A 144,179-nucleotide genomic window follows, 5' to 3' on the forward strand; every position below is an offset into this window, starting at 1 on the left:
ATGTTTGAGGTTTGAAAAATACATGAGAATAATCCTCAATCTGATACCAAGATCCACATCACTGTGACTGCAAGTGCTGCTCATTTCCAAGTCTTTGGAAGCAGGGTCTGGGGAGGGCAATCTCACAAGCTGCTCACATGTGCTACCATTAAGGCAGTGGCCCACTCACACTCTTCATTTGGAAAGTGCTACACAGGAGACAAATATCAGTCATTAAGCGGCAGGCACAAGGACTGCCTGATATTTTAACATACAATCCTCTTCATTAGCACCACACTCAGTCTCTCACCCAGCGGATAGAGATATGTCCTTTGTGGCCTCCCCGCAGCACAGTGTTGCATAAGACTTGAAATGTCCTCCCTCGTTAGGGCCAGAAATGAACTTACAGACTTAAGCCAAGTCTGTAAGTTCTCCCACACAAGTTGCAAAAGACTCAGGTGGCACATTCGCAAGTGCAGCATCCTCCAAGAGAATTCAAAAATAGCATCTGTCTCCCTGGTTTAGGCCATAAACTGTCACTGTGCAATCTTCTCATTTGACCAGGAAAATGACTGCTAATATACTAGATTAATACGTAAATGCCATGTGAAACTGGCCTCATTGCCACTCATGCCCCAAAGACTGAACCTTTTAGGTAGGTCATTGCATTATATAAAAGTGATTGCTTGGAGAATGAACCAGAGATTTGCTACTCACTGCCTCTGGAAAGTACATATCTCATCTCTAGAATCGAGAGGCTGGCTATCAAAACATTCTGTACACATATAGCAGTTTCATCCAAACAGCTGTTTTCTCTTTGTAGGGTGAAGCTTCCTTTTGAATAAATGACATCCAGCCAAAAAAAAAGCAAAACATCAAAGTCTTTTAATGGAAAATATATATATATATATTAATTTACCCCATACTTACAAATGCACAGAAAAATCAGTCATTCCAATCTGAGAAGGAAGGTAGAATGATTGCTTCAGAGATCTTAGATAATCATCATATTAGACTACTGTGAGTGGTTAGACATAGAGACTTTATATAAATGATAATTGATTTGTCTGTAAATGGGGGAAATGTAATAATAAAAATAAAAATATTGTTGTTTAGGTGCCAGGCATACTCCTGCACTGATCCATCCTAGCTGCTAGGATTATCCTGCATCCACACCAGAAATCTGCAGTGGAATTAAAAACTGGCTATTGGAAAGAACTCAATTTTTCACCAGGAGACCTAAAGAAACTGGCTCTTCCTGAGACATCACTCTTTTTTCTTTCTGACATCATTAGTGTGGTTTCATTTCCAAAGTTCTAAAAAAAGACTAACAACCAGCTTTACTGTTAAGGCTTGAAAATATACAGACATAAAATACGTAGTCTGTCTTTGATTTCAGCCAGAATATTGCATTGCTGTGTTTTGAAATCATGACTGTGTTATAAAACTGACAGTTTTACTGGAAAAAGCCACTGCTGAAAACACATAGAACAGTTCCCTGAGTTAAGTCTGTCTCACTATCTGAATGTCAGAACTGCAACAAACACAGCTTTACTGTATTCTCCATCTTATTCTCAATTTTCTTTGGAGAAATTTTCACAGGAAATTAAAAATACACTGTTTTGTATTTGAATCAATACTAACACCTTGTTCTTTTCAAACTACTCTGCATCAGAAATAACCTTTCTAAAATACAACGTGTGAAAAAAGCTGCCTTTTACCTTCATTCTCATTCCCCTCTTTCATCCTCATTCCACATGGAGATGCAAGAAGCTCCAGCTTCTCTGGCTCTCCTGGAAGGAGGTTTCAGAGGTGCAGTGTGTAAGCAGGACTGTTAGCAGAGTGGTAGCAGAAAGTGGTCAATCTTAACAAAGACTATTGCTACACCCAGGTGTTTCTAATGCCTTAATTCTTAATTCTACCTTAAGTAACTGTTAGCAAAAAAGGCAAGCAAAGAAAAAATGCCAACAGCATAGCAGAGATAACTCTTTCTGTCAAATAATCAGGCACCACTGGTACTTCTTATATGATAGTGCTATGAATTTTCCAGGCTAAAGAGGAGTTATCTAACATGAGGTAAGATAGGCCTGGATTTTGAATTTATAGCCTAAAGTCCAAAAAGAAACATTTTCTTCTAAAATTCTTCCATTAGACCTCCCTTATATATAATTTTTTAAAAAGAAGCGATCAGATACATTTCTTTCCCTTTTCAAGAGGTCCTTGAGGAAGGTTTCTGCACTGCTGAATCTTACCAATAGCCCAGGTTTGCTCAGATATATTTTATGCTCCACAGGAGATATGATCATCTCTCTCCAGCTCTAAGGAAGGACTGAACAGTGGAAGCCACAGTTTACTACTAGAACAGTTATTTCTATTGTATTTTCTGAAATCCATGTCTCATCCTACCATACACTGGAAGAATACAGATGCAAAACTCAGTTAGACAAAGTGCATTTTATGATTCTTTATCTTTCCTTTTCTTTACTTGTATCAGTTCATTTACTCACCAGTGAACAGTGTTCAGTCATTTGATTCTCATGCAGAGATGCAAGTTAGTGAAGTTTCCCTGGGAAATGCATAATAAAGATGCTCAAATGAGAGCAGTGGCCAAAAGGTGACATCATAGACTTTCATTCTCCACGGTATTGTACAAAACTACATACAGATGCAGGTAAAATGGGAGAAACTCAGCATATTCTGATCAGATCAGCAAAAGACTTCAGGACTGTATTAACCCTGAATAATATAAACTAAATGAAATACATATATACCAGTCACACATAGAATCATGCAATCACAGACTATTAAGTTTGGAAAAGACCTCTCAGATTATCTAGTCCAACTGTCCCCCTACCACCAGTGCTTCTCACTAAACCAAATGAAAAGTTTGAAAGAAAAGAAACCATAAAGCCAAGAATCACACTGAATTATTAAAATGGCACATGTTTTTAGGAATTCAAGAAGTGTGTATAGACAGATAAGTAGGAAGGAAATTTAATGAAGTAAAAATGAAAGGTATTACTTCCTAGAAAACTAGGAGTTTGAAAACTTCATATAAAAGGCATACAGATATATATCCATACTTTTGAAGTGAAGCTGCCACATCTCAGCATTTCGGATTCAATCCCTTTATGAAATCTGACATGAGTGTTGTTTCCAGCATGTGATCCATACTGGTAATGCATAAAAATCCCAAATATAACCAAATGGATGGCACAGAGGCAAACTCCATGTGAAACAGATGTCTTCCAGGGCCTGCACCAGGGCAGGAGCATGTATGCCATGGCACTGGCAACGTGCAAAAGCTTCCTTTACTTGTGGCTGTGCTTCAATTCAGGAAACAGATGGTTTCACTGTTAGCAGGCACTGCAGCCGAATGGGAGGAGATCTAAAGCGACAAGAAAACGTGAAAGGAGTGAATTTTAAATGATAGGAAATAATCCAGCACCTCAATATGGGTTTTATACTCGTTGCTACCTAGTATGTGGAGATTGTTTATGGGATATACATGGATTAATCAAAAAAGAAAAAAAAAAGTACACTGGGAAAGGTGGACGGAAAAGCTATGCATCCCACATTTAATAAATGTTAAATAGCAGCCAGTATAACTAACAAAAGCTATGTTGCAGCAGTCATTGTATAATTCCTTACTGCTCAATCGAGTTTTTGCACAAGAACTTTCTGGTAAATACTGTAAAACACACACAGAAAATATGAGAGGGTCATATGTTTTGGGAGTAACGGCATTACTTGGTTTGAGATTGACAGAAACTGATTAACTATTTATTGGTATTTTTATTATTTTTGTTATTTTCCTAGTGCATATTTTATTCTTTAGGAAATGAGTGATTTTCGTTTTAGTTGACTTTAAAAAAATGATGTAAACAAACAGCAAAGTCCTGTGTGAGCTTGTTTTAAAGTCTGCTGCCCCGTTGCTTCTGCTTCACAATGTAAAACGGTGTGAAAGATAAGAAAACTACAGCTGTGCGTTACTAAATCTCAAAGCCATTAATTCAGTCCCCAAGATTCAGCAGTCAAAAGCTGAACTAGCACATCCACCTGCAAAGACTTTTCAGTATACACATGGGTATAATTTGCCCTAGTTTCAAACACAGAGAAAAGATTCATATCATTCTGCAGGTGTACTAAGTTGCTTGAGAATTTTTCAAGACCTCAATTTCCGGCAAGCAGAATGTCTTGAACGAGTCAAATTGCACTATATTTTATTTCCCCTGTAAGATGTCACCTAGACCTTGTCTACACAAAAAATACTGGATTTGCTTAATACTGTATGTCCTCTCTTTTCACTGGAAGGGAGCCCATATCTCCCACTTAATGAACCATTTAACACTAGGAACTCTCCCTGTGGTGTGGTGAAGGAGACGAGGGTACAGGTGGGTAAACCAGCGTGAGCAGCAATCGAGCTTGTTCTTTCCAAGGAACGGCTTCCTCTTTTCTGAATGTAAAGCTTGATGAGAAATAAAATTATTAAGAGTGAATTATTAAGCCTCTTACAGATCACAGAGAAATCAACACTCAGTGGTAAAGAGAAGAAATGCATCCATGGGGCAGAGGCACTGCTTCCCCATTCCCTGTGGAGACCAGAGGTTGTCCTGTGCTTTGGTACATCAGTCAGTGATGCTCAGACACTCTCACACACATCAGATCTCTCTTGTCTTGAAACTCACTATTTACTTCAGTGGAGCTGCATGACAAAATACAGCCTGCAGAGACTCTCTGTGCAGCTTTCTACAAGCTTGTCATACTTTCTCATCTATAGTAGGATATAAAAATATTTTGTTTCATCCAACACAGTTGATTCGTGCTGTTCTCTCCCATCCTTAGAGCTGCCAGTGAAGTGACAGTGTCAATGATTCTTCATGTGAGTCATCCCCCTCTAGGTTTCTCTGGATGGACTTTGCAGATTGATGGCTCACTCCAAAAGCTTTACAAACATGCCTGAAAATCTTTGTTTCCAAGGAATGTAAAGCTGTCCTGAAGACTTTGTCTCTACAGGCTTACCTTACTTATCCATAGTTATTCTTTAAACAAAAGTACCCAGTTGGGCAAAAATGTTTTGATTTGGTTCAACCCAATGGATTTTTTCCTTTGTTTATTTTCTTTTCCTGTGTTTATTTTTTATTTCAAGCAGGTGAATGCCAGGCACATCCACATCCCTGAGTGAGTCCACAACACATCTCCCCATGGGATTTATGAACGCAGCATGACAAAGTTGGCCCCAGGAAGGGAGGGAGGGAGGGAGGGAAAAAGGAAAAAGAAATAAAAGAAAGATAGGCTTTGAAAGGGAAAGAGAGGGAGGAAGAGAAGAAAGGTGAGTGGGTGATATACGTTTTCTGGACAAGTGTCCTAAGGATTTCCTGATCAGGAGGACTGCAGCAGCTCCAGTGCCACAGTCACGGTTTCACTTCCACAAGAGATCCCTCTCTGCATGGTCTTGATTGTGCTCTGTTTGTACCTTCATGGAACTTTGATGCATACACAAATGCTTTTTTCAGCATGTGCTACTTTAGAGTTCATTCTTCCTGAAAGTATCAGCACAGGAACCTCTGCATCCTCAACATTCTCAAATATTTGAGATCTTTCAAAAGCCAAGAAGAATTCTTTTTAAATTTTCCTTCCTTTTTTTTTTTTTTTTTTTTTTCTTTCTTTCTTTCCCAAATGCAGCTCAAGACTAAGATAATCCTTTGGCCATTTACCAGACAGACTGTGGCCCTACCAAGTATCAATGTGGTATACTGCATTAGCAGTAATATTTACCATCTCATCAGAAGATCAGTGACAACAAGCTTAATGAAATAGCCCATTTGTTATTCAGCACAAATCATGGCCATCGAGAAACCAAGGTGAGAGATATTCATTTACTGAACATGTTTCATCCAAGTGTGCACATCTTTCAGTAAAGCACTGGTGGAATTCGTGACTTTGAACAGTCAGCAGCAAATGGAACTGTGGATATAAGCTACTACTTCTTATAAATTAAGTTTCCTAACAAATTTTGCCTGTGTCAAAGAGATGAAAGTAAAATTTTCTCATTCATAATTTACAGTCCTTTTCATGCTGCTGGAACAATGTAAATGAGGCCAACTTTGTTTTAGCTCCATACTAAACTCAGATTAACACTGTACAGCTAAGACAGTGAATACAATATCACACTACTGTTTTGAATCAATGAAGAGATTTGTGGGAATGGCATTGGCAGCAAATGCCATAAGAGGAAAATGTTCCTTCTTCTTGTAGAATATTAACGTCTTGAAAACATGTAATCAGTGAAATAATCTCTTTTCCTACCACAACTTTTTTAATCAAATAAATACAGCACAGGTATTCAAAAGACTTCAGCAGTGCCAGAGGGATTCACTGAAACTTCTTATGTTTCACCAAACAAACAAACAAACAAAAAACAAATTTGAGGGGAAAAAAATTGAATTCTTTGAGTTGGAAGAGGCCTTTAAAGATCACCTAGTCCAACCCTCTGGCAATCAACACTTACAGCTCAACAAGATGCTCAGAGCCCTGTCCAGCCTGACCTTGAATGCCTTCAGGGAGAGGGCTTTCACATCATCTCTGGGCAACCTATGCCAGTGCCTCATCACCTTGACTGTAAAAGAACTTCTTCCTTATGTTCAGTCTAAAACTCCCCTCTTTTAGTTTGAAATCATTTCCTTTTGTCCTGTAACAAGAGACCCTGTTGAAGAGTCTGTCACCTTCTTCTTATAGACCCCTTTTAGGTACTGACAGGACGCTACTAGGTCTCCCCAGAGCCTTCTCTTCTTGAGGCTGAACAGCACCAGCTCTCTCAGCCTGTCCTCATAGGAGAGATGTTCCATCCCTTGCATAATTTTTGTGGCCCTCATCTGGATATCCTCCAACAAGTTCATGTCTCTCCTGTACTGAGGACTCCACATCTGGATGCAGGACTCCAGGTGAGGTCTCACCAGCACAGAGTAGAGGGGCAGGATCACCTCCCTCACCCTGCTGGCCACGCTTCGTTTGAGTCAGCCCAGAGTATGTTTGGCTTTCTGGGCTGTGAGGGCACACTGCTGGGTCATGTCCATCTTACCATCCACCAGTATCCCCAAGTCCTTTTCATCAGGGCTTATGTTATGTTTCCATCCTTATGCTTATGTTATAAAAAAAAACCAGAATCACAGAATCACATCCCCCAGGTTGTATTGATAGCGCATGTTGCCTCAACCCAGGTGCAAGACTTGGGTTTGTTGAACTTCATGAACTTCTGTTGGGCACACTGCTCGAGCCTGCCTAGGTTCCTCTGTATGACATCTTGTCCCTCAGTACATCAACTGCAACACATAACTTGGAGTCACCCTCAGACTTGCTGAGGGCGCACTTGATCCACCTTCAATGTCATTGATGAAGATATTAAAGAGCATTGGTCCCAATACTGACCCCTGAGGGACACCATTTGTCACTGATCTCCATATGGACATTGAGCCGTTGACCACCACTCTCTGTGTATGATCTTTCAACAAGTTCCTTATTTCAAATCCATATCTTTCCAATTTGGGGGACCATGTCAAAGGTCTTACAGAAGTCCAGATAGAAGACATCAGTGGCTCTTCCCTTGTCTACTGATGCAGGTACACCATCATAGAAGGCCATCAGGTTGTTCAGGAATGACTTGCCCTTGGTGAAGTCATGCTGGTTGTCTTGTATTTATTAATGAAATGAGACCTGCAGTAAGAGAAAAAATGAACAACAGCAACAACAGTAACAAAAAGCTATTGAATTAAAAATTCAAAAACCAAGAACCACATAGAAGGTTTGTTAAGTACAAAACAGGATAAAATATTTAAGCCATACCTTCAGTCAAAATTACCACCCATAGGTTTAAAGAAACATCATGGTTCCTTATGCCACTGGAAGATTCCTTGAATATCTGCCTGTAAAATGCTCTTATCCCCCTTCTGAATTAGTTATATTCTTACTCATACTCTCCAGCACCTACTTCAGAGGTGAATGTTGTCCAAGCCCAGTAGAAGTTTTCAACTTCCAAGTGATACATAAACTTTGAAAGACCATGCTAATTCAGTTTTCTCATTGTCCTTGTTGCAGACACAAACATCAACCTCCCAGCACCCAAAATCCCATCAGGACACTCACAAGGAATGAAGCAAAGTGGGCACCTCTCACCAGCTTGAGGACATCTCACACAGCTGGAGAAGGGCTCTCAGTTGTGGAAGACCAAGAGAGACAAGCAGTACTTTGGGAGGAGCTCACCCACACACCTTGCCATCAAGGAGAAGGTGTGCAGTGCTCTTGTTCCACCCTTTAGAGCTTTCCATGTATTAAAAGTTTTTTTCCCAGAAGGCATTTTCCACAGGTACATTTTGAGCTTCCTTATTTTGCATGATATGCTTCTGGATATATTCTCATGTTTCCAGTGATTATCAGCTTGCAAGGTGCTATAGGCTACAAATCCCATGCAAATAGCTTCAGCTATTCAGCTCCAGTGAACACCGAGAGCCTTTGGACAATTAGGGTTGCCCAAAAAAAAAGAGAATAAAACCATTACTGACCATATATATTTTTTTTCCATTAATATGTTGAGGATATGGAAGAGGTAATAAGGATGAGGTGTAAGGAGGGAGGAATCTTTGTCATTTCTGAAATTAAAGGAAAGCCTTGAATCTAGATGAATCATATGCAAGTGAAATGCTACCCTGCTTGCTTGTTAGGTTGAATGTGCAGCAGAGTGGCAGGCTGTGGTATGACACTTAAGATCAGGAGTTGCTAGGTTACCCTGGGCATCAAGAATTCAGGGAAAAAATGTACTTATATTTTTTTCAATTTTGAAAAATAAAATAGGTATTGACATAAAATACAGTGTGGCACTGGAGTAATTTGGTAGCATAGAGATCAGATGATGGCAGCCTTTCATCTCAGTGACAGCAGTTCACTTCTGGTTGTGGGTCACAGAAAGCAGCAAGAGGAGGATGTTCCTGCACCCTAGCAACTCAAAGCCCAAAGCCATCAGACAGTTGCTTCTTTCAATAACAGTGGCTGGTCCTACATAACACTGTGATTTATGGGCCTCAAATAGACAGGGAATAGAGAAACCTTTTCATGCGGGAAACAAATCTGAGCCTCTAGAGGAGGCTTTAGCCTACTGGTGTTGTGCTATGAGTGTAATCAAGGTTGTTATCATCGTCGCTCTCTGTTCATAGATAATGTCATAATTTACAGTCACACATTGTGCATGCTGAGTTGGGCATGAGTAAACCTGCTGTAGGATAAACAGAAATATTATTGGCAAAGGGGAGGTATGGGGGAAGCTGTTCACAAAGGCCATCTTTCCTCATGTATTCTGCTCAGGATGATCAGATTTTCCTCAAAACATGCATGCTCTCCTAAAACAGAAACATGCTAGAAGCATGTTTGTTTCGGCCAATCGAAGCGTCTCACAGAATGAAGAGACTATATGTTCCTTCTAGTCCAAAGTGGCATGTAGATATGTACTTCAGCACCCCCACTAGGACTTCTGTGCTGGGCAAGGATGCTGGAAAAAGCCATCCTCTCATAGCAACACTATTCTATCATAGCTGTAGTTAACCATAGCCCCAGCATCTCACTGTCAATGTAGCAGTGCAGCTCAGGCCACGCTGAGGTGAACTTGGGAAGGTTTAACTGTTGATGCTTTTCACATTTGCTTTTCAAATTGTCAGTAGATTTTGTGTTCTGTGAAAATGAATGTGAATAAAGGTTACATTATTATGAATGGATTTTGATGACAGTAAATTACTAGTGCAGCACCTGAAAGGTTTGCAAAATCCTACCACTATCCAGAGGTCAAATATTTTTTTTATAATTAGTAAAGGAATAATTTTGAAGTGACCAGGACTTCAGCTTCATTTATCTATATCTGTAAAACTTCAGTTTCTGAAAACTGCAAGTATTCTGTCTCCATTAATTGTCAGATCCTGTTGTATTACCAGAACAGAACTGACCTTATGTATAGAAGTGATCCTTTGTACATTCAAGTTTTTTATAACAGGGTTGTAAGGATATCCTTTGATCCATACCTAAAGGCACAAACGCTCATAATATTCATTGGTATTTCAGCACTTCCCAAAACAAAACACATATTCTAATGCCTGTCAATCCTTAAAGCCCAGTAGATTTTCCTCATATTTGAATTCCATCATATTCTTCAGAAAGTGGTATGAACTTATAATTCCTATCTAATTTACAGCAGACAGAAAGACATGTTTATTCTTCCCTTTCTTCAACTACTTTTTGGTATATATAAAGAAGATTATTAGATTCCTCTTAGTCATCTCTTCATTAAACTTAGTGAATTCCCATATCCTTTTACTTCTCTTAACACTTGTTTCCTAGAGCTCTTCAAGCCTCACTGCTACCCTATGCATTTACACCCCTCCCATTGTCTCTTTCTTTCTCTCATGAATCTTTGCAACTTACTGTTTCCAGCAGCCTGTAAATAACAACAGGAGGTCCACTTGCTACACAAATGGAATCCAGATGACCTAAGTCAACCGTTATTATCATTAAAGTGGTTATGTATATGCTTGACAAGTGCTTGAAATGCATGGGTAACAAAGCACTACAAAAGCAAAACTTTCTACTCCTTTCCTGCTGTTGCTAATCATCACTCATTATTCCCTATTTCTATAATAATGAAGCAAAATCATCACTAAAATCATTTGGAAAAAAAATAAACACAAGAGTATGTCTTTGTACTTGGCCTTCATTTGGATTATGTTTCCTTTGTACCTTATTTCTCAGCTCACTTGAAGCTGTGTTTTGCAGGATTGGCCACGCATTCATATTAGACAATGCTTTATGCACCTTTTCTCTTCAGAATGTCAGATTCCCATCAGCTATAGTACTGAGGGCAAAAAATCTGCTTAAATGATTAGGGATTGAGTGCAAGACTTGAGAAATCATCTACAAACCTCACCTTGAAGTGTTGGTGATGCTGATGCAGGGTGCATGTGAAGAGCTGCACACTATGTCTTGGTCAATAAACAACTGTGTGCTCACCACAGAATCACAGAATCACAGAATGGCCCAGGTTGGAAGGGACCTCAAGGATCATGAATCTCCAAACCCCCTCCCACACCAACATCTCCATCTAATATTAGACCAGGCTGCCCAGAGCCCCATCTAATCTTGTTTTGAACACCTTCAGGAACGGGGCATCCACAACCTCTCTGGGCAGCCTGTTCCAGCACCTCACCACTCTCTCTGTAAAGAACTTCCCCGTGACATCCAACCTAAATCTCCCCTCCCTCAACTTAAAATCACTTCCCCTTATCCTGCCATTATCTACCCTTTCAAAGAGTTGATTCCCCTCCTGCTTACAGGCTCCCTCTAGGTAGTGAAAGGCTGCAACGAGGTGACCCCGTAGCCTTTTTTTCTCCAGGCTGAACAAGCCCAGCTTCCTCAGCCTGTCTTCGTAGGGTATGTGCTCCATTTCCCCGATCATCTTTCTGGCCCTCATCAGGGCATGATAGGACGACTTCCCTGTGACAGAGATGAGGATTGTCATGGGGTCACACCAATGCAAAACATAGTAAGACAAGTTAGAGCTGCATTACTTTACTGTATCTTCCTGTAACAGAAATATTATAAGTACCCTCTACTTCATGGAAATATTGACAGTCAAGTCAATTTATGTCACGTAATTCTGGGACACTAACCCAAAAGAGGCAAACAATAAAAACATCTATTTTTTAATCCCTTGACACAAAGTCCTTCTCCAGCACTCTCCTAATCTTTCTATTTATCAGATAAAAGGCATATTGAATACCAAATTATAGACTGGAGTTCTATATAGATTTTTAATTTTATAATAATTTTAATTAAAATCCCAAATTATCATGCAAAATTCAATTTTCAGTAAGATTGTAGGAAAAAAACTTCAAGTTTTAACAAAAAATGGGATTTGTATTGCTTGATATCCTTCTTTTTTATTACTTAATGGTTTTAAAGTGCCTTTCTACTCTGAGAAGAGTATTTGTAAAGAGTTACCATGCAGTGCACATTTTTTAACTCTCAATGATTTCCAAATCCAAATCTGATAACTTCAAAAGCAGAGATTTCTTTATAACTCCTGCTATATTCCTGCTACAGTCTTTGTCTGCAAAGTGCTTCACTTGTCCTTTGCAAGAAAGACATTGTTCAAGACAGTTGAAATAAAAGCAAAATCTCTCACAGTATGTTTACTACTCACTCTTCTGTCTTTTATTTTCTCTGAGAAAAGTAGGAAAGCAGAGCCTGGGGGGACACCTGGATATATGTGTTGGGAAAAGCTCCATCCTCCTCTCCTGCTAGGCCCAGGCACCCACTTCCCATCAGCCAGCTGCAACATTAAGTAACTTGGTGCTTTGCTTGTTCTATTGCCAGACTCTCTGTCTGAGACAGCAGTGGCCAATCTGGGCTTTCACACATGGAAATCTACAGCAAGGGCCAAAACAGCATGAACAAGATGTTTCATCTTCAATCTTTGGCTCCAGACTCACAAGCAGAAAACATATGGAGGCATGTATGGGCCTCCTCATGAGGAGAGTGGAGGGCAGTGCTGAGCTCTGCTCTGTGTGACAGTGACAGGGCCTGAGGGAACAGCATGCAGCTGTGTCAGGGGAGGGGCAGCTGGGGGTTAGGGAAAGGGTCTGCACCAGAGGACAGTGGGCATGGAATGGGCTGCACAGGGCAGTGGGCATGGCCCCAGTGCTGGAGCTCAAGGAGCATTTGCACAATGCACTCAAACATAGAGTTTGGATTTTGGGTGGTGCTGTGTGGAGCCAGGAGTTTGACTCAAATGATCTTCATGGGTCCCTTCCAGCTCAAGATATTCTATGATTCTGTTTTTACCTAATGGTACTTAACTCCCTACATTCTCCTTGCCAAAACATCTACAAGTTTACCTAGCAACAACAACATGCTGTGAATGCTCATAAAGCAACCAAATTCAGTATTTCTGGGGTAAACAATTACAACATTTCAACTATTAGAATGTGTCACACACACTCAGCATGAGTGCCCTACAGAGGAGAGCCTAAATACTTGCCTGCATCCATCCGGCTGCACAAGGTGTCCATGAAGAATTTGTTCTTTCATTTCTGAAAGAGTGTTTCATAATGCTATTCATCTGCTCCTGAAGATTTCCATTCCCTTTGCTTTTTGGATTGCACATATTGCTCCTCCATTTAAGAGGCATGTGTTAGCATCACAACTGTGCCAGCATTGCAGTAATATGAGATCCTGTGAAATAGGCTTAAAAATGGAAACTCAGTAAACGTAGGCAAAAAAATATGCATTAAGATACACAGTGCAGATCTCCTGTGGTGAGTTTTTTATTTTTTTTTCAAAATCAATAGAAGGTACAGAGTAATAGGTGGCCCAACAGTCACTAAAAGGCAGTAACTGATGTGAAGGGTTCTGCTCATGTCATTAACAATGAAAATGCAGCTCCAGAGCTAAGGATGAATTCAGCCGTATGGCTCAAATCCAAGGATTAGTTCCCTACTTGAATTACACTTAGTTATGTCTCCCCATTCTATCCCCCAGGAAAACATGAAAAAAATAAACACAGTATCATAATATAAAATAAAACAATAAGAAAGAGAGTGTTCCATTGCCCTCTCCAGCTTTGTTATTTGCGAATCTTGTTTATGGACCACTTCTTTGCCTGTAAGTGAAGGAAAACACTTCAGGACATCCTCCAGCAAGATAGAGAACCTGATTCACTTCACTGACTTCATGCACCCATAGCAGCTGGTAGAAATCAAGTCTCCACATGCTTAAGCATTCTCTGTTTGTCTAGGTGCTGTAGTTACCAGAAAGTATGATTTAATGGTGAACAGTGTATTTAAGAGAAGCGGGAAAGGAAAGCGCACTATATCAAAATGGAGAAGTAACAGTGGTTTCTTGCTGATAGGGAAATCTCTCCTCTGCCTGAGGACTTGCAGGGAAAGCTCCCCAGGCCTGGTTATTGTTACAGCCTGGCTTTTGTTCAGGCTTCAAACGTTATAAAGCATTTTTTGATCTAGCAACCTACTTGGAGAATAAGAGTGGCTAACAAACCTATAAGCCAGCATTAACACTTGATTTCTGAACTCTCCTTGTCCCACAGCTGAGCAAAAGTATGAGCACTCAGAGGGTACAGCTTCTCAAAAATAATTTGGGCAAATTCTATTCAAACAGCAGAAAACATATATCAACAGCTATGTTGAAACCCTCAACATGCTGTTACAACTTTGTGCCCAGCTGAGCACAATTGGAAGGTCATTATAAAGCATCCTTTAATGTAGGGAAAAAACAAGGTTTGTAGTTAAAGGTAAAATCTGTTATGTGTCCATGAAGGAAACAGGAATATTTTGGGCTCTGATACAATAAAAAAGAGACGTATCTTCTATTGGACTTTTTTCAACAGTCAAGTTTGCCAAGATGGTGACAAAGCACTAAAATTTACAATGGTTGAAACTTAAAAAGTTATGCTAAAAAAAAGAACAGGCTTAATGATCATCAATTCTATATACAGTGGCAAAGTCAGAGTCACATTACAACAATATGCATTTTGCATCCAACTTGTAAAATGAAATAAAATCTATTATCTATTTAAAAAAAAATAGTAATCCTGGTATGTACAAGATAATAGTAAACAGAAAGAGGGATGAAAAATTACAAAGTTAGACACTGAAGAAGAAGACAAGAGGCCACATTTTTCTGTTTGTCTGCTTGAAAGTCATGAAAACTCACAAGAAAATTACAGAAATGATCTCTGCTGTCAGACTGGAGGAGAAGGCAGGAGGAAGATATCTCCGAAGTATGCTAAGTAACGGTGGCTTACATGGACATTTTTTGTAGAAAGGAAATACTTAAAATTCCGGCCTAAAGGTATTAGAGGAGTGATCAGGAAGGAAGAAGATGGATATTGAAGCTGAGCAACTGTATCAGTGACCCTGGAAAGAAAACAAAGGTAATGACAATGAAAGAGAAGTGAGAGAGAGTTGATAAACTTTCACCACTCTTTTCCTCTCAGTTCACCATTCATTCCATGTAACCTGCTGCAGGGAACCTGCTTTAGCAGTTTAGACTTGATCTCCAGATGTCCCTTCCAACTTCTATGATCATGTGATTCTGTGATTTCATGCAAAAAATCAGAAAGATTTCCAATACACATTGGAAATCTCGAGCAGTTAAGAGTGGAGAAATAGAAGGGTCTGGTCAGGGAGAAGACGGGTCTGAAAAGATAAAATATCCATCTTACATTGCAACCAGAGTTTGTTCATTCAGAAGATAACACAAAGGGGCATATTTTTAACAACTACTGAAATTGTTTTAATGCTGAAAAGATTAATATGTAGACAGTGATATACACATACTTGAGCTGATATTAAAGAGAAGAATTTAATTTTTTTAAAGTTATTCCACTGGGATTGTTCACGTTCAACAATGCAAACCAGAGTTGTATTTAAATAAATTAGTCAAACATTAAAATTAAAAGCTAGTCTACTTCTTTTCCAAGTACCCTTTTCAAATGGCACAGAGAACTTTACGAAAGCTGACAGAGCCTCAGCACTTAATTCCTAATGGCAGTGATATTTCCACAATTCAACCAGCGGTCTGGTCAGGTACTGCTGAACCAACCTAATTCTGGGACTTTCTTTGCCTGTTCATGCCCCACATAAGTGTGGAGATGTCATAATTTTGCTGCTGTGGCATTGCAGAGGAAGAAAAAAAAGGCAAAAAAAAAAAAAAAAAAAAAGCTTGCAGGCTTACTGCAGCTTAGAAGTAAATGCTTAAAAATCCTTGGCATCATTTTTACTTTCTTTAAACCCAAGCCTGAAATGCCAGTTCACCCTTTCATGCTGTGGTATTATTTATCCTTCACTCAGGTATTCTGATTGTTATTTGAGAACTCAAGGACACTGATTTTCAGTAAACTTTGAAATCTATTTATTTTCTATATCTGCAGAGCTGTCAAGCTTGCCATACAAAGGCTTACACAGATTTTTAAAAGTGTGAAAGATCTGCTGTGCACATATTATATAGAAATGTTCTACCATTGCTGTCAGTTGTCTCATGCCCCTCACAGAAGTGATAAGTATACAGAGTCCAGAGGGAAAGTCTCCAAATGGACCTTGTGGCCTTCCAAAAGCATTACCATGGGAGAATGTTGTTGCCTTCTGGGAATATGTGAGCAAGGTTGGGAAAAATAAGTGAAGAAAACTGTGCAAATGAAAGGAAATATTTGACACACAGGAGATAATGAATACAAACCAAGCATGAAAAAATTTAGAAGAGAAATTTGAAAATAATCGCAGATGTTGTCTTCTCAAAGGGCTGTCTTATGAGAGTTGTGAAGAAAAGTTGACCTGTGGCTTGATGTATTCAAGGAATTACATCACCTTACATGTGGTTCAATTGCAGGGCACCGACCTTAGCAATTCAGTTGATATTCTCCATTCCCATCCTGTGTTTCCCTGAGGACAATTGTGCACTGCAGACTTGAAAATATAATGTCCAGTATTAAGTATTGCCAAAGTTCTGACAAAAAGAAAAAATCCAGACTCAATAGAATTGTAGTAATAATCATACACCAAAAACATTCCCGTTGGTCCAAGAAAATAATTTCATGCAGTCATTTCTGTTTGAGAAAAAGGCAGTGTATCCCTCACCCAAATCTATAAAAAAAAGTATTGATATGTGATATATTGAGATATCTAGCACAATTCAGCAACTAGCACTGAACCTTTTCTGGTAGGTGTTGATAACTTTTTTAAAAAGCCAGGGACAGCATCTTCACAATTCCAACAATAACTGCGCATTATTGGAAGATTACATTATTGTTAAAATGACCTGTTATCTCCCTCAACCCATGATATGACCTTCTAAAAACAATAGCTCACTTAGAAATTGAAGATAATTTCTTCTCTCAGATAGTTTCTCATTCAAAATCTTTTTTCCATTAATTTCTCCAAAGCATGATGTTAAATTTTGCATAAAATTTATGTCTCTCTGAAGAAGTTGCTGGAGAAATGTCAGACTAATCACACTTTTCAAAAGAGCTGAAAGATAGCTCTACTCTCATTTCTCCTTTGAGCTCAAGACTGATTTTTATGCAGTACTCAAAAAAAAACCCTCGTAAGACATGGTCACCTCTGTGTTCATGTTGCCATTGAAAGCAGAGTCCCAACTCAAACAGGCATATTTCACTGCTGTAAAGTAAAATTAATATTTCTAATCAGTAAAATCATCTTCATGAAGACAAAAGCTGGGCAAGGTTGGTGAAACCAAGGTGGAAGAACCTGGTCACTGTTCTCTGCCTCATGGAGAAAAAACGTGCTGATTTCTTTCAGAGAAGATCCTCATCTGACTGTAGAGTAAGCAGAATCTGTTTAGGCATGACCTGCTACCTCCCTGAAACATACTTATTTTTTTTAAGCATTTCAGGGATTTGGGCTGAATTTTGGTGAAAAGGCCTTTTTAATTGTTCCCTTTTGACATCATACACTGCCCACATACACTTTAGTGCACTGGAGTACAGCAGTGGGGAAGTCAAGCAGGGAGGCAACTCACCTATGGTGTGTGGAGCAGAGCCCACAGGTTCCATAGAGCAGATGAAAGGTAATGCTTCAGTTGTAGGCTCTTTCATTTTTTTCCATGAGGTTTCATTTTCTTTTCTATAGTTCATGTTAAATATTGTTACTATTTATTAACTTTTTTGAACTTAACAACCATATGGATGAAAATCTTTTAAAGTCAGCTCTGTGAAGAGAAAGACAACAGAAAACATCAAAACCATAGTAATTTTTTAATTCTTTTTTTAATTACTTATTCATTGTTTATATTAAACTTGTTTTCTTCTACTATTTAATCAGTTGTGCCTTTGAATTAAATTTAGAAATGTATTGATACATCAGTTACTTTTGCCATTACAAGACCTTCCTTTACCACCGTAAAAAAAATTCAGAGAAAGCCTGATAAAGTGTCTACCCTTCTTCAGTTCTGCACAAATCGCACATACAGTTTGGAAATATACATTCACATAGAGAAAACAGACTGAGAATATTGCCACAAAGGAGGGCTTCTCCAATTGTGATGTTCCAAACCTCTGCTGCAGCTCTTTAAGATACTGTTGAACAAAAATGACATGGACAAAGAGGATATCTCCTGCCACGAGTCAAGTAAAACATCAAGATGACTGCTGAAATTTTTACAGCAATTTGGGATGATTTCAGGAAAATTCTAATGATAAGAATGGGTTCTTCTGGCCTACAGCCCACCTTGCTCACTGTCCCCAGCAGCCCAAGGTGCGTGGAAATGCTGCTTCTCTCATTGCTTGCACTACGAAGTATTTTGCTAGGAAACTGATTTTATTAAAACAAAATTTTCGTACAATTATTGAGGGCCAGATCCTTTCTATTTCATTTCCAAATGCTTTGCCATCCTTAGCTTTGCCATTGGAACCCTGGAAACTGGGAACATCTCCATAAAATGATTACATGAACATTTACAGAACTTGAGTTATTACTATTTACATCTATTTATAAACAAAATTCTGTGTTTCCCAAATCCATACTTTCCTAAAAAGCCAACAAATTCAGCCCTCCCACTGGCCATTCCGGAGACAGAAAAAAAAAACACAAAACTTTGTGGGATGCTCTTACTTAATTACTGAATATATATTACTATCTTCTTCTTTGTTCTCAAAGGGCTCTTTGCTTTTATGCTGCACTGTTAACTAATGGAAAACCACTATAAGCTGGCTTATGTACTCTTCTATTTATTTTATTTCCGATGTACTTGCTTTGTTCAGAGCTCACATAGAGCTTAGGGATATAATTTCTCAAAAAGGGTGCAATATGCTGAAATTATGCTATTTAGAACTTAGTCCTCCAGAACTTTAGAACTGTTTAGAATTTAGTCCTCCAGAATTTCTACTGTAGTAAGTCAGACCTTGTGTGAAATGACTTGGCTAAAAGTCATTGTGACTATAGGCACAGAAATATAAGGATATTAATTATGTCCTTCTTGAACAACACTTTAGTCTGATGAAAAGCATCTTCAGTTTAGTAACTGAACACGCTTAATTATGTTTAATTAAAGATATTTCAATTAAGCATAGTTAACATAGTTAATTATGCTTAACGTAAAGCACATGAGAAATACCATCACCTTCACCTGTGCATAGGCTGCAGAATCTTATTGGCATAAAGGTAGCACTGCCACACCTCAGCTAGCTAGTTAGTTGGATAGTTAATTAATTAGTTAGCTAGTTGGTTAATTTATTAGCTCATGCACCAGTGTGCAGTCTTTAAAACCAGGCTGGGTAGAAGCCATTTGGTTGAAACCAAGATGGTTTCAAAATAAAAGAGGGGACATTTAGATTGGATTTAAGGAAGAAGTTTTTACAGTGAGGGTGATGAGGCACTGGAACTGTTTTCCCAGAGGTGATGGATGCCCATCCTTGGAGACACTCGGGGTCAGGCTGGAGGGGGCTCTGAGCATCCTGTTCTAGCTCTAGGTGTCCCTGTTCATTCAAGGAACATTCATTCATGCAAGGGAGTTTGCACTTTAGATTACTATGCTATTATATTATGCTATGAAAAATGACAGAAAATGTACCCAGGAGACTGCAGCAGATAAAGCCCACAAGCTTGTGTTTATTAGAACAGTCCAGAAGAAGAGGGGTGGCTCTGGCTTGTTGCAAGGCAGACTTTTGAGTCAGTCTGGAACAACCAGAACAGGAGCCTTCACCATTTATCCTCAACAATAAGATCTCATTGATTTCAAGTCACTTTTTCTCTCCTCTTCTCTACAGGTCCTGCACCTCCACCAGGGGGTCACATAAATGCCAAGTGTTGAGGGTACAGGAAGAAAAAAGGTGAAAAAGAGTACATATCCCCAAAGAGATAAACAGAAAACTTACTTGCACTGGGATTCAGACCGGCTATACTCATTCAGAAGACAAAATGCAATTTATTCCCAATCATAACTAAGCAGACAGTGGATTTCAGAAGTCAAAAGCAGTGTGTGAGAAAGACTTCACAGGTCATTCTAAGTATGTAGTACCAAAAAAAGATCAAGCTTTTAAAAAACAGTGTAAATTTGTACTGAAGTGAAATGTAATATTAATGGAATATGTGAATGTTCATCATTATTTTACGACAGAACATCTATATTGTAAAATGACCACTCTCCTGCTCTCCTGCCTGACTGGGATGAGTAATTGCAATTGCTAAGCAAACTGAACTATCTTCATGCTGCTCTGCAAAATAAGAAGGAAAAAAATAACAAGAGAAAGCTGTGATTTATGTTCAGAATAACCAAATCATGCCATCGTGTAAGGAGACAGTTTAGAATACCTAGGATCACTTTGAATAACAAACTAATTTCATGTCCATAAGTGTTAGTAAGAGAGTGACGTCCTTCTTTTTTCTAAATATGCTAGGATGCTTTTTTTCCAATAGCAAGCCTTTTTTCTGATGTCAGTTTTGCAAACTGTACAGTCTGTGAGCATGTGATGATGCAGTACACCCTCTTTGCACAGCAAAGTGGCTCCCTAAATTCTATACCTGCTCTGTGACAGTGCTGCAAGGATCCCTCCCTGTACATTCAGGGCTATGCAAGCATCTCCTGATAAGCAGAAATGTTGGCACAAGCATGACGTCTCACAGGTGGTAGCATCAACACATGGACAGGTGGGATCCACCAGGAAAGATCACAGGTGTTCTATTAGTTGTGCAAATGGTGCAACTGAAAGCCCCACAAAACTCATGGCAGTGATGCTTAAGTCACTAATAAATTGAGGCACCATACAAAATGTGTAGTTCTGCAATAATTTTGAAGTGCTATGAAATGCTCCAAACAATCAAGTCTTTCTTAACCACTGCAGATGAATAAAAGGAGCATCATAATAATGACAGCATTCAATTTCTACGAGCTCAGGAGATTGTTCTGTATTTTTCTCTTGTCCGTTGTGTTATTCACTAAGTGCGAAAATAATAATAATAATAATAATAATAATAATAATAATAATAATAATAAAAAGAAGGTCACAAGGACTCAAGGATAAATAAAATCATTCTGCATTTCTTTGCAATCAAAATTCAGAAAACTGCTTGGATTAAAATAATTTCAGTTTTCTTTTGCAAGGCTGACTGAGATATTATATTTAACTACCCACTCCCTGAACACAAATCCCAGAAGGGCTCCGCAATCTCCAGAGATCTCTCCCATAACCATGAAAGTGTTTGCTGGTCAGAAGAGGGAAAGATGCACACATTGAAGCATGCTGTCCGGGTAATGAAAGTAACAGAGAAAGTGTGTTAAATTTAGTATTTTTCCAATAACTCTTACCACACAGCAGAGAGCAGTATTGAATTGTCTAGGTCAGATGTTCATAACCGTCAGTTGTGTGAGTAATGGGTGTCGCAATGTAGCTATTAAACCAAAGGAACGTCAGTGCACGGGGGGAAATTTCATTGCGAGTCAACTACTAGTGTAACTGACAAATATTTTAGTTCCCCGAACAGCGTGCTATTTTGGCTTTTGGATCAGAACACATTTCCTCTCATGCTGCTCATTGCTGCAGCTAGCAAGCATGTGTACTTCTGCTCTTATTGCAAAAAAAAAAAAAATCCTTTTGCCCTTGTCCATATAAACAAGCCTGCAGAGAGAAGGCCCAAAGCTTGTTATAGCATAGCAGCATGGTATGGGATATAAGCACCCTTACAGTTAAAAGACACAAAACAACAGAGATGTCTGCAAGGTCAGGAACCTAAACAGGAATGGAGCAGTGCTGTGTTCATCAGTGAGGGATGTGCTGCTCACTTATGGCTTGCAACACGAGCTTAAAGCCAGTATTTCACTCATTTTGGGACTGTATTTTGTATCAAATGACACAATACATATATCACTTAATCAAAGATACTTCAATTAAAGTTTCTTTGCTTTTTAAAATTAACCAAAATCCATTCATCTTGATTCAGGAGGAACTAAATAAGCATTGATGCTCACAAACTTCCCATGTGCACAGAGTGTAGAACACTGGTATTTATCACTGAAATACACGTAAAAAGGAGGATGGTGCCAGGGCAAGCCATCAGTACTAACTCACTGAATGGGCAAGAAAAGCCATGGGAAGGAGCAGGACCAGAACAGGAATCCTGCAGGGGCTTGCCTAAGAGAAAAACACAGGCACAATTGAGCACGTATTTGTCAGGTGCCCCCTTTCAGCTTTTGTAATCCATGTCCCAGCAGGCATCTGTCAGCATTCAGCTTACACCCTTCCCTTGCATCTGATTTTCCACTGGAAGGACATAGACTTAAAGATGCTGTGGGATCTCAAGTAACTTTAACATAGGGTGTAAAGGAGAGTTGGAATGTTTGTGCTGAAGTATTCTGTTGCCTTGTTTTATTTGTGCTTGCTCTCACATGACATCAGGGAACTTCCCCAAAATAGGGTTGCCATGGAACAGCGGGGAGGATTTTGAGGGGAGAAAGTCTCTGAACAGCCAAATGGAGGACAGGGTGGTAAGTCCTGCATGGCTGGGGAGAGGAAGCATGTTGCCATAAGTCAAGTGACTGAGCAAGGTTTGCTTGTGTTCCCAGCAGTTTTTTTGTTATGATTAACTTATGTTCTTCCATTACATAGGTAGACAGACTGCTGGGGCTAAATCTTTCCATAGGTTCCTGTGTTGTAGCCTTGTTATAAAATCTCATTTCACAGAATCACAGAATAGCTCAGGTTTGCCGGGACCTCCAGATGCACACGGTCCATCCCCTGCTCCAGCAGACATATCCCAAGCAGGGTGCCCAGACCCACATCCAGGTAGCTTCTGGAGATCTCCAGGAGGAGACCCAACAATCTCTGGGTCCCTGTGCCAGACCTCCATCACCCACACAGCACAGAGTGCTGCCCCATGGTCAGATGGAACCTCCTGTTTTCCAGTTGTTCCCAGTGCCTCTGGTCCTGGCACTGGGCACCACTGAAAAAACCCTGGATCCATTCTCTGTGTAACTTTCCTTCAGGGATTTATGGACACCAATGAGTTTCCGAGCCTCAGCCCCACTCTCAGCCTCTCCTCAAGAGGAGCTGCTCCAGGCCCCACAGCATCCTGGTCATCCAGTGTTGGACTCTCTCCAGTATGTCTAAGTTTCCCCTTGTACTGGGAAGCCAAGAACAGGACAGACTGCAGGTGTGGCCTCATCAGTGCTGAGCAGAAAGCAAGGACCAACTGCCTCATCCTGCAGGCAGTACTTTATCATAGAATCAGAAGGTTGGAAAGGAACTGCAAGATCATCTGGTCCAATCATAATGAACATTCTGTAGTGGCAGACCAGATGCTGTCAAGATTCTTAGCAACAAGGGCAAATGCTGGCTCATGTTCAACTTACTGTATCCATCAGCATCCCAAGGCCTTCCGTGCAGAGCTGCTTCCAGGCAGGTGCCAGGCAGAGTTGTTCCTCCCCAGGGTCAAGACTCCGCACTCGGCCTCTGAGACAAGAGGCCACCTACAGATACAGAGTTAAACCGGAGAATCAATACTTCCAATTTTTCATTATTTTTCTCAGAGACCAAACTTTCTTATCATGTGGTGCTGCCATACGGCCTTTTTATTTGGATACAGCATGACAAAACCATCAGTAAATAAATATATTTGGTCTCTACCAGTTGCACTGTCTCCTACAGCAGAACATGTTTTGAAACACACAAGCACTGGCAGACAAAATTTCTTTCAGTGTTTTGACAATTTTATTTTTTAAGTATACAAAATGTTTTTATGTGAAAGGCTTATTGCAGTCATTTCCTCAGACATAATACTACTCTCACAGCAAAGAGCTTGCAAAAAAAAAAACAAACCCAAAACAAAAACATTTTTGTGCAGTTAAGTCAAAAGAAACAGAAAATGGAAGCAAAAGCAGATTTAGAAAGTATAAAATTTGAAGAAAAATCATTTTATATAAGCAGTATGTGCCTGGTCAGTTCAAATTTCTTTTTTTCCTTTTTTTTTGAGGGATCTTAACATTACCTGATGTTTTAAAAAGCAGAAGCACTACTAAGTCAGTTAAGCAAATATGCAGCTGTCAGGACAGGTGTTCTGAGCTGCGCTGTCAGGAAAATATAGGAAACTTTGGGCACATTTGTTCCTGCTCAGCCTTCCACACAAGGCTGCTTCCTTCTCTAGTACAGGTCTGAAATGGAGAGAAAAATACCTAAGCTCTTTCTGTCATCAACAAGTTCGGAGCACACAGATTGAAATATTAATCAAAACCTTGTTAAAAAAACATATCACACTAAAGACAACTATTGGTCCTGCAATAGGATGACTTTTTTCAGAATAGCTTTGTTTTGTGCAGATAAAATCAGGAGTGCTGGGGGCTACAGATTGTGGGGTTTTACAGAAGACAGCAGCATGACTTCATGTGTTTTGTCCAGGGACAGCTTGGGATGAAAGCAGAGCTAAGAATATCCAAGGGACGAGGGAAATCAGAGAAATGAAAAGCTGTCTGCTGCTTCAATGGGAAATTAAGCAAACTGCCAGGCTGTGCTTTAACCTTTCTGTTTACTAAGGCCTGTGAGAAAATGTGGCATAAAATTTTTTAAGCAAATCACAATATATAGATTAAGAGTACAAAGCAGGTACACACCAGTCAGAACATGATGGGAAAGAGCTATGATGAGCATTTTGATGTTAAGGCAGGAGTACGGAGCAGGATGGTGTCTACATGTAAAAACATATGCCTATATACAAATACATGTGTACTTGTCATATATATATATATATATGTATGTGTGTATGTGCGTGTGTGTTCCTATAAGGACAAAATGCTTCAGCATTCTCATTATTGTTAATATATTTGAACAGAAAACACAACCTATATCTAATGGACCCAAGTTACTGTTACTCTGCATTTAAGGTAACAGATCTGAAGAAAGGATCTGAGTAAAGAAGTAGTAACCCCTAAATAAGTGAGACTAAATGCCAAGTACACTCATGGACAGAAGAGAAATACATAAATACAAAACCAGGAAATATTTGTCTTGCAACAGCTCAGGAGAAAAGCATCTCAGAACTATCCTATACCAAATGACATCTGATATTGAGAAGTATTCTTTTGCTGAAAAGTTTGTGTCATAAATGTGGAACCTAGGAACAAAAAGTTCAAGTGAAGGCTTCCAGTGCTGTAAGAGCAATGTTCTGCTCTGCTCTTGGAATGCAGGAAGATTCAGCACCTTTTTAGAAAAAGAATCCCCAAGAAAGTTTTCTATTCAAAGACATTCATTATCCTACTAGAAAGACAGCATGTAATATATACATAGCAACATGTCGACCAGATTTCAGTTGTGGTAAAGAAATGCATATCCCCATCTCAGCCATGTAGCATCCAGCTATAGCAATGCCAATGCAGAAATCCCCAAATCCCAGTCTTTAGCAGAAAACTAAGTATTTTGTCCTCTGGTTCTGTTGCTTTTCACTGATATTCCTTGCATGAAGAGCAATTACTTGCTTACCTAAAGCAGCTTATAGGGACAGTGTCTGAAGACAATCCAGTGGAGAACTGACCCTTTCAGGTTGTGATGTAATTAGTGACTGCTACAACTACGTTGTTTACTGCTCTAATTTACCTAACATCAGGCTCCAGTTTCTGGATCATTTCCTGTCTTCCCCTAAGATGAAAAAGCCCTCCCCCATGAAGCTTTTATTTTGCCTTCGGATATTTTAGCCTGTGACTTCTCCTGACACCGCAGAGTTCTCACTTTTTCCACTGAACATTTTTCTTGCCCTGAAGTCCTCAGCAGCATTTGTACGCTTTTCACAGGCAGACCAAAAGGCCCATTTTCTACTGTATCCTTCTGACTGAGTTGATAGCAGGAAGATGGTAAGGGTACAACAGTATGGGCTTAGACAGGGAAGAAATGGATTTCAGGACCAAAACTCGCAGTTATCTCCTTCTACCAACATAACCCAAATGAATGGGAAGCAACAGGGCACCTGTGCTCATTAAAGAGCAGCTACATCTGTCTCCAAACAACAACCTGTTTGCTTTTAATTTGTGATAAATGGAGGACTATTCATGCTATACATCCACAAAAACGTAAATCACACTAGTTCTGCACTCACTAAAAAAGCGCGCTTAAGTCTGACAGGTGGAAAGAAATGCTAGGCATGAGTTACTTATCTGTCCAGATCACAGAAAGAAGCCTGTGAATTCATATTTCAGAAAGAAGGATGTTTTGTTTTCCTGACAGCTTTCAAGAGCAACAAAATTGACCTGTGGCCCCATATACCATGAACAAAGCAGCCTTGCCCCCAGGACCCGTTAAAGCCGCACTATGGGGAAAGCAAAATGCTGATCCTCAGCAAAGTGTTCCACAGATGTCTTCGAGCACTCAGATCTTACAAGCAGCATGAAATATTGCAGAGCTCACCCACTTCCAGAGCTGGAATGATGAATTACTTCCTACTAACATAAAATAGCCTATTCCTGAGATTTGGGAAAGGACCCTTTTCATTCCCTAGGAAGGTTTGTAACATCATAGAAATACCATTTTGGCCACCATTCTTCCAAGTGGCTGGAGTCTTCAAGCATCGCCCTTTGCTTGCACAGAACATTCCTCCACAAAAGCCATCTCCCTGCCTCTGTTGAGTTCCAGTTGCTGTTGGTCAGACAACAGTCTGGCAGTAATTGTAACTTCTTTGCTAATTCTTCATAATCTGACTCACAGCAGAAGCATCCTCACTGCTTCTCTAGTCCTGCCCAAAGCAGGCAGTACCAGACGGGAACTAGATGCTTGTACTCCTATCTGGAGTATGCTTCCACAGAATATTGCTAAAAGTTTTAAGGAGCTGGGCAGTCCTTCAGCTGTTACAGTGAGCAGCAGACAATACATTGTTTTCATTTTACAGCAGAGGACAGCTCTGCTTGCCTTCCTTACTGAAATCCTTTTGGATCAGTTGTGCTTTGGGCAATGTGACCCTTTTGGGTTCAGAAGCAGAGCTTCATTATACTCATGAAAGCACAGATTCACCTCTGCTGCAGAGAGTCATACAGCAGCCTTCTGCTGCAGCACAGGCAAAAAGCTGGAAGAGCAGAGCACACACAGGTCTTGTCGTCTTGAAGGATAAATGGACAGATCTTCCAGACAACTGCTTGGCTAGCTGTTCCTCACAATACTACAGCATTTATCTTACCTGTGGTGCACACACGTAAGTTGCTGTGGAGTTAACAACCTAAATGACACACTTAGGCTCCAGCCAAAGGCATTTTGAAGGTTAAACACAAACTTCATAAGGCATAGACACTAACCTTGAGCAAACCTCGGGGATCATCTACACTGCATTGGTGCTCACTGATAACTTCAAGCAACACATGAGAATGAATGCATTACGTGAACTGGAATTACAGATGATAAAAGCAATTAAGAGTTTATATATGCCAGACATCTATTCTGCTGCAGTTTCAGGGACCAAAACTGATGCTTCAGGCTGTATAAAGAAACCAAATTGCTAAGAGTGCTGTTCTTAATTTGTACAAATAAAAGCAAACAAAAACACAAAAAACAAAAACACAAAAAACAAAAACACAAAAAACAAACACACAAAAAACAAACACACAAAAAACAAAAACACAAAAAACAAAAACACAAAAAACAAAAACACAAAAAACAAAAACACAAAAAACAAAAACACAAAAAACAAAAACACAAAAAACAAAAACACAAAAAACAAAAACACAAAAAACAAAAACACAAAAAACAAAAACACAACAAAAACACAAAAAACAAAAACACAAAAAACAAAAACACAAAAAACCAAAAACACAAACAAACAAAAACACAAACAAACAAAAACACAAACAAACAAACAAAAAAAACACACAACTCATTACATTCCTCCCAACCTCTATTTTAACTCATCCTGCAATGTGTTGATCTTTTCCAGGAGGAGGTCTCATAGCTCAGATAACTTGTGTATTTTCAAATGCATCCAACCCAATTCCATTTTTTCCAATTACTTTCTTTTCCAAAGTTGCAGTTAATATGGCTTTCAGAAGCTTTTATGGCCAGTCTGCACAATGCATTTTGATGTTTACAGAAAAATGTTCTTGCTCAAAAACTGTATTGCATTTCTCTGTAGCAAACTTCCTATCGTAATTGAAGCGCTTTTTGTGTGTTTTGTTTTGTTTTGTTTGTACAACTGCTAGCAGATCAAAGGAGACTGTTTTCTCAAGGATGTTTTGCTGCTGAAGAACTACCTAAGCAGCTTGGAATCATTCATTTAGTGTGTAGCTTAATGTGTGCATGAATAGAACAAAAATTCATGTGTAATCAAGTTCAGTATTCCAAAAATATTTTCAAAAACCCATAAGGGTTACAAAACACCACTTCAGACCTATTTGCTTCTTGGTGCTATTATGATGACACAATTAGAAGAGACCACTGTCATTTTAGCAAATCTAAAGTGATTCTTCATGGGTAAATAGCTACTCACATGATTAAGACAGTCTGCATTTATGCTAGTGGGGGAAGAATGGGGGAAAATTATTCTGCTGCACCCCAAGCAATGAGGAGGGAAACAATATACGAAAGTATTTCTAAAGAAGATAATTTGGGCTAGTACAGAAAGTTTGGTTACCATATGTCATATGTCATCAAAACCATGACATTCCATCCCTTATTCTACATCACTACATCATACTTAATATATACAGACAAATAACAATTACCAAACATTAAACACACGCACACACAAACCTATGTATAAACACATGGAATTACTGACTGCACTCCTCCAACACCAAATTCCCTTGTGGTACACATTGAATCCCCGTTTCTCTGCATCACCCATCATGTGGACCCAGGTCTCTGGGCAAAAACAGTTCCACGAAGAGGTTTGCCCTTCCCAGAAGCTAGAAAGACCCAAACTGCTTTTCCTAACATGCTCTTTATGTGTACTACAGGGACCTTATCTCCCTTGACAGTATGAAGGGAGCTAGCAGGACCATCATGACTGATCGATCCCCTAGTATTGACCAACCAGGTGGCTTCTGCCAAATGCTTCTCCCAATGCTTAAGTGTTCTGCCACCCATTGCTTTCAACATGGTTTTTAACAACCCACTGTAGCATTCAATTTTACCAGAAGCTGGTGCACGACAGGGGATATGATAAATCCACTCGATGCCATGATCTTTGGCCCAAGCATTTACAAGAGAATTTTTGAAATGAGTCCCATTATCTGACTCAATTCTTTCTGGAGTGCCATGTCACCATAGGACTTGTTTCTCAAGACCTAATATGGTGTTTCGGGCAGTGGCATGGGGTACTGCATATGTTTCAAGCCACCCATGGTTGCCTCCTCATCACCTAATAAAGGGGGCTTACAATGAGGCTGTAGTTTGGAACATGCATTTTCCAAAAACCCACTACACCCAGAAAAAATTCTCTCTTTCTTATTAGTGGGTGGAGACATGGCAGTGATTTTGTTGATCACGTCTGTCAGGATGTGACAACGGCCATCTTGCCACTTTATACCTAGGAACTGAATCTCCTGAGCAGGTCCTTTCACTTTGCTTCGCTTAATAGCGAAACCAGCACGCAGAAGAATCTGGATTATTTGCTCTCCTTTCTCAAAAACTTCCCTTGCTGTGTTGCCCCACACAATAATCTTATCAATGTACTGCAAGTGCTCAGGAGCACCGCCCTGTTCCAAGTGAGAGATTCAGAGATATTCATTCTAAAAAGCTAAAAAGCAGCTTTTGCCTGCATTCTCCATCAAGAACGTCAATGGTTTACGGGCTGGTTCGTCCCAGTTCTGTGACTAGCGGGGGGGAGGGATTTCGCAAAATCCGTGCCTCTGGAAAAGGGAAGCAGGGGACCTCAAAATAATTAAAAACAGTGGCAACAATCTGAGGAGAAACAAAACTAAATATAGTATCAGAATGCAAGATAACACACCATAATACAATATAATTAGAATTGAAGCTAATAAATCAAATATAATGAGAGAGAGAGAGAGAGAGAGAGAGAGAGAGAATGTGCGAAAGGTGGATAGGCCTCACCATAACGCTGGGGTGAGATGCGCAGTCTGGTTGAGCAGCAGGAAGACGAAGAAGAGCAGACGAAGAAAAGCGCATCAGGTGACCTTGCCAGGAGTTATATCTCCTCTCTGAGTGCAAAGCCCTCTGGGGAATGCAGTTCTTCTCTTTAGGACAGGTACCCAGAACTGGAGCATTAACACCTTAACTCCCAGTGCACTACATGATGTTATGATGTGGAATACCAATAACCAAAAAATCGTAAAACCATGACACCATACTTGGCAAGTCTAGAGATACTGTACATTTAAGCAAGTAGGATGTACAAAATAGGAAAAAAACCCACACTGATAGACAATAAACATTTATTGATCTTTGGCTTCAGAAATTGCCCTATTTTGGATATGGGAAATACTATATAAAATAATGTAAGCTTTTTTAAACCTAGAGTAAGTACTGAAAAACAATTTATCCTTCTACAGTGCACAAATGCAAAGACATGCAGAGTACATGTAGGGATACTAAATACTGTATTAGCATAACTGTAATAGACATTAAATGTCTCACACGGATCAATGCTTTACAAAGGAAAGTTGATGGGGCACTCAATACACAGTAGATATCACAGTTTTTCTTATTTGCTGTAGTATTACCACTAGTACCTAACAAATACAAATTTAACTTCAGTAATGTGTGCATTATAAAAACAAACATAAATTATATCATTTCACCAGAATTACTAGAGGAATAATAAAGCATAATCTTGCTTCAACTCACAGCATTTATTGACGCTAAAGATTTTAGGTTTCTAGATGACAAACCAATTTTTACTATTTTAACATTAAAAAAATGCTGCCTGGTATACGCTAACACTTACAAACAAGACAAAACCAGCTTCTTAGCGTTCTGCAGTAAAATAACAAGCCACCATCTCTTACACACAGTGTAAGGAAACGTTTAGCATACTTACTGGAGCAAGTGTTCCCCAACAGTGTACTACATACAGCATAGGCTACTAAAGCCACTTCTCAGAGCTAAAAGCTCAAAATGGTTTTATAAGGCTTCCTTGGAGGAAGGCTTCCTTTGGTAGATTTAAACCTATTACAACATTTCAGCTTACAAGCACTTCACATTTAGAGATAATTTACTCAAAGGCAAGCTTCTCAGCTCCCCCGTCAGACCAGATGATTACCACCGCTCACCATTTTCAGAGGCAAGGAAGTAGCTGACAGCTACAGATGAGTTTGCTATACAGTTACTCTAAAAGCATTCTAAAAATTGGCCAATACAACCAGCAGCCTCTTCTTTGCTCAGTCCCAAACAGTCATACTACAATCCACCTCTGCTGTAGTCCAAATCCATACAGGTGTGGTGAACTTCAGTGTGGTCTTTCTGATCTCAAGCAGAGCTACTTATCAAAGCTAGCTGCAGAAGTAGGGCAAAAGCAGAATCAAGGGTGTCACTAGAAAACTTTGCTAAAATCAACTGTTTCCAAGTTGTGCCAGTTCTTTCCTTGAATCACAAAAAAGGATGAAAACCGAATGTACATATGGCACTGGGGTGTCACATTGTATCAGTAAAGTAATAAAAATGGAAAAGATTTCTCCAAAATCTTATTTGCCTCCAGTGTATAATGACCTGTAAATATACAGACATTCTATATACCAAAAGATGTATGGAAAGAATGTTTTTATCATATCCCCTTTTTTAGGACTAGCACTCTGTGTATTTTCTTTCCAAACACTGACCTGTTATTTAGCAAAATGACCACCAAGATGCATGCAAGAAGTTTAATGCATGTCTTCTACAGACCACCCATGTTAGGCACTTTAGTCTACGGTGCACAAAAAGAATACAACATTTCTTTAGATTGTTTATTATTTGTAGTAATTGCACCTAAGTATTATCCCCACTGACTTAAAAAAAAAAAAAAATTAAAGTGCCAGCAATCCCCCAAACACAATATCTCCTCAGCTCTTTCAACTTGCATTGCACTCTCCTGTTTCTAAGTCCTGATGAACTCGAAAAGCATACAGTAAATGAGAATTTGTCAGGAGAGGTCTATATAATGCAACATCCATTTGATAACACCTTTGCTACAAAGCATGCTAATCGTATTACTTTGCAAAACTCTAACTATAAAATCATAGTTCAGAAGTAATTTAGCAGTAATAGGAAACTAAAGTTTACATTAAAGATATAAGAGTCTTTTCCATTTGGCAAATACTGAAATGGTGGATTAGGAGTCCCTCTATTCTCAGATTTGTTCAGTACTATGTGCTTTTCTCTTAAAAAGATAGGAAAATATTTAAGACAGAACAGCAACACAATTTATGCGCGAACCCAGCAACAGAGAAATTGAAGTCAAGTATTTACAACTTGGAGGGTGTTTCCTGTGTAATTTATAACAAGTCTATCTTGTAGGAATTTTTAGGCTTAAATCATTTAGTAGCATGTTTACATTAGTATTTAGTCACATAAATGGAACAGTTGTAACATTACACAAAGTGCCCTAGCATTGCTTATACAGACTTTTTCCCCATGTGGATTTTTCCTAGGAAACTGTATGTACTAACACATAAGAAAAATAACAGTGGACAAGAAAATGATTGAAGACAACAGAAAACTGTTTGTTGGCACATCATGACACAGGTATGAACTGCAGTTACAAAATAATCTTTTTTGGGTGTATTTATTTTTTTCTGGTTTTTAATCTAAAAAACAATAAATATGCATTCTTGAAAATTAGGTCTATAAGGGAAGCAAACTTCCCTTTATGGACAGACAAAGTGAAAAGAGGTAAAGAGAGAAAAAGTTAACTTTACGACGATATCTTAAGCCAAGCTTTAAAAAAATACTTAGCACATCACTAAAATAAAAACTATTAAGGAGTTTATAAAAAGCTTCTTCTAAAATCTACGTTTTTGTTTTCCTGTGCTTTTGTGTCTGCTTTTTTTAATAGCAGAGTCATAAAGGTACAATGCTGCTGAATACTGCAAATCCGAATCTTCTCCTTTGGTCTTGCTTGATGTTTTGACAGCAAGTGAAAAAAGTTTGATATTTACAGGCAGACTACACAAATCAATATAAAACTGCATACTTGCTAGCACTCCAGTCTGGAAATCAAGTTTTAAAAAATGTTGAGTGTAGAAATATTTGACTTCTAGTTGCAGGCACTGATATTAATAAAAAAATTAAAATATGATTGATGGTAACAGGATTAAAAATAATTTCCATTAAAAATACTACTAAAATCAAAGTTATAAAAATACATGTACACTGGCATGAAGTGTCCAGTGCAGCGTTAACTCTCCTGGCAATCCACAGTGAGACACTTGAAAAAGTTAAGTGCAGCATACACAGATTTCAGTAAAAGCAGCCTTGGAATAACATCTTGGCCTCATAATCTCTCTCCCACAGAACAGAAAACCTTTCAGACTAGTACTGAGAATGGAGATTAGGTATACCATCAATTCAGGACTTGTACTACCCGCACCATAAAGCATGGCAGTCCTTTCTAAAGAAAAAGTTGAACAGAAATCACTCTGCAGTAGACTGCCTGCCCTGCATCAGCGTTAAGTAAATCAGGCATTTGGTATGTGTTGCCTAGATGCTCTTTAGAACAACCAGGCTGCTCTTAACTTATCATCTGGGATTTTGGACTTGGAATTCAAATGCTGAAAATAACAGTCTTATTTACTCATTATGGTAAGCATTTACCTCCATATACGATTTATGATCCAAGGGACCTGCTACTGACTTCCTCTGTTAGAACTTGCTTAGACATAGTGCAAAGACTTCTCTAAGAGAACATTCTATTTTGTGTGGCCTTGTTTTCATTCAAGATTGCCCGTTTGTACTATGAACTTAATTCTTGTTAGAGACAACATTAACTGTAGGGTGAATTTTTGTGGCATAGATTGTCATATACCAAAACAATCTGTAACATTTCAAAACTACTCAAAATCTCTTTGGGAAAAAAAACAACAACAACAAAAAAAACCACAAAGCAACAACAACAACAACAAACAAAACAAGAGAATGTCCAAAACAATCCTTTGAGAATAAAAACACACATGGCATTTTACCTTGTAGAGCCTTCGAAAAGACTTATACGTTTTTACATAAGATACTTTTAAATTTTCTATTAAATCCAACACCTCTATTAGAATTTAGCTGTACTTCCAGTACAGCATAATAAAAATAATTTTAATTGCTCCTTTGACGTTACTTGAAAACTCTGCACTAACTACCTATCTAATACCTACTTGCATAGATGATGTATCTTGACCGCATCTTTTGCGGTGAGTATGACTTTACAATTCAGGTAAGTGTGCATTTCTATTTGCTTATCTTCCAGTATTTGTGAGTAGAAGAAGTTGAAGAACAGTTGCCATAGAAATGAGTTTTCTAAAGCATATCCCCCTGGTACAGGATCTTCTCTTGTATTGATGTAATACTTATTTCTTATATTTGTTTCTCAAGCAAGAGAAGACAGGAAGAGAGAAAAATTGCCACAGTTCCTTCAACTCCTGGAAAATCCTAGAGCCTCAAATGATCAACAAAGGTCAAGTGCTGCCTGAGAATACTGCTTGCAAAGTGGAAAAGCAGGCTTGTTCAAGTCCCACTTCCTTTTCCCATTCAACTTCTCCAGCCCAAATGTTACACTTGGACTATCCTGAATCTTGCTGGAAGACATGGATTTAGCACTATCTTAACTTTCTGTCTAAAATGACAACTGCAATAGAAAGAGTTTTTAACGTACTAGTAATTCTGTTCAAATTCCAGCTGGACTTTGGAGTTATTTAAATTGTTTAAAGAACTAGTCCTGCAATGACCAATTAATTTAAACCCATAACAAAACAATAATCAACATATAAATATTAACTAATCTAGCCAGGTCAGTTCTTCATAGGTAATGTAAGGAAAAAGTTGTGGACAGAAAAAAGAAAAACATCAGGCCAGCAAGTCACATTACCAGAGTGATAAAGGTAGATCTGAACTTCATCAAAGGCATCTTTCCTTCCTAACTCTCTCAAAAATGAAGTAGGTTGTGAATAAAAAAAGCAAGAATCCTGAATAAAAATTACTGGCAATTCAGTCTTATTTTATCTGTTTTTCCATTTCCGTAAGCTACTTTTTCCCCTCACAAAGTGCCAATAAAGCTCTCTGGGGATGGTGGTGTAGGGGGGAAGCATTTGCTGTTTTAAAAGAACTTCCTGAACAAGTGAGCAGATACTACTTACATAACATACATGTAGGTCAGAACTATCAAGGCTGCTAGTTTATTTTAAAAGTCACTTCTGAGCATATCATATAAGGTAGTTATAAAATGCATTGCTCACAACTATAGCAATATACTTCGTCCCATTTCACTGTCACCTAAAAGTTCAAAGATGTTTATTGCTATATAGTTTTCAATAAGCCTCATGTAAGGATTAAATAAAACCAAAGAAAACTGCCTCCTACTCAGATCAAACTGCTGATCATAGGGTCATCCTTCTCATTCCATGGAACAACAAAACAGCAACAACCAAAAGCACTGATCTTAATGCTAGCATCATCCAGTGCATAATTCACTGTGAACAGTATGATATCTGAAACATAAGACAGTGTGATTCCTCATCAAAAGCTCTGCAGAGCTGAGCTACACACACAATAGTTCATTTCTACCTACGAGCTTCCAAGAATATGCACTATACTAAAGGAAACAGTCACTTAGCATTATTTTGAAGTCATCTTATTCCTATCCTTCAACTGCAACAATCTCAAGCAGTGAGCTTTTTGGGTCAAGTTCACAATCAGAATCAATTTGTACTTCATTGTTTTACTAGTGTAATGACTGAAACATTAAAGGTGGATACCCACCTATGACTTAGATGCTTGCATTATTCTTATATTAATGAAATATCTTGAACTAACAGCAACTGGATCCAGTATTACTGGACCCGTGATAATTTCTCATTCTATTTATCTGAAATTCAAATCCTAGGAATATTTCAGGACCTGAATCCATGAAGTAAAATACCCTAGTCCAATTTACACAGATGAATCTTTGTCCTTGTTAGTCATGGAGAGCTGGTGTAAAAAAACAAAGCTTGCATCTGAAATATTACACTGCAATGAAACCAGTCAAGTCACGCAAGGTGTTCTCAAGATATCCCAAACACATGCAGTATGTACTAGCTGGTGCACGCAGATCTTTTCCTAGTATTAGTAAATACGTAAAGGGTATTTGATATAGCAAGACAGTTTATCACCAGTGTAAATTCTGAATTTTCTGCATTCACTGGCAGTTCGCTTTCCCATATGGTAAGTTTGCAACATATTTAATATTTGTTAAACTTTCATTTAGAAATGCTGATTATATGCTAAAGTGGTACACAAAGTAAAGAGAAAAAAAACAGTAACATAAAAATAGCCAATATTAGTCAAAGAAGCACTGAACTCTGCATGGTGAAATATTAACTTTTTTAAAAAAAATACTACTGCATATGAATTGTCCTGTTATCCCATTACACAAAATATCCAAAACTTCATCAATCATTGTTTCACAATGGCTTGATATATAGGCTCTATCCCTCCAGTTAAGCAAAAGTTGTGAATTTAAGTCTTGTTCCTCCTTATAACAATTGTTTTACTACACAGAAAATTTATTTCTGAAGCCAAGAGATACTAGTTGTTACTGCATGGCCAAGTTAACACAAGTTATACTGGTTAGAGGAAATGATATGACACAGCAGAAATTTCAAGACTAAGAGATGAAGCAGATCTCTTCTTTCAGAACAGCATAAGTTCTTTAGTAGAGCTAAGTACCTTTGTAGAGGCACCAAAAACAAATAGCCCTTTCAACTGAACTTTCAAAAAAATTTAATTTTCATTTCAAATGGGTTCTTGAAATTACTAGATACATATATATCCCTCTCCCATGGCCCTTTAGTATACATTCAGTAATTTAAAATAAAGATTCCATATTTTATAACTCCATATATATTATATATTTCATATATAATATATATATATATATGTACATCACAGATACATACACTCTCAGTCAGCAGGATTAAACTGTATTGTTTTGAAATGTTTAATTGGCATCACTAGTCTAATTCTATTATTTTGTGAATTCAATGGAATTTTATCTATTATCTAAAAAGAAAAATTTTAAAAGATCCGAATGGAATCTGTGGATCAAGATTAGCACCAATACAAATGGCCATTACTTCAAAATGACTTAGGGACTGAAATTATATTTATTTATTTATTTGTTTTTCTATAATTCTCCTTTCACTGTGCAAGCATTCCTGCATAATATTTAGGCAGCAATACCTGCCAGGCCCATACATTTTTCTTATGATAAATTGAAGTTTTATACAACTTTCCTTACTGTAATATACAGCATTGCTTTTGTCCTGCTGGATTATTTCATTTTTCATGGTGAAAAGTGATCAAAAACTATCCAACAGAACTTTTTAAAATCCCCTTTTTCTGTCCATTGTATGGCTCAGTTTCAATATTTTACTCAACAAGTAGCCACCATCAGCATGACCAGTACCTACTCACACATTTCAGTTACTGACTGCTGATTCTTTAAGTGTTGAAGGCGACTTCCTCTTTATAGAAACCAAGATACTCTGAAGTTGTAACATTTAAACATGCGCACCAGTGCCTGCCATATAATAATATCAGTCTTACCACTATAATTGAATTAGTTAGCTACCATTTGGGTAACAAAACTAACAAACCCAGTTGTGATTTTAAGCATTTTAAGAATATTCACCCTGAGAACACAGAGGAAGAGTTTAAAAAATATGATATGTTTTCTCTTCATAAATATCTGTCTTCTTTTTTTCTTCGCCTCCTCCTGGGTACCTGGGTTTGTGTCTAGAATTTGACTTCATACTTATCAGTTGATCATGCCACAGTCAGGTACTGGTGATAGAAAAGCCCAAAAAGGCTTGTAGAAAAGAGGCAAGCAGCAACCCACCACGTGAGGAACGACAGGAGTCCCCGAAACAGGAGAGGAGTGAAAATATTCTTTAGGCTTCCCAAAGCCATTGTTATTTGTACTACGGTTACTTTCATCTTTCCATCAGCAGGGACAGATTCAGAATAAGCTGAATTGGGAAGCAAGCTGTTTTCTACCGGAGTGTTGGAACTCAGTTCTGGGTAGATGCCCCAAGAATAATTACCTGTTGAAATAAAGAATTAACAAATTTTTATCAAATTAAATTTTCTTCATTCTATACACTGTATTTTTTTTTTTTTATATGTTTTAAACACACATACACAAATATTTGTAACTTAGCAAGAACTAACTATTTTCCTCCTCATGGCTTCCTGATCACACTAGTAACCCATCAGGGTAGGCTTCATCCTACTTTCTGACATATTAACATCTACATGTGAAACAGTTGCCTTGGGACTCGTCAGTACCTGGTATGATTAATCTCACTAGGTATAGATGTCTGCTTCAGGATGAAATGAATCACAGCCTAATGAAGCCTCTCTCTTTCAGCTGACATTTTGCAAAAAGAATGCCATGATTGCATGGCAGGCAGTGAAAGACATCCCTCATAAGGAAGGAAAAAAAAAAAACCAGTGATATCAAGTCTCCTGTAAGTGAAATGAATCTTCTATTTCAATTTCTTTTCAATAACTCACTGAAAATTGAAGAACTGGGGAAAAAAAAATCAAATAATAGATAAAAGATTGGATCAACAATGTTTTATACAGCTCACTTAAAATACTTGAAAAATATGAATATTTAAATAGAAATAAAAAGCTTCATTTGTTGTACTACACAATTTCTCAGAAATAAAGCAATCAAATTAGCATATCACTGATAGGCGTCAAAAGCAGTAAGAGAAGATGATAACTTACAAACTATAGATCAATATGTTTTAAATGACAGGAAACAACAACATATTTCTGTATTGCATTACTCATAAATTCTAATCCTCTGTAGCAACTTGAAAATATAATAAAAGTCCTATACAGAACAGATTTGCCCATCAAATTTTTCCTACCTAGTGTTTTCAAAAGCAGAGTTGTGTGAAGGAGCATTACCAATGGTGCAACATACTGCAAGGCAATTACACAAAGGTAATAGAATACTCGAGCCACCTGGGAAGATAGAATAAAGTCATTTATGAGTTCAGAGCAAACCTACATGAATATGCAATTCATTAAAAACAACCCACACACACAAATGCAATTTTAAGTTTTCTAGCGTGTTTCAGTGTATGACCCACCGTCTTCAAAACAACTAAAGAAAAAAAAAACCCTAGCTGATAAGCTCATCAGGGCACTTAAAATTCTGAGTGGAAACCGTGAAAGGAAGTAAATAAAAACATCTGTTCAGTTACAAAAATTGAAAAAATTCTGCTTATGAACATTGCATATTATTGTTCAAAGATTCCTATTTCAATACACTAAAAAAAAATTTTGTTATTTACAAAATAAATTCCACCACGCAAACAAGATAGTTAAAATCTCAAGTTTCACCAAAAGTAAACAAAAATTTGGTAAAAAAGGAAGACGTGTCTAGTATTTCCCAATGTAAAACACCAGTTTTAAAAACAATGACAAGAGGATTTTTCATTAGCAGATTATGAATAACAAACTATTTAGAAGTTTGTTTAATATATATCTTTATTTCATATATACATTATTACTTCTTGAAACCTACTCAGATTTATCACTCTCTCCTCCCTCTAATCTGTTCCGTATTTATCAAGATTTTTACATTACGTATTTCATATAAGCTTTTGACCTAAAAGAATGTATCAGATAAAGAGGAGAAAAAGTCGTAAAAATCAATAGAAAGCAAGCAATGAATCAGATTTTAGAAAAGAACAGAATACAGGGTGGCAAAAAAGATGAAGACAGACATGACATTTTTGGAAATATCCCTAAAATGTCTCAAAGGGCTTTGAGATGAGCAAGCATCAAAAACTAGCATGAGAAAAAAATGCAGTAAGACAGTCAGAAAGGAAGTATCGAAAATACTGTAAGATAAATGATGAAATATGATAAAAAGAACAAATAAGAAAGTAATAGTCAGCTACAAGGCAGACAGGAAAGATTTTACAGGCAAGAGTTCCAGAAGAAAAGGCTAACATGGTAATAAAATAAGACAGAACTGTATTAGTGGCCATGGGTTTCTTAAAGAGAAGACGTGTACATACTGGATAAACAGACTTATGAAATAGAAGACATTTTTGTTTCACAGATAAGATGAAAGCCTACAAAACTTCTGTCATACAGTTCCATCATAACCAGCATCACTACCTGCATTTCCTAACGTTTACTACAAAGCCAAACACTATTCACTGTTCACACATGTGAAATAACTACAACGCAGTCCTCTACTAACAGTAAGATATCCGGTGGCAACAAAGACAGAATTATTAGTGACAGTGACAATTCTAAGAGAGGAACCCTCATCTTATATCATATTTCAATATTCTTCCTGGAATGCACCCCAGATCAGCAACATGATCCGACAGCACTATCACACAACACTAGAAATCCAAGTTTAATTTGCAGGTATCATGCGACGCTGTTCTACAGGAAGCTTAGAGACTTCTACCTTGTCAGTTTGTTCTTTTTCATAAAAAAAATAAAATAAAAAAATCCAATCTTTCCTATCATTTTTGACAGTAACAAGATGGGTAGTTCTGTTGTGAAGCCTCACAAGAGTGGTCTTACAGAACTAAATATATCTTATCCCAAAACATAACTAATCTATCTTAAATTTGGTCTCAATTGAGAAATAACAATTCTCATTAGGTAACAGTACTTTGCCCTTCTTTCTAAACTCAAATTCTCACTATTCCTCCCACATTACAACAGTTAATTGCCACAGACCCTATGCACTCCACAGTTTACATCTGTGCACAGAAATAAGAGAAGCATACTGTCTGCCATGGTATTTTTAAATAACACTTCACAACAGGATGTCTTCCAACAACGCATGAACAGTTTAAGATAAAGCATTTGCATAATATGGTTGACATCTCTGTATATTTTGGTTTAGAGAATTTGTCAGTGCTATTTCTGTAGAAGAAAGCTTCATCCAGGTTTCAGTCGTGGTGCCATAGAAGACATAACAAACTGGAAAAAAAGCAGATTAAAAAGAGCAAGCATTCCAAATGCATAATCTTAGTTCCACTGTACTTACCATTTTTTGTAAATCTACTGTGCTTATTCTGCCAGCTTCCTTTTTCATCTGATCCACACTCTTCTGTGCTAAATTCAGATAAGCCTGCAAATGACTGCGCATCATAGCCAATCGTAAAGCACACAGCAGGATTATAATCCACAATCTCACGGTGTCAAATGTATCTTCTGACATTCTGTAGATTAAAAAACAAAAAGCAAAAAGCATCTTCTGTAAAGAAATCTTCAGGCATATGGTCAGAAATACTTAATAAACAATCCAGAGTTACAAAGTTAATGTGCAAATAAGTATTCATTTCCACCCATTTCTCTTTGTACTATTACCTCCCAGCAGCCCCAATACAGCATTAAATTCCACTTATGCAAATAACAGCTCTCGAATGACTAAATTTGAGTAACGTACACAAAACATTACAAACTGTCAGGTAACTCCAGGTTTTGAGATACACACAGTTCTAGATAGCAAATGGGAAACTCAGATGCCTTAGACACCTTATTACAGCATGACCATTTTAAGATAAACTCAGAAGTAAAATGGAAGCAAAAAAAATCTGTATTTCCAAATTTTATGTAATAGACTAATGGTTACAAAATTGTCTTTAAAGCATCTTTTAGATCTACAAGGGCTGCTGTGAAATTAATGCCTCCTATTTTACTACATTGGTGCACAATGTCAGAGGCAGATGTTGGTGACATGGAACTAGAGGTTGAACCTTCCCACCAAAACTCCATTATATTTTGTTGCCATGAGACAGACAGCAGCAGAAGGGCAGTCTGACAAAAAAAGCATCTGATATAGAAATGCATATGAAGCAAAGGTGTGTCACTGAATTTCTCCATGCAGAAAAAAATTGACCCACCGACATTAATTGACACTTGCTGCATGTTTATGGAGACAAAACAGTGGAGGTAGCACGGTGAGATAGCAGTTAGAATGCCCCAGCAGTGGCAACAGCAATGTGAAAGACTAGCCATGTTCCAGACAGTCATGCAGTTTTTATGAGCACAGCATTCCAGCTCTTGTTCATCAGTGGTGAAGATGTGTAACTGATGGTGGTAACTATGCTGAAAAAGACTGTTTTGTAGCTATTTGCCCTATTAAACAGTGTTACTGTGATCTTTTTATTTGTTGTAGTTCCCATGGAAATAAATGGGAGGCATTACTTTCAGAGTGACCTATGTACTAAGCAATAAAACTGACAGCCAAACATACCAGTTATAAGCCTACTCAATTACTATTATTTTGATTTTCCTAGACTAAAAACAATAGTAACAACCATCTACGCTACTGAAAACAGTATTTTATAATATAGCATCACTCATGAAAATCTTCCATTTTTATGTTTTTAAGTATTTTATCTATTAATGAAGCAAAATTAATATTGAAGCTAGGCACTACATCTGTGCACAGATTTTGAAACACTTCTCATCATACTAAGAGCCTCAGACCAGTCCTCATATCTACGCATCTCATTTGTCTTCAACACAACCACTCATTTCTTAAGATTGCAACAGATGGTAGTGGGGTGGTACTCCAGACCCACAAGAAACAACCCATGAGATGCCAGCACACAGTGGCTTTTCTAGAACCATCAACTCAGGACTGTGATTCATTCCTGCTCTGAGACAGATGAGCTCTAAAGGGCATATTTTCAGTGACAAAAGCTGTACAATTTTTAGTCTTTCACACCGCTAAACTTTCAGAAGGCACTACTAAGACTGACAGCTTTACACTGAATAACCCCAGAAAGGTTTCAAAGGGAATCTTACAAAGGTATGCTCTCTTTGCCCAAAGGTGGGTTCATAATGTAGTCCTTCGTGATTGGTTTTACCCATAGAAGAACCATAAATAAAGGTGCCAAGAAGTTTATATGTAGCAGTGTTCTGAAAAAAAAAAAAAAAAAAAGGGAGGGGGAAGGAAGTTGTTAAATGCAAACAATAACCGTACTGTTGAAATTGGCAACACAGACTCAAAAAGATAAGTCCAAGTTTTAATATAGTTGAGAGAAAGGTAACTAATGAGATTACTTCTATATTTTTAACATTATGACTTACATTTTAACAAAATATTGCATACTGTGAAACTGTGGTTTTAAAAGCACACTTTGAAATAATTCTTTTTCCAGACACTTTAACAATCTAATCAAAGGAACTAACTACATGCACCATATCACACTATAGAAAAGACAGTTGTTAAAAAATTCCATAGCATGACATCAAACTGCAGTAGCTTTTACAGTTTTAATCTAGGCAGTCAGCATCTTAGATGGATAACGTCATTATTTTAAGATTTGTTTTATGAAAAAGGTACTCAGATTAATTTCCATTATCTACCCAAACCAGGGGAAATTTGCATTCAATTACAGATACTAACAAAAAAATACGTTGTTTAAAAAGCACAGTACAAAACTACACTGTCTACATTGTTAATTTAAAAGGAACTCAACATATAAAATCAAAGATTTAAAAAAATAAAATATTATTCTGAAGTTTCCTCTGAAATTAACATATTTCTTTTATTCCTCCTTTGGACAAATCTAAAGCCCATACCCCAGGTTTACAATTCTCAAATAAAATAAGAACAGTTGACACTTCATCCTGTAATCTGGTATTTTTGCTAGTGCAATGCTTCTTCTCTAACAGAACTGGCTCATCTATATGATCTATATGACCATCTCCAAAGACATTTCTTCTGAACTATTAAAAAAAAAGAAAAAAAGAAAAATGAGGTAACCAAAAGTTATTCTGACATACTGTATTGATTTCAAACAATCAAGCTTGCTAAACTCATTCTATACTCACTAAAAAGTTGGAATATTTCAGAAGCAGTTACTGCACCACTTAAACCATTGGTTTCAAATGAAGAACTAAGCACTGTAAGTGTTCAAGTACTGCTAGAGAGCACAACAGCACCAAAGAGCAGTGCAGATTGTTTTAGTAACTTGTGAAAACATTTCACTTGAGCTTCTAGTTAAAGACATCCTACTAAGTCAGTGGACTGGAATGTACCAAATGTTGACAAGATTCCCTTTCTGTTTAGTTGAGCAGAAGGAAACAGGCTGAAGAATTCTTGTAACAGGTTCTGGAAAATGACTGTATGAAAATAGTACAAATTAAGACAACTCCAAAATAAATACAAAGACGGATACTGCTCACAAAATCAAACTAACAAAATTAAAAGTGACATTATTTTTCTCCTATTTTTCTCTAAAATTTATTCCCTGTATATACATCTATGGAAGAACAATGTTAATTATTTCAACCACACTATTCAAGTGGTAGCTAATTCAACTACTTATGTGGGATGTCATTGTTTTCTATAAGTCTCTCACTTTATAAATATGGCTTGTCCTCTCTGGTTTCTTCTACCAAGTATAATCTTATGTTTGACTGCAAAGAAAGGTACTGTTTTCCCATTTCCAATTTAAAGAACTTTGCATCAGTTACAGTCATCCTCATTTACTACTCCCTTTAGTCATTGTCGAACAACTGCAAACACTAAGGAATGATCTGCTCATTGACAAACACACATCACAAAGAGCAAACATTGATCGCTTTAGGCCCACTGGAAACAAGGGATAACTCTTTGTTTTTAACTTCATTACCTATTTACACTGCTGATTGATCATGTTTTAATCTATTCTACAGTATGAGATTTTTGTTTGCTTTATATTTTTTTGTTTGAATAGTCAAAATATTAGTAGACGTGAAAAAAATGCTTGGTGCTGCATAACGTTATCTTCAGCAACCAGATTTAATATCCTGTAAACATCAAGTTAGACAAAATTTATTTTTCAAAACCTCATACCAGTAATTATCAATTGACCTTTTAGACCTTGATTAATCAAGTTCTGTTTCAGAGATTTTATATTCCTGCAGAGAATCTCACATTCACAGATCAGGGAATATGCTGGAAAATTACAACGTAGTAACAGAAAAGGCACAAGAAATTTTGAAATATTTATGTACATAAAAATGAAAAAATGAGCATTTTATTTGCCTGATAAGTACAGATTAAGAGTTGGTCCACAGCCTACACGTAGACAGAAATTTAACAGCAGATAAAGCAGAAGCCAAGAGCCTGCAGCTCTAACTGCATGCATTCATCTACAAAGGGCTCAAATCTAATACAAAGTACTTAGATAAAAATTTACCAAGAGTGAAGGACTCAATTTAAACAGAGCTAATTTTTAAGTTGAGCACTTAAACAGATTTCAGTTTATGCAGAACTAATTATATATAATTATAATATCCAAAAACATAATCACAGAATGGTTTGAGTTGGAAGAAACTTTTAAAGATCATATGTAGTTCCAACCCCCTGCTACAGGCAGGGATACCTCCCTCTAGACCAGGTTGCTCACAGCCCCATCCAGCCTGGTCTTGAATGCTTCCAGGGACAGGCATCCACAGCCTTACTAGACAATCTGCTGTAGTATCTCATGATCCTCAGAGTAAAGAATTCCTTCCTGATATCTAGTCTAAATCTAGCCTCTTCCAGTTTAAAACCATTTCGTCTCTTCCAGTCACTACATGCCCTTACAAAAAGTCCCTCCCCAGCTTTCTTGTAGACCCCTTTCAGATACTGGAAGGCCACCATGAGGTCTCCTTGGAGCCTTCTCCTCTTCAGGCTAAAGAGGCCCAACTCCCTCAGCCTGTCCTCATGGAGGAGATACTCCAGCCCTCTGATCATCCTCATGGTCCTCCTCTGGACCCATTCCAACAGCTCCGTGTCCTCCATGTATTGGGGGCCCAAGAACTGAACATAGTACTCTACGTGGGGTCTCACAAGACCAGATTAGAGGGGCATAATCACCTCCCTGGACTTGCTGGTGACATAACGTTTCTCTCAGCTAAGTGGACAGACTAAATCATCACAATGGCCCATGCTGTAACATCTGTGTATTAAATATCAGTGGTCAAGACCTACAAAAGGCATCTGGTGCTCTTCAGTCAACAAGAAAAAGCTGGAAAAAAAAAAAAACAGTTAAATCTAAGAAAACATTTCACTGCTCAAGAGCAGCTGCAAAATAAAATGTTCCTTTAAAGTCAGATTAGCATCTGACTTTTTAAAATATTAAGTCATAATGTAAGAAGCACAAAATATTGGAAAATGAAGTATTATATGCTAATTTCTAAATCTACTAACAGAAGTTTGCATTGAGTTTTAGATTCACTTTAAACATTTTTCCAGTTAGCTGCCTTTCTGAGGCTATTTCTTCCTTTTTTGTTGTTGTTTAGTTGTATTTTTTGTGGGTTTTTGTTGTTGTTGCTTGTTGTTGTCTGTGTTTGCCTCTGGATCTTCCCCTAAATTTATCAAAAACAGCATGATGCTCATCTATTGGGCTACTGAGGAAAATAAAAAAGTCTGTGGCTGTATGTCTTCTTCCAGTTAACTGAACTTTCCAAGAAACATGACTGAAGAAAGAAAGCATTATGTAGAAACACTCCTTGTGGTGCTCTAACAGGAGGAAAGGAAAGAAATGTTCCTGTAACTGGGATTCTAATCACAAGGCAAAGAATGAAAGACTGTCAGAGCACAGGTTGACCAGAAAGAGGCAGATGGCAAGTCTGCTTGAGATACAAAATGCAGGCAGCAGCAGAAGTCACTACCTTCATGTTGGAATAGTTCATTTTATTTCCAGACATCAAAGATTTAAGATTGAGTAGCATATACCTATGTGCATATATTTTTTCTTACTGTGTTATTTTTTCTGTTGCTAAATTCAGAGCATCCAGATGCATTTGAGCCAGTCGCAAGCCAGGGAATGTCAAAAAAGCACCAATAAGTGAACACAAAACAGCCAGGAACAATTTGAAGGTTAGTTTAGACACAGGACCCCTAAAAGAAAAGAGAGGAAATAAGCATTTTCTTGAGGAGGAAGTGAATGGGCAGGGTATCAGTGATTACTTTCAACAGTATATTTAATCAAAAAGCAAAAAGTATTGTACAGTTTTACTCTGGAATACCAGCATCATTACAACACAAGCAGGCACTAAAACAAAAAATAAGTCACCTGTTTATTTAATAAAATGAACAGAAAACCTTCCTATTAAAAAAACTTCCTAGTGCAAAAAACCTCCTAAAAGATGTTAAATTTGTTAGTACAGTAAAACAAAAAAGAGTAACTTTATATTAAAATTAACAACTAATTGTATCATAAAAAAGCTATCAGAACGAAGTCAGTGGTTATTTTTTAAGAGAACAGATATATCACAATTTTAAATTTTCTAGTCAAAATTAATGGTTTTTAAATTATATGTTAGCTGCATTCTTTCTTTATTCATTAAGGAGCTTTGTCAAACTTATTACTTTTTTCCGACAGATTTAACAAACACATGCATGTACCCAATTAGTTATGTCTCTTCTGTCTCTGTTTTTTTTTTTTTTTTTTTAACTAAATATGCATTACATCACAATTACTGAAAAAAGTACTAAGGATTAAATAAATTATGGAATTAATAAACACTGAATTACAAACATACATACACAAAAAAATCAAAGGACATAGCAAATTAAAGAAAAACAAAAACAATTCTAGTTATCCACGTAAGCTTCAGACTTGTTAGTCTACAACCTCAAACTACCAAAAGACACCATTGTCAACTAGGTCATTCCTATGAACAGCCAAAGCATTGCAAAAGTTTAAAAATAAAGGAATGTTAACAGGAAAATTAACAAAGAAGTTAGTAAAGTCATAATAGCTTAGGTAAAACGGAGTAAAGCAAGTTTAAGAAATACATGGGATTCAGTTAAAGGTTTCTCTGATATTCCTGCCTAAAAATGATATATTTTCTAAGTAGGCATACTAGAAAGATCTGTTCCACAGAAATAAAGAAATTACATAGTTCTGGCACAATACTTGAGAACTTCCAAGTCAGAAATTGAAAGCTTATCCCTCACAGTAAGGATACACCCCATGACACGTGTCAGCACGTATAAGGACAGAGTTGTACTGAAAGTCCGTTTTACAGTACACAAAGCCTATCTACGACAGTGGTTGTGTACGCAAGTAACACAACAAACAATGGCACACTCCCTTCATTGCCCATGCAAAACTTGAGATATCCTGTAGCAAGCAGATGTATTTGTGAAGGAGGAAAATACTACAGAACTTGAAGATGTGAACAAAAGTCAAAATTTACTCCTAAAGCCAACTTCATCGCAAGCTCCATCTGAAGTGTCTGAAGCTTTTTTGCACATTCATCTGCTTACATACCACAGAAACAGCAAAAAGATATTTTTTTGTATTAAATAGCTCCTTCAGCATTGCAAAGATTGCTTAAGAACTGCCATGAAAATTGTACTTCTGCATTTATTTTTTTAAATGCTACAGCCAAACTACCAGGGTGGAAACTATATCTAAAGATAAAACAAAGATACTCCAAAGTATTGATGGATTGTTCTCATTAATACACCTCTTCATATTTTTTGAGCAACTATAAGCATGTACAACAGCACAATATGCTAGACAAATGCTTGCTAAGAAAATCCAAGTGGTTCAGTTATAAATGCAAACACAACGTAGAACAGTGTATTTCCAGGACTTACTGGGACTCCAAACCCTGCTTTTCAAGGAACTGCATAGCACTTTCTGAGAAATTTGAGAATCCTGTGGAGACACACAGATTATATGTATTTTATCACAGTAAAAACAACTCTCCCCGCCACTCCCCCCCACATAACAATACATCTTTTGAAAAGTATTCATATGCTAGGATAACTCTTTCATACACTGATTATGCCACAGTACAATAAAATTTGGATATTAACAGTCTTTGAAAATATCTATTTGATACTTGAACATTTTCATGAAAATTAATGGAATTAACATTGACTCTTACAGACCAAGTACCTATTTTTTTTTTTTTTTCTTCAGTGAAGGCACTTCACTTCACATTGCAAATCAAAACAGATTAAAAATAAAACTGGAAGGCAAATGTAAACAAAAAAGCCAAGGCATTTTACATATCTTAAAACAAAGCAGGGAAAATAGACAGAATATCCTCCAGAAACAGTGAATCACATAACAGAGTTAAAATTACCAGATATATTCTCAAAAATATCTAAAAGACCTGAAATAAATCTTTCTGATCATGCAGTAAGTAAGACTGTTGCAAATACTGAAGAAAGGAGTTACCTGATTCCAGTCCAAACTCGAGATAATTTTCTGTCACAATCAAAATTGCCATTGCTTTCACAAAGAAGAAAAAGCCAAATGTGACACAGACTGATCTTTCACCTCCTTCCTCTACTTTGAAGTAATGAGTGGTCAATGAAAACAGTACCTTACTACACAAGAAAAAGGTCAAGGAAAATTAAATTGGAAAAATAACAATATTTAAGAATTACAAAGCTGTATTTTGATCATCTACACTAAGGCAGTTCTATGATGAGCCAATTCCAGGTTAAAGTTAAAGGGTAGTGCAAAGCAATGATAAAAAAAAAATACGTAGCTCGGAACATGCTTCTCTGCAATATTGTTTTAATTTAGGCTTACTTGCTGTCAATTGCAGCAATATTCCCTACCATGGGTTATCTTATTTATATTAATATTTATTTATTTATTTATTATTATTTATTAATAATAATATATTATTAATAATAATATATAAGAATACCTTATCTGGCTGGAATTGCCAGAGAGGTGGTGGATGCCCTATTCCTGCAGACACATTTGAGGTCTGGGATCTGAGCAATTTGATCTAGCTGTAGATGTCCCCATTAATTGCAGGGGACTTGGATTAGATGACCTTTAAAAGTCTCTTCGAAGTCTAATGATTCTAGGATCCTACGAAAAGAGCACAGTTGCAGTATTTGACAGAGCATATTCTCAGCTACAAAACACTATTTATCAACAAAGTCACTACCATTAGTTACGTATCTTCACTTGCAATGAAACAGCCTGCATGCTATGCTGAGAACAATCTGCACCAGCGGAAGTGATGATCGTGGCTGTCACCACTGCTAAAACATACCATCCACCCCTCACTGTGCTCACATCCATTCTTTGGTCTCCATAAACATTCAGCAGTCATCAGTTAACGTCAGTGGTCGCCATTTGTTCTCCAGGAAGTAATTCACTGACACCATTGCTTCATAAGCAATTTCATGTCAGACATCATTTGTCAGACTGCCCCTCTGATGCCCTTTGTCACACAGTAACATGTAAAGGGATGCTGGTACCAATGTTCAGCCTCTACCGTCATACCACCAACATCTGCCTGTGACACTGTGGACCAACGTAACAGGAGCAGCCCACATAATTACTGACATCTTTTTGCACCCATGTTCTCAACTGAAATCAGTCAACCATATTTTTCCAATACTTAAGTCATGATGAATAATTCCTGGCCCTGACATACTGAATGACTGAACAGTTTTGTAGATTTTACAAGAGTTTCAGCAGCACTGAGGCCTGACATCATAACACAAGAACACAGAAGTTTTCTCCTGAAATCACAAAGATTGTTTCATCAATACCACAGTATATCACCTATTGCACAAACTCCCTTCAACCCAGCCGTAAAGCTAGGAATAAGTCACATTAATACGTTCATCTAAGTGTCAGTTTTAATATAACACATTTAGAATGTGCTGCTCAGTACTGCAGACTTTTGTATAACCACCTAACCTCTCAGACTGGGCAACAGTCACAACGCTTCATTCCATCAGTGCAGGAACCATACAGTCAAATAAAGTCAAGTTCTGTTAAATAGGAGGGAGCAGTGATTTCACCAGGATTTCTACAAAATCATCTACTCTGCAGGGAAGCCTCCCTTAAAAGTAAGGTCTCTTTACTATTATTTGAAAAATAACAAACAAGCAAACAAAAAACCCAGCAAATACAAGTTGTACAAAGTGGCACAAGAATAGTCCTAATTAGGTCATTCATTAGTTGTATGAAAGAAATGTTCTACTACCAGGTTAGAAATTACACATTCCATTGCGTAGGATTCCGTATCTCTACAACTATCCAAAAGATAGAATTTTTTTCTGAACAAATTAAAACCCTTAGACTTTAGACCTCACTATTTGACAACACATTCAAAACAGAAGGGCACTCTTGCATACAAGTTTCTTGTTTCCTGGGATTTGTCTCTGAAGGTTTGGTCCTACATACGAGGCCATTCTTCCCCTGGTTTTTCCAGATTTGCTTATTTTAAGAAGTCTTATGAATCTTAAATTTTAACTTCTCTTTCACTTTTTCTAACTCCTACAAGCTACTAGAAATCCTTATCAATTATCTCCAAAGTATATTATTAAAAAAACTCAGAAGAATATTGGTTCTTTAGCTAATACATGCCCACGCACGTGCAAAAATATTAAAACATGAAGTTATCTAGTAAGTTACTAAATAAAATTTAGCTTCTAGCTTATGATTGTTTGCTTTTAATACTATCCTATCTGACCTTACAATTGAAAAAGTCAAAGTACTTTTATGTATCATGTCACTATGTACATCAAAATTTTCATCCAGTACAAAAGGTTCTTTCACAGAAAAATTATTTGCTTCCAACAATGGACAAGAATCAACTGTCCATCTCCATGGCAGAACTTATATTTGAAATCTGACATATAATTATGGGATTTGATAATATATTTCAAGATGTTTAGGATGTGAAATGTGCTTCATGTCAGTGTTTTGAGAAACCACAAATTAACTGCTCTTTCTGTTATCAATTCTAACATACAAAAATTTCCCCTCTGCCATTCTTCTCTTTCTGCCATGTAGGAAGGTTGGTGAGAGAATACAACCAATGTATTTCTAATGCAGGGAACACTCACACTGTTATAACCTCCTTCAGGTCCCAGTATGCAGTGAGACCTCAAATGCTTGAACCAGAATAGGACAAAGCAAAAAATGGTGGTTTAGGCTCAATTTATATAAAAAAAAATTGGTCAGAAAGAACCAATCAGAAAAAAGATCTTAATTACTTGTTTGTTCATACTACTAAGACAGAAAACTTGCGCTGCCATGTAAATTAGTATTTTTAAATTTCTACAATTCATTTTGCTCTCAATTGATGACTGAATGAAAGCAGTAATTAGGACTGCCTTGAAACGCCACTCTAAGAATGGAACATTGCAGTCGTCTTTCCTATGAAATCTCTGCCAATACGTAATTCACAACCACAATAAAATTATTTAAGCTGGTTATGCCCAAGGTCTGAAAGAGGAAGCAAATAGGGCACTGCCAACAATAAACTGGACATAATTCATAATCTCATTATCTCATTCTCCTTCTCATTATGGGAGTCAAAAGAGTTGGTTTTCATCAGTTATTTGTTAATAATTTCTTATTTTCTCTGCCAAGATTCCTGACTTTGCCTAACCAAATAATAATTAAAAAAAACGGTGCCTAGCTACATAGCTATAACACCATTAAAAGGTGCACAAGAGCTAGATGCTGATTTTCCTGTCTGTACAGCAGATCAGAAAACAAATTTTTGGTCTGTGGATCTGACAAATACAAGTCAATAAAAAAAATCCTGGTCTGGAAACAAGTTACTGCCAGCGATTTCTTTCCTTAACTTCATTAGCTCCGTCACTTAAAAGTTAATACTCATGACCAGGAAAATCATGCATTTCACTTACACTTCAGGCTAGTCAGAAAAGGAATTTGTCCTTACTGTAAAGGCACAGAGGAATACATTTTCAATATATGTGTGCTATATCTAACTAAGCACTTGATCTATTTGTTGCGGTACCAAAGGAGTTGCACAGCTTTATTTTCCAGCTCCTCTCTCTATAACCTACACTCCTTGAGGACCTTATTCGATTATTTTGCTTCATTACCTCTCCTATCTTTAAAAGGCAACTTTCCTCTCCAAAGTCTATGACTGGTATGTGGAAATTAATTATTAATTATAGTGGAACCATCCACTGTCTTCTCTACCAAATGCAAACAGAACAGCTATTTCTTCTTATGGTTCAGTATTGCTTGTTTCCTAAAATACTGTTTCTTTTATTTCCAGAAGAGAATGTTGCTTTTCACAGAACATTGAAAACACAGTACCATTTTAGCTCCTACAACTGTCTATACATTTTATTATGCACTGAATCTGAGAAAAATAATGTTTTGAATTCTAAATCTTATGAATTCATGCATGCAACTTTGCAACAAATGATGATTTACATTATTGTATTACTTACTTCAGAAAGTATGAAGCTAAACATAACAGAAAAGCCAGGCAGTAAATTGCACGCTTCTTCAAAAATTACAATCTGTATGGACAGCAACGTTTGACTGTCAAGGTTGGCAAATATTAGCTTAGAACAGCTACACATTACATTAATTCTATATTCACAGAGTTGTATTTTTTCTATAAATGCTTTGGTATGACTGTTTATATGCTGTTTATATCAGCACATACAAAGAAGCATGCTACAGCATACACATTACCTGAAAATGATGCTAGCTACAATTCTTTTTCCAAATGGCAAATATTTATGTATTCTTTAAAACAACAATAGAGAGTTTTCTATGAACTGCAGCATGATGGAATTGGTAGAATGATGTAAGAAAACAGAAAAGGATACACTGCAAAAGCCAAGACAAGTAGACACCACACTACGCTGATATTCATTTCTTGTGAGGGCTTCACAATGCTGTAATACACTTCAGTCACAACATACACAACTGTAGCTGCAACAGTGAAATCCACCAACCACTGATATTCAGGAAAGTAATGTAATGCTGAAAAATACAAGTTTGCAATCATTACAGCTATGATATATACATATCATATACAGAACACAATAACAATTAAAAATTGTTTTCAAGTAACTGATCTGGACATAACCAGATAATTGAAGTTAAGAGCATCAACAACAAAAATGGCATACTTTTTTCTATTGGACAGCCTTTCCTTTTAATTTGTACTTCTCTCTTCAGCTCTGTGAATATTCTGGGTTGGTACTAAGCAATTTTGTAAGGCTACAAGATTTTATTTAGCATCTCCGCTTTTACAGATTGATCTAATTAACTCAAAGATCATAACTAGTTTATATATCAATATCACGATAGAAAACTGCTCTTTCCTTTAGTTACAATTCTAAGTAAGGGTTCAAGATTAAAAGGTTACTGGCTATCAGTTTATATAAATAGTATATATTTATATATTCTCCTAAAAAAAAAAATCTAAACCATTCAGAGTTTGCTCAACATTATTGATGTCTTTTGCACAGTAATAAACCATTGACTTGACCTAAAAATTCTGGGAACCACACTGGCAGGCTGGACTATTTACAAAGAGGGAGCTCCTGGGAAATGTGAAGAACAATTCATGATAATGAAGCCCAGCTTGTCCCTCCCAAACACCTTACCTAGATCATGAGAGTTAAAAAGTCACAAAACACTATGCAGCATTTGTCTGCTGACTATGAGATAGTTGACGACAAACACAAGATATTGGTTAAATTCAGGTATTTCCAAGTCCCATACTTATTTTGAAATAATAATTTTGTTAGATTTAACATGCTTGTATTCATAGTTCTTTAAAACCAGTTAAGTTTTCAGCTGCATTCATATCTATAAACACTTAAGAAGACACTTATGCTTCTTGTATGGGAATTCCTCACTCACGGCCTGAACCTCTGATTGATCACCTAAGGCGAGCAGTGAGTCAGCCACGGGAGCACAGGTGAAGGCAATTCACTTCAATGACTACCAGTGGGAAATGATCTCTTCTGGAGATCCCTCCTCTGGAGTTTTGCAGTGAGCCCCGGACACAGGTAAGCTTTTTATCTATTCTCTTTTTGTTATTGTAATCTGCTTTGCCAAACTCTCTTGTTTATTTCATAATTATAATATCTTTGTATTCATTGACTATACACTTCTGTATACAGCACCTGCATATGAAAATGTAAATCAGGAAATATATAGCATATGTGCATAGAAAAGTCTTAAGGTTACATATATAAAGGAAATTGGTTATCATTAAGGAATCAAAATTATTATTTTAAAAAACAAGCAACTTTCAAAACATTTAACATTGCTTATTTCTGCACTGTCATTTCTGGCACCTAAGCATTTAAGTCAGTTTTGTTTGTGTAGGTCTAACTTTCAATGCAATAATACATTTTGTATTTTAAGCTAGCAGAAAGCATAGATTCATAGAATCACAAGGTTGGAAATGACCTATAAGATCATCTAGTCCAATCATCTTCTCATTACCACTGCTACCACAAGCTACTAAACATATGTTTCAACATCAGTCAGTTACCATTTTCTCATACAAAGCTATGATCTCTGTATCAAATAGACCATGATGTGATCCTTTCTGCTTGTCTCATACTGCTTTGAATGTCTGGCTGCAACAATTTTTGCAATCTCATTTAACACTCTTTATATCGGTTGTCGACAAAAATTATGTTCCAGCATTTACTGTAAATAAATACTTGATAGAAGATGCCAGGATATATTTGATATACTACATCATTGTCAACATCCTTATTCTTACCAATAGTGTCCCTTTCAGTCACAGACTTCGTTTCCAGATGAAGATCGATATCTTTTGGAATGGTTAAAGGTTTGTTTTCAATGTGACCATTATATTTTCTGCAACAAAAATACATATGTAGATTAATAAAATAAACATAAATTCCACAAAATCAACTTTTTTTTTGTATGTATAATACCATTTCAAATTTAAGAGTTCAGACTGCTTTTTCCTTAAATGCAAACACTTCTATCTAATTTGCTAAAAGCAATAATTCAACTTTATTAAGAGTTAAAAAACAACAAGGCATGCCAATAACTACTGGGTTTATCTTGTAACGTTCTAATACACTGTGATAGTTATGCACATTAGTCTAGTCTAAGTAGCTTCCATGCTGTTTCACAGTCTTGCGTTAAGACAGGAGATGCTGGATACTGTTTACTCCATCCCACTGCTAGACAGACAGGAATCTGTAGTGATATAATAAGTAACCCCAGCCTCAACAGTTCAGTTATGAGTACCACGATAGAGAAGAATACATCTCTCCTGCCAAAAAATATCCTGAAGAAAACTGAAGCTGAAGTGACACTTTCCAAATGAAGTCTAGGCAAGGTTCCAAACCCATTCTGCCCCAAAAAAAGATTTCCCAAAATAGCATTAGGCTTTTAAGTTTGTTGCCTAAGCTAGATTAACCTACATCCTTGAAAGATGTATCCTATCAGCCATCAATAAAAGAACTGTAAAGCAGTTTTCTGATTTAGAAGGATGGCTGCAAAAGTGGCTTTGACCTATTTCAATTCATATCCTGCTTGTGAAAAAAGTAAAAACAATTATCACTGTATTAATAGCAATCCTAGAGATACAGTAGACCTTGAAAAAAAATAATAAATACATCATGCTCTTTTGGAGGAGACAGACAAAACTATTCATACTTTGATGTTGGGATATGGTTCAAAAACCAGGTTCCTGGTTTTAGCCATTCCTGCAGAGCACAACAGATACACAGAGGCTTTAGGAAGAGCTGCAGAGAGATTAATTTCTTCCTATCATGTGTGCACAGGTGGAAAGTTTCTTATATGAAGGGAAAGACTAAGACAAACAAAGGCTGATTGTCACATTGCTAAATCCTTCTTGGCTTCTAGCATTAAGCAATCTGGGGATAATCCAAGCCAGGTATTACATCTTCTGAAATATCTTTTTTTTTTTTTTGGACATGACTTTATTCAATCCCTTTCTGAAACACTCTGAAATTCATTGACCTGCACAGCATCTTAGGGCAACTAATTTCACAGTGTTTGTCCCACATTAAAAAACCCTGAGAACTACCCTACTAAGTTCACTCAGCATCTCCTTGTACAACACACTTTACTTCTCCCAACCCACATACTGTGCCCACTGCATATATACCTGTATCTTTGCATGGAAGCCTTACTTTTAGCCATCATCATTTCTCCTTTCTAGTTCCACTCAATTGTCTTCCAAATACAGTATAAACAACAATGTAATATATAACTTGAAGCTTTTTTACGCTTCTCAATTTTCTGGTTACAAGTAAGTTTTGAACAATGTGGTGTTTTTTCTTTTTTTTTTTTCCCCACAGCAAAGAGATAAAGACCAGAAAGGCCACTCAGAGCAACAAGAGCTACTTAGAGCAGCAAGAGCAGGTTTTTTTGTTTTTTTTTTTTTTGTTTTTTTTTAAATGGAGCTTTGAAACTATATTAACTCCATCATCTTCAAAATCTTTTCCTGGGGAGCATTAAAAGGACTGTGGCCAGCAGGTCAAGGGAGGTGATCCTCCCCCTCTACTCTGCCCTGGTCAGGCTTCACCTGGAGTACTGTATCCAGTTCTGGGCTCCATTGTAGAAAAATGACAAGGATCTCCTGGAGAGAGCACAGTGGAGGGCCACAAAGATCATAAAGGGCCTGGAGCATCTCCCCTATGAGGAAAGGCTGAGCGAACTGGGTCTGTTCAGCCTTGAAAAAAGAAGACTCAGAGGGGATCTGATCAATGTTTACAAATATCTCAAGTATGGGATTCAAAGGGCCAACCTCTTTTCAGCGGTCTGTAGGAACAGGGCAAGAGGAAACGATCATAAACTGGAGCACAGGAAGTTCTGCACCAATATGCAAAGGACCTTCACAGTGAGGGTGACAGAACACTGGAACAGGCTGACCACAAAGGTTGTGGACTTTCCTCCTCAGAAGATATTCAAGCCCACCTTGGTGCCGACCTGTGCAGCCTGCTGTAGGGTGTCTACTTTGAAGGGGGGTTGGACTCGATCTATGGAGGTCCCTTCCAGCCCCTACAATTCTGTGATTCTGTGAAAATAAGCCATACTACAAGCTCAAAACCCCCCAGAGGACTACAATAAAACAGCACCTCTGAAATCAGAGAAGGAAAGGTGGATTTTCCAAAGAAAGAAGAGCTACTGGGACATGAGCATTAAAAAGTTTATTCAACTATGAATTTTTTTTAAGAGTAAGGTCCTCTTAGTTATCATGTAAGCTGAGAATACAACCAGAAAGAGTCAATAAGTATTACTTTTTCATGTGATATGAAAGAGTAATTACTATCTTACTATCACTCAAAGCACAAGAATTTTAATGGACAAACTGAAAAATAAGGACAAAAATCTAAAGCACCTCTCAAAAATGTGTCCACGTCTAAATGAGGACTTGCCAATAACACCTGACTACAAACAACTGCCTACAACTATTATAACTATTTTCTTGGTTACATATTAATATATTTTATCAATCTGATAATAATTGAGTGACACCAACAAAATTTGCATAGACACGAAAACATGCATCACATTTGAAGTATAAAATGTAGCATTTTAATAGTTGAAAAGTGATTTGTATTTATGCGCCTTGAGATACAGTTTCCTGCTACTTTTCACAGTACATTTTCCAAAGATTGCAAAGTTAAAACTTAGATATCAGTACAAATTAACATGCCATTTCTACTCAGCACTGAGTATGCAATTACTCTGCTGAAAGCGGACACATGTGCTTTAGAAAGCAGAAGAATGGCAACACTAAGAAAATACATTAGCAAAGTAAAACTATTTTGTTTAAGGCTCCTATTTATGGATGTAAACATTTAGTTCTGTCATATTTTACATACAAATATTACTGATTAGATGAGCATTACATAAAATGTAATGCTATTCACAGTTCTTTTAACAAGTTGAAGTAAAACAAGATAATTAATGTCATTAGTCATTAAATAATTGTCATTAAATAATTGTCAGATAATTAATGTCCGAACTTAAGAGTGTTGTGACAGATATGTAAAATGAAAGATACTTATGTTAAGGGAATACTTAAGGCTTTATCCAAAACACAGCAAATAAGTTTCTTGAGTAACTTAACTCCAGAAAAAAAAAATGCACGAAGAATAGACTATATGTGGATTAAAACAGGTGTTAGGAATTGTATGACAGTATTTTATATCAGAGTTATAGGAAAAGAACTAAAGGAAATCAAAAAGAAAGACAGAGTGCCTTTTGCTGTTTATTTTAAGCCCAGTCAATTCTGATTTTTTTTTTTTATTTATTTATCTTTTAACCACCACAATAAGCTCCACCACCTCATCATCAGTCTTGGCTCTTGGTGCAGTTCTACTTCTGGTAAGTCTGTTGGAGACCTTCATGATTGAATGTGAGAATCTTGTTTCCAGCTGAAGTTGATGGACAGTTATCTCATCACTCCCTGTTTTCCTTCTGCTAGATTAAACAAGTCAAGCTGTTCCAGATAGCTCTTGTAAAACATGCTCTTTCCTGCATGACCCTAGTAGCCCTTCTGTTCACCTATTCAAGTCTGAATTTGTTTTTTTTGAACATGAGTGAACTTTTCACAATAATCACAATAAAGTTCTACACCAATGTTTCATGCAAGGCGAGTAATATTTCCACTGGAAATAACTCAAATTCTAGGAGCACATTTACTTTTATCACTATTGTGTAAGAGAGTAATGGTTTCAGAACAAGAATCCTGTATTCAAGTACACTCAAATTTTGCCTAAAAGCGAGGAGCTTCAACCCTACAGAAAATTTGCTTTCCTCATACTCCATGACACGAGTAGACTGATTAAAGCAATCCCTGTAACCCAATTAGCAATTTCACAAATAACATTTAAGAACTGGGAATCATTCACTGCTGCACAATTTGGAAATGTTCAATTCTCTACTAAAACAAAAGAACACAGTTCAGTACAGAGCTATGACAACACAAGTATTGCAGTCATACGCCACAAGCACACAGAAGACAGAAGTTGGCTAAAGCTGTCATACAGATCATACAAAAAAAAAAGAAAAAAAAAGGGTTAGGAGAAAGAAGCTTAAAACAAGTACTTACCTATCTTTCTTGCTTTTCCCTCTTTGTTTCCCTGCAAGAATCCGTAGTTCTTCTTCAGTAGGATGTTGATACCATCGTAAACTAAGAGAAAAGAAAATTGGAAGTAAAACATCATCTGTACTAGCAATGTAGAATAATTTAAAAAAAAAAAAAACAACCATAACTATGTATCAACACAGATCTATATGTATACTAAAATAGCAGTCATTTGCAATATCTAAACAAAATACCCTGCTGGACTGATGAACAACAGCTGATCTTCACTTCTCTTCAGCACAAGTTACTTGCCAGATACCATCAGAAAGTTTTACAGCTACCCCTTCACAACATGCCCTTCACTTCTCAAAGCAAGCAAATATTACCCAACTTTTTTCTTAAACAGCCAAGATGGTAATATCTGTATTTCTCCCCTAAGCAACATCACCCCAGTGATATCTTCAACACTTACTAGGAAAAGGACAGCAGCTTCCAAAAGCACAGATAGGTAAACATTAAAATGTGTACCTGCTGTCTACAAAAAATATTTGCATATTCTACTATCTCAGTTATGGATTTTGCACAAGAGTTATTTAAAAAACAAAATTCACTAATTTACATGTAAACTGTACAATTTTCCACTTTCACACATTAATGCACCACCCATTTATCCATTTGTTTAAAAGGCAAGGGATGGCAAGAAAATTTTAAAGTGGAAAAAAAGATGGCTCGGTCTCAGTAATTTTATTCAAATTTCTAAGCAAGATCCTTAGTAGCTCAAGCACAGTCTTGTGAACAGCAAAAGTGAGGTGCCCTTCAGATTTTGGATGGCTGTCACTCTGATTCTTCTGCTAAAATGTTAAGGCAGAGAAGTCCAACTATGCACAGAAAGAATACCTGGAAGATTTATCAGCTTCAATGTATGAGTATTTTTCTTGAGACAGCCACCAATTTATGATATAGTTTAATACAAGGTAATAATCAAGAGAGAGCAATGGTATCCATAACTATTATTATAACTCAAGTTGGAAAATCTCATTAAGTGGAACCATCCAAATTTACATCAGTGAATCTGAGACGCTACAGGCAAAATTCTGGTTTTGTTTAGCATGCTAACACAAAACAAGAATACTTAAACCACAACATGGCCTTCATTACACTACAAGAAGCATTGCAAGTAATTCAAAATTACAAGTAACAGAAGTAACTATACAAAAGGTGCTGTTTTGTTTTATTTTGGTTTTTTATTTTAATAAAGCTTACAGGTCTTCAATTTAAAATCTCAAAAAAAAAAGTGAACATATTTTCATTAAGTTAAAGGTTGGGGAAAAAAAAAAAGTTTGCATTTGCTTTAGTGTGTTTAAAGCTAAGATTCCACAACTGATTACTCTGTAGCTTTGACAGAGTTTACTTGGAAGATCTGTACAAACATGCCCCAGTTAATTTGAATAACTGCCTTAATGACTGTAGAACAGAACATCACTTTTCTTCTGAAGTGGCTTGGAAATAGGACAAGAGAGGCTGAAAAGGCAACATTTTGGTAGAGACAGACTTACTCTTACTGGTTAAAAATGCAAAGGCCTGGGTACACACTTCAGCTACCAATTCACTGACTTCAATAAATATGAATGTTCATATTCTGATCAAGTCTTGTATTCCTTTTCAAATAAGTAAATTGTGTTTCAGCAGTTAAAGATAACCATCCACTCTATAAATGAGAAAACAACTTCTGTCTGTCTATTCTAACAACAATTTTAAATTTTAAAATGTCTACATTCCATTTTAATAGACTTAATGTACAGATATGGACATCTTGAAACCAGCTGGTCCCTTGAAAGTTCTGCATTTTCCTCATAAAATGTTTACTTTCTCTCCCCTTTAGCAAGGACTACTTCCTGAAGATATTTCACATTACTCTTTAGAAAAGTCTCCCAACTCTTCCAAAGAAAAACATTTAGGCCAAATAACTTAAACCAGCTTTAGTGATCACAATCTATTGAAAATAATATATTGACAGGAAAGGACAAAGATCTAGTAACTTTTCCTAGGAAAGCTGGATTTCACTGTGTGTGTAGAACACACTCCACCATCCTGCTCACAGAAGTCCATCTAAGAGAACACTCTGCAAATGGACAATGCTTAGGAAAACAGGTTTATGTATGCTCGTCAGATGAACTACAAAAAAAATGTTTTCTTTCTGACATTAAAATTCAGGTTCTTGCTTTAGTAAAGCTCCTGACTTATTTCTGAAACACAGAAGTATTCATGGCTCTTTTACAAAGTTATAGCATTCAAATTACAACACACTAGAATAGTTACTTTATAAATAGCATGCTGAAAAGCATCGAGATTTTCAAGGTTACTAATATGAAAGGCAATGACACACCCACTGACCTCAGTGGGAGCAGAATTCCAAAGTGCTAGTGCAGAAATTCTGCTTTATGTGCTTATCTGTACACGCATGAAGATTAAAAACAAGAAAGGGTGGCCAAAGACATATTTGAACAGCAAATCTTTCACTGGCACAACATTTGCCTTAGAATATATATACAGAGACTGAAAATGCCATAAGAACAAAGGACACAGGCATAGTATTGAGCAATCCTTAAAAAAAAAAAAAAAGCTCTCAAATGGACATCAAGACAAATGTTTTAAATACAATATAAAGAGTAGACTATATCATTTGAAATATAACTGATACAACACTACAAGAGTAACACATTATAAAAGTTTCATATTCATTGAATATGTTCCAGAGCTCACTTATAGTATAATCTTTTTAGAGAAAAAAAAGAGGTTGTCAATACCCTGCAAGTGTGGTCAACAGTGAAACTTCTCAAAACAGCTAAGAGTATGATTCGCATTTGCATCATCTGCACATTGATTACTCTGTTTTCCAGTCCACCTCACCACTGTTATTGTGATGCTTAACACACATTTATTTGTGTTTTAAATGTCACATTAGTGACATTTTTTGTTGGCAATCATTTGGAAATTGAAAAGAGAAACACTAAGAAGAAAAAGGGGGGGAAAAAAAAAAAAAGGCATTCCAAGATACTAAGGAGAAAAAAAGCAGTGGAAAACTATACAAGATTAATTAAGACTACCTTGGAATATACTATCATTTAAGGAAACTCTTTCAGAAATCAAGGAGCAGAGTTGTAGTGTTCTCCAAATTTTAACAATTCCAAAAGACATCATACTACCTCTAATCATTCAAAATGTTTTTCTTCCCAGCAGAAAAAACAAAGCATCTCTGTTTCTTTTAATATTTAAGATACTTAGTCATGTTCAAAACACCTGCTGTTTTTATTTATAATGGATACTGTCACACAGGGAATGCTCCTTTTGCAACACTTCACAGAATTTACTTTAGCTTTTCAATATTAAATTACACAGCTTGTACCTTTAGTAAGGTAAGAGCTGGAAAACAGCTACCTTTAACACAGTTAACAGCAACAAGTCTATTCTTTTACACCTAAATACCTTGAACCTGCAAGTCAGGTGTCACTATGCTGAATGAAGTTCAAGAATAGCAAGTAGATTAATTACTTTTCAAGACAAACCAAATCAGTAATGTTCTACTGTTTCTACTGCAATACGTAGTTGCTTTACCACATTCACACACCATGTATCAACAGTTTCTTATCTTACCTGCCACTACAGAGAAGCCAACGAGCAAGAGAATAGTGAGGTATGATCTTCTGTATGACACTAGCCATTACCATGGTAACCACCAACTGTACACCTATCACACCCTGTAGAGGAATAAGTTAACAAGAAGTCAGTATGTGTTTAAAATCTGCTGAAGTAACTCTTTGTTTGTTCCCATACTTTAAAAACACCTTCACGTAACAGGGATAATATTTTTTTATTTTTTAATCTAGAAGGTAGAAACCTCAAGCGATATCAGTGTTCAGGAAATCCCCCAGAACCTGCAATAACCCACTACATCCTTTACCAAAAGAAAAAGGTATCACAAGGCCAGCAGCATCAGCACCCTGCCATCTACCAACAGAGTGCCTTACCTCAATAGGTTGGGATGCCGCATGTTGATATGGCACTCCATTGTATTCCACAAGATATTCCACTGTACAATTAAATCACTCATTACAATCTTGCTGTTTGTGGTCTCTTTCTCTTCGATGTGATTTAACATCTGACACCCTCCAAATCCACCTGAGTTCACCATTTACAATATCCATCTCTTGAAATTTAAGCCTCCAGTTAATACAGAGCATTTGCTCCTTACTGCACCAATGACATAGATGGTGAAGGGAAGGTGCACAACAATCAGTGTAACTTATATATTGTATTATCTTTTCTCCCTTCCAACAACTTTTTTTTGTTTGTTTGTTTAAATATATCAGAAACTGTGCTGTCAATTCTGCTTTCACAAAAAATTACAGTCCAATCAAATGTAATGGCTGATGCCCAGTACCAACCTTAATGAAACATGATTTAAAAATATCAAGATAGCATAAACTACCATTTTCCATTTGTAATCACTGGAAATGAATGTTACCAGACTTCTCACTTGAGGTTTCAATTATCAATTGAAATACATTTATCAATTATCAATTAAGTACTCGTTGCATCTTTACAACTTGAAATAACATGTTTGGGTTTTCTTCAGCTGTTCAGGCCTGGAACTTATAAACAGAAGGAAGAACAAATTTTTACTCTATTTGATAGCACAAGGATAAGGGGGGTGGATTTTAAACTAAAAAAAGGGGAGATTATGATTAGAATATAACTTGTTTAAAGGGGAAGACATTAAAGGATGAAGCTCTTTTACAAGACAAAATCTTCTGCAAGAAACAATGAGCACAAACAGGAACGCAGGATGTTCTGTCTGAAGGCCAGGAAGCTGCTTCAGTGCTGGGCAAGTGACAGACTAAACAAACATTAGAGACAGAAGTCAGTACCTTACAGATCAGAGAGACACTTCTGTCAATCTGTGTACAGCTGAAAATCCCTCAGCCCCAAGGTAAGAAGACTATAAAAGACAGTTAAATCACTTTCTCTTCAAAACAAGGGCTGGCTAGTAACCCCACAGTCAATGCCTCAAGCAAGACAGAACAACTAGATAGTGACTATAATGTCTAATAAGTTGCAGATTTGTGTTTTCATTACAGAGGAAGATCTTTGCACAGAGGTCTTTCAATATCTTGATCACTCAGTTCCAGGACCCTGAAGTACTTATAGCATCATTACTTCTGTCTGTGCTACAGAGAACATATTTGATAAGAAAGCTTTGAATAAAACATAATAAAAAATTCCTAAGCAGTCAACAATGGAAGTGTTTGCAGTTACATTAAAGGATAAGACAGACACACTCTTAAAATCTTTAAAAATGACAGGCCCTACGTTCGAACAAAGTGCAACCTAGATTTTGGCCTTCACAGTCTATATCTCTAGCACTAAGTAATTAGAGACATTGCTACTGATAAACAGGAGAACAAAAAGTAAGAATAAGTATGATAAAGTTTCCATACTCTTATCTATAAATGATGTGTGCTTATAACACAAACATAGCTACCTCATAATATTAACAGAAAATATGAACACTGTTAAAAGTACTTCTTCCTAGAGTATATTTTTATACTTACAGAACATGCAAAGCAAGATAATCAAGGTTAATTGTTTTATCAAAGATAACTCTTCAGGCCTCACATTTTGACCTTGCCCAAGGTTATTCTCCCACTCTGACTGTACGACATCAAGTTTTTTCCCTTGCTCTATCACACACATACATGTTACTAATATTCAATACCTAGGTTTACTCAGGACTTCAAAACTACTTAGTCTGTAACAATATCTGAAACAACCATCGCTACTCCTCTACTCTCTTCTCCCTCCCTTCCCAGTTGCAGGATGAAGGCCATGATTTGAAGCCAGTAGTTGCATACACTGGAATTACTTGGAATAGCACACCAGCCAAACAACAACATGCTTGAGAGAACAGATAGGAGAACACAGCTTCGTGTTCAGAAATACAATGCCAGCTACTTATTTCTGAAGCAACAATTCTTGTAAAAACACGTTTGTTTTACAGAACAAATGATGCATCAAGTGGCACGAAGAATACACAAGGAATTCAGAATCACCAACTGCTCACCTCAATGTGCTACTTCTGCTTTCCACATGTTCAAAGGAGGGTCATGAACTGGTGGATAGGAGTGTAATGATGCCCTTTGAATCAAGGTGTGTTGTTTAAAAATCAAACTACGGTCTTGTCAGCCAACATCATTCTATCCTCCATGAAACAAGAAACAAGAGTGCTCCCTAAACACCACAGTTACAGAATAAGGATCATTACAAATATCAAACTATTGTTGTAGAAGTCTCATGACTGGAACCAAATCATTTTTGAAGTCACCGAATTATCATTATTACTGAAGTAATCAATAGAGAATGCGCCTTGGGCAGAAAATCAGTACATATTCAATGTAGTATTAAATTACAGGCAAAACCAGTTCAGAGAACTGATCTACAACAAGAGAAAAAGAAGGTACAGGATTATGTTGAAAGATGCTTAAAATCTACCATAACTATATTCACCTAATCGACACATAAACTGTGGAAGCTTTCACCCTCACAATGATTAACTAATTTTACAGAAGGCTTTGCCATTGCAAGAATCATTCCAGGAACAAGAAGTAGAAAACATCTAGTGCCTCTGCAGTACAGCCTAAACACTATAGCAGAATTAAAATGCTTGCACAGAATTGTGAACATAATGAGCATTCAGGTAGAAAGATCAGCCCTGATAGCCACAGCTAAGAGTTGTACAGCCAGTCAGTTGTGACAACAGTTTGTGAGCCTACTGATACAAAAGAAACCTCTGTACATTTCATTCCACCACTGAGTCAGAACTGGAGAATGCAGCTTTCACACAATCTACAGATAGACTATCAAGGACTATATTTTCAAGTGACTTAGCATCCTTGCTTGTGATTCCATAACATTTGTTGATACAGCCAGCAACTATTAAGGAAAAGTGGAAATGATTTCCCAAGCTTATAGGAAGCATTTAATGGATTGCACTGTAGAGCGCTGAGGGAACTGGTGGATGTGGTTGTCTCCATCATCCTTTGACAGTCCTGGCTAACTGGGATTTCCCAGCAGACTGGAGACTGGCAAACAAGGCCTATCTTCAAAAAGGGCCGGAAAGATGATCCTGGTAGCTACAGACCTATCAGTCTCGCATCAGTGCCAGTGAAGATTATGAAGAAGATAACCTAAAAAGCCATCCATCATGGATCTACTAAGTCAACCAGGGGATCAGGTCCAGTCAGCATGGGTTTATGAATGGCAGATCCTGTCTGACAAACCTGATTTCATTCTATGACAAGGTGACCCACTTAGTGGATGAAGGTAAGGCTGTCGATGTGGCCTACCTGCACTTCTGTAAAGCCTTTGACACTGTCCCCCACAACATTCTTGTGGAGAATCTGGCTGCCAAGAGTTTGGATGGGTGCATGCTCTACTGGGTGAATCACTGGCTGGATGGCAGGGCTCAAAGAGTTGTAGTCAGTGGAGTTAAATCCAGTTTATTGCTGGTCACAAGTGGTATCCCCCAGGGCTTGGTACTGGGGCTGCTTCTATTTAACATCTTTAATAATGATCCTGATGAGGAAATTGAGTGCACCCTCAGTAAGTTTGCAGACAATACCAAATTGGGAAGGAGTCTTGATCTGCCTGAGGGGATAAAGGCACTACAGAGGGAGCTGGACAGACTGGATTGATGGGTCAAGGTTAACGGCATGAGTTTCAATAGGGCCAAGTGCTGGGTCACTGTTGTTTGGTCACAACAACCCAAGGCAACGCTACAGGCCTGGGGAGGAGTGGCTGGAAAGCTGCCTGATGGAAAGGGACCTTGGTGTACTAATCAGCAGCCAGCTGAATATGAGCCAGCAGTGTGCCCAGGTGGCCAAGAAGGCCAATGGCATTCTGGCTTGTATCAGGAATAGTGTGGTGAGCAGGGCTACGGAAGTCATCCTGCCCCTGTACTCAGCACTGGTGAGGTCTCACCTTGAGTACTGTGTTCAGTTTTGAGCTCCCCAGTAAAAATCAATGAGGTGCTGGAGCAGGCCTAAAAAAGGGGAACGAGGGCTTGGAGAGCATGCCCTACAAGGAGAGACTGAAGGAACTGAGGCTGTTTAGTCTGAGGAAGAGGAGGCTGAGGGAAAACCTTACTGCTCTCTTCAAATACCTGAAAGATGATTGCAGCGAAAGCAGGATTGGTCTCTTCTCACTCGTGACAGGATGAGGGGAAATGGCCTCAAGTTGTGCCAGGGGAGGTCTGGGTTGGAACCTTTCAGGTTCCAAAATGTACATAATCAGGGAACAGATAATTAGAATCAGCTTGTTAAATATTTCAGTATTAGAAGACTTAAGTATCCAATTTCGCCCAAAGCACAACTTCAAAATGGAGATGCTAGGCAAGATCTGCAGCACTTGGACAAATGCTGTCCATAGCTAAAATGATGTACTGACATTTATAACAATACGCACCAATGGAACATGCAGAATAGACATTTATACCAAAAATCATATATCACTGTGGTGCCCAACCATATGTAGAACAGGTATCTTGAAAGGAGATCCACTCAACTCAAATAATTCAGGTATTTCATACTGTAATTATGGCCAAATACAGGGCCCACCCTAGCTTTATAGAGCAGCGATGCACTCACCAAACATTCACACTTCTACAGTTCAATGTACAGACACCCACACTGCCTGTATCACTACACTAAGTACCCAAATCAGGCTTGGCTCTCCTGCCGCTGTCTATCGAAGCTCATTTCCCGTGTATTATCCCACGTGTAACGCCCGCACTAAGAGTTAAAAAACGCAGCCCGATTTTTTCCACAAAACTAGCATTCCAGCATGCCACCCCACACGCACCACAGCCCCGTCCAACCCCCGGGGCGTTAAAAGCGACTGAAGCGTTAGGCAGAAGTTTGCAGGTAAATCCCAGCTAAGACAAAGTCCCTCCTGCCCCCTGCGCCGCGACCCGCCGCCCCGCTCACCATGCTGCTCCAGCCGGCGCCGCCCGCCGCTCCAGCCGCCCGCCCCGACCCCTCACGCAGCGCATAAATCCGCCGCCCGGCACCGTTCCGCCCAGCCCGGCACCGCTCCGCTCCGCCGCGGCGGCCCAGCGCACCGCCAGGCCCCGCGCCGGCTGCAGACGGCCGAGGTCACGCAACGGCCCCACCGGCGCCAGGCCGCGCCGGGCTGCCCAAAGAAACGCCTGAGCGAAAGTGCGAACGGAGACTAGAGGCCAAGCCGCGGAAACGGCCCAGAGCTTCGCGTCCGGCACCTGCCGAACACACAGACGGAAAAGGCAGCACGAGAGGCCCGGTGAGCAGCAATGCGGCCCAGCCGCCGGCTCCCGGCCCGGCAGGCACGGCTAGGACTCCCAACGCCGAGCAGAACACCGCCACAACCGCACCGGCACCGGCACAGACGGCCGAGCAGTGCGCGTGTGCCGCTTATAGCGCATGCGCCATATCGCTGCTCTGCGCGATGGGGGCCGTCTGCGGCAATACAGCGCACGCGCGGAGCACGACGCGGCGCAGCATTGGAGGAGTGAGGAGCGAGGACGCTCCGCCCCGTGAAGGCAGAGAGGTGCTGGGGGGGTGGGAAGGGCGAACCGCTAGGAAACAGGGACAGTGGGAACAACACATGCTTCTGCGTTTTAATCTTTTATTGGAAATGCGTAAGCCCCGCTAGAGGCGCCGGGGGCGCCGCCTCTTGCAGGGCGGAGGAGCGCGCTGGGCGCTGCCGGCCCTCCTCTTCGTGGGGCGCCGGGGCCCCTCAGCCGAGCGCTTCCCGCCCCGGCCGCGAGCGGAGGGGCCGCGGCTGCGGCGCTGCTCGGAGGGACCGGCTGCCTCGGGACCCGGCTCCTCGGCAGGACCTGTGCCGAGGGCCCCGCTGGACGTGCCGGGGAGCTCCTCCGCGTCGGGATCCGCGGAGCTGCCGGAGGGCACGGCGCTGGGAGCGACGGTGTCTCGCGGGGAGGCGGCGGGAGCGGACGGGGCCGCGGGGCCGTCCTGCTGCTCCTGGGCAGCGCTGGGATCTTCGATGCCCAGCAGCCTCCGGGCCTCCTGGCCGCACCGGCTCTCGACGGTTGCGATGAGGCCGTCGATGAGCGGTGCGGAGACGGGTCCCAGGGCGTGCTCTGTGCACTCCACCAGGACGTCCCTGTCCGGCCCCACCTGGCACAGGAATGCCACGATCATGCTCTTGAGCCAGCTGATCTTCCACCAGCGCAGCTCCCCGTTGCGGCGCAACTCCTGCTCCAGCCAGGGCAGCACCGGGTCGAGGATGTCCCGTCGCCCCCTGAAAAGTGCCGCCCACTCCTCCAGCAGGAGGCCGCCCACTCTCTCCGGCTCCGCGTCCGTGGGCTCGGGGGACAGTGGTGGAAGGGGTGCAAGAAAGTCCTCGTCGGTATCAGGGACCGTGGCAGTGGTGGTGCCGAAGCCGACGGGCACCGGCACTGCGGGCGGGGAGACGATGCAGTCCACGTACTGATTGTCTCCCCGCACAGAGACCCGGATGGTCTGCATGGCCGTCCTGCACAGCGGGCAGCTGTCCCTCAGCCTCGCCCACCGCTGGATGCAGCCAAGGCAGAAGGTGTGATTGCAGGGAATCACACAGGCCGTGTCCTGCCGCACATCGCGGCAGACAGGACACGTCCACGCCTCTTCTGCAGCCATGATCTTCTCGCTGCAGGGGCCGGGAGAACCGAGGATGACGAGTTGTTCTCCTTCGAGGCAGCTGCAGAGGTGGTGTCTCGCCCTGCAAGAGGAAGGGAGGTCACGGTCACTGGCTGTCCCAGGGTGTGGAAGTCCTCCGCAGCCCCCTCCGCAGCAGAAAGCCCTCCCAAGCCCATGAGTGGGCCGTCTCGTGCTCCCCGCTGGCACAGGGCCAGGCTCCCCACGGCTGCCCTGAGGGACCCAGGTGTCCCCGCACCACTCACCTCCGCTGCTGCGGGTGCGCTCAGTGGGGTCCCGGCTGCCTGCACTGGGCAGGGCCGGGGAAACAGGAGCGATACTGCGGGGTCAGGCACTGAGATGCTGCGAGCAGCCCCAGGCACGACCCGGCACAGCACAGCCAAAACCTTGCTCGACCTCCAAGCCTCGCAGAGCTGCTCAGCACGGTCCAGGAACGAGCCAGACTGAGCCAGGCTCTGCCGGCACCCCACTATGAGCAGTGAGGGCAAAGCTGTCACAATCCGTCACCCGGTGATGTCACAGCCTGTTGCTGGGGGGACTCACCATGGGCTGTCTGCCCCCACAGCACCCACCCTGTTTCAGATATTACCTCCTTTTCCTGTTCCTGATTTGCTGTGCCTTCCCCTTCATTCCTGTCCACCTCTTATGCTCGATATTTGGCTTTAATGCACAGGCCTTTCTTTTTCTCTGATTAAACCAACTCTAACTGTTCATATATTGTCATTTTCAAACAAGCCCTTTTAGTTCTCTTAAAAGGGAATAATGAAATTGAACAAAATGGAAAATATTTGCAGAAATAAATGACATACTTTCTGGTATGCATATATCACATCTGAAAGAGTCTTCTAACATCCTGAAGTTTTTTGGAGCACAGAGTAACTCAGGTTCGTTGGAAGCTATGCATTTCTCTTTCTTAAATGCTTGAGCTGGTTATCCTACAGAATTGAACTACTGATGATTGCTCTATACATGTGAGCAAGTGAATGACAGTGTCTTAATATCATTTCAACTCCATACTGTACAGCTTCTTGGCCAGCTTCCAACCAAACCAATTTGAAAGATAAAGTTTTTACAGTGTCCATGAGAGTATGAAGCCAGTGTAAAGATGAGACTCTACTGCCACCAACAAGAGTAGTGCTTCAGTGTGAACTCACCCCTATTAAAATCCATGTGGAGAAGCACACTAAAGACAGGTGAAACATCAACTGGCTTTCATGTCTGAATAAGACATGAAATAAGACAAATCGAAGATCAAGACACAAATACAAAAGAAAGCAGGTTTCATTAGCTCTGTTGCTAATGTGGTAATTGAGATTGGGTAAATCTGAGTCTGTTATTGAATAACATCTTGGAAAATAAAATTATCTGGTTAAACAATTTTTTTTTAGGATTTATGCAGCCTTTTATGCAATAACCTTTTAACTGTTCTTCACAGGTGTTAAAAGCAAGTCTGCACCTGTCCTTGTGGATATTCAGTTTGCTTGTTAGATAACTAGCTAGATGAGTAGATACAGGAAAACATCTAATACATATACACACACACATATATATATACACAAAATGTGTTTGTGTATGCCAATATAAAAATATATGTGCATGTAGCAAATGTGAATATGCGGATATGAATACTGTATTTATTTTTACATAAATCTAGGCAAAATGCTATAGCTGCCTTCTTATTTAAGATTTTGAGATTATCTAAATTTAAGAACATTTTACTTAGACTGCAGCAAATGCTGTTATATTGGATCTTTGAAAATAAGACCACTTAGATGATTAAAAATGGATTTATCAAATGAGTTTATGTTGTAGCTCTTATGCAAATACTACTCTTCGGACAAAAGGCCCACATCAAGCAGGTGCCTCTTTTTCCTCCTCTTGCACCTCCTCAGTTCCAAGCAACTGAGGAATGAACCTCTGCATAAGCTGAGAGAGGTCCACTATGCTTTTGACATGAGCACTTGCAAAAGAAAGTGTTTTTTCAGCTCTTGGCTCAGCTCTTGGCTTGGCTCAGTCCAAAGGCTGAGACCATTTGTATCAAATGAGAAATAAGATGAATCAGTGAGACTTTAAAATCTGCTGGAGGCAGAGGCCTCTCAGGAATAAGATTTTTCTTCCTGTGTCTGCATATACATGCATCTTCAATCTCTCTTGGTGAAAATCTCTTGAAAAACAATAGGTTAATAGTAATTCTCTAATCAAACTGCACGTGGCATCTGAACAATGAAGAATTGATAGAATTCTAATAGGATTATTATTTTTTTTTTTTTAAGTCTTTGCTGAGTAGGAGGAGGAAAAAAAAAAAAAAAAAAAAAAAAAGAACTAAAGACAATGCTTAAATTGTCACATAGCTTCCAAAGTGCTTCTTCATTTGCTGCACGTTTCCAGCTTTTTCCCCCTTTGTAAGCGTTTTATGATCATTTCAGTGTGTTTTGGTTGGTTATCTATACAGAAAATAAAAAAGCCACCAAGAAGTAAGTTCCCTACAGAAATGTGTGAACTTGGCCTGACTTCTTAACAAGGGGTATTCATCACGGGGCATTAGTTTAGAAGTGGATTGCAAATGGCAACATGAACTACATGCAAGTGCTAGCAGAGCTGGAAGACCAACAGAAAGTATTTTATTCATGGTAGTGAGCAAACATAATTGTGAACATGTAGGCATTTACACATGCTTACTACAATCTACCCATTTTGAAATATTGTAGAAGGCATGAGGAATGTGTACTCTGCCTGCGGAAGCACACCAGTGGCATTCAGAGTTAATTAAACTGGGAGGGAAGAGTGACTGCGCGCTTCCTTCCCCTGTTAATCTCTCCTTAAATCACTCAGAGCAGTACTTCGAGCCCCGCAGACCCATTTTCCATGTAAGATTTCCATAGGTAGCATCTCTCAGGACGTGATGTTGCAGAGATGCTCACACTGAGGCCTCTTATGTTTTGGAAACAAAGCATAGCTTAGAAATGTAAATATCACTGGCTCTCATGGTGTGTAATAACATATTTAGAAACTGCATAGTAGTACACAGAAAAGAATTGCGACTTTTTGCCTTTGTTGTGGTTGGAAATGTGTAGCTGAGACATTCCCTCACGTCACTTCTGTTTTCTTTCTTCTGCCCATCTTCTGAGTGGTTTTTGATCTTTGCTGTATCTGTATCTGTATCTGTATCTGTAATTTATGTAAGCCGCTATTACACTTATTGTGCATCATTTAGGAAAAAATCATGTGGGTTTTTTTAATAACAGAACTTTCTTGATGCTTGTATTGTACTAAAAAAGTTGCAAAAAGCTTCAGATCTCCCTCCTCTAACTTTCACTGTAATGTCTTGGAAGGAGACCTAAGTATATAAGAAGTACTGTAAGAATCCCAGTAGTTGTTGTGATACCATTTCTGGTAGACAGACAGGTCTTCAAGCTTTCTCCTCCTCTCATTTCTTCTGTCATATTCAGTCATCATTTCAGTTTAATTTTTAAAAATTATTTTTTCTGCAAGAAAATGAATACAAAGAGCAAAGAGAGCAGGAATATAACAAATTGAACCATCTGTTGAGTCTTGCCATTAGGCAAGCAGCTCTCAGGTTATGTAGGAAAGAGACGTGTATCAGCTCATATGGATTTAGGAGGTTGCTACAGCTCCAGCAGCCCACTGTTAGTTACTCAGATTTTACAGCTCACCACATATACATATATATATATATATAGTTTTCCAAGTTGCTGTATCGTTTTGGAAACATATATTCCTCCCCAGCTCCCAGCTTTTCACAGATTATTTGTTGCAGGCAAATGAAATGCTTTTAAAAGCAAGAAGAAGCATGATAACAGAGTAGAGTATAATAAGACAGGTGGAAAACTCAGACTAATTATCCTTTTAATATGTGGGGTTTGTTTTTTGTTTGTTTTGCTGTAATTTTGAGTAATCTGATTAATTTAAAATAAATTTACTGAAAAATCAAAAATCCTTTTGTTCAAGTTTGATGTCTTCACCAGTAAAGAACAGCAAGAAACACAAAACTGCGGAAATAGGAGTTTTCAACAGTAACTCTACCTGTAGTATTGAATAGTTAATACTATCGTAATATACTAATTATAGGAGGGGAGGAAAAGGGAGGGGAGAGGAGGGGAGAAGAAAGGAAGAGAGGGGAGGGGAGGGGAGGGGAGGGAAAAGAGGAAAAGGGAAAGGGGAAAGGAGAAGAGAAAGAAGGGAAAAGGAAAAAAGGAAAAAGGAAAAGGAAAAGGAAATGGGGAAGGGAAAGGGAAAAGGAAAGGGAAAGGAAAAAGGAAAGGGAAAGGAAGAAGACATTTCTGTCTGTGGACGTTTGATTGCCTCCATTCCCTGCCCACGGGATAGCTCTGCGCAAGAGGCACAGGTTCCTGCCCCCCGGGGATTTGACAGCTCTGCCCTGGCTCCAGGTGCCCCGAAGGTAGGTTTAGGTTAGATATAAGGAAAAAATCTTCTACAGTGAGGGTGCTGAGACACTGGAACAGGTTTCCCAGTGATGTGGTTGATGCCCCATCCCTGGAGACTTTCAAGGTGAGGCTGGGCAACCTGATGTAGCTGTGGGTGTCCCGGTTCACTGCAGGGGAGTTGGACTAGATGGCCTTCAAAGGTCCCTTCCGATTCTAAGGGTTCTATGAGAAGAAGTTGCCGCAAAACCGCCACCTGCTGCCCGCCGCTGGGACGGACGGATGGACGGATGGACGGATGGACGTACAGACCCTCCTGGGAAATGTCTTTGGAAAAGAGAAGAACGTGCAGTCACAGACTTTTATATATTTTGCTGCTATATAAAATTACAAAATATATAATTCATATCTGCATATCTGAGTCTTCCTCTTAAGTCTTCTTAACATCCACGCATCGTGTCACCTATCGCTGTTAGGCTTCTATCCGAGTTCAGAAGACACGCACACATTTGGGTTTACCCTCCCACCGCAGAAGACGTCCAGCTCCCCCACCTCTTTGCCCTCGCCGGCCAACGTCCCCGTGTTTGCTTTTCGTTTCGCTGCCCGTTCATTTCGCTTGGCAAAAGGCTGGTTATAGCAGCGGTGGCGGGCCTGGGGGGTGAAGGGGGAAGAAACGACGTCGCAGCTGTCGGTGGCTGCGGTTTGCCCCGCCGCCATCCGGCTCGCAGTCGTGTGATTGCGGGAGCCTCCGCCTCGTTTGCATTGATGACGCCGTACTGGCGGCCGGGGCACAGCGCTGCTCCCGACGCAATCATTGCGCTCGGTACGAGCGCGTGGAGCCGGGCATCCGCCGCGCGGCGCCGCAGCCCAGCCCGCCTTCCTGCGAAATGCGGCCGAGTTAGCAGCTCCGTGTTAACTGAGGGGCCGGCGTTTCCTTGCGCCTTACTTACTGAATGTAACGATGATGTGCTCTTCAGTGCTACAGGATCCCCTCAAACTATCCTACGTGATATTTTTAGGACGTGCAAGATTTGTGTTCCATACCCCAAAGGGTTGTTTTTTTCCACACCCTCCTTCCCCCTTTGTTCATTGTTTACACGGATGAAGAGAAGGGGTTTGGGTTATTTATTTTTCTTCCGCCCCCCATCCCCACTCTTACGTTTACCCCCACCCCCTCCTTTTATTTTTTTCTTTCCTTCCTTTTTTCCCGATATGTGATCGCTTTGCAAACAAGACAAGATGTTTCAGCGTTATAAATGCTGAAATTGTTCAGTTCGCACCTTCAAACCACGCATTGTGTCACTCCCAGAGAATGCTTTTTCCACCGAAGTAATAAGTGTCTGAGAATAGAACACAGTTGTTTCCCTCTGTACCTCCTGGACCCAAAATGTTCTAAGTTTCTCATAGCGATTAATCAGATCTATTTTCCCACCACTTTCCTGGATACAGGTATTGAAAATATCATCTATACTGTGAAAAAGAAAATAAAATTTAAAATAAATAAATAAATAAATAAACATTTTGAAAAAAAAAACAAAAAAAAAAACAAAAAAAACACCAATACAAATGGAAGAATTGATAATTCGGAGCTAAGGCGTGCAGTTCAAAAGCTGAAGCTCCCATTGGAGAACAGAAAATTTAATGAGCTTTTAATGGAATGCAATGCTCGGAGTAGTAAATTATTTGTTAGTTGACGATGCAATCAGCATGCTGATTAAGGTCGCTTGGTTTTTTACCAAACATTAACTGAATGAAAGCAGTAAGCCCGCGTTGTTCTGCTTGGGGGGCTCCAGTGAAGCAAATGGACTTTCAGAACAGTGACTGTCAATAAAGGTGAGTGCACTCCAGGTGTCATTTGAATATGGCAATAGAATACTTCTGATAAATATTTAAAAGCATTTTAAATCCACAATGTTCGCCTGGTGTATTGTGAGCTCTGTTTAAGAATGGGCCTGGAAAGGCCTTCTCTCAGCCCTTGTTTCTCTCTAAGATGACAGACATTACATTTTGTTCGATTTTTTTTTTTTTTTAACTTGACCTATAAAATGTTCTTTTGTACAAAGATATGGGCTTGTTAAGGAATTTGGAGACTGAATTTGCAGGAGGAAATCAAAAGTACATGGTGGAAAAAACACAATTTGCTATCGGGATGAAAAGTGTAATTACATCTCTTTTAATTCTATTCAATAGATCTTCAATATTTATGCATGTTAATTGGGTATCTGTCATAAACTGAGCTTTTTTGTTTTCTTTCCTCCTTTCTTTCTTTCCTCCTTTCTTTCTTTTCCTCCTTTCTTTCTTTCTTTCTTTCTTTCTTTCTTTCTTTCTTTCTTTCTTTCTTTCTTTCTTTCTTTCTTCCTTTCTTTCTTTCTTTCTTTCTTTCCTCCTTCCTTTTGTTCCTCTTTTCTTTCTTTCTTTCCTTCTTTCTTTCTTTCTTTCTTCCTTTCTTTCCTCCTTCCTTTTGTTCCTCTTTTCTTTCTTTCTTTCTTTCCTTCTTTCTTTCTTTCTTTCTTTCTTTCTTTCTTTCTTTCTTTCTTTCTTTCTTTCTTTCGTCCTTCTTCCTTCCTTCTTCCTTCCTTCCTTCCTTCCTTCCTTCCTTCCTTCCTTCCTTCCTTCCTTCCTTCCTTCCTTCCTTCCTTCCTTCCTTTCCTTCCTTCTTTCTTCCTTTCTTCTTTCTTTCTTTCTCTTTCTTTCTTTCTTTCTTTCTTTCTTTCTTTCTTTCTTTCTTTCTTTCTTTCTTTCTTTCTTTCTTTCTTCTTTCTCTTCTTCTTCCTTCCTTCCTTCCTTTCCTTCCTTCCTTTCTTTGCTTCTTCCTTCCTTCCTTCCTTCCTTCCTTCCTTCCTTCCTTCCTTCCTTCCTTCCTTCCTTCCTTCCTTCCTTCCTTCCTTCCTTCCTTCCTTTCCTTTCCTTTCCTTTCCCTCCCTCCCTCCCTTCCTCCCTCCTTTCCTTTTAAAAGGAAATCCCTAATTATTTTTATCCTGGAACGAAGGTTCTTTTTCCTTTCATAGACTCGAAGAGAACCACCGCAACAAACCCTGGTGGCATTAGCGCACAATTGGGAGGTTCTGGCTGTGGTTCTGTGCGTGCTGACTGTACATAGTTGACCCGCCGAATCCTCCGGTCGATCCGTGCATCAGCCGAGTGTGCGCTGCTCTAACTTTTTCGGTTCGGTCGGCGGTTCGCTTTGCTCTGCGGATTTAAGGGGAGGGCAGAAACGAGAGTTCAAAGGAGTAAACAAATAAATAACTACGAGGCTAGAAGCTTTGCATCTTGTGTTAACGACCGCACAGTCCCTGTCCTATAAATCCCAATTAGCTCCGTCATCGCGTTGTTCGCCGGCGATGATGAGCTACCTTTAAACCCCGATAAATAACTCGGTGTGTTTTAACCGGTCCTGTTTATGACCCAAGAGGTTAAATGCCTTTGACTGGCATTTGACTTCTGACCCCATATAAATGTTATCTTATCAGTTCCCGCTTGTTAACTTGTATTGAGTGCTTGTCCCTGATGGCTATGAGATAAAGGGGTTTTTATTATATTTCCTATTGAAACTGAACCCTTCGCTTTGTTCTTCGCCTGTAGCCTCAGCCCACACAGTAACCCCGTCACCTAACAGTTCTGCTGAACGGGCAAAAACCCCAAACTGGTTACAGCTTACATGAAGCCTGATTTCTTTTTGGGCTGGATGGATCGAATCGGATGCTTTGTAACATCGTTTGGATATGATTGAGCCGTGATTCAATGCTGAATACTGCCTTTATTTTATAGAAATGATTTTCAATAATCGTTGAATTCGAACAAGAAAAGGATATTTAGTGAAATCTTGCTAAGGTTTTGTTCTTTGCCTCAATCTGAGAAACCTCCCTAAAAATACTCATTAAAAAGTCAGATGTATTTTTCCCATCTGCTAAAACAGCAGACCGTTGTGCAGATGTACACCTACCCTCATTCTGCCTTTCAAGCTGAAGTGATTTTTCCTTTTTCTCGCTTATGCTCCTGTGTCATCCCGCCCTTCCCACCTACACAACTTGGCGCAATCTGATGGCTGAAGACTGTGGGCATTGCCTCAGTGGGCTCTTCTATTTGTGTAATCGAAGTTTTCAATACAAGATAATACTCTTTGCACACGTGTTAGTAGAACGCAACTGTAGTTTCGCTGTTTGATTTGCTGAAGGACGTTTTCCATTATCTTTCCTATAGAAATTGGGTTATAATCACAGAGAAGGAGTGAGGAGGTGAGCAGCCATCTTGAGGGTGTCACAATGCACTTTTTCTCCTTAGCTCTTTGCCCACCTGCTCTCGTTTTGCTCTTTCATCGCCTTTCACTTTAATTACCCTAGAAGGTAGCACTCGATGTATAGAAATGTATTTCCGTCGTTACACACACTGCAGAAAGTTGTGTCTGCTCGGGCAATTCGGGCTTTCTCTGCCAGGTGGTGATCAGCAAACTGCGTCATCTCCACATTTACCCATACATATGAATGGAAGACGTTTTTTTGTTGTTGTTGTTCTTGTTTGTTGTTGTTGTTTAATAATTATTGTATGGCTTTGCTGGAATCTATTTGCAAAGGACAAATGAGTAAAAAAATATTCTTGCTGCGAACGAGATTAACTTTCTGCAAACTAAAATTCAGGTGCACCATTCAGGAATGGCGAAATGGGAAACCTCCGGGACGGACCCTTCTTGGCACTAAATTCGCTCTTTCTAATCCTGTTGGTATTTACTGAAATATATATTTACTGCCTGATCGTTCGTGTTGTCCCTATGTAAGAATTAAGAGCTTTGGCTGCTCATTGCATTGATTTTATCTAGATGTCGATCAGAAGTAAGCAAACTAATCCTTAACTTCGTGCTTTGAGTATCGCATACTTTAAAGACATCATTTTAAAAAAAGAAAATTTATCTGAAAATCTACTTAGTGTAACTTAAAAATTGCAGGATCTATCATTACACAATTTCTGTAGTAGTGCATATCTTTTTAAAGGAGGAAACTTAAATTCCAGTGCTCAGAACGCCATCAGTAACACCACAAGGATGGGGTGTGAAGTTATTATCACTTAAATAAGAGCCGTCGGCAGCGCCGTCATTCATTGCAGGCTGTGTGGGTCAGGGCTGGCACTACAGAACTTACTGGTTGCAGCACAGTTCGCTATTTGCTATCAAACTTTCAATAGGAGATGAATATACTGGCTTTTATTTGCTTGAAAACTTTCAGGAAAACGGGAAACTCTTTTTAAGCTTGGAAAAGAAATTCCGATAAAAAGCATCAAGATGGGAACGCTGATCAGTGCCCTTTCTTCAGCTCTCTGTAAGAGCAAAGCGCGAAGGAAACTCGCAGTGCTGTTTCTAACGCTGAGGACAGTTCGTTCCTCGCGTGCTTCAGGGTAATAAGCCGTACGTGCCATAGCTAATACCGAAAAATAAAATAAAAACAGGGTCGAAAGATCCCTTCTCCGTGTCTTGCTGAAGACAGGATGAACCGAGCTTTTTATTTCACCTGTTTTAGGAGAAAAACGGCTTTTCAGGCACAGCGCAGCGGTCGCTCCCCACCTCCTGGTGCTGCCGTTCCCCCGTGCGATGCGGGACGCGGCGCAGCGCTCCCCGCGGGGCGGGCCTGGCCGTGGCTCAGCCCCTCTTTTCCTCCCTTTTCCTCCCATCCATCCGCCTACTGAGGCCCCGAATCGTGCATGTGTCGCTGGCCGCGGGCTGCCTGCTGGCGGGTGCAGAATTGATTCCCACCGCAACTTGTTTCATTTTGAAAATGGCGCGGTTATGCGGAGGCGCAAAGCTGCGCACCCAGCGCCGCTGTGTGTGCGTGAGAGGGGGTTCTTCATCCTCCCCCCTCCGTACAGACAGTACGCATCCTCCCACAGACTGATTTCCTCGCGTATAAAAATAATTAACTCATTCTTCTCCTCTTAATGGCATTAGCGGCAGTGTCCTGTAGGAGGAGATGAATATTCCCTTTTGTGCTCGGACCTGGACGGCTGCAGTCCACCCTCCCGGGAGCATGGCAAAGCAACTGCGGAGGAGGGGTGCAGGTAGCTCTCCTATCACCCTCAGCTCCGAAATCTTCTCCAAGAGGGCGAGTTTGGGCCCCCCGTGATGCCAGCCCCAAATTGATGATAGCCCTTAACTGATATCAACACCGAAAGAGGGGGAGAAGCGCTCTCACTGACCCTAAGCAACATTGGCACAGGGAAAGCCAGGTCCGCAGAAGTCTCCGTTTTCATCCCCTAACGTAAACAAACAAAAATCCAGGGCGTATTTGGGTTATTACTGACAGACAGCTTCCTTTGAAACATCGTGTGAACTACCTGGGCACTCATTTGGGCCGCGGGATGGTGCCAAAAAGAGACCTGATAGAAATTATCTGCCTGCCCAGGTATGTGCAGAACACGAGTGACAACTTACTGAAAGTTCTCAAGAAATCATTTATGTTTCACACTCCGGCGGGCAGCTGATTTGAGACTGTCTGTTAGCATAACAAAGGCTCCGAGTCTGTGAACTTCAGAAACCTTTCGACCCTGTAGCTGCTGGCATGAATAGCCCCCAGCCCTGCCTATAGAGATCTCCCAAAGCTCCCTGTTCGTGGCTAAATTGTTAATCAGGGTAATTTAATATAGTTTTCAGTATGTCCCACCTCTTATTGGACGAAGTATTCACACATTGCACCCCTTCCCTGAAGGAAACTTCTCCTTTATTCAGCTGCGTGCGGGCAGCTGCACCCCAAACCGAACCCCCTATATTGTGCTCCTCCCTCTCTCTTTCCGACATTCGCTGTGGGAGGGTTTTTATTTTTACCGGGGAATCATATTTGTATATTTCCGTGCCTCTTTTATTTCCCAATCAGCAGCATCTCGTTTTTATTTTTGTTTTTGTTTTGTTCCCCCTCTCTCTCCCCCCGACCCCGGCTTTATTTCAGATTGGACTCCTTGATCTTTATGGGTCCCTTCCAAGATGGGATATTCTGTGATTCTGTGATTTCTGGGCAGGGAAGGAGATCTCCTCTTGCCATTACCCTGAAGGAGTTGCGGGAACCAAAGTTCCTGCAAGGAGAACTTTGTGGAAGTGGGGCATCGGGGAAGCAGATTTGTTTGTGCGATGCCGGGGCTGCAGAGCTCGGTAAGATGCCCCTTATTTTTGCATCCTGCCCAGACTGCAGCAGCGCTCCCCACAACACAGAGACCAGTCACAAGCTCTGAGAGACGCCTAAAGCTACGCCACTGCCCCAGATGTTGTGAAATAACACACTCTTGCAATAGAAGGGCAGTGCAGCAAAGGAATCGTAAAAAATAACCGAGAATGTGGTCAAATTACAAACACACTTCTGTAGGTTGCCTTCCTAAACTCGGGGTTTGGCTTCTCTGTGTTCTGTTTGCATGTTTGAACTGCTGTGTTGAGGACAGTGAGACAGCCTCCGCTCTTTCTTTTTCCCCTCATTTTAAAGTTCTATTATTATTGATTCATTTCCCTGATTTTTATTTATTTATTTATTTATTTTGGTAGACGATTCCAGATTTTTCACAGATTTATTCCAAACCTTAGTAAATATGTTTGTGCTTCTCATATTTATCAAATTTCCTATGAACAATCAAAATTTCCCAATAAATAAAGCAATCAAATCACATACACCGAAGAAGTAACTTCTGGTTACTTTGGTTTTTATTTTGCTTTACTTTATTTGGTAGAATGACAGGGTTTTCTTTCCTTGCCTTTTCCTCATTAATTCTTTCTTTTCATTTGGTCCCTTTCCTTCATTATAACCAGTGATCCATCGGTATTACCATATTTTCATTTATCTGAATTTCTCTTACATTTTATTTGAGAGATGAAGAAACATAAAGAACAAGACCCTGCTTTTTACCGGTAGAAAAGTATTTTTCCAGTTTGTTTTGTCTAGATTATTATTAGGTTCTTGTTTAAAATGATTACATTTTAACTCAAAGCCACATTAGTTGATCTATTTCCTTCTCTCTGCCAATTAAACAACAGGTTTTCTATGCATGAGAAGACATCTGCCCAGGTTGTGGTGTTTTTAGTTTGCTGTGGGTTTTTTTCTGTTTTTTTTTTTTTTTTTGCTGTTGTTGTTGTTGCTTTTCGTTTTTGTTTTTGTTTTCTTCAAAGTTATTTCCATCCAATGGTGGAGTTTGGGCCCACTGCATTGGAAAAAGGATGTATATTTGGGATGGTGTTTGACAGCGGGAGTGAACGCAGACACCAGGACAATTATATTACAATCCCGTAGGGAATGCCAGCACCAAATTTAGCCAGACTGATGGGGCACTGTCTAGACAGCCCCTTTTGTGTATCAGCTGTTTTTTCCCCGCTTTATTGTCCAGCTTGAATATTTGATTGGAACCTGCATATGGAGCCCAAACACAGCCACGCTTTGCTGTAAAAAATAAAAACAACCACACACACATACAGAAGTCAGCCAAATGCATTCTGTAACCATATCCATATAAGAACAGTTACAAAGCAGAAAAGCAAACAAAACTCTGCTATTGCAGCAAGTGTGCAGGCGTGAGCACATACATAAAGCAGGCAGACATATGGTTTCAGATAACCGTTCCGTAATTAAAACTGTAGAATTCTTAATTAAAAATTCACAGTAGAACCATCGCTTGCAATCACTGGTGGGTGCTCGGGAAATGCTGGCTGGGGCTGGGCGGGAGCAGGGGCTGCTCTGGGGCAGCGCTGTTTTGAGCAGAGATGGAGATGAGAGGAGAAATGCTGCTGCCTTTTCATCTCCACCACATCCTCCCCAGAGGAGGAAGAAAACAAACAAAACCAGCAGATATTGTGAAAAGGTAATTAGAAACTATAGCACATGTAAATTACAACCTTTCATTTTTGAAAAGGGCAAGAGACGAAAAGAAGGAATATTTATTAAATGTTTACACTGCAATTAGTGGTGCAGACTGCTTGGGTTTTCCCCTATTGAAGATGGTGGTGTTCTGAGTTCAGCTCCTCCTGAAAACCTGCAAGACTTCGGGCTGTCTCCCCTTTAAAGGAAGAAACAACGGAAGCCAGCAGGAAATACACTGCTGCACAACTTGGCGGTGCATTTACCGTGCACCTCATCACTGTGTTACAAGAAGACTTTTTGGCACTAACACGGCAAAGTCATCTGATGCAGAAACAGCTAAGAAAATTTTAAAAATGAAGAAGAAGACCCTCATGATCTATTGCAATGAAGAAGTTTTAGGAAATGCATCGCGCACAGTCTAGGAGAAAATCTATGGAATGTTCCCGTGTCTGCACATCCACCACCTGAGCAGGGCACATAGTGGGCAGTGGTCCCTGACACCGTTTGGGCCTGGCAAGGTGCTTGCTGCCCATCACAATAATGGTTCATTTTCCACTATTCTGAACTCTGTGATCCTTTTACTTATTATTTTACTTTTAAATAGGAAGCTCTCTGGGAATTATATATATATATATGTAATTTTCTTTATTCTGATCACAGTGAGACACAATAACAGTGAGCTTCTCATAGGCATGTTTAATTGCAAACTTCCTGTGGTCTTCTGCCCTTATTCATACCACCCACTCTTGGAGCACACCCAAAGCTTGCAGATTTGCTCCTGGGAATGACAGTGCCTAAACTGATGGGTGTAGTTGCAATGTAGCATGGAGGTTCAGGTGTGAGGGTTTTATATTTGACAGTGTCATGAGAAAAGCCCAAATACCAGAAATTAAAGGTGTAAAAAAACCACCTGCACTTGGCTACATGTATTCCTGACCTGTGGACAAAGGAATGCTTTGAGCTGGAGAAGACCTCAAAGCCCATACAGACCCAATGCCCTGTGGACAGGGACACCACCTATAGGACCACGAGAAGGAGCTGCATGATATCAATCCATTGATACCCGAGTTGTGATACCACTGATGAGGACCAGTGCTTGCTCACCACCACAGCAATGTGCAAATACATAAATAAAATGAAGGTCCCTTGACCAAGGGGGAGGAATATTTCCCCTCCTCACCTGGCCAGGAGCCCGCTTGGCTCCCCACTACCCAACAGCAAGGATCTCTTTGTGCCCTCCTCATTCTGCCTCACAAAATAATCCTTTCAAATCAGCACTGATAATGTTTGGTTGTTTTCTGTTTTTTATTTTTATTTTTAAACCAGACTGAATTCCAAGTCAAGCGAGAAGAAAACAATTTAAATCAGTTTCTTGCAATCTTCAGTTATTTATAGATGAAATGATTTACATGTTTGTGAGCTCTCTATTGAGGGCACAGTATTACCAAAAGCTTTTCTTTGGGGATAATAGCAGCACTTAGGTTTATTTTCTTGTTTTCCACATTATGTACTGATTTCCTACAGGAAATAACTCATTCTCTCTGGCTCTTTCATTTTCCTTAAGATAAAATCCCCAATTTTTGCTATGTTTATTTAGCCAATAAATGTAGGATTTAATTTTTGTTTGGAGTCCACGTGCTGAAGTTATCTTCTTTATTTCCCCCTATGATGAAAGAAACAGATTTTTGCTAAAAAATTCTGAAGAATTTTTATTCTATGTGCAATTGCAAATCCTGCAGCCTGGAAACAAAGGACTGTTCTGTTTTAGGTGAATGTTAAAGATTCACTTAGGAATTCCCTGTTTAATAAATGGCTGCTGCACACAGTGTGTTGTCTGCAGACTGCTCTGCAAAGGGATATTTCCCCATTTGTGCCTGTGGTGGTGTTTAAATCTGGTTAATGTTATGTATGAAACGCATTCATTAACAGGAATTAATAGTGAATATTTTAATATGACTATATACAAAATAAAAGAGAAAATTCAATGACAATCAATTTGTCAGAGATAATTTCACTTGTCAAATTTCCTAAATGTTGTGTGCAAATGATAGTAGTGCTTTACTTTCACTGGAGCAAGAAGTATGTTTTGCACACATACACACACAAATAATTTAAATGTGCATCTGCACTTTTTATTTTGCAATTTACTGTGGAAAATGTTAAAAAAAATATTTCTCAGTTATATGTGAAAAGGAATTACTCCATTAATTAAGCTATTAAGCCTACAGGACCAGGCAGACACTTCAGAGGGAGCCCATGGATGAGATGCTCATGCCCCAGCCCTGAACAACTTGACCATCACTGGGGTAAGATTTGCCAAGTCCAACCCCCCAAAAAGTAGCCCAGCCACCCTGAGTTTTGGGGACAGAATGGGACATGAACAGGAGTCACAACAGTCAGAGCACATCGAGAAGTATTTGCCTAAGCTGCCTGTTAATACTAACTCTAAAACAGGTGACATCTCTCACTGCTAGTGTAAGGACTGACAGATAAAATACATGTTAAAAAAACAAAGACAAAAACAATACCACCCTAGGCATTAATTTAAAGTGCTCCTTTGATCATCTAACATTCCAGCTAACCACAGATTCATCTCCTTCAGGACTTCATGGAAAACCTTCAGTACTTTCCCACATTAAAATTCCCTCAGGTGTGACTGATGCCTCAGTGTTCCAGCTGCACATGCTCTTCTGTTTATTAAAGAGAAGGGATTTCCCTTCTGGCTTTTAAATTTTCCACAAATCCAAAGATGTAATCATTCCAGTGTCTGCTACTTTAATGGAGAACAAATGTGGGAGTTTCGTGTTCATACAAAAGAGATTTCCAATAGGGATTCATCAAGTGCTTCTAGCCCTAAAAATATCCCATGGTAAAATAGGCCAGAAATGTTTCTATCCACAAAAGTTATTTTTGCTTTGAGGGCCTTTTTCTGTCTAAGCCTTCTGTATTTTCACTGATAATTTGTTAGGCAAGTTGGAATTTTTAAATCTTATTTCATCCATTTTTTTTTACAGTGTCTCAGACAACTGCAAAAAAGACCCTATATACATGTTGAGGATGATTTAAAAAAAAAAATGCATAAAGTTTGACACAGAAACAGAGTTGTCTGAGATGTGAGAGAACTTCAGGGTGTCTTCAGTGTTGGAGTGTTTGGCTTTCACAAAGAGTACAAGTATCTGTCTTTTTCTCTGTGCCTGAACATTTACGTGTTCACATACGCACTGAATATAGACATCGGAAAATACCTGATGGAGATAAATAGATTATGAAGAAATAGAAAACCAAAGTGATTTTCCAGCCTTGCTGGTGTCCACTGAGAAATGTTAAGGAAGTGATGTTTTTCCTCTGGTTTTAGGAGTGGAAGACATGCTTCCTTCAGAGAATAACTCTTCTCAAGCTCAATAATTTGCACTCAGATAGAATCTTCTCCATGATTTTCATTTTTAAGTTTTCCTGAAAATTTAGAGAAGCTGTAATTTCAAATGCACAGATGGTGCATTTTCCAAAAATACGTGATTTGCGCACCATACTTCAGCAACTACTCAATCAGACAGAAAGCTCCAGTTAGATTGAAACTGGAGATTGAAACACATGCAGTGCCCACCACCACCATTACTGTAATAGTTGCAATCCGGGTGGTGGTTCAGTGGAGAAGCTGTAATAACACATCTGCCCAGCATCGTTGGTGTTGGAGGCCATTCGGTGCCTGGGCATCACTGCTATGCTCTCCGTGCACAGGTGCTTCTTTCTTATGAGCAGGGCTGCTGCAGCTCAGGCTTGCAATGTTTGTCTGGCTGTCTGCATCTCTGTCTCTGTGACTCTCAATTTCTCACAGATGGTGTGTAACCTAGCCTCTCTATTTGCAAGGGCTGTTCTGAAAGCAGTGCCTCCTAGCACATCACGTTGGCCCATGTTGGCAGAGGCAATAAGACAGTAAGTGTTGAGCCTTCCCTCCAATAAGTATTCCATTAAACAATGTTTCCATGTGACAGATGGCAGCAGAGGGGCAATCTGACAAAATGGTGTCTGATATGGAATTGTGTATGGAGCAAAGGTGTGCCACTGGATTCCCCCCTGAAGAGAAAAATGGAACACACTGGCATTCATCAACACTTGCTGAACATTTATGGAGACCAAACAGTGTATGTGAGCACACTGAGGTGGTGGGTGGTGCAATGGCAGCAGTGACAGAGGTTACCTCCACTAATGCAGATCGTTATGAGTGTGGCATGCAGCTTCTTGTTCATCACTGGCAAAAAATACATAGCTGCTGACTGTGTTGGAAAAAAAGAGTTTTGTGGCCATGATTTTTCTTGATCAAATGGTGTTCTTGTGCTCTTTGTATCTGTTGTAGTTTATATATACATACATAGGAGGCATTACTCTTAGAGTAACCTGAGTATGCTATTGCATTCTCAAATTTTTGTCTATTTACTAAAAATGCTTGAATTAGACTGTTTGCCATTTCCTTGGGCTACTGTATGCTCATTCAAAGAGATCCCTATTTTGGATAATAACATTTCTGTGTAGCAGGAACACTGAACTGGGAACAGGTAAATACAGCAAACTTCAAGCAGATCTCTGCAGGAGAAGCTTTAATCTTGTGATGACAGTCTTCCACGATGCCTGAGTAAGCAGGATTATCATGATTAATGTTAATTAATTGCACCATTGTTGCTGCTTTTATCTCTAGTCACTCTGTGTGAGGCTGCATGGAAGACACTGCACCCATCCAATGTGCTTACAGTCTGCAGTGGACCCACTCAGATATAGAGTGTTTGACCTAAGGAGGATCCATCTGGAACTCCAAATTCACCTATCCCTCCTCAGAAATAAAATAAAACCTCAGGGGTGACTCAAGAATCTCCCAGAAAGGAGATACTCAGCAGGAGCATTGAATGCAAAGTGGAGAGGGGTATAAAAGTATAGTGAAAAGCTGTGAAACTGGCCAATGGAGTGGCAAGGTGTCATGGATGTTGTCCTTGCTGCTTCCTGCCCCTTTTCAACCAGTGGCACTTACTGCTTTAATTAGCCAGTGAAGTTTGCAGAGGCAGGGAACATTCTCGTCCTTGTGCATATGACACAAGAGCCAGTCCTGATCCTCCCTACAGCCTCTGAGCACCACACACCATATAGAGAAAGCTTTCTGAATGCAGGACTGCATCCCTGCTGCTGCTTCTTCTCCTTCTTCCTCTTCCCCTTCTGCCTCTTCTCCCTCTTCTCCATCATCTTCTTTCATTTTCTCAAACTTAGAACTCCCAGGCAGGACATCACACTGATTTAGAAAGTTTAATCCCAAGGCTGGGTTGCAGTTATAGGACACGCTGTATGTACAGATATCAGAGCTGCTGTCACATGGTATATTCTTATACAGGCTTAATTAATGGCATAATTAATTTTGAAATATTTATAGCTGGGCTAGTTTCTTTTGAGCTCTCCCTCACATTCCTCCTGGAGCTCTTCAGAGGCCGACCAGATGAAACTTTGAGCTGTATTTTACCATTTGAGATCTGGGCTAAGTTCAACAGAAACAGGTTGATGTATGATAGTTTCGATTTCTTTTAAAGAAGGTTTGGAATTAGTTTGAGCTTGTCACTGCTGTGGCAGGGAAAATAAACATTAAATAGAAACGTCGATCACATTTGCATTTGCACCATTGAGTGTGTTTACCTGAATTATCATCTTGCAGCAGACATCTCTGTTTAACTTTGATCTTGCACGACCAAAGGTATTTTACAAGAAGCAGTCATTTAAAATACCCACAAAATTATGACAATTTCTGTAATGTTTATTGAGTAATAAAAGGTGCAGGGCTTTTCATCTCAATTTTGATGTGCTGTGGTGTAGAACTAAAAAATAATGAAGCGTTTTAAGGAATCCCTAGATTTTCCTCCCCCCTTCCCATCCACCTTCCTCCACGCAGTACAGCAGATTGTTGCGTACCTAATGCAAAGGGCAATACAAAACAGACTTGATTCTCCCCCAGTGGGAAGATGCATAAGTTGGTCAGATACCATGTAACAAACCAATAGTGCTGCTGAGTTAATTGGAATAAAACATTCTGTGGAGCTTATGAGCAGTTATTATAACTGCTTGTATAAATATGGCTCAGTTCATTGTTATTCTTCAAATTATGTTTGTGTGTAGCTCCAAAGCACAGCTGCTGCCTCCAAGCCTGAAATGCCTGATTGAATGGCTTTTTCACTTACATTCTGTAGTTCCCATGCTGCGAGGAAAAGGCAGAAATTGGTCTTTTGTATGAAGGTAAGTGGGCCTGAGGAAGAAGTCGTACTAGCAAAGCTGAAGTGTGAAAATGTCAAAGAATTGAAATTTGCACTTAATTAAACAATTGTCCAATTTAACAGATAACTTACATATATTTTCTTTTCCTGTTACGAAGTATTTTACATTAATAGTCTTGTACATGTATAATTTTTAGTGTGCATTGGTAATGAAGATTCTCCACCATCAGGCCCTGATGTCACCATGGAATCATGATCTCCAGCTGAGTTAAAGTCAACCAAACACTGAATTACTTGAGGGGAAGAGATTGGTGTTTATGATACAACATCTCCACAAGATGTGCAGCTAAATCACTAGGGACAGAGCTTGCCCCATGACTAGTATGCAACTCCCAACCCTGGAAGTACAGAAGTCTGATCACATTGCAAGATACAGTGCTTCATGGATGGCTTTTACATTTGTAGCCCCTAACATGCCACCTGCCATTGGTTTCTCTGAGCTCCTCCTTACAACTAGCAGTGAGATTTCTGCTCCTAAGGAATCAAGGACAGCACACTGCTGTTTCCAAAATGAGGTATCTCTCTGCCACTGTGCACAGGCCACCCAAGAAAGACTTCCCTCCCTGAGTGCTTCCTTACATCCACATAAACCATTATATGGTGGGAGTGGATTTTTCTGCTCCATTCCAAGCAAAAGGATGATCTTTCTATTTTTTTCCCAAAAGACTGCATTGTGTGCAACTACAATAACACATCTGCTCATAAAATGGGCATGCAAGACTCTGCTGTGAAGAATGAAGATTGTGGGCATTTGTTCACAGTGACTGCTAATATATCGCTCGCTATCATCTGAGAGATTGCTAATAAGGCACAGCTGCTTTATGTGTTCTTGTTTCCTTTAGCCATTCTCCACAATGGAATGGAAGATGCAGCATGTAGAGGTAAAAGCATTTCCCATTTGTTTGCTTCCATTAAGGGAAAAAAGAAAAAGAAAAAAGATAAAAAAAGCCTCAGATGATTATTTTAGAGATAAACCTTACAGCTAACAGTGAATATTCCCATAATGACTGATGACAGTTTTATACAGGGCTCTGTGTGTGAATGAACAGTTTTGTTCATTAAAGCCCTTCATGCCGTGTATTTGCAAAGGAACCCAACATGGAATAGATCTTCCATGTATGGACATATGTAGCATCATTCAGGCAATAATTTACAAAAATGAACAAAGAAGTAATTCTGTCATTTTGTGAAAATCAGATTGGCACATAGTTTTACTCTTTACATTTTAAAAATTATTATGGACAAACCAGACAGAATTTTGTTCCTCACCTCTGCTTGAGCTACCTCTTTTGAAGGCATCAAGGTAATCCCTTATTGGTGAATACTGTCTAAATAACTTAATAAAGAATAAATTCTTTGTTAAGTTCTATGCAGAAAAATGTTTGCAAAAGAGATTGCTCTTCCATGTATGAGATATTTTAAATAATCCTGTTCTTTAAAGATCAGTGATGATCGAGGTAATGGCTCAGCTATTTTTCTTTTCTGTTGTATAAATAATACTTGTAAAAAAAGCTGGATCACAGAATCACGGAATCTGAAGGGTTGGAAGGGATGTCAAGAGATCATCGAGTCCAACTCCCCTCCTAAAGTAGGAGTTCTCTACAATAGGTCACACAGGTAGGCATCCAAATGGATCTTGAATATCTTCATAGAAGCAAATTCCACAATCTCTCTGGGCAATTTGTTCTTACGTTCCACCCCCCTTATCAGAAAGAAGTTCTTCCACATGTTTGTACAGAACTTCCTACATTCTAGTTTTAGGCCATTCTCCTTGTCCTGTCACTATGCACCAATGAGACGAGCCTGGCCTCATCCATTTGTCTCCCACCTCCCTTTGGATATTTATTTATCAGATCTCTTCTCAGTTTTCTTTTCCACAAATTGAACAAACCTAGGTTACTCAGCCTTTCCTCTTTCAGGAGATGCTCCAGGCTCTTAACCATCTTTGTATCCCTCCGCTGGACTCCATCTATGAGATCCCTGTCTTTTTTGAACCAGAGAGCCCAGAACTGGACTCAGTTTCTTAAATGTGGCCTCACCAGGGCAGAGTACATGGGGAGCATCATCTCCCTTGGCCTTCTGGCTGTACTTCTTTTAATGCACACAGGACACCATTGGACATCTTGGGCACAAGGGCACTTTGCTGGCTCATGACTAACCTGCTGTCCACCAGAATACCTAGGTCCTTCTCTGAAGAGCTTTTCTCCATAACCTGTACTAGTGCACGTGTTTTTTCTTCTCCAGGTTTCAGACTCTACATTCAGTTTGTTGAACTTCATCAGGTTCCTCCCTGCCCAACTCTCAGCCAAGTCTCACAGAATGGCAACAAAGCCTTCTGGTGTATCAGCTACTCTTCCCAGCTTTGTATCATCAGCAAACTTGCTGAGGGTGAGCCCTATCCCTTTATCCAGGTCATTGATGAGAATGATGAACAAGAAGACTCAGCACCAACTCCTGGGGAACACTAATAGCTACAGGCCTTCGGAAGGTGTTCAGAATCTCTACCTTCTCAGCATCTCCTTTTAAAGGCATTTATCTCATTTGTAGGGAACTCACATTTTCCCTAGTCTTCTTTTTACTGTTGACCTACTTAAAAAAACCTTTCTTCTTTTCCTTTACCTCCTTCACAAAGTTTAATTCCAGAGGGCCTTAGCCTTCCTCATTGCTTCCTTACAGGCCCTGACAACATTCCTATATTCTTCCCAGATGGACAGGCCCTTTTCCCACATTACATGGACCTTCTTCTTTCCTTTTAGTTTACCCATGAGTTATTTACTCATTCACTCAGGCCTCTTGCCGCCTTTCCCCAGTTTCTTACTCTTAGGGATGCACAGATCTTGAGCTTGGAAGAAGTGATGTTTATGTTCCCTTATCTCACCTCAGCACCTTATCTTCTAACACTCTATCCCATGGCATACCTCCGTGCAAGTCTTTGAAAAGATCTTCAAACTGCTTTGGAATTGAAGTCTATATAATAAGGGATTGTATGTTGATGTGCTAGACTAGTTTTTTTGTTTGTTTTGTTTGTTTGCTTTTCACAGATGTTTAATATTTGATTTCCCATTTTGAGAAAAGAAAGACTTGGGACATTTTATTGTTTCAGTAATCTGAAAGAGTGTCAGAGGATAAGATAAAAGACAATATATTTTTGGATGTCACTAGAATGAACAGAGTGTTGAGAGGAATGTCTGTTTATTGTAGAGCTGCACAATGTAATTATTTCCCAATTTCAAGTGTGGTTTTAATATATTGAGAAGTATTTGCAATATGGCTTGTTTAAAATGAAGATATTGTAATATTTCATAAGGAAAGTACTGGAAGAAAATATTCAACAGTTTTCCTTGTTCTTCCATAAGCACTGGCAGTGTGAAGCGTGAAGGCGTTTGACAGAAATATGCACATTTAACATTTCCGGACATTAGTGTTTTTTATGTTGATGCCTATTAAAGTTAACTGGAGCAACTTTAGCTGCAGTCATAGGCTTTTGCCCAAGTACGGGATTGGTAACCAATGCCTACAAAGGAAAACTTGTATTGCATGCAGATTTTGACGTAACTTGTGTAACTTTGCAACATATGCATACTGCAGGATGCTGAAAACCAAAAAGTGAGTTCTTCAGTTCTCTAACATGCCTATGCCAGAATACAAATGATATTGCCCTACTACCTCTTTTTTTTTTTTTTTTCATTTGTTCTTTGCATACACAGATGATCTTACAGAGCTGCCAAATGGCTTCCAACTAGCTAACAGTAAGATAGGTTTCTTCTAACATTAACCATCTTAAAGTGGAACATCTACTTTATGCAATCTATCAGGGCGTTTGTGTAGCATCCTGATGATAAGTAATCCCAACAATTTGGACTCTGAGTTCTGGAGGTGCAAATGCAAAACCAAGAAGTTAACAATTCTCCCTAAGGTGATAACCACAGGAGCACATCTTGCTGGTGAACTTGTGGTTCTCACTTCTAGTGGCATTCTCATCTCAGGACCATCACCTAACAGTTTAAGGGTTCTACTGGCATTGCTGAGAGTGGGAATTGGCACTCATTGGCTGTCGAAGTCAGGCCCAAGCAAATCTGCATGTTCAATCCAAAACTGCACAGAAACACAGCTCCTAAGTGGTCTTCTTCAACTTTGCCTCTTTGTGAAGAGTTACCGAAATTCCCTCCATTTTGCCTTCCAAAGGATGTTGTATGCAGCTAAGCGGCTTTTATCCACTTGAAATTTATGTAGGCAAGAAAGCAGTCCATTCAGCTGGAATGAATAATGAAAAGGAAACCACTGTTTATGTGCAGAATACATTATTTGAATCAACGAAGAAAAGACATACTGGCTGAGAATTTGCCTGCTTATTTCTGCTAAGGATATAGAATCAGCCATATAACAACAGTGATGTTTTTTTCTTCTTACTTGGCATTTAAGTAAGCCCTCAGACTAGGGAACTTCCATGATCACCTGTAAAAGTTAAGTATGAAAGCTCCCAGCTCAAGGATATGGCTACATATGAGCCTTCACACGTTTTCTATTGTGTGAGTTGGTAGGACTTCAGTTATTGATGCTCATAGATGCCCTTTCACAGCATGAAGGTGTTAAATATCAACTAATTTATTTTTTCGTTGGATAAACTAATCTGCGTTTGGGATCTTTGACCCCAATCTCTGAGGCGGCAACTTTAAACTGGGTCAGGATATCCCTGTTTTAAATGACGCTACCCTCACTTGGGTGATATTGATTTCTTGTCCTGTAGCTTCCAAAGTGATTTGCAAAGTGGAAACTGACTGCAAAATGCTCTCATTTTGCTTGTGAAACACTTGATGTCTACCTTACATTAAGGTAACCATAACTTTAAAAACTGCTGTTAATTTTTCCAAATTTTCTTTTTCTTTCAGGGCTTTTGGTGAAAAGGAAGAAGTATTCTAGGATGTTGTCTCATCACACTCAATGAATTTTGCAAGGGGAACACAAAGTTCAACATTACTTACATCCTAATCAGAGCTTCAGTTGAGTTATCTCAGCTAAATAGATGCCTTGAAGGCACAAGAACTGGCTCTTCCTGCAAACTGAAAATTGCCGAATCAGGAAACCCCAGAATGAGAAAGAGGAAACCAAGAAAACCTGTAAGACTGCACTGTGGTACGTTCCTAGGTGTTAGGCTCAGCATAGACTGATGGACATTATTTCTGATGGTGTGAGGTTTTGCTGTGAAACTCTACATGGTGAAGTTTTGCTATAAACTCTTAAATTATGAACATTATTGTTAAAAAAAAAAAAACAACAACAGTTGAAATTAATATATATAAAAAAAGAAATCTATTGTTTAACAATTTTCTTAACCATGAGAGTTTGATAAAAATTAACGCTTTTGCTGTTCTTGTATTATTTCCTAAATATCTGCTATTGACCTTGACTGGAAATGAGAAAAAAGGCCAGACTGACCTTGAATATGACTCACTGGAGGCTGTTTTCATGTTTTCAAGGCACAAAGACAATGCAAGTTGCATCAAAGAATATTTTCTGTAAATGCAGCAGTAATGAAGTAGGAAACAATGGAAGGGGCTGATTCACTGCCCAGGAGAAAAAAAAAGATATGCTAACTACTCTAAAGCAAAAACATTCCATTTGTTTGTTCCTTTTCAATCTTTATTAGGATGAAATCTGTCATAATGGCTAGTTGTTATGTTAAAGGGACAAAATTATAGCTCCCATAGATGAACAGCAGGCTAGGAAGGGAGGATTTAGATTCAGTTGTTTTTAAGCTAAATTGGTGAGCCTTGATGTACCAGACAGCTGGTTGGAGCAACAACTCTGGAGAACTAGGGAGACGCAAACTCTTGGCCAGCTTACTAATTGTTGATATTCAATAAATAAAAAAAAGAGAGTGTGTTTACTTCCCCACTGCTATTGAAGATGTTTAGTTTGATTGATACCCACTGGCAGCAAGAAAAAATTGACATGAAACCATGCTCCTAGAGATACAATCAATCCCAGTTGTGGTTAGATAGCTGTGACATTTTGCTCTTGCAAAAATAACTGGGCCAAGAATGGAATCCTGTGTTTAACATGCTAAGACTTAGAAGCTGAGATTAACGTTGTCCTTGAGTGGTAGTCATTGGAAACCACATGTTCAAATGCACAGCCAGTGCTCCTCTTTTAAATAAAATCAATAAGCACAATAGTGACAGCTTGCAGGTATGCAGTTCTATAGTTGCTGTCAGAAGACAAAAAATATAAACATTTAACTGATGTGAGACATGGTTGAATTGCAGTCCTATACAGTTTGAACAGAGCTTGGTTATAAATCTTAGGACTGGTAAAGCCCTGCAGTTCTAAGATGAATCAGAAAATCTTAGCATTTTAATATTTAGACTTGCAAGGCAGAAGATTTACTTTTTTCGGATTTAGGCAGAATGAAGTAATGCTTTTATGAGCATTTAAATATGAAAAATGCATAGGAACACTTCCATAATATTGGACAATTCAGATCAGATGCGTTTGTAGTTCCCAGTGGAGTGATGATGCCTGAGCAGCATTCAGTTGTGAAAGGCAACAACTGTGCTGTAATGGGTCCATTGCATGATTTTAAGCAATCAGGCAAAACCAGAGATGTTATCCAAGGAGGACATCTTGGAGCATTAGTACCTCATGAAACCTTGCCTTGGCATTCATTCTATTTTCCACTTTGAACTGCTGTGTTTAGTTGCATAATGACCTTTCAGAACAATGAAATTTTATTAACTCTTTGATCCACTGTCATAGAGAAGGAAACACTAGTGAAAAATGAAATGCCAAAATGAGTACCATGGGGTTGTTTCGTAAATGCCATGGATAACTGCATATTCCTTGATGTGGGTGGTATTACCCTCCAATTGGGATGGTGGTGGGTGTATACTCATACACACCTGTTCTATTGCTTTCTGCTAAATGCAAAAGACAAATTTTACCCTCAAATACACTTAATGAATGTAAACACTTAAGATCCAAATTTTGCAGTCCCTGCCTTTTTGTATTACTCAATGCCCACAGTAAACTCGGAGTCAGATTTGCTTATTCCTGGAATTATCCCTAAGTGTTCTGAAGAGGCAGTGTATGTTGGAAGCACACAGTCCTTGGTCTTCTCTCTTCTCTCTTAAGAGAAAGCAAGCCTCAGCAGCCTTCCTTCCTCACTCAGCACATTGTTGCTATCAGCTCCGGAGTTTAGAGGTCAGGGTAATTATATCACAAGTCAAGTTGTATTGGTGTAATCACACTCAGAATCACAGAATTGTAAGGGTTGGAAGGAGATCATTTAGTCCAACCCTCTGCTAAAGCAGGTTCCTAGAATAGAAAAGAGTCCATAGAATCACCAAGGTTGGAGATAGAAGTGTTCTGAACAGCCAACCAGGCATTGCATCATACACAAACACAGACAGTTCAGTTTAAATATCTAAACAGCTTTATCTCATGAAATTTCAGGAAAGATTTCCTCTGAAAAGGAACTACAGATTTTCAAAAAGCTGAACACTGCATTTATAAAATTAATCTAACAAGACCATAAAAATTATAATTATGTTGAAAATTATTTAAGATTTGTCACTGAATTTTAGATTTTCTTTAAAATAAATCTATAAAGTTATTTTTAAATATAAAAACACACAAATGTAGTAAGAAATTTGAAAAAAAAAACCAGTAATTTCACAAAAAAAAAAGTAGGTAAATTTCTAAGAGAACTTTAAAGAATGAAACACACACAACTGAGTTTCATAAAAACCAATGGATTTTAATATTAAAATTAAATTCACAAATATTATAAAATACTGATCATACTTTTATCTTGCTGGTTTCCATTACAAAATTATGACTGGATGGAAATTGGCCTTCTTCTAAAGTTTATGTACCTTTAGAATAAAACAACATCCATAACTTATCTGTCTGTACAGTATCAAAAGCAATCAAACAAGTAAATGAACAGGCATGCAATAGGAGAGCTGCATTTTCAATAGGTAGTGCAATAGGTAATGGAATGACCGTAGTATAATTTACTCATGAATGCCACCAAAGTAAATGAGTAAGCAAATAAAGAGGTAGTACATGCAACTCAAGGTTTTTCTGAAGCTTTTCCATCTTCCATTCAGTTTAGTTATCAGCTCAGCAGACTTGGTTCTGTTAGAAGAATCCAGCTGAGTACTCAAACCCACATGGGTTAATGTATGGTTAATGCATTGAAGATGAATTACAATTAGAGCCTTCTGATCGGGGGGAAGTTCTTTACTATGAGAGTGGTGAGGTGCTTGAACAGGCTGCCCAGAGAGGTTGTGGATGCTCTGTTCCAGGAGGTTCAAGACCAGGTTGGATGGGATCCTGTGTAGCCTGATCTGGTATTAGATATGGAGGCTGGTGGCCCTGTATGTGGCAGGGGGGTTGAAGCTTGATGATCCTTGAGGTACCTTTCAATCCAGACCATTCTGTGATTCTGTGATTCTGTGATTCTATGGCTACTCTCCAGATACTCTGCCTGCATGGTTCTGACTGCAGGACTCAAGATCTTTATCCCAGCAGGAAGAAGCACACCCCTTGTCATTCTGTATGCACTAAGAAGAGTGCATGTTCTGAATGTGCCCCTCTTCATCTGCTCAAAACCTGGGGACGATTGATACTTTCTTAAGCAAAAAGTAGAACAACACTAGAAATAAGTGAAAAGTGATATTTTAACTTATTTTGCACACTGGTAGTGCGTCCTTTCATGGAATTGTTTTGCTACATGCTGTCAATCAGCAGACTTCCCTGCCCCCAAGGCAGCGTGAGATTCACATTTCTCAAAAATTACAGCCTTTGAAATATTCTGTAGTGCAGATAAAGACAAAGGTACATTTTTTTCTTACTATATTTTGTTTCCAAAATATTCAGGACTGGATGTATTTCTCAGAAATACATCTTACATGCTCTTATGGAGTATGACTAAAATGCTTCATCTGCAAAACAAAACAGAACAAAAAAAAAAGTGTTAGACAAACTCTTTATTACAAGACAAATATCCTGAAATAAATTGCTTGTTTCCTTAGGTGCCAAATAAAATGATCCACAGTTGAGTTATTTGTTTTTTCTCAGTTTCAATTCACACTCTAAAAAAAGCAAGAATCAAATAAAAATTGTTTCTAAGGTGTAGAAAATGTTTTCTGGTGGTGGTGTTAATTACAGGAACGTTTTCATATGTAGCTGTTTATGTAAATGTTTACCTAAAGATGCAAAAGAGGGTGGAACCAAACTATATTTTCATTCATGGTGATATGTACTTTTTACAAATTGCAAAGAACAGAATTCAGAATATTTGACCCCATGCTATCCATTAACATCTCCAGTTAATTTTTTAATTCAAAAATTAATTCAAGTATACCTAAGCAGTGGGAAACATCTCCATGAAGTGACACACTAACTTTTGTAGAACCAATAGCCTCTTTCACTGCAGTGCCAGAACATCATGCTATTTCCCATTAGCACAGGAGGAAGGAAAGTCTTCACTGCTTCAACCAGAGCTGCAACCTTCACCCAGCAGCACTGTTTTACACTTTGCAAAACTTTTTTTTTTTTTAAAGGAAAATACCTGAATATTGGATGGGGCCATGGGCAACCTGATCTAGCACCTAATATAGCGGCTAGCAACTCTGCCTGTGGCAGAGAGCTTAGAACTTTGTGATCCTTGAGGATCCAACCCAAGCCATTTTATGATTCTGAGGTATGGTACAGAAATCTACCTTTTAGCCATGTTAAAACTTCTGGTTATTTTTGTTAATCTGTGATTAGAAACAACTTCCTGTGGAAGTTCCATCTTTAATGCTTCTTCTATTCTTTACACGATATTGCCCTGTTTGCAGCAGGCTGATTTTTGGAAAGACTAACCCATTTGATTTCTTCAGGTTTCTGACAGGTCATTTATTATTTCTAAATTTTTGCATTTTCAGTGAAAATACTTCAAAGCAGAACTGATCCCTAAACTTTAAGTTTATCCTGATGACATCAGACAAAAGAATCACAGACCCGTAGAACACTCTAGGTTGAGAGGGACCTCAGAAGGTCACCCAGTCCAAAACTACATGGAAAAGAGAGCCTACATGAGTTCATCTTGGAATCTGCCCAGTCACATCTTGAAAACCTCTTTTGATGGGGATTCCATCATGTCCCTGGGATGGTATTCCAGCAATTTCTTGTTCAGTTGTAAAAAATTTCTTTCTTATTATTGAAACAAAACCTATGCTAGTACAATTTGTACCCATTGCACTCTGTCTTCTCACGTGGCTTCCTGTAAAAAGAGAGTAATCTTGGTAGCCTCCATTTATGCTCTAGCATCCTATAATAAGTATTATCTGAGGTTTCCTTTCTCCAGGGTGGAAAGACCTAGCCACCAGACTAGGTCCACCAGGACCTCCAGATCCCTTTCACCAGGGCTGCTCCCCAGCCACTTTCATATTATTCTTGTTTGTCCATGCTTTCACATTTAACATCAGCTATTGAAAATAAGCATTTAGTTCCCAGCAGTTGTTAAAATACCATTACAGACTGCATTTAAATTTATGATTTACATAAAGAGTAATTATGTTCATGTGAGATTGCAGTAATGATGATGATGACAAGATCAAGCAGCAGACATGTGAGCATAAATATCTGCCTCCTGATCTTAAACATCAGACAATCTAAGTGAAAGTTTAAATAAATTTATGGCATCATTTTGTAACTCATTATAAAGAATTCTTTAAATTTTATTCTCCATTTGAAGATAAAGTAAATTATAGTTGAATCTTCTTGACACTGTTGATATCTTAGCAGCGCTGGCTTCAACACTTCAGTGGCAACTAATGTGAAATGCATTAAATAAGAAGGGCATAAAAATGCGTGGATAGAAGAACAGTTTGCAACTTGGTGCCTGCCATCAAACCTTGCATGTGTTTTCCATGTTTTCAGCATCTTCATCACACTACATCTTCTGCCACGGGAGTCTGGCTGCCACAATATGGACCAAAAATAATGTTTCCACTTAGGCTGTGATGGATTATTCCAGCTGAAAGGAGCTGCCCTAGATATTACAGAACCACAGAATCGTAGAGATTGGAAGGGACTTCTGGAGATCAAGTTCAACCCCCCTGCCAAAGTAGGTTTCCTATAACAGGTCACACAGGTAGGCATCCAGGTGGGTCTTGAATATATCCATAGAGGGACATTCCACAACATATTTGAGCAGCCTGTACCAACGCTGCATCATTCTGACAGTGAAGTTTTTCCCTTATATTAGTATGGAACTTTCCATGCTACAATTTCTGCCCATTGCCTCTTGTTCTACAGTTGCTCACCATTGAAAATAGTCCACCCCCATCGACTTGGCTCCTGCACTTTACATATTTATAAACAGATCCCCTCTATACCTTCTCTTCTATAGGCTGAACTGTCCCAGGCCTATCTGCCTTTCCTCATAAAGGAGGTGCTCCAGACTCTTTATCATCTTTGTGGCCCCCTGCTGCACCGTCATCAGTAGTTCCCTGTCTTTCTTGAACTGGGAAGTCCAGAACTGGACACAGTAGTTCAGATGTTGTCTCACCAGAGCAGAGTAGATGGGGAAGATCACCTTTCTCATCCTGCTGGCCACGCTCTTTTTAATGCACTCAGGTAACAGGCCTTCAACCAGACTGTGTCAGTGATCACAGTCCTCTGAGCATTATATTATCATACAATGTATTATGAAATAATTTTTAATTTATTACCACAAGAAAAGTTCAAGGATTGTTTCCACTAATCCTAATTGCTTTGTAATATTAAATCATAAGACTCTGCTATTTTCTTGTATTTGACATTTACTTCTGGATTTCTATTCTGATTTGCCTTGGCCTTCTGCCAAATGTGTATTAGATGTTGATAATCTGCCCTAACCCCCAATTTTCCTACAAAAAAATGAAGAGAGAGATAATTATATTTAAGGGAACTGTATAAAAATATAGTGGCAAATTACTTCTATGGGCACATCAAAAGCAAAACAACACCTTTAAATAGACACACCAGGTAAGATGCTTGCATCAACCATGTATTCATACTGCTTTTATGTAATTTAAAAAAGAGTGTGTGGAGTACTGAGGCATGTAGCATTTTACAATAAAACAGCTAGAATCTGATGCTGCAGAAGAGAGAGGATGTGAATATCTTCTCCACTCCTGTGAAATCAGCCCAGGGACCTCAGTACTCTGCAGGATGCAAGTTGGAGAGACAAACTCATATACATTCACTAGTCGAATATTTATATGCAGACTAATGTAAATAACATAATCACATCATATAAATATGAAGCTTAGTGTCAGAAGGAGGAAAATCAAGAGTCAACTCATTGAACTTAAGAGAAAATCATAGCTACAAGAGCAGAAGTTTTCTGTGTTTGTATATCCTAGGGCTATGACTTACTACACTGAGTTTCTTCTAGGAGTGAACTTGGGGCTTCCTGTTCCCAACACTATTTGAAATTTGATCAGTGAGAGAACTATATTCTGCAATCTTTCAGGTTAGTGTCTTTAGATTTAGCAAATAGATAGCAAAATATGTAAGTGGCATCTGGGGATCAGGCCCAGCCAGCATGGGTTCATGAAAGGCAGGTTGTGATTGACCAACCTCATCTCCTTTACGACTGGGTGACCAGCCTGGTAGACAAGGGAAAGGCTGTTGATGTAGTCTTCCCAGACTTCAGCAAAGCCTTTGACATGGTCTTCCACAGTATTCTTCTGGGAAAACTGGCTGCCCGTGGCCTGGACAGGTATACCCTTCTTTGTGTAAAGAACTGGCTAGAGGGCCATGCCCAAAAGGTAGTGGTTAATGGAGCTAAGTGCAGCTGGTGACCTGTTCGTTACAAGTGGTGTCCCTCACGGATCGGTACTGGGGCCCATCTTGTTTGATGTCTTTATTGACCTCGATGAGGGGGTTAAGTGTACCCTCAGTAAGTTTGCAGATGACACCAAACTGGGAGGTAGTGTTGATCTGCCTGAGGGTAGGGAGGCCCTTTAGAGGGATCTAGATAAGCTGAATCGCTGGGCTGAGGTGAATGGGATGAGGTTCAATAAGGCCAAATGCTGGGTCCTGCACTTTGGCCACAATAGCCCCATGCAGCGCTATGGGCTTGGGGACGAGTGGCTGGATGAGTGAAGAGGAAAGGGATCTGGGGGTGTTGGTTGATGCTCAGCTGAAAACAAGCTGACGGTGTGCCCAGGTGGCCAAGAGGGCCAATGGCATCCTGGCCTGCATTAGAAATAGTGTGGCCAGCAGGAGCAGGGAGGCAATCATCCCCCTGTACTCAGCACTGGTGAGGCTGCACCTCGAGTACTGTGTTCAGTTTTGGACCCTTCACTACAAGACATTAAGGCCTGGAACTTGTCCAGAGAAGTGCAATGAAATTGGTGAGGGGTCTGGAGCACAAGTCTTATGAGGAGCAGCTGAGGGAGCTGAGTTTGTTTAGTCTGCAGAAGAGGAGGCTCAGGGGAGACCTCATTGCACTCTACAACTTCCTGAAGGGAGGTTATGATGAGAAGGGGTTTGGCCTCTTCTCTCAGGCAACAAACAGGACTCAAGGAAATGGCTGCAAGTTTTACCATAGGAGATTTAGATTAGACATAAGGAAAAACTCTCTCAGAGATTGATCGGGCACTGGACAGGCCTGCCCACAGAGGTGGTGGAGTCGCCATCCCTGGCAATATTCAAGAGGCGTCTGGATGAGGAGCTATGAGATATGGTTTAGTAGCTTGTGGTAGCAATCATAATGGGAGGATGGTTGGACTAGATGATCTTGTAGGTCCTTCACAACCTTGTGATTCTATGATTCTATGATAAGATCTGAACTAGTGTACAGAATACAATCTGAACATGTGCAGATAGATCAATTAGTCACTGTAGAGTTTGCATACTTGTGACAGTGTCTACACTCATTAAACTGATTAAGAACATATGCAGTCTAATAGCAGTGCCAGGTTAGAAGAATATTTTCTTATGCAGAACAACTTGGGGGATCAGGCCCAGCCAGCATGGTTCACAAAAGGCAGGTCCTGCTTGCCAAACCTGATCTTCTATGATCAGGTGACCACCCACCCAGGATGAAGAGGTGGACAAGATGCTTTATAAATATAAATTGGGTAAGGTCTCTAGGTCACTCCCCCTTGTTCTGGTGGGGAAATTCAACTTCCCAGACATCTGCTGGAACTATAATACAGCTGACAGGGAATAGTCATGGAGGTTCCTAAAGTGTGTGGGAGATAACTTCCTGACACAGCTGGTGAGGGAGCCGAGGGGAAGCAATATCCTGAACCTGCTCTTTGTTTCCTTTGTGAGGAAAGGTCTGCTGTGGGATATAAAGGTTGGAGGCTGTCTGGGGCAAAGTGATCATGAAATGCTCAACTTCTCTATCCTCGTTGAACCATGTAGGGGAGTCAGCAGAACTGCCACCTGGGACTTCTGGAGGGCGGACTTCAACCTCTTTAGGACCATGGTTGAGAGAGTCCCTCGGGAGGTAGTTTTGGAGAGCATGGGAGCCCAGGAAGGCTGGGAATATTTTAAGGAAATTGTTCTAAAGGTGCAGGACCTGACCATCCCCATGTCACAGAAGATGAGCCGATGGGCAAGGAGGCCAGGCTGGCTGAACAGAGACCTTTGGCTGGAACTCAAGAACAAAAGGAAAGTTTATGGTCTCTGGAAGAGTGGGCAAGCTACTTATGAGGATTACAGGTATGTAGTGAAGCTGTGCAGGGAGAAAATTAGAAAAGCCAAAGCGCAGTTAGAACTGAACTTGGCCACTAAGGCAAAGGAAAACAGTAAATGCTTTTATAAACACATTAATAGCAAAAGGAAAGCTAGGGAGAATCTCCATCCCTTGTTAGATACTGAGGGCAACCTGGTCACCAAGGATAGGGATAAGGCTGAGGTACTTAATGCCTTCTTTGCCTCAGTCTTTAATAGTAAGACTTGTTACTCCCTGGGAACACAGCCTCCTGCACTGGTAGATAGGGATGGGGAACAGAATAAGCCCTTCACGATCCATGACGAGATAGTTTTGGACCTGCTGCGAAAGCTAGATGCTTACAAGTCCATGGGACCAGATGGACTGCACCCTAGAGTGCTGAGGGAGTTGGCAGATGTGATTGCCAAGCCACTGTCCATCATTTTTCAGCAGTCCTGGCTAACTGGGGATGTCCTGGTGGACTGGAAACTGGCAAATGTGATGCCCATCTTCAAAAAGGGCTGGAGAGATAATCCTGGTAGCTACAGGCCTATCAGTCTCACCTCGGTGCCTGGGAAGGTTATGGAACAAACAATCTCGGGAACCATCATGGACCAAATAAAGGTCAACCAGGAGATCAGGCCCACTCAGCATGGGTTTACGAATGGTAGATGCTGTGTGACAAACCGGATTTCATTCTATGACAAGGTGACCCACTTAGTGGATGAGGGTCAGGCTGTCGATGTGGTCTATCTGGACTTCAGTAAGGCCTTTGACGCTGTCCCCCATAACATTCTCATGGAGAAGCTGGCTACCCATGGTCTGAATGGGTGTACGCTCCCTCCACTGGGTGAAGCACTGGCTGGATGGCCAGGCCCAAAGAGTCATGGTCAATGGAGTTGGATCTAGTTGGCGGCTGGACATGAGCAGTGTCCCCCAGGGCTCAGTACTGGGACCGCTTCTGTTTAACATCTTCATTGATGATCTTGATGAGGGGATTGAGTGCACCCTCAGTAAGTCTGCAGACAACACCAAGCTGGGAGGGAGTGTTGATCTGCCAGGGGGCAGAAGGGCACTGCAGAGGGACCTGGACAGACTGGATCGATGGGCCAAGGTTAACGGCAGGAGTTTCAACAGGGCCAAGTGTCGGGTCCTGCATTTTGGTCACAACAAACCCAGGCAACCCTATGGGCTTGGAGAGGTGTGGCTGGAAAGCTGCCTGATGGAAAGGGACCTTGGTGTTCTGATGGACAGTCGGCTGAATATGAGCCAGCAGTGTGCCCAGGTGGCCAAGAAGGCCATTGGCATTCTGGCTTGTATCAGGAATGGTGTGGTGAGCAGGACTAGGGAAGTCATCCTGCCCCTGCACTTGGCATTGGTGAGGCCTCACCTCGAGTACTGTGTTCAGTTTTGGGCACCTCAGTACAGAAAGGACGTGGAGGTACTGGAGCAAGTCCAGAGAAGGGCAACGAGGCTAGTGAAGGGCTTGGAAAATCAGCCCTATGAGGAGAGGCTGAGGGAGCTGGGGCTGTTTAGTCTGGGGAAGAGGAGGCTGAGGGGAGACCTTATTTCTCTCTTCCAGTACCTGAAAGATGCTTACAGTGAGAGGGGGGTAGGTCTCTTCTCAGTGGTGACAGGTGACAAGACAAGGGGAAATAGCCTCAAGTTGCGCCAAGGTAAGTTTAGGTTGGACTTTAGGAAACACTACTTTACAGAAAGGGTGGTTAAACATTGGAATAGGCTCCCAAGGGAGGTGGTTGATTCACCGACCCTTGAATGTGTTTAAGAGCTGTTTGGATGTGGTGCTCGAAGATATGATTTAGCTGAGGGTTGTTAGAGTTAGGGTATTATGGTTAGGCTACGGTAAGACTTGATGATCCTTGAAGTCCCTTCCAACCTGAGTAATTCTTTGATTCTAATTCTATGATTCTATGACCTGCCTCGTGGATGAGTGAAAGGCTGTTGATGCGGCATACCCAGACTTCAGCAAATCCTTTGATGCTGTTTCCCACAGTATTCTCCTGGAGAAGCTGACACAGGCACTCTGTACCTCATACAGAACTGGATGGATGGCCAGGCCCAAACAGTGGTAGTGAATGGAGTTAAATCCAGCTGGTGGTCGGTCACAAGCGGTGTTCTCCAGGAGTTAGTTTTGGGTCCCATCCTGTTTAATATCTTCACTGATGACCTGGATGAGGGAACTGAGTGAACCCTCAGTAAATTTGCAGATGACATCAAGCTGGAGGGGAAGTGTTCATCTTCCTGAGGGTAGGAAAACCCTCCAGAGGAATCTGGGCAGGCTGGGTCAACTGGCTGTGGCCAACTATATGAGGTTCAACAAGAACAAGTACAGCAGTTTGGTTACAACTCCACACAATGTTAACAGCTTGGGGTAGAGAGGCTGGAAAGCTCTATTGTGGAAAAGGATCTGGGGATGCTAACTGGCAGCCAGTTGAACATGAGTCACCAGTGTGCCAAGGTGACCAGGAAAACCAATGGCATCCTGGTTTGTATCAGAAGTAATGTGGCCAACAGGAGCAGGGAGGTTTGCCCCCCTGTACTCTGCACTGGTGAGGCCGTATCTTGGGATCTGCATTCAGTCTTGAGACTCTCACTACAAGAAAGACACTGAGGTCCTGGAGAGTGTCCAGAAAAGGGCAACAAAGCTGTGAGGAGTCTGGAGCACAAGGCTTGTGAGAAGCAGCTGAGGGAACTGGGACTGCTTAGTTTGGAGAAGAGGCTCAGTGGAGATCTTATCTCTGTCTACAACTGTCTCAAAGGACGTTGTGGTGAGGTGGAATCAGCCTCTTTTTCCAGGTAACAGTGATAGAAAGAGAGGGAATGGCATCAACTTGTACCAGGGAAGGTTCAAGATGGATATTAGGAAAAAATGTATTCTCTAAAAGAGTGGTGAGTCATTGGAATAGACTGCTGTGGGAAGTTGTGGAGTCACTGTCCCTGAAAGTGTTCAAGAGATACGTAGATGTGGCACTGAGGGACAAAGTTTAATGGATAGGGTGGGGATGGGTCGATGGTTGGATTAGATTATTTTAGTGGTTCTTTCCAATCTTAATGATTCTATTATTCTGTGATTATGCGATTCTAAATAAGTCCAATAATAAAACAGCATTGATACTAATTTATTAATATATTATAAAAATGTTGGGAAAATTCTAGTGATGGAGCCGGGGACACAAGGAGCCGGGAGGGGACAGAACAAAGACAGCTGACCTAAATGGCTTAAGAGGTGTTCCATTCCACATAGCATCATGAGAAAAAACTATAAACTGTGAGGAGCTGTCCAGGGGGTCAGTCACTGCTCAGGGACTGGCTGGACATTGGTTGGTGAGTGGTGAGTGATTGCTTTGTACATCACTTGTTTTATAAATATGTATAAGTGTTATGTGAGGCCCCATCTGGAGTGCTGTGACCAAGTCTGGAGTCCCCACAAGAAAAACAGAGAGCTGTTGGAGAAGGTCCTGAGGAGAGCCACAAAGATGATCAGGGGACTGGAGCACCTCCCCTATGAAGACAGGTTGAGAGAGCTGGGCTTGTTCAGACTGAGAAAAGAAGGCTGAGGGGTGATCTGTGAGATGCAGCCTTTCAATACCTAAAGGGAGCCTGTAAGAAGAAGGGTAGTCAACTCTTTGAAAAGGTAGATAACAGCAGGACAAGGGGAAATGGTTTTAAGTTGAAGGAGGGAAGATTTAGGTTGGATGTCACGGGGAAGTTCTTTACTATGAGAGTGGTGAGGTGCTTGAACAAACTGCCCAGAGAGGTTGTGGATGCACTGTTCCAAGAGATGTTCAAGACCAGGTTGGATGGGGCCCTGGATAACCTGGTCTGGTATTAGATATGGAGGCTGATGGCTCTGCCTGATGGCAAGGGGGTTGAAGATTCATGATCATTGAGGTCCCTTCCAACCCAGGCTATTCTGTGATTCCGTGATTCTGAGATTCTGTGATTCTGTGATTATCATCTCTGTTACTTTTCATTTTCTGCTTCTGTAAATATTTTTTTATCTCAATGTACAAGTTCTACCTTTTTTTTTTTTTTTTTTTTTTTCCTGCTCCTCTCCCTCATCCTTCTTGGAGCAGTGAGAGTGAACAAAGGAGTCTGGCTTGCTAGGTTAAACCACAACACTTTGTTCTATTGCTGTTAACTCAACATATGTATGCAGTTTAACTAAAGCACACTGTATCCTAATTGCCTGGGTCACATCTCTATTCTCCAGTAAGAGATTCTACAAATACCATGCAGCTAAATTAAGATTATAACAAGGCAGTAAGACATTTTTTGAATAACCAGAAGATTCTAAGACATACATTTATTATAATAAAATCATGTTGAAAAGATTTTTAAAAATCTTAATAAAATTCAAAAATGCTTTATGAAAGTTGAAATTCTGCATATTCCATTCCATTTGAACACAGGTCAAATTTTGGGAAGAAAAAAAAAAAGAATAATCTTTTACTGTAAAGTAAAATTGCACAAAGCTTACATTAAAGCAATTAAAATTGAAAAAAAATAGGATTTTACTTACAGTAATTTGAACTTAAATAAGAAATACAAGTCCTTTGAAATTTCTTGACAGTCTGAAATTCGCTTATGAATACATGTATTTTTTAATATGAAAGATACTTGAATATCAAATAACAAATTTTTATCAAATTTTATAAGGTGTTATTTGTATTATACTGAGTTAGGGTGTGCATATTTGGGGATTTTAAAGATCATTACAAGAAATTTGAAATGTACCTCTGTGCTTCCAGCAAGCACTGACATCTTCTAAAAAATCTTGATCCACTCTCAGTGAGAATCTGCTAAAATGCCATGATTAGCTGTTTCTTTTCTGGGGCATGGATAGTCAGTTATGACAACTGCAGCTCATTATTTTCTACTTTTGCCTGTGTGTATCCTCTGCATTAACCACGCTACTCTCACGTGAGCACTGCATAAAGTGTATGCAGTGGCACTGCATTTCCAGTACTTCTACACTGGAAGCGTACTTTGCCCAAGCACATTTGAGCTTTTGAAGGAACTGCTTCCACCAGACTCGGTTGCTTTTATTTGCCCTGGAATCTGCTGCTGCTTCCGCACCCTGTCCTGTGCACATACGCTGCAATATACTGTTAGTATCCTTGCATAAATCTATTCCAGCACCCAACCTCAACATTTTTGAAGGCTTATCCATATCAAATAGAATTTGTACACTTTTTTACCATCAGGGTCAGTGTCCCTGAATGCATGCCAGAAACTTGTAAATGGAGTACTTAGGGACATAATTAGTGGGCAATATTGGTGGTAGGTGGATGGTTGGACTGAACAGTCTTAGAGGTCTTTTCCAACCTTGGTGATTCTACAATTCTGTTGTTTCATTTCACAAAATCTTTTTAATCCTCTTTCACTTTTGTAAAGTGAATATTGACTCTGTCTAACAGATTCAGTAACACCATTCCACAAACAAAATGTAAAATAAAAATCACTGTTTTATATTTTTCCTTGTTAATATGAAATTATATACATCTAGATCTGCAACTGCATAATTGCAAACAATAAGCCAAGTCTTAAAACTCTGGCGGTCTTTTGCCACATAAATGCCACAGATGTGCCTAGAAACAATAGAAACATATGGATTAGTTTGTTTTGTTCTTTGCCTTTTCAACACTTAAGATCAGCTGAGATCTTTAAAAACAATTTAACTGATGGGACATTATCAAACAGAAAATAACATGCATTTACCACACTGGAGATGAATGTTGTAAGTAGGAAGTAGTTGGGCAAGACTTCCACAAATTGCTCTAACATAGTTGATAAGAACAAGACATCAAACAGTTTGGAATATATTATTGCTCAAACACTGCAATAGCTTACATGCTGGGGAAACAAGCAGGAAAATATTTTGGTGAAGTGAGAACAGTAAGGCTGTGCAGTTACTATTTTCAGAACTCAGTTCACGTCACTAATCAAAAATGCAATTTTATCACTTGTTGCTTTGTATCTGACACTCCCACCGCCCTGCTTCACTCTTAGGTAATACAAAGAGTATTTGCAATATTGCATTCACAGAACAGCTGAACTTTTCCCTACTCATACATTTGGATTTTAATCCCAAAAACTGCCCACTACTTTTTTTATGCCTACACATGGAAAAGATTGCAAGTCTTAAGTGACTTATTCTTTAAGGTGTTTATTTCTTATTGTTTTTGTTGTTGTTGTTGTTGTTTATTTGCTTTTAATTCAATATCAATATCAACATAATATATCAAAATATATGTTATTTCTTATAATAAAGTGCCTCATCTTTTATTGGTAATAACAGCAGTGACTCTCAGCAGTGGGGATGCTGGCCACCTGATGCTGATTGCCAGATGTGGCAAGGCCAGCAGCTCTGCACTGAGACAGGAGATGAGCTACAGCCCACAGACCTCTCCTGCATTCACTGGTGAACATGGAGGTAGATACAGAGGAATTGCTTCGTCATACATGAGAATGTCAACATGCCTCTTTTCAGGAATTTGGATTTGAATTCATACACACACACACACTCCAATATATTCTCTTAAAACATATTTCATTTTTAATAAGTTTTTTTTGTCAAACTGTTTTAATTTTTAATTTGTTGGTTATTCCAACTTTCCCTTAATTTGTTCCCTTTTTTTTAATTGCCTTCCTACCTGTGTTTCACTCTACCATTGCTAACTTGTGTTTCCTACTGCTTTGCAGACACACTAAAGCATATCTGATTTCAGGGTGTATAAACATAATGGAGGAAATTAACCCTTCTTGCACTTACTGAACAGTGAAGCACTGTTGCTGAAAACAGAGGAATATCAGTGGGATGTGTGAAATAATTCTGGGCAATACCAGCGCACTAAAAAATTATTTTAAAATGTTGCATCTCAGCAACAGGAGAGAAGCTCTCCAAAATTTTACAGCATAGGAAGTGTATGCTCTGTGCCAAACAACAAAAAAACTGCAAGCATCTGCTAAAGTGAAGCAAGGCTGGGACAGCAGAAATCATCCCATTTGTAGATAAGATGCTGCTGCTGTGTTTGAAATCCCAGGGACTTGGGCAGTCTGGTCTGGTGTGAGGTATCCCAGTATAGCTGCTTGGATGAAACTTTGACGACAGTATCAAAGCTGCAATCATAAAGAATATAGCTTTTGCAACACTGCAGATTCTAGACAGTTAAGTCAGCCCTAGAGTAACATCAGGAGGAGTTTCCACTCCTTTCTGTGTTGAAAATGCAAATTATCATTTCTTAGGCGAGTGTCCTTAGCACAAGTCTCCTCCTGACCTCACAAACTGAGCAAATACTATCCCGGACGTAAGTGAAAACAATTACGTACTCACGCTTTACCCCACATTCGTGGTTCTGTTCATGTGCACACACGTATATAGAGAGATCTCCAAACAACACTCCCCCTCACCTGCAGTCTGATGATCAAAGTAAGCAAACAGGAAAACAAAACCCATGCCTCTCTTCTGAATTTTATTTTGCTATTACTCTGAAAATCTTTGAGATATTCTGTACAGTCCAAGGACTCTTTCTTTGCCATTTCCAGACCTGCCACATCCTGATGCTCATTTTGCATCCTGATGTACACTGATGGGTTCATCCCAGCTAAGGCTCACTGACTGTTTCAGAACTTCTAATTGGAGTAAATCAATTGATCAGGCCAAGTACCAGTATCAAAGTAGAAAACATTCTTTATCCTATGATCAGAGTACCGGTAACATACTAGTTCTGTACTTTGGACAGTAGTTTAATGCAACTATGTCTGGAAAATACAGTATAGTTAGGGGATGTCTGATGTATTAAATCAAAGTCTTTTTTCATTTAAGTCTGTGAATGTTCAGAAACCTGAGCAAGAATTTTGCCTACTGTGTCATTTATTAAAGTGTTAGAGGAAAATAAAGAGTGCTCTGAAGCATTCTGCTAGCAAAGAAATTCTTCCTTTATGGCTTTGATTTGCTTGCAGAGAGTTAATTTGCTTTGACTTTCCAAGGTGCTTTTCTAAACTATTAAACCATGCAGCTTTATCAATGCAACTGTAATGTAATCAGCAGTAACAGTAAATAAAACAATGGCTTATAAAGAACTTTCACTTTATGTCTGAATTCCACCACATACGCAAAATTTGCATCTCAACCACATGAGTCTAACATACCAATGGCACAGCAAACACAACTGCACTGAGAGAATACCTGGATTTATAAATATAAATTGGCAATTTCATTACTAATCCACTGGATCATCTAACGTTGTTAATCAAAGTATTTGTCATGGGAGTGAAAAATAGTAAAGAATCAGAAACACTTTTCAAGAAAAGATAAATATTACATATGATCTGATTTAATAACTCTTTAAAACAGATTTTTCTTAACTGTTCAGACTTGATGCTGTTGAATCACAGCTCCCTTGCTATAGGGAATTCCTGGAAGAACAGCAAAGTTTTATGTTTCCTGGTGTGCTCAGCATTCAGTGCTATTTACAATCAGCAGATGAACCTAACTAAAGCATTGAAATAGCACAAATTTATTACAATGAACAACTATCATATGCTGCCATAAACTTTATGTTTTATCTTTTGAAAAGCTCCTGCTATTTAATACGATTTAGCCTCTTACTTTTAATCTCATACTGCAGTAGCAAGAAAGGATCTCATACTGCTCTGGCATGTTACAGCGTTGTCATGGATACACAAGTATGGTACATTACTTCCACCAGTAAATAAACACGGATCTTGAGGAGCGCTCAGTGGGATTTACTAGCCCCATAGCATTGTTAGCTGCACAAAGCTTTAAATAAGCAAATGGTTTGTCGTTGTAGAGTCATACCCAGGGCTGTCTGTGAGCATGCATGCATGATCCATTTTTCTTTAAGGAAATTGAAAGGTGAGTGCTGGACTGTAGAATTTAATTCAGTTTGTCTTTGCCTCTGATTTTCCCTTGTTGAATACATGGCAGATAATTCTTTAATGTGGCAGATAATGAGGAAGACACCTGTTAATAGTTTAAGCAAATGATTTATGTTTTTACATATACAAATACTAAAAAAAGTACCTTTTTGTTTGTGTGTATGTGAATAAGTAATTTTAATGTAGCAGTGCAATGCTCAGTGGTATTCTTGCTGTCTTTCTGACTCCAAAGTTTTGGAGAACATACAGTTGGATAGGACAAGAGGGAATGGCCTCAAGTTGCATCATGAGAGGTTCAGGTTGGATATTAGGAAGAATCTCCTCTCAGGAACAGTAGTGAGTATTAGAACAGGCTGCACAGGGAAGTGGTGGAGTCACCATCCCTGGAGGTGTTTAAGGAAGAGCAGATGTAATGCTTAGGGACATGATTAGTGGGCATGGTGGTGATGGGCTGGTGGTTGGATTAGATGATCTTAGAGGTCTTTTCCAATTTAATGATTCTATGATTCCATCTCATGGTATGTATATCAGTAGATACAGCATGGTTAACTTGCTTCCAAGAAATCAGTGTTTTACTCTGATGTAGGGATGTACATCAAATGCCTGAGGCATCTGCTTCAGGACAGAAAAATGTGATAGTGAAGGTTGCAGTATTCAGTATTAAGCTCCACAATAGTAGGTCTTACTCTTAGCCAGAAACTCCAATTTACCAGAGAAATTAAAATAGAAGAGTCAAATTGAGTTAGGTTAAAAAAAAAAAAAAAAACTGTTTTAAGAGCCCTAAACCAAAATTTATTGGAAAAAAAATCACTGTCTGTTATGCAGGACTGGTGGAACTAACAACACCTTCTGTTTCTTGCACAATGTAATGATCTTTTCAGGTGTGTACAAACCATGCCCTTGGCTGGCATGTTCTGCTGGGTTTAACTGTTGGTGTTTCTTCGCTGATTAGCTTGTATAAACCTATTTTAAGGCTAGACAGAACAAATCATTCACAATGAATAATTTACTTGATAAATGTAGTATTTGTTTTTGTTTTTTTTTTTTTTTTCTTCACAGTCATATCTATGAGCAGATGGCAAGGTAGTTTTGTTTGTTTTTTCTTTTCCCTACTCTATATTTACTTTGCCAGTGTTCAGAATCTGCACTGCAAGCCATCAGTTGCCTTTGGCTGGAGGGCTCAGAAGTTGCCAAACCAACTCTTCTACTTTTGGAGCTGTAATACTCTGCCTGATGGAGCATGGCTGTGGGACCAGCCCCAGCCACTGTAGGCTGTACAAATATTTTCCTTGTTGCCTTATCCGGTGTTGAAACTGCTGAAATCTTGTTATAGGAAAAAAATATTGATGTTAGACATGGTGGTGTGCGTGCAAGAAATCAGTGGCAAATATTGACTTACTTATTTATTTCCAAATTAAAGCAGAAATCATGATTTTTTTTTATTTTTTTTTTTTGAAGAGGAATAAAAGGTGGAGAGAAAATAACGAGAACTGTGATTCCTAATACACAACTAGGTGCAAAGATATCTCTCAGGAATTAATGATTTTTTATTTTTATTTTTAAGATTAACCACTTAATGGGCCTAAATACGCTCAAGATTCCCATTCTCTGTGAAGTGATGTTGCTCTGGTTATGCGATAATTGTTACCAGGCACCAGTGCTGACTGACTGCTCTGTGCACTCTGAGCTCAGTGCTGAGAGAGTTAATTTAAATTTGATAACAAATGGCTCTGCTTTTGAAATGAATGTAGCCTAGCAACTTCAACTGAGAGCCTTTTATCGGGCCTCAATTATGTATGCAGCCTCTTTGAGAAATAGTTTCATACATCTGACCCAAGGCCTGTGAAATAAAACCATACCATGGCGATGTGCCGTTCCTGTGCATCCCCCGTGCCTTGGGTGAGGACACACAGAATTGCTCATCCCATACCAAGTATTCTTGTCCCAGCACACATCTGTCACAAACGATCTTTGTGCCGGCATTTAACCTGAGTGCTGGTGCTTTTTGGGGGTTTCCAGCCCCATCAATGTGGCAGTGTGAAACCAGGGAGACAGGCAATGGGTTAAGCACCTCACCATCCCCCTTTTTTTTTTTTCCCCAATTTTTTTCTAAAATGACTGCTTTGTCTGTGTGCATACACCAATAGCAAATGTCCTTCTGTTATTTTACAGCCAATTTGGTGTGTCAGGCATTCATATGCTAATGACTGTACAGTGCTTTACTTTTTTACAGATAAATTGTAAAGATTGCTACAGAAAGTGAAACATGAGTATAAACAGCTTTTATTTCAGAAGTGATAAATTACTTTCCATTCAAACAACATACAACCTATGCTACTGGCTATTATTGTTTCTATTCATGGTGAGTTTGCCTTCTATTTTGCTTTCTAAGAATGATCAGAAAATGCTTAGCAGATATCACCAGAGGTGATGCAAACGATTTAAGTTCCTTAATTTGCTTTATTGTTGCATGAAAGGAAGTTAATTTTTTTTACCTGGTTTTCACAGGCAATAAAAGTTTAATAGTTTGATGCAGACATTGTTCTCCTGTTGAGAGTATTCATATTTATCGCGGCATGAAATGGGTGAGATGTGAAGATGGGACATTTCTTCTCATGTATTCCTGAAGAGGCCCCAGTGTGTGTGCCCAGCATCACACTGCTTGGGAGTGCCTGTGGGTTTCCTAGAGCAGAAGCAGAGCAAAATGAGAACCAACATCTTTTTGTTCTGTTCCAAAACCAACATTTATTCAAAACAAGAGTGAAAATTAGGGATGAGTATTTGTGTTTTGTACCTAAAGTACAGTAGGACTGCTGTTACAGACCATGCTCCACAAGTATAAAAAGCAAAGGTAAGTATAAAAAGCTTCAGTAATAAGAATGACCAGGCATTTGTCATGGATGAAATAAACTTGCATATTAACCCAGGATAGGGTGTTCACCAACATGACAGCATTCATTTCTGCTCAGAGAGAGCTCGCAGTATAAAACAGTCAAGGATCACATGTGCGTCTTCACCTCAGACCCACAAGCGTGTCCACTTGGACTTTTCCTTGCACTTCTGCATGCAGCCCTTTACAGGAGTTTGGGCTGCAAAAGCTCACTTTAGAAGGAGGAAATGCTGGCTGCCACTCTTCCATTCTGTAATGCCATGAACATCATTCTCACTGCACGGCATGCAGAGATTCACCAAGACGCACTCCCAGCTCTCAGAGGTAGGACTGCCAATGATGTGCATGTCTGGGATGCTGCTGGTTTTGCTGGTGTTCCCCCATTATGCCCAGGAGAGTTGTTTCTTGCAATTTCCTTTTGCAAAGTGACCGTGCCAGGGCGCTGGGATATCAAACTGGGGAAAACAAACAAATGGACAAAAAGAAATTAACCATGATCTCCCTTGTGAATTTCTACAGACATCTGAAACAACTGTGGTTGCAGGGAAAAGTAAATGCCATCATGTGAGGGAAAGAAGTAGAAAACAAAGAGAAAATGCCAAAGGCAGCTCTGATGCTTGAGCGAGCGCATGGCAGTCACGCAGGACTGACGGCTCGTGACCCATAGAGCATAGAGCTGCTCCTCTCAAAGTCTCGTGCTGCAAAGTCTCCTGCACAACCTGACTCCAGGTGTGCAAGTAGTTCAGTGGGGGGGAACCATCAGCAACCAGTTCTGGGACTGATAACTTTGCCAACACTTCTAGCCTGGTATAGGATCCAGAATCAGTATCCTAATGCCTTGAAGGATGCATGAAAACCATTTTCACCATGACTTTATCGAGTTAATCTGAGAAGGTTTCTTGCATATCTACAGTTGTTTTGTGTAGCTTTTTTTTTTTTTTTTTTTTTTGCTGCAACAATCAAAAGAAAGGTGCACACACACACACACACACACACTCACACACAAAAACCTTTAAAAAAAAAGAACATTTGAAAAATGTTCAACATGAATATTGCTTTTTTTTTTTTACAATATTACATGGAATGCAAAGAGGTCAAGTGTTTTTCCTCAGCTATGGAACAGAAAAGTTAAACCAAAACCAGGAAAAGTGGTACATACTAAGTATGATAATATTTTTGTAAATCATGAGAAAAAATATTTTTTTTTTCTTTTAAGAAATATATCTTCTTCCACATCTGAGATTAAAAAAAAACACCTGCAAAGGCAAATTAATGTGCTTAGCAAAGGCTAATCAGTCCTTTAAACATCTGATACAACCCCTTTTCCATTGGAAAAGCCAAACCTACAACCCTGTGATACTGTAATGTACAGTGAATTAGAATAATTACACAATGATCATGAAAATATGCAACCAAATTCTTCTAAACCAAGTGAAGAACTTCCTGGCACATTGATTTTAAGCATACTGGAGAGAGTTTGGAGTTTGTGTCTCCCTGCTGGGAAGCAAGAAAAATGGCAGCAGGCACTGTACAGTGCAGAGACCTCAGAGGGTGCTGCCTCACTCTAGAAGCCATGGGAGGAGGCAACTGCAGTCCCTAAGTAAGTTCGTTTAAAAATGCTTTTCTCCTGAGAATTTTATTCAGGATAAAATAATCCCCTGTGGAAGCTAATTAAATGAAAGGTGGCAATCAGGTCAAGGAGAAGGAGATGTACATAAGGTTACAATTAGCATACTTTAAATCTTCGTGAAACCTGACCATAGATGTTCTACAAGGACAACATTTTTTATTAAGATGCAATGCCATAGCCAATTATGTTTTTCTCAAATGACAGGCAGTAATGGGCTTGCGTCTCTTTGACCAATCTCCCATCCAAGGAAGCATTCCTTCTAGAGTGGCTCAGATGCTGTTGCTCTGCAGAAATGCTGAATGTGGGGAACAAGAGAGGCGGAGATGTCTTCAGATGCTGCTTATCCCTTCCCAGCAGCACCACAATGTAAGGTGGAAGGATATGGAAGGCAAGGAGGTAAGGAAGCATCTAGCCAGCTGTCTCCTCATCTCACTGCAGGAAAGCCCTGCTGAAACAGAAGTCATCTCTCTATAGTGCTTGAATACAGAGAATTTCAGAGGCCCCACACCTTACTTTCTTTCCCCCATAGGATAATCTGCTTTTCTAGGCAATCTCACTTTAACAGCATTTGTTTTTTTCTGTTTTCAGATACAACATAAAAAATCAAAAGTATATTCCTTTCTACTGCAATTGTGATTGCAGCTGTGAGTATGATTGCTGTTTCTATTGCTGTTATCATTACTGACTCACTCTTTTTTGTTGACCACTTTTGACCATTTCTTTCCTCCGAGGGGTGTGAGACCCTGGCACAGCTGCTGAGAGAAGCTGACGGCACCCCATCCCTGTTCAAGGACAGGTTAGTTGGGGCCCTGGGCAGTCTGAGCTGGTGGGTGGCAACATGCTCATGTCAGGGCAGCTGGAACTGGATAGACTTGAAGGTCCTTCCAACTCAAGCCATTCTGTGATTCTATGGTTCTATGATAATTCCCCTAAGCTTTCAGCTGGAAGTTCTCATCAGACCACACCAGTGTGACACGTGAGTATCACAAGCTCTGGCAATTCATCTGCTCTCTCCTACATTGAGGTCTGTTTGACTGAACTGTTCTTTGTGTTGATCCAAAGCATATCTTCCAAAAGACACTTAGTCTTCACCCAAGCGTGCCAGAGATGCACGTTCTGCAGTCTCCCTTTGCAATTTGTGTGATGATTGAATAGCCTCACTGGCAAAATGTTACAGCTAATTTCTCATTTGAATCCTCTTGGCTCCAATTGCCTACCCCAAACTCTTCATCTGCCTTCCTCTGGTAGATGAAGGACCTTTAGCACACAGTCTCTGTTCCCCATGCAAGTACTTGTAATGCTGTAATCAAGTCCCTTTGTGATGTTCCCTTTGATAAACCAAACAATTCTGTTATTGAGGATCTTCAAAACACTCACTGTTGAACAGTCTTCTGGATTTCCAGTATCTTTTTTTGAAAGGACCCCACACCAAATTATTTATTTTAGTCTTTCCTCACCATTGTGAATGCAAAGATCAACACCAAATTCCTATAATATCTACCTTTAAGGATAGCACAGCCTTCTTCTAACCAAAGAAATCTGAAACTCTGTCTGACACTTGATATCTTCTTCTAGGACTCTGTTGACTAGGGTGCTACCCCTTATTTTGCAGATGCTGCTTGCTTTCAAAGTGCACCTTTCATTCAGCAGTATAAAATGTCAGAGCTGCCTTCACTTATTAAGTGAAGCAGACCACACTGTGCTTGATTGTTCCCACCAGTGATTTTAGTCACAACCACATCATCAATGAAAATGCTGATAAATAGAAATGGTGCTCCCATTCTCTCCAGAAAATCCGTATTTTTGTAATCCTATTTTCAGAACCACCTGCTATCTAGCTCAGAAACCATTTACCATCTGGGATTTGTTGAATACAGAATATATTTTGTTTTACATGGTGTAATAGCAGGAGCTATTGCTCAGAGACTAGGCCAGCCTGGAAAAATTATTTTCCTTTAATCACCTGTGAGCTGTCCTTTAATTTCTGACCAATAGATTCCCAAAGCAGTTCTTTCTAACTGGCTCAAGTTACTTGAACAGAACCGCTTGCCATTTGTTAATATTGGCACAGCAGCACTCACCCAATCTTCTGACATTTCTTTGCTCTTTCCAGGTTTATTAAAAATTAACATCAGTGAACAATTGTTTTCCTCAGCCAAAACTCTTGAATAAAAGTTATTCAAACCTACTGACGTATGTTGTTTAACATCTATTAACTGACTGGAAAGTTCTTACTAAACATATTAGAGTATATTCTTAGATAATAAAAATGCCTATACTGTTTCCAAGTGAAAGCAGAAATAACTTTGAATTTTTCTGAGTTGCCTGTGTATTAATATGTTTATCATAACTATTAACAAATAGAATCCCAATGTGTATAGGATGTGGTTGTTTTTTTTTTTTTTTCTCCTATGTATAGGATGTGGTTGTTTTTTTTTTTCTCCTAGAATATCTTTTTTTGTTGTTCTATAGGTCTTCCTCCAATATTTGAAAACTTTTTATCTGTCTCTTTATCTCTCTAAAGACACTTCGGATCTCTTTTTACTGTCTTAGATTTTTCAGTTATCCACACTAAAATTCTCTTGTATTTATGGCAATCTATTTTCTTTGTTACCCATCTGTAACACTTGCTTTTTTTTTCTTCTAAATTAATATCCGTGTTCTGCCTTCATTTCTCTCTTTAGTGGTCAAAACATAGTGTTACCTACTCTTCTTTATGTATTCATAATTTTTGATTGTCTTATAAATTCATCTCATATAGTCATTACTTTTCATTCACACTGTTAATTCTAAGTACTTATTTTCAACTGATCCTTTCATTTTCTCTTCCTAGAAGACTTTCAATTTGAAAAGGTGACATATATTGCTACTTGAACCTTCTTCCTTTTCCTCACACTGAATGCAATCAAGTCAAAATCACTTTTTGGGCAACCAACTTCCAAAGATGAATTCTTTCTTTTGTCCATCACATCAAGATATGAAGTACGGTTATTTACTATTAGATGCTTTATCATTGAAGACAGGGAATGATAAACTCTATTTTTCAGCAGAACTGTTTATACTTAACTGTTTTCTGCTGATGCATCTAAATTATGTGACCCATGAGGAGTCATAATACACATACATTTTTCTTACTGCCTGTTGTTGCTTTTGTTCTGTTTTTCACTTTTACAAGTCTATACATACATAAAATATTATTTTTATATATATATATATACACATTTCTAAACAGTAGATGTAAATTTTTACTATGGTTTAGTCATTACTTAGCAGTAAAAGGAGCAGCTACTTATAGAAATGTTATAGATAATGGTTTTCAGGAACTGATAAAGTATCAGCATTAATTGTTAGGTAGAAAAATAACATAAAAGAGAACACATAAGAAAGTATTTTTAGAAGTATGTGGTTTTAGTTAAAACTTCTAATATCCATTGCATAACACCATGCAAAAACCATATTCATTTTTTCTTCCTTTAAATAGTGTAAGATGGAATTAATAACTTCAGCTTTTCTTCCTTTAATTTCCTTGCAATTTTGCATTATCCGTTTAAGCACAATGTCACCCTGCCCACAGCTCTGAGCTTCTAGCATTCCAGGCTCGCAAGTTCTTCATGCAATTAACACCTTATCTGAAAGTGCATAAGTCAGCTGCCCAAGCCTGCTTTTTACTTGCAAATACAGAAGCTAACCACTATCTCATCCCTTGTTTATCATTGAACATTCAAGTATCATCTTTGTTTGCTCTTGGGACTCTCTTGAGAGCAATGGCTTCATGCAGTGTCTCGAGCTTGGAACAGGGACTTCAAGGTTGCTTCAGGATCAGCTCCACATATGTCAGCTCCATGTGGTATTTAATCCTCCATAATATACTAATGTACATGAAAACCAAGCAAACTGATCTTTCTTAATGTAGCGATGCTCTGTGCTCAGAAGCAGTGATTTCATTATAAGCAAGGTCTTGCAGAAGCAATTAAGTTGAGATCAAAGTGTACTAAGAAAGTTAATGGACTGCAGCAAACTGCTTCAAAAAAATACAGGTGCAAGGTGTTAGTTTCAAAACAACAGACACTAACAGGGTGTAAACAGAACGGTAACAGTTCCAAGTTATTGTAGAATAACAAGGAAGAGAAAAGACAAGGAAGAGATACGTGATGTTTATGAGCTTAGAGATTTTCTCAGCTGAGTACTGCTTTTATAAATCATGAAAAACAGTTTTCAGCTGACTTTAGATATAATGCAAATGCTGCAAGTGACAGAAGAAACAAAGAGAGACTGTTGGAATTGTGAATAAGAAATCGCTGAACCTCCGTATTTCCCTGGGAAGAATAACGTTCCTTGAAAGAACCATGTTACCCCTTGCCCAGCCCTGCATCTCAAGGTGCCACCTGGATGATAGCTAAGCCCTCTTCTATTACTTACATTTGCCTTTAATTTTGTTGGCTAAGATCTTTGTCACATCTTCAAATAACAAAGGAAAAAAAAAATTGTGATGTGTTCAGGAAGGTCAGAAAGGAAAGGATCAGACCAGACTCTTAATACTGCTCTTTCCTTTGTTAAACTGTCCTTGTTACTATTTCACTAGCAGAATATAAAATTGATCATGTAATACTTTTAAATTGCAGTTCAAATGAGTAGTCTGATGTCTCCTAGTGAAAATATAGACAATCCTATGTCACTTCCCTCCATTGCTTCTCAGGGATATTCACACAGTTTGGCTTTATGCACTCAATTCTGATGCTTTAAATCAACCCCATAAACATTCAACTCTTTTCAGTGACTACAGAACCCAGACATTTTTATGTAAACTCACATCTGAGACGGATATCTCCTTCAACATTTTCTCCAGCAATCGTTTAAGAATCAGCCCCAGAATCTCTGCTTCTGTTTTCTTCCCACAACACGAGTTCCTCTTAGAGTCCCATTACTACTACTTTGTTTGAATGCACATGAATCAGTTGTTATTATCAACTCCTGACTGTACTGTAATTGTTGCACCATGGGGAGACAGGGAGAGGAATTCTGCATGATCAGAGGGGAAAAAAAAATGATTCTAGTCAAAAGCTAGAATACACTAATGGGGTTCAAACCTCAGGGCTCAAAAACTAGAAGAAAAAGAACCCAGTGATAGACAGGTTTCTCTTTTTATTTTTATTATTTTTATTTAAATCCATAGTTATTATTAGAGGGGACCGAGGCTGCTCACTGTTTGCTCAGCTATTCTCAGAGCACGGAGTAACCCAGTCCTTCCTGTGCTAATCTGCTTCCACATAAACACAGCATACAGGCCTCAATTGCACCTTCCAATTCATAGATCTCATTAGAGCTCAGGTGCCTGACTCAGAAGAGTAGATCTAGCCCACCACAGCAATTCAACTCAATTCAGCACCCAGCCCATGATGGGATTCACAACTTCGTCTCATGTTTCTATCACAGCTTTTGACTCTAATGGAGTCTTCTGAAACTTGATTCTGCTGGAAGTGCCTCTAGTATGCAGTTATCATAGCCCACAGTGCTGGAACTGCCTGTGAAGGAACAGCTCGGCTGGACTCAAAGTCGCCATGTAAATTTGACATGTGCTGGAGGAAGAGGATGACATGGAGAAATAATAAGCTTAATTCTCTCTCTGCATTTGTATTGTAACTGCAAGATTAATGTTAGTATAACTTGGGAAAGGCTGAGTCTGATTACCAGCTAGAGAACTGCTCTTACTATAAATAATGATCTTACTATAAATAATGATAGATTTCTTTCAACCAATAATTAGAGCCTTATTATTGGAGATAAGCTAAGAAAAATGTATATATAGCATATTAATATGGGAAAGATAAGATTTCCTTTATTTTATTTTATTTTATTTTATTTTATTTTATTTTATTTTATTTTATTTTTTTCCTCTGGTATTGAAACACCATATTTTTGAGCATACTTAATTTGGCTCACCAGTTACTCTTACAAGATGTTAACTCTGTTTCCACGAGTTTGATTCTTTTTTCCTTCTCAACATGCAAAACAGATTCACCTTTCATGATTTCCAAGTTTATCTTTTGCTCAGCTATTACTGCTGATGGAGTATGCAACAGCATACTCCAGGAGGAGACTGTTAAAGAATATCCACAACTTAACAGATTCAAGGTGCATCATACAACATTAGATGGATCTGCCACATCACTCCTCAATGAAGTCCTTTTTTTTTTTACGTTTACTCAACATATATCACATTTTTGCACAAGTTGCCTACATACGTGCTATTTATAATATGAAAAGCATTTGGCAAACATTTATACTGTCATACCGTCAAGGAATTCTCCCCAGCCAAAAACAATGGTGATAGTCCCAAATTAGACGTTACCAGCTGCAGATCTGATCCTGAGACAGATACTGCAATGTGCAATTAATCTGCAGAATTAATTAGTTCTGTTGATATGAAAAAGGCCTTAATTAAGCAACAAAGTTAGAATTCCATTAAAGTTATTGTAGCACTTCACTCCTTTTGTGATAGTATTCTGACAGTCTCAATGTAGTAGATTCAACGTGACATCAGTATGCCAACCTGCAAAAAACAATTTTGAGAGGAAAAAAAACTGAACTTTTTTGCCAACTCTTCTCTTTCTATAACTTAAGTTTATTATATTTGTGATATCACTCTCTCAGTTGTTTGCACATGGAGTCTTTAACAAACTGCAGTGTGAATTATGCTGCAAGAGCCCAGTTGTCCAAATAAAGACACAGGAGAGTGACTTAAATCTAGCCTAATTCAATCTAAACAAGTCTGCGTGGTCTCTTAGTGGCATAAAGTCTGAATACTCATCTGCAGAACCTATCTGTAACAAGATGTAAAACAGTGTAGTAAAAATGGTTAGTATGATGTGAACTGTGAATGTGACACAGTATCTACAGACATTAAAATGTTTATGAAGTGGAGGTCATATCTTATCCTCTTATAATTTTCTGATATAAACAACTTCCAGATACAGAGTACTGTAGAGGAAGGGGAAGGAAGGAAAGAAGGGAAAATAATGTAATTTTGCTCTATTTGTCTTGATGTACTTTTATTTCTTCCCATATGTATGGCTGTATGCTTTTCTCATTATAGAATGCACTATTCAATTGCAAGCTTTGTACTGAAAAAATCATTTATTATTTATATTTAATTGCATTTCTTAGTTCCTATATGATGACACTTCATGGCAATTTGAGGTGGAAGAATTAAATGAATACGATGACTACGGAAGTATCCCAGAAATCTAAAACTTCGTTATCTTGATCAATTTGCATTAGAAATTTCAGCTCACTGCCCACAGTGTCAAAATCCCTGCTAAGTATTTTAGGAACAAGGTGAAGTTTGAGAACAGCAGGTCTGAGACATAGCTGAACTTAGTCAAATGTGCAGGGATCCATACAAAACAGGTCTGGAGACAAGACTGAACCATGCAAGGACAGTGCAAGAGCTGGAAAGGTATATGGAGAAAATCCTACCCAGGTAAAATGTCACAGCAAGCCCCACTGTCCAGAGTTTTCAACCATCAGGGGTGCAGAACTGTCACATACAGTCCACGAAATCACACTGTATGCATGCAGAAGATGGAGAGAAGCCTTCCAGCACATTCAGCCTTTTTCCTACATGCCATCCAGACTAATGAATGAGCAGAAACAAGGAAAAAAGTACATACAAAAGGAAAAAAAAAGGAAATTGGGAAGTTAGAGAATATTCTTTTCAATGTTACTTCTTCAGCACTTAAAGTACTGTTGCAAATGCATGTAATTTTAGTTTTTCATATATTAACATTATATATTTTCTTAAAATAATCTTTTGAACCTTTTTTTCCCCAGTGGAAATCTCTCTATTCAGAAGTTGTGATTAACTGGAATTATCTAGGAAAAAAAAAAAGTGATTCTTTACTTCTACAGGCAGCAGCTTGTTGCTTGTGCACAAGTTGAATGCTGGATTTTGTCTTTCTGGATTTAAAAAAGAAAAAAGGAACTTTCTGCCATAGACAATCTGAAAACAGACTTGCTGATTCTGCCCTGACAGTGCATCCGTATCATACCAGCATGGTTCATCTTTTTTCTCTGCTGTTACACCTTAATTCTCTTTGAACTTTTCTTACAAATCTGGTGTATGTATGATATCAAATTAAGACAGCAAATTATCTTGGCATCTCTACTATTTTATGCATCTAGGCCAAATAAGACTGTCGTCACAAGCCTAACAAAAGACCTGTCCCTGAAATACCACGGTTCTGCAGGAAAGCACAGATGACCGATGGTATTTTGTTATTCCCTTGGAGTGGTCTCAGTTCTCAGACAAAAGACTTAAAAATATATTTGATATATTTACGGGGAAAATGAGACAATTATTTCATTCTGAGAAAATCCATTATTATTTCAATCTCTCTCTGTTCCACACCTTTCTGCCCATTCTCTGGCCAAAAATATGCCTCTTTTCATTGACTTGTATCTCAGAGATTTCTTTTTTTTCCCTATGTAATTATATCATTTTGCTGTATGAGTTCAATGGCAATGGAATATCTGCTTCTTGAAGTGGAATAGAAGATGCAGGTGTGCTGGGCATGGAGATGATGTGCATTTCCCAAAACTTATGGACTGCATCTGAACATTAATGAGCCTCATTATTTTCTTCAGCATGGCTGTCTACCACCTCCAAAAACACTGCTGCAAGTGCAGTTATCCCACGGGTGCAGAACAAACACGAGCCCCTGCACTCCACAGGAAGCAAAGAGAAAATAGGAGTGAATGGAGTGGACACCATAACAGTCCTTTTGATATTTTGATAGCACTAAGTGATGGACAGTGACAGTCAAGTCAGAGGGGACCTGGTCTGCGTGAGATCAGGGAACACAAAGCAACCTCTGTGCGATGCTCTGATTTGGCTATAGACCATAACATGTAATCTATCCACATTATTCATCCCCTAGATCTCATATCTATCAAAATCTCATAGATTTTGACTGTAGCCTAGTTTTTTATTTGGCAACAGGGCAAAACTCCATGATTTAGCTGGTGGTGAACAATATTTCAGGGATTATCAAGAGAAGTAGATCCTTGGAAAACAAGTATGTGAAAAGAATAAATTTGGAAACAACTGGAAAAGATATCTCTATTTTTATTTTAAATATTTGAGAGTTCCTAGCTTTATAGTTGCAAGGAAATGCTGGATAGTATGACCTGGATGTCAACAAGTGTTATAAATATTGGGCAGAAAATAAGTGTCTCTCTACATTTATTATTCTAAAATTATTTTTAAAAGAATTATCTTGAAATTCAGATGGAGCTGATCCCTAATTTTTAAAGGTATTCACTAGCATTTCATATGAGATTTATGTATGGTTCTAACACATCTCTATACCCACAGTGCTATGGATAAAACATCCAAAGACAAATATAGCCTTTGGGGACAGGATGGTTCTGTCTTTTCTTTAAAAATTAAACACAAAGACACAGAGGATCAGATCTCTGGTGACACACATACTTGAAGGAGGCTGGCCATGTAGTGCAGTCAGTGAAAACTAGCCAGGTCTCAGCAGCAGCAGCAGGCTGCTGTCCACCCACAAAGGTAGGTCCAGGCTTTTTCAGCCATCCCGACAGAATGTTAGCCAGCATCAGCAGCCAAATAAAGAAAAATATGTGGTCAGAGAACAGCTCACCATATCCCCCTAAAGAACAGAGAATGCTCTTCAAAGAAGGTAAGACATTGTAACTTTTGTTTCCACAGACGCAGCACAGGCAGTGCTCAAGAATCAAATCATCACGGAAATAGGAGACAGCATGGTTTTACAGGACATAGGCACAAGCAAAGCAAACAGGGGCAGCTGCTGTTTTCTGCACCAGCAGCCTCTGGCCCTATTTCTCTGGTAATTAGAGCTGGATGATTTCATCAGAGTTTTTGCACTCAGAGATCTCCTGGAGACTTTTTGAAACTTCATAATAGCACAGTATCCAGGCAGACTCTACTGATTCTCATGCCCAGAAGCAACATGACTTTTTAGGAAAAAATGTTATCCACCCCAAGGCAGTCATTCTGGCTATGTATTTCACAAGGATAAGCACTTTTATGAATATTTCTTTGCAAGTGTTAATGGTAGATTCTATCTGAAGTTCAAGATGGACAGTGTATGGGTCAAAGGAGGTTGACCATTCCTTCTGCTGTCTTGCTGCATAATCCAAGCAACATAAGCAGAAGACTTTAAGCTGCCAAGTAAGAAAAGAAATGAAAGCATAAAAATTAAACATACTGTTATTTAAGGAAGATATTGTGATCTTGTTGATTTAGTGGGTTCACTAAAGATTAGATCTGAAACAATGAAATTAGAGAAATTTTTTTACACTGATTCCAGGTTGTGGACAAAAGGTTTGTTTGCAAGGAGGAGGAACGTATGTACATATCACTTACAACAATCTGATCCAGTTGTAGCCTGTGAAATACATACAATACAGCACGTATACTTTGGAATTTTATCAGTACCGAGGAGAATGATTACAACAAAGGATTTTGTTTTGCTTGAAAATGTATGCAAGAAAACATATTACACCTATTTGCTATATATATATATATATACGTATATATATTTTTTTTTAACACAGAGATTAGGCATAAAAGCAAATACACAGGAAATCTTCCTCATGAGTGGCATCTAAACTAAGATCACATAAAGTACCACAGAGCTACCTCGCACACGTGTAAACCTACATCAGCAGTGCTAGGGAGCTCATAATATTCCACTACTTGACTGCAGCAGCGTTGTACAAACTAAAGCAGAGTGAGGGTGATATAAGGATTTGGGACTGAAGTAGTGAGTACAACTACAGCCTCACAGAACAAAATCTCCATTTATGAGCTCTTTGAATTGGATTTCAGTGAAAGATATTAAACCTGAAACAGGTTCCAGATTTGGCTTTATTCTAAAACATGCACCCAGTTGATTTCCGCAGTTCATAAAGAAATGCCTTTCCTCTGACCAAGTTTTATCAATAATTTGAAAAGGAACTTCAGATGGAAAAAAAGCGGATCAAATATTTTAGTTAAGAATCGGGTTACATTCTTAACAATAAAGAGCACTGAAGTGAATTCTCTACATAGAGATGGTCTAATCTCCTTTCCTCCTTCCTTTTACAGAAATCTAAAGAATAGTATACATTTGCAGAAATAAAGAACGGTAAGCAAGGTTAAAAGGACAGAAAGAAGCAGCAAAGAAGAATAGTTTGTCATAAAATAAAACAACTTATAATTTAGAGAGATTTTAAACTACCCAAAGGTAAATCTTCTCTCTGTTAAATGCCATTTTTATTTTTAGCAGAATACTAATTCTTTTTCAGTTTAGCAGGGAATTGTACACAATCTCAATAGTTTCATAATGTTATCTGAAAAAAATACTTACAAAATAAGTTGTTTTGTGGTATGCATGATCATTTGTAAGACCTTAAAACTAAATAATTTTCAATTCATGTGAGATGTGACAAGCAGAAAAAAAAGTAATAGAATTTATAAGACTATGAGAAATATTATGATTAGCTTATTCACAGGAACTTCAGTGGAAAAGTTGTTTTGAAAAGAAAAGAAAATTGTACTTTCTGTGTATTTTATAGAATGGAGAAATGCTATTTTATCAAGAAACAAAAGCCACCATTCATATCAAGTGAATTTATCTTTATTTAAAAATAAAAGATTAATAATCCATTAAAAAGGAAACAGAACTTTAAAATCTTCAAAGACCTCACTTTGAAATATTTCTTATAAAAGGTACAGAGGCCTCACTGTACTTCCTGGATGTATAGATTACCTGGCAAGAAAGCAGTAAATTGAGTTCTCTATCATATAGCTGATACTTCAATTGCTTTCTATTTATTCCAACAACAGTTTGGAGTACGGAAAAAGAAGAGCATTTAAAAATATCCTGTTCTACATGGCTTGCAGAGTTACTGCAAGTTAAATATTATCTAAAGAAATTATCTTATCAAAAGCAGGAAAAAGATTTCAAGATTTTTCTCTTTTTATCTTTGGTGTATTTCCATAGGGAGAAATGAACCAATACAAGAAATGTCAAGAAGTAGGCAATTTTATGAGATTTAAAAGCAGAGTCGGGTCCAATTTTATTAAGTTCATCGAAGTAAGTTTACCAAGACTTCTGATGAAAGGTTGTCTTTTTAAAGATTCTTTGTTCTGAAATAATAGTGGGTTTACAACATATTGTCTTGAAAATAATATAGCACCTTTGTAGATTGTAGCATTATTACCTATGTATTGAAAGTTTGATTTCTTTTTGATAGCTTGACAGTGATGCTCCATTTTTATATTATTTCTAGTGTTTCATAGGATTTGTTTCCTGCAATTGTTAAACAAGAAGCAATTAGAATTTCTGCAGCAGAGCACATGTTTTTCACAGCCAAAAGCTAAGGTGGCTCCTGCATGATTTCAGGCTTTATTATTCAATTAATGAGTAAGAAACATATACAAAATGCATGTGGAAACTTTACAGATAATGGTTTGATTCTATAACCATTTGCCTGATCCCATCCCAATTTAGACTGTTGCCAATCTTGAGTTGCATCTGTAAGTGAGTACACAACAGATTAGCACATGGCTTTCTGGTGATCTTTAAGTGGCTTTGCTGTGTTCATTTCTCTATAGGTTTCTTTTATTGTTATATTGTACTGCTCTGTGTATTTCAAGTTCATGCCAAGTTCATTGAGACAAATGGTAGAAGTTATTCACACAATGGAAGTTGCGTAGTAGCTTTCTTATTTCACTCACTGTTTGAGCCTGACTCTAAAACAAGCTCATCCCAGCTTCTCAGAAGAAGAAAAGTTGCATCACATCTGAATTTTCTAATTTAACTGAAGGAAACAAACAAACAACAACAACAACAAAAACAAACACCCAAGCAAAAGATCTCTTTTCATTTTAGTCCATCTTAAAAAGGCACTTACTCTGCAACTTATGGAAAAAATAATTACGGATAATTCTGGTAAAAACAATTACCTTTTCTTATGCCAAATTTGTTCTTATTTCTACACCAGTATGTTAATTGTTTTATTGTTTCTGATTCCAGTGAATAGAAAGCATTCTTCTTTGCACTCTGGAGGTCAATAAGCAGATTGTCTTGATCAGCTCATCCATGTGAATTGGTGGATTGTAATCAGGGAACTGTGTATAGAGCTGAATATTGGCTTCAGTGTTTTGGGAAAAATGGTGGCAATGCTAGAATATTGCAATGTTTGTGCCAGATGAGTTCCACAAAGGCTCACACAGAAACTGAAGGAACACTGTATACATGTTTATCAGGACCCAATGAACAAGTATAAGAAGATGAAGGTGACAATTTCCTGGATTATATCATTACTGGTGACAAGACATGATGTCACCACTATGAGCCGAAGTCAAAACAGCAGTCCACGGAGTGGTGACCTGTGAATTACCCACTGAAGAAAAAGTTCAAGACACAGTCCTCACTGGGTAAAGTGATATACATTGTCTTTTGGAATAGGAAAGGGTGATCCTTCCGGATTTCCTGGAATCTGGACAAACCATCAGCTCAGAGCATTGCACTGTGACACAAACTGATTTTGAGAATCAGGCCAGAGAAGGAGATAGCTGTTCTCTTGCAACACAAGGTCTCATACCAGTTTGAGGACTGTGGACCACTCTGCTAGCCCTGGTTGGAATGTCCTACCACACCCACCATATAGTCTGGATACGGTGCTTCTGGCTTCTATCTGTTTGGAACAATCAAAGACAGACTCCCCGGACAACATTTTTCAAGCAACAATGCTGCCATAGCAGCTGTGAAATAGCATGACACCTCCACTGGTGCAGATTTCTTTCAAGCATAGCATGCCTGCATTTGTTCATTGCTGGAAGAATGTACAGCGAATGGTAGTGATTATGTTGAAAAATAGTGTTTTGTAGCTGAGAATTTACTCTATCAATTAGTGTTATTGTGCATCTTTCATTCTTTCTCCTCTTCCTCATATGAGGAAGTTCTAAAGCATGGAGAATCCCTCAATATTAGATTCAATTATCAATGACTTTTTTGATATAAGTATTTTCTTCTGTCTACACCTAACGGAGTACCCTGTTGTGAAAAATCTGTGATTCATACAGAAAATCTGAATTATATGTATGTTTTCACTCTGCTGGTTTCCTGAAAGAATAAGATCAAGTTCTTATTAGTTGTATTTATGTGCTCAAAATGGTGAGAAAATGTCAGTCTTAGAAGCACGTCTACCATCCTAGTTACAGTGGTTTTGTGCCCTACACTGCCACTTGCTACTTATTTGTATGCATGGAAAGCCAGGGAGGCGTAATGACCAGGCAGATAATATAGGGCAAAATACGTAATTATTGCCCTGATCTGTACCCAATGCAGTAGTTCCTCTGGGATGCAGAGAGGTCACTGAGATCATCTTCAGGCTGATCTAACTTATGTCAAAAGCTATTTGACAGACTGACTGTCTGTCTTTTAGAGAGGGGAAAGAACTGTGTGAGTGGATGAGTTCTCCTGTAGAAGAATAAAAGGCAGGAAGCTGCAGAACAGGCAGGAAAGAGGGCAAAAACAGCACTTGGTTAGAAACAGAAATGCAGCTATTTTACAAACAAAATTTTGACAAAATATGCAAATGAAAAAAATCACTTTAGAAAATGAAAACTTAGAGATGGAAGATTAAAGTAATGTTTGTGGTCTTACCAGAGGCAAATACTAAAGGTGAAAAGAAAGATGAAAAGCGAACAATATAAAGTAAAGTCCTAGATAATAATCTCAGTAGAAAAAATGAAATACTGCAGATATGATACTGTCAAGTTGTACATCTTGGAAAGGGCAAAGCATAGGGTTGGAGGCCAACAGAGAAAAGGAATTTTTTTTGAAAGATCATAGCACAAGTTCAGTTCCAAGCGAGATTATGTTGAAAGTACATTATGGAAGTAAAATGTGAGAATTGATGGATTATTTTTGGGCAAATGATAACAAAAGGAATAAGAAATGAGAGGCAGCTAATTGAAATGTTAGCTGATTTGATGATTCAAGCTAGAAGTGGTGAGTTCAGGAGACAAGAAATAAAAATAAAAGGGGCTGAGGGCATAAAATCAAGTGACAGTAGCCGTAGAAGAATACAATTAAAACAATTAAAATTCAGTTTTTACAAAATAATCTTTTCTGATTGCTCTTACAAAAAACACTTTCATCTAAATCACTTATTTACATTAACAGAAGCTCACACTATCTTATGCTTGCTTCACTGATATACAACTAAGATAGAGTTGTCAGAGCAGTATGGGGTTAGAGTGGAGTAAAGTGGAAAATGGCTGTCCTACAAGTCTAGAACTGGCTTTAAAGCCTGGATTCTTTTAGAAAAACTAAACTGCTTTTTCTTTCTCTTCTTCTTTTTCTTTTTCCTTTTCCTTTTCCTTTTCCTTTTTCTTTTTTTTTTCTTTTTCTTTTTCTTTTTTTCTTTTTCCTTTTCTTTTTCCTTTTCTTTTTCTTTTTTTTCTTTTTCTTTTTTTTTTTAAGTTCTATGAAGTAAATGTAACTTGGAAAGATGTTGCTTTATTTTAGTACTTTTGAATGTATGCTTTTTTTTTTTTAGTAGATGTTCCTCTTATTGTGGGATTTGAACCCTACACTAAACCTGGTTCTAGTATGCATTAGTAACTGAATCATAGAATCTTGGAGAACCCTAGGTCAGAAGGGACTCTAGAGATCACCCGATCCAACCTTCTGCTGAAAGCAAAGCCTTGGATTATGTTATTGAGGGCACTGTCAAGCCAAACCTAAAATATTTCCATCAAGGTAGACTCTACTACTTCCCCAGGCAAAATATTCCAGTATTTGCGAGTTCTTATAGTGAGTTTCTTTCTTTAGAATTTCCCCTCAGACATCTTGTGCCCACTGCCTATTTCCCTGCCATCACACATCCTTGTGAAGTTGGGAGAGGTTCTTCTCTATAACAACCATTCCATTATGGAAACACCTCAGCTTTCTCTTTTCCAGGCTGAATAGACTCAGTTCCTTCAGCTTTTCTCCATGCATCAAGTTCCCGAGCACTCCAACCATCTTGATGATACTTTGCTAGATCATCTCCAATTTTCCAATGTCTCTCTGGAAAGTTTTCTATGTTCTTTCAGAATGTGAAAATGTAAACAGGTTGTATCATGTGAATTAATAAAAGAAGAACACGTAATTTCTTATTGAAACATTTCCATGACTCTGGTGTTTCCCCCATCTTCCTATTATCATCTGTAAAAAAAACAAAGATTCCCTATGCTCTTTCTAAGTCTGTTCTTCTCTATTGCCTCTGCAGGATTCATTCCTCTCAGTATTTGCTCACATTTTAGCCTCCCATTCTTCACAACACTTTGTATTGCATGATGTTTGGGCAGGAGACAACATGTGCTCACTCTACCCATAACAGGTTGTACATTTGCTTCTATATTTTCCAAAGAGTACAGAGTGCTTTTCTTTGCCAAGGACTGTTTGCTTGAAGAGACTGGACAAATAAGATGTATTATGCTTAGGAGGAGATTCCTTTCTGAGACGGCCCTTTATTGGATAAGCATACAATGACTGGTGATCCATGAGAGTCTGAAAGTTAAAGGTTAAAGGTGAGATGGAGAGAAAACAGGAACAGGCACATTCAAGACAGAAAGCACCAACAGCCTTCAGAGCAATTAAGAGAAATTGTCAGCAAGGGACCAGAAGAATAATTCAAGAAACATGATGTCACAAGATATCTGTGTCCATGATACTAATGATACTTATGATTTATTACTCTTGCTGATGACCTAAATAATATACAGAAACCCTGGGGCAAAAATAAAAATCAGAAATTGGCAGATGGGCTCCCATTCTGGGGTAGCCTTCTGCAAGACATTTTTATTTCTCATGACTCTTTCAGAGCTCAGATTTAGAAGTAATATGTTGTTATGTGGATAATTTGGTTAATTTTGAAATGAAGTGTTTTTTCTTCACAGTATTTGGTTTCTTTGTTCAACAGGAACTACTGCAGCTGAAGCTAAGCACAAAATGTAATGCCAACATTTTCATAGCTTTGTTCCCCAAGACAGTTAAATGCATTTGTTTAGCAGCTTTGTCACAATTTTAATCCAAATATTTAATCTAGTTTCATCACAAGGTTGATAGCTCACAGAGGAAACAAGTAGTGATCTGTAAATGGATAATAAAACAGAATAACTTGGAAATATACAACTGTGTAAATCTGGAATGAGACAATTTGATTTATGAAGAACTGAAAGACTATACAGAACTTGCTTATTCCTCCTTATGAAAGTAAGTCTGTATGGCCAGAATTACACCACTTTAATAAGCACATTAGTTTGGTGATCTTCAATGCACAGAATGTGGTACAGCTTCACAGTGGTGGATCTTAAAAAGGCAGTAAATAAACACTGAAAATGGAGATCATGAGCTGTTCTCAAACTCTAACAGAGGAAATGAGCTGGAAGGCTGCAGTGAAGAACCAAAGCATAAGATGGAATAAAGAAAAAATAAAAACACACACACAAACACACACACACACACACCAAAAAAAAAAAAAAAAAAAAAAAAAAAAAGCCACCAGGAAGCTAGAAGAAGCTAGAAGAAAGGAAGATTACACAAGAGTGGAGGTATTTGCACAGAGAGCAACAATCAGAATTTCTGGATTGTAGGAAAAAACAAGAGAGGAAAGAGAAGAAGCATTTGAGGAAGCAGATTTGGGGAAAAATAGGTAAGAAAGTTTGATAAGGCTGAAAGTGGAAAGAGGGAAGGAATATACTTATGAAGTGCAAATTAAAGTGGAAAAGAAATGTGAACTTTTTGCTACTAAATCACAAAGAATGGTGAGTCCTATTCAGCAGCAGTTTTCCTCTGAAAACTTGAAGTGGGTTACTTAGCGTAAGTGAAGATGCTAGAATTAGACTTTCCACTAAATTCAGCTTAGCCTACTTCAACATTTTCCTAGATTTAATCTGTGTAATTGCAACCACTGTGCTGGTCAGGTATGTGTTGTTTGTTTATGAAACCTTGGAAAGTTGATGCCTACCAAAATACCTCATGACTGCTGGTAGAGGGGGAGTAGATGCACTCCAAAATGAGGAAAGATAGCTGAAGCCTGTGGGTGAGAAGCTCACAGTCCAGCAGAAGATACGGGGTAAGGTACACTGGAGACACGGGCCTAAGATTTAGAGCTAGGCCTCTGCATGATTGTGAATATTTGGCCATGCTCTTGGGTTGGGTACATATAATATTTTCGGCAAATTATGTGCTATGCCCAGAAATCACCAGACACTCTTGGTAAAAGAAGTTTTCCAGTCTAAAACTGTAGTTACATAAAGCTCAGCTCTGTGAAACCAGAATGAACAAATACACTTCCGCAAGCCTCCTGTCTGTAAAATCCTGGCTGTGGTGGGACTCTGCTGTCCTCCAAAAGATACATTATGATGCATGACCATGCTGGCATGTTGAATGTGCTCATGCTGACGCTTCCTGAAAAGGGCATGTCATTTGAGATTTTAGTCTCACATGCCATTATTTGCATATCATTGCTTGAGACTACCAGAATTGTGCATGCATTCTATGTATTTCCTGACATAAACAACACTCATAACGCTTTTCAGATGCATAATCAATGGGGAATTCACTGGCTGCATAATATTTTACACATTTTGCTTCAAATCTAGAATTCTGCTGTGGGCAGGGACAGCAGGCAGATTTGTGACTCCGCCCGCGGAACTCGTGGTCCATAAACCTGAGAACAAAACACCCTCATCCATATGTAATTTTAGGTTCCCGCTCCTCCAGGAATATTTTCTGCGATGGTCCCTCTTAAATAATGGAATGTGAGTATTGTTCACTACCAGCTGCTGTGTTAGAATTTGCATTATTTTTAACTCCTTCCATCAGATTTCAAAACAGTGCAAAGTGAAAACGCTTGTGGAAAACAAAGCAAGGCTTTCTTGGATGTGATATATCTCCCAGTTAAACGAAGTGTTACCCAGTGATACAGCAAAAGAATCTCACCTTTGTGATGTAACCTTTACTTCACTGAGCATCAATAATACTTGACAAAATTCCCATGAGCCTGATTCAAACCTTGGGTCAGGTGCATTAAATCACATGTAACTCTGCTAAGTTACACCAGGGTAAAAATCTGAGGAAGATGAAAAAGAGTTGCAGTCCTGTTTGCAAAGCTCTGCAGCACAGAGAAATTGAGTCACAATTTGATCGCCTGAGAGATTTTGGTATGCAGTGCTATCTCTTAAGTAATCTTAAGAAATTTTCAGTGGGAATCATAAAACAAATCTTCTGTTTTGTCTCACTGGATGCTGAAACAAAATGAACTGAATGAAAATTTTCCAAAGATGAAAAATAATTGGAAATGTTCCCAGTTAGTTTATATTTTCTCAAAAGAACATTTTGGGAGTAAAACTAGGAAGAAAATTTATCCTCTTTTGAAAAATAAATCTGCTAAATTTATGGGCAAACTGAATAGAATGATCTGTTAAAGCACATAAAGGAGAAGGTTGATGTTGAGCATATTTAAGCATATTTATTTCCTCCTCTCACATGCTGTATGAAATCATTACAGCAAACACTATTTATTCCTAGATATAAGTTAATTTCAAAATTCATTCTTTTCTGTGTTATGTTGGATATATTAATGGCTAGGAAATACTTTCTTGGACAGATCAAATTTAGTGTACAGTAGTTCATTAGCAGAACACCAATAATACACAAAGTGTATCGTCAGTGAGACATTAGCAGTATGTGATCTGTATGTGAAACTATAGAATGGTAACAATTTCCCCCACATGGAGAAAAAAGCAGACTGATGTTTAGCTTTCTAATATTGCTTTGAATTTTTTCCCTGTCTTTAAAAATGTTTTCCCAAATGAAAATCAAGACAGATTTTTTCCTGATCTATCCTATGCTCATTCTGGGGCAAATTGTGTGTAATTCTGTCAAAGTGTGGTGATACACAAAACTAATGAAGGGAAGACTGACTCAGCTCCCAAAGTGTTTCTAATCTGTCACTGTAGAAAGGATGTTTGTGGAAAGCCAGCAAATTCACATCACTGAACAAATACCAAAAGAAAAATCAAATATTTCTAAATATTTCTGAAAAAATATTTCTATTCAAAGATAGCTTATCTTTGAAATAATTCTGCACAGAAAAATAAATCCATTTCAGTTTTATTTCTAAGTTTATCATGGGAATGAGAACTGGTGCAATAACCAGAATCAGCTTATTGTTGTAGCTCCCCAGTCTTTTCCTCACTTTACCAGAGCTGTTTCTCCAAGCTCATCCCTCTGTGCTACAGGCTAATCATCTTTCAACACAGGGGAAGCTAAGGCCTCTTTGTCAGCCTCCTGGTTTTTGATTCTTTCTTATATGTGTAGCTCAGCTAGCTGGGAAATCTCTTGAAATATATTTTGGAGGGGAAAACAAAGCTAAACAAATTCTTTCTGAAATGATTTCCTAGCTCCTCCTGGGAAAAAAAAAAAAAAAATTACACTAAAATTTTCAATAAAAATTCAAAGGCTAAGAGAAAGAAAAAAATGCACATGAATCAATTATGAAAAGAGTAAGTTTCTTTGAATGAGGAAAAGCTGATTGGAATTAAGATAGGCTTTGTTCATATCTGCAAGGTACAAGGAGAGAACTTTTCAGGGGAACAGAAAAGGGGGATTTGGGAGTGTTTGACTGCTTAAAGCTATAGTGCTTCAGAGCCCATGTGAAAATTTGCTGCTAGCTATTAATCATCATTGTGCCCCTGCAAAGAAGCTGCTACAATGATGACTATATGTCATTATATTCCCACTGTAAGTAACGAATCAGAGAACTGGGAAACTTGGGTAAGAGCGGCTGCCAAACTTTTAAGTGGTGGAATCCATTTAAATAAATTTACATCACATTTGCTACTTTCGCTGGTATGAGAATCATACTTTAAAATGAAAGAATATGCGGTGTTCATGGGTCCTGGTCTTTTATTCTACTGTCTCTGAGACTACTTTCCAGGTCAGCCTTTGCCAGTGCTGACAGCACACTTTTCTCATAGCCTCTCCTTCTCATAGCCTTTGGTTGCTTTCAACTTCAATTTAGCACAATGAAGTTGTTATGCATGACAGTTTGGAGAACAGAATAGGTGGTGTCTGAACCTGCTGTGTCGCTACAAGCTCATTCTCCACCGGCTGGCTCAGTTACTGAAGCCTTGCTGGTGGGACACTGCTGTGGACTTCCAGACGTTCCCATCCTGACGAAAACAATTAGCTTCAAACTGCAAGGAGCTGCAGGGTTGCCCTTTCTTTCAGTCAGACCGTGCCACTTAATATGCTGCAGCGGATTTCAGATTCGTGTTGATTTATCCCGTTGAACTCCTCTTTTACGGTCTTCATTGACAGAGGTGCCAAAGGAGCAGGGAAAGTTTGAATCTTGCATTGTTCAAGAGTTTTATTAGAAATCTAGACCACTGTTTTATGTTTATTTTATAAAGAAATAGAGTTGAAACATGTCAGGCTTAATTCCATTAGGCTGAACTGCTAGGAGAGAGCCCTGAGGTTCCTTGAACAGAACCTGAAAGTGTCTCATCTACTAAGCATCAGAAAAGAGCCGAACGATAAACAAGACCAAAACATGGAAGTTGCCAGCACAGCAGCTTGCTACAGGACTGCCAGAAAGAGCTAGAATTGTTTATAGCTGGCAAATTATGTAATTATTAAAAATAAGCTAAGTTTTGAGTCCATTCTAAAGTACTCCAAACTGCTTGTCTATATCCAGCACAGCTCCATATATTTGGTTGTGTCTGTTGGCAACAACAACATAGACCACCAAATGTAATAATACAACACATTTTCTACCCCTTCAGGATATTACTGTATTTATACATGAACCTAGTTATTAATGCAATGATAGCTTTCCTTCTTTTTCTTTCTAGGCAGTACAAGTATTGCTGTGACAAAGCCAATCAGCTGCAGTCTGCCTAAATATCTGCTGTGAGCAGAAGCACTCAGTTTCTTGGAATCACCAGAAGAAGAGAATCAATTCTAATCATTATAGATCTTGCTAATTACAAGCCTATCAAATAATTCTCATTCTGGACTAGAAATTAGCTTAAAGATGGTTTCAGCATAAATGGTTGCACTGTTAGGCTGGTAACCTGTTCCCACCTCCTTTGCTTCTTCACTTCACTTCTACCCCACTCTTTTTTAAAAATCTGCAAGAACAAAATATTATCTTCAGACCTTCTTTGTAAACTGCTTTGTTCCACGGCATGCTGTGGAAAGGTAAAATGAAATTATACCAGCAAGTCTTTTCTGTCTTAAAAATGATTAGTTCATCTGAAGAACCAGGTATCATAATTAAAATACCTAGTTTAGAACAACACAAAAAGCATCTATTACAATTGCAAAAATGCTACAGTCTAGTCTAAGTTCAGCCTGTGCTTTAACAGTTTGATTTTTTACTATTGTGAATTAGCCTTCCTCCTACAGTATATGAGTAGGATTTGTTGCAATTAGTAGGCTATAGTGAAAATAAAAACAATTGGTAATATGCTTAAGAACAGATACAGGTTCCTTAGTCAAGAAAGGAATAGAGAACTAGAAAGCTTCATTTATTATTCACATCAGTGTGTCAGAATGTTAGAGCTATACTCAGCTATTAAATACAGAGATTTCCTGTCTTTCATTCATAAAAAGCCAAGCATTATGTTTTCAGTACTGCTGTAGCTAAGCATTTATTTTACTAATGAGTGGCCTTGTGAAAAAGCATACTTTATGGTGCTTACTCCTTATATACAAAGTAGAAGAATGCAAACAAGTTGCTTCAGTAAAGATTCAAGTTTGATTATAAAATAAAATGATGCATGAATTAGACTTAAAAATCACAAGAAGACCTCTGATTGATATATTTTGTCAATATAATGTCTTTGTTGTTCTTGTTCAGACATCAGTGACATAGGTCTCACTGATTTTATCAGTAGCAGATTTCAAGATAGGGAAAAAGCAACTCTTAAATGTAAAGATTTTCAGGAGAAAATGAAATATCAAAAGAAATGAAAATAGGAAAAAAAATGGAAGAGTAATATGGTCATGTAAAACTGTCACCAGCTTAATCCAACACCAAACACAGTACCAGGAAAACCTCAACCAAGAATGCACATGATCATGTCCATCAAAAACTGGAAGCTAAACTAGGACCCTTAAAAATAAAAAGTTTAAATTCTTGAAGACAATTTTATAGCAATTTCACTGCAAACACAAAGGCCTCTCTGCATGAGATAATATTTATAGCAAGAGTTAATACCTTTTACTATGCAGAGACATTAGGAAGAGTTGATGAGCCTGAAGACCTCCCTGTTTTTTACCTCTCCTACAAGCATATTCAAGAGCTTTGCAAAATTTTACTCTAAGGAGTGCTGAGTTTCCAGAATGTTGATTATTGCCACTCTTATTAGTGTCAACAGAAATTTCTGGTCAGGAAAGATCAGACTCAGAAGACTCAAAATTATAGGCTTTTGCTTCTGACTAGCAGGGTCTGGTAATTCATCCAGAAGTGTATGCTGATGAAAGGAAAATATGCATATATGCATTAGATACGTAATGCTATGCTGTTGGTAGTATATTTGTGTATGTACCTGTATAGATACAAAGTAGTGGACAATTCATAATGCAGATAACCTTGCCGTACTGCACAATACTCTTTGTTGCCACTGTTATTTTTTCACTAATTTAGCATCACTTTCCCTTTTCTTAATTTTCCTAATGGAAACAGCACAGAGAGTAGTCAGAGCACACTTAGCTAGGTGTAAACCTATTTGAATATCTGGGACCAGAATTGTGGTGCTGCCTAAATTGTCTCCTGCAAGCAGACCCATATGTAAGTAGAACTGGCCTTTCTATCTCCCTACGACTCAGCATAGTGTTCCTAATGATTAAACTGAGGCTTTTTCTGTTGCCTGCTTCAAAATGGGCTTGGGGGTGGTTATGAAGAATGAAATACCACTTTGGCAACTAGTCATCGTACAAGGATATGTTACTCAGACCCAGAACTTTAAGGATCCAGGTTGCACTGCAATCCACAAAACTGGAAAGTTCCCAGAAAAACACAGTATTCAGGTTAAAATAAAATTTCTAGCAACATTGAGTCACAGAGTTCAACTGATTTGATATGATATAGCTTTCTTGAAAGCTGAACAAAACCTTTGTCTTCATCTACCAAGATGCACTGGTATAAGGAAAACTGATAGAGATGTAGAAAATGTTCACTTACTTGTTTACACTGGAGTACTGTGGTATGAACCCAAGGCTTACACAGTCGTAAGCAAATGGTAATAATGAACTTGGAAATCTTTGATAATGTGATTGTAACTGAATATGGGAAATTCCATGCCTTGTATGTACAAGTTTGTAAAATGGAGTTTGGTGGAAGCCATGAAGGAAGCTCATGTGGCCGTGGGGGAAGGTCTTAGCAGTTCATCAGGGTGAAGAAGATTCAGCTTCTTTCCAAATCACATCTTGCACACTGAAACCTTGGCACAGATTTACACTGCCCAGAGGTTACAGTCCAACCATTCTTCTTGGAGGAACATGAGGACAAACACTCCTGCTGAAGAAGGTAGTGTGCTGCCCTGATCTCTTTCTCCTCATGGCACCATGCATGTGACCAACGACTATGGAGGAGGAGAGACCAAAAGTGAGTCTCTTTGGTTTTCACAGAATACTTATTGATAAATTTGTATCAGTTAGAAATCTTTATGATTTGAAACAAAAAAGTTTTCACTTTCTCATGCATGTGGTCCACTAGGCCAAGTTTGGAGAGCTGTCAAACAGCACATTTGTTGAGTTATAAGGTAGGATTAACTAAAATTCATTTGTTTTGACTTACCATACCAATCAATATTGCCCCAATTTGTTCTCATCTTTTACGTATTAACGACAGTAACTGAGGCTAGTGCTTAGATAGATGGTATAAATAAGCAGAGTTTATAATGAGTTACAAGACAAGAGCAGTTTCTGCTTTATTCTATAAAACAGGAACTAATCCTGAACAAGTAACTCTATTACTTAAATAACCTTAGGGTTTCTTGGGGAAAAAAAAAAAAAAATATATATATATATATATTTGCAACGTTTAGACGTTTTTCCTAATTTCTTGCAGAATTTTCCTACTTTTTCCATGCAGCATCAAAGCAAAAATTGGAAAAAAAAAAAAAAAGGGGGAGTAAAAAAAAAATAGTGTGCTTTTTAAGGGGTGTTTTTTGTAGAAGATGAGTGATGTTATCAGAACACATTAATGTGAACATTTAGCAAAAGAGGTAACTTTGTTTGTATGGGGAGCTTCAGAGAAGTCAACAACAACACGTTGCTTAAGTGCTTGCAGTTCTGGGTGCTCAGTGCTACCTCTTTTTACTCTGAGTCATTGAGGTTTATGTGAATTATGCTCACTCTAGAAATACACTATCTAAAGATTTTTTTATATTTATATTGACACTTGCAATACACAGTTATGGTATAAATTTTATGAATGCCAGAGTGCAGAGTGCCTTTCCCAAATACACTCAGATTCATCATGTGTTGACATCTGTGAAGACTCCTTCTGTTCCTATCACAATAACTATATCTGGGCTTAGTCCTGCATGCAATCATCCACCTCATTGACTACTCCTGTGTGCAAGTTCTCATGCTGGTTGGAGGGCCTATCCTCTCCAAAAACTGTGTGTGAGCACTCTCCCTATGTAGTGGACCTTTCTG

At 38.9% G+C, this 144,179-nt stretch overlaps 2 protein-coding genes across 9 annotated transcripts; both read right to left on the reverse strand.

The window, feature by feature from the left end:
• Window positions 1–13,321: 13,321 nt before the first annotated feature.
• TMEM161B (transmembrane protein 161B) lies at window positions 13,322–69,229 on the reverse strand. Of its 8 annotated transcripts, XR_014880332.1 has the most exons (16): window positions 69,040–69,224; window positions 63,653–63,756; window positions 60,023–60,103; window positions 55,682–55,779; window positions 53,760–53,916; window positions 49,357–49,508; window positions 48,768–48,828; window positions 46,917–47,057; window positions 42,986–43,099; window positions 41,217–41,391; window positions 39,061–39,157; window positions 38,019–38,223; window positions 23,389–23,505; window positions 17,566–17,754; window positions 16,426–16,533; window positions 13,322–14,945 (listed from the first exon to the last, which is right to left on the reverse strand). XR_014880332.1 is itself a non-coding variant. In XM_085212817.1 (13 exons), coding segments are annotated over exons 1-13 (1,389 nt in total). In that variant the 5' UTR covers window positions 69,043–69,222; the 3' UTR covers window positions 23,724–24,185. The 8 variants fall into 8 exon arrangements, 2 of the variants coding, with proteins under 2 accessions (XP_085068943.1, XP_085068942.1); XR_014880333.1 differs by having other exon boundaries at window positions 13,322–16,493; XR_014880331.1 differs by having other exon boundaries at window positions 13,322–16,533.
• A 479-nt stretch (window positions 69,230–69,708) lies between these two features.
• Window positions 69,709–70,807, reverse strand: LOC146542266 (uncharacterized). Its single transcript, XM_085212818.1, has one exon. It carries the CDS (start codon window positions 70,726–70,728, stop codon window positions 69,739–69,741), a length of 990 nt encoding a protein of 329 aa, XP_085068944.1. The 5' UTR covers window positions 70,729–70,807; the 3' UTR covers window positions 69,709–69,738.
• Window positions 70,808–144,179: the final 73,372 nt, after the last annotated feature.

Source organism: Meleagris gallopavo, chromosome Z, assembly GCF_905368555.1.
Source record: "Meleagris gallopavo chromosome Z, MGAL_WU_HG_1.1, whole genome shotgun sequence".
NCBI classification, from domain to species: domain Eukaryota; kingdom Metazoa; phylum Chordata; class Aves; order Galliformes; family Phasianidae; genus Meleagris; species Meleagris gallopavo.

Coding starts and splice junctions, on each gene's coding strand:
- TMEM161B (XM_085212816.1), bottom strand. Junction 43,100..46,916: donor GCAACAGAAAAAATAACACA/GTAAGAAAAAAT, acceptor TTTTTTTTTCAG/AACACTGCTACATATAAACT. Junction 39,158..41,216: donor CAGTAGATTTACAAAAAATG/GTAAGTACAGTG, acceptor CTATCTTCCCAG/GTGGCTCGAGTATTCTATTA.
- LOC146542266 (XM_085212818.1), bottom strand. CDS start 70,728: ATGGCTGCAGAAGAGGCGTGGACGTGTCCTGTCTGCCGCGATGTGCGG.